Genomic DNA, 112,039 nt, shown 5'->3' with positions numbered 1-112,039 from the left:
AGGGGGGGAATCAGTTATTCACACTATTATATAGCCCATTAATTACTCATACTAGGATGGATTTGGTCTCACATTAAGCTGAACAGGAAAATCCTAAAGAATTCATAACCCACTTGAATCTAATGTATGAAATATGATATGTCAAGAGCTTTGTAATGTTTTGAACAACCAATAAAAAAAAAAGAAAATCCTAAAGAATGCTAAAATTATAGGCTAAAAAAAGTCCTAAAGGCAATAGAGAGAAGATTCTTCAGCAGGAAAATCTCACAATGAAGATATTTTAAAAATAATAAAATGGCAACGGTACATATGATGCCGACCATAAGGAGGATAGATTGGGTAGAAAGGAGACTACTTGTGGTTAATATAAAATACTAAATCTAAAGAAATAAAATTCTAGATTATGGTGGAGGCCAACAAAACAAAGGAATACTTTTAGTGAATTATGAGGAGGGAAAGCTGGGTGTGGTGATTCACACCTATAAATCGACTCAAGAGGCTGAGACAGGAGGATCACAAATTTGAGGCCAGCCTCAAGATGTGGCTCAATAGCAGAGTTCTAGCCTAGCATGGGTAATACCCTGGGTTCAATCCCTAGCACCACCAAAAAGAAAAATGAGAAAGAAAAAAAAAATTAGAAGAGCTAGATTTGAAAACTGATTGTGAATTTTATTAGCTGTGTGACACTTCCCTGGTCCATATCTTAAATTTCCCTGCATAAATAAAGATATTAGAATACCAGCATCCTTGAATGCACTTTTTTTTTTTTTAAGCAGCCCTCCTTCTTGAAGGAAATCTAATTTTTAAAACAAATAAAAGCAAGACTGTTCTGGTTAAAGCATAGGTAAAGGGCCCAGAGATTTTCACTTCACCCTTCTCAACCACTTCTAGACCATGAATATCCTGAAGGCTAAGGAACAAAGTTTGAGAACTCTCTAAAGACCTTTATACAACTCTAATGTTGAATGACTCAGGGGGTAAACTTGGCAGAAATGCCTAAAAAAAAATAGTAATAACTTGAACAGTTGCCACAGAATCATATAATTTAAAAAAAGATGAATTGATTTTGGCTAAATTTGCCTGTTTCTCCTTACAGGTTAAACCTAATTTAATGACCAAAACCTTATCCAAACTTGTGCAAATGGTAATCTAACCTCTACATAAGGAATGTATGGAGGTCACAAATAATTCACTCCCTAATAATTTATCTCATTCCAATTTGGGGTCCTAAAATTATTCAAAAGTTCATCCTTATCAAGCCAAAATGTGTCCACTATTACTGTCATCTAAATAAAAGTTTTCATTCCACCTTCTGGAGTTAAACCAAGTAAATGTGATCCCTTACCCACGACAGACCTTCAACTGTTTGTAAAGAATTAGCAATTCTGCCTTACTTTAAGGGAACCTTTTCGGTCCCTTAGTTTAATCTGTCTTAAATGTTCCATGGAGGTGGTCAATTTAACATTTTCAAGCACCTAAGTAGCTTTTCATTTATTCATGACTTTAACAGGACTTAACCAAGCCAGATGATTTTCCTTAAACAAATGATTAGCTTTGATAATGAAGTGTAAATTAAATCTAAATTCATTATTTAGCAACTATTCTTTTCTGGCTAAACTTTACCTGTTCCCAGTGTATTAGAAGTGTATTGCTGAGCTTGGTGTGGTAGCACATACATAAAATCCCAGTGGCTTGAGAGACTGAAGAAGTTCAAATTGCAAGTTCAAAAGCAGCCTCGGCAACTTAGCAAGGCCCTAAGCAACTTAAGGCCCTAAGCAACTTAAGGACACTCTATCTTGAAATAAAAAATAAAAATAGCTGAGAATGTGGCTCAGTGGTTAAGTGTCCCTGGGTTCAATTCTTAATAACAAAAATAAAAAAATTTTTTTTTAAAAAGAAGTACATTACTAAGTTGGGGTTGTGGCTCATTGGGAGAGTGCTTGCCTGACATGCATGAGGGCCTAGGTTGGATCCCTAGCACCACAACCAAACCAAACAAAACAAAACAAAAAGAGTACCATTCTAAATCTTCTGGCCCAAAACAAATTATGAACATCTAGCGAGGAGGATGAAAAACATCCAATACTCAAGGTCCAATGAAATAGGTATTAATAATATAAATAAATGGAAACATCCTGACTTCAAAGCTTGTAATCTAACTAGCTCTCGGGGAAATGTAATTCTTATCATAAAAAATTCACCATTTGGTTATCACCAAGGTGACATGGAATATCAATGTTAGAACAAAAGCTTCCCTCACCATTCCTTTTGTGTCTTGTTTGTTTTCTTGGGATCAAACTCTGACTTCATGCCAAGCATGTGCTGAGCCACATCTCTAGCCCCTGCCCATTCCATATTCCATTACCAGGTCTGTGAAGTCAGGGTCTGTGGTATGGACTTGGGTATCTTCCAGTCTGGATACTTTGAGGCTAGGAAGTAAGAAGGCTGACTGAGTCCCTAAGGAGAAAGCAAGCCAGGATAGCCACCATCCGTGATGCCTGTGGGAGCGCCGAGTCTTTATGGTTTCCTGTGCTCCAGTTGTCCTGGTTACCTGAGGCCTCCCTATTTGTGTTGGCATCATGAGTCAAAGAGCGGAAGCAAAGCTGAAGCACTAGGAAGACTTGTAGGAAAAAATGTGGGTAATGCAGCAGTTATGCCACAGGAGGGTCAAACCTAGGGCATAGAATTACCTGATTAAGGGCAGGGGGACTGTTGCGTAAAAATCCCATCTCTGGATTCTACCTCCAGTATTTCTGATTCAGTAGATCTAGGGTAAGCTCAGGAACCCGATTTGAGAGGCAATCTCCTATCAAGTAAGTTCAAAGACCACACTTTTACAGGCCAGGCTAAGCAAAATCAGCATCTGGGGAGAAAAAGTTCAACTAATAAAATTCAGAAGGCAATTATTCTAGTACAATAGTTCTCAACACTGGAATGGGGGAATTATTGCCTACCTGGAACAAGCAACGTCTGGAAACACTTTTGTTTGTCATAAATGAGAGGATACCAATGGCATCTAGTGAATAGCTGCTAAATATCCTACAATGTACAGGAGAGCACCCCTTTCCCAACAAAGGATAATCCAGCCCCAAATGGTAACAGTGCCAAGGTTGGGAAACCCTGCATGAGAGGATATTCTGCTCCCAAAACCCCATCAGTTCCAATCCACAGAGAAATCAATGAGGGGCTGGGGATGTGGCTCAAGCGGTAGCGTGCTTGCCTGGCATGCGTGCGGCCCAGGTTCAATCCTCAGCACCACATACCAACAAAGATGTATCCGCCGAGAACTAATAAATATTAAAAATTCTCTCTCTCCTCTCTCACTCTCTCTTTTTTTTTTTAAAAAAAAAAAAAGAGAAATCAATGCTACGTATACAAAATTAGATCCCAGTACAAAGACTTATGTAAGATCGCTCAAAATATTTTTGAGACCTCAAAAATTATCTATCTTTAATAGTGAATTTTGCCCAGCAAAGTGGCACATGCCTGAAAACCCAGTGACTCAGGAGACTGAGGCAGGAGGATCACATGTTAGAGCCAGCCTCAACAACTTAGCAAGACTTTGTCTCAAAACAGAAAAGTAAAAAGGGTTAGGGATATAGCTCAGTGATAAAGTGTCCCTGGATTCAATCTCTAGTACCCACCCACCCCCAAAATAAAAAAGTGAAATTTTATTCAGAGATGGATTGGAAGAGATGAGAACAACAGACAATAAAGGGAAGTAAGTATGGACAACAATGATGAGTCAAAAAGTTAACCAAAGGAGGATGAGATATTGAGTGACAAGCAGCAGAAAAATAAATGCTGCTCCCTCAGTGGATGTAGCATATTTATGTCTGGACCAGTAAAAATGATAAACCTATTAAAAATAACATAGAAGGAAAAGTTAAGAGCAAAAACGAAAGGAAAATAGACAAAGGAACTATATATAAAAGTAGCTTTAGGATATATTCAACTGTAGATACAGAATGACAAAATGACATTAGCCGGCATTATGGTACACACCTATAATTTCAGCAGCTCAGGAGGCTGAGGCAGGAGGATCACAAGTTCAAAGCCAGCCTCAGCAACTTGGCAAGGCTCTGAGTAATTTAGTAAAGAGAAAGCCCTGTCTCAAAAATTTAAAATGTAATTAAAAAAAATTAGCTAGGGAGGTGGCTCAGTGGTTAAATGCCCCTAGGTTTAATTCCTGATACCCACACACCCCACCACCAAAAAAATAAAAATAAATAAAAAAAGACAATAAAGATTCTTCTGTAAAACAATGCTTAAGAATGTCCAGCAAAGATGAGAGGACTACTGGAAGGAATTCAGGAATTATGTATAAGAGGAAAAAATATATATGTACTTATCGCCTTCTTCCCCTAGTTACCCACCCCCCAAGAAAGTGGGTCCAGAAAATGCCTGTTGGTTTTACAGCAGACAGGATAGAAAAGCAAAAGCACAGCCGAGGGCTGGGGTAGAGCTCTGTGGTAGAGTGTCTGCCTTACATGCATGAGGCTTTGAGTTCAATCCCCAGTAACCACCCCCCAAATTTAAAAAGCACACCTAAAAACTCTCCTCAGAAGGGAAGAGGGCAAATGGTGGGCTTAAAGAAAATGGACAGGCAAAGCTCAATGAGAAGAAGAATTTCTTTTGATAAAAAAGAGAAAGAGAGAAGAGAGAGGTGATTTGGTAGCCAGTATAGGAGCCACTAGGGAATGGGATTCTAGGAAAAGACAGATATTCAATGAAGACATTTTTAAGTTCTTCTTTTGGGGTATGGGATGTGAGCTACATCCTTACTTTCTTGCCCTTCTAAGAAAACTTTGGTAAATTCGACATTATTCATCAGGGCTTTGGGAATTGAGTTTGAGCTATTTCTCAGTTGCATAATGTGAGATGGCCTCAGAAGACAGTGACTTCAAGAGCAAGTTACACATTTTTACCATGCTTTATAAGATTTATGAAGTGGCCAAGAAGAGAACTGTGTGACAAATACTAACTCCCAGAGAGTCAGAGCTGTACTAACACAGAAGCCACTGGCTTCATCGAGCTAGCTAAATTAAAATTAAATAAAATTTTAAAATTCAGTTCCTCAGTCTCACTAGGCACATTACAAATGTTTAAGAGTCACCACATGTGGCTAATGGCTACAGAATAGAAAGTTCAGGGAGAGAGCATTTCCACCTTGGCAGAAAGTTCCATTGGACAATATTGAAGTAAAGAGAAAGTTTAGACAAATAGCTATCAAAAAGAAACCCCAAACTTTTCAAATCTTTAAAAAGCTGCCATAAAAACTGATGTCTCCCATATTGTTCCAAAGAGTAGAATTAAGAAGGAAAAGGAGTAGATAAGCAAGATACGTTTCAGCTTCACTACTCTCTAGTTACTAAACTTGATAATGGTAGAACAGGCAGCTCTACCTCAGGAAGAAGCAATCCATTCAATAGAGACAGCTGGGCAAAGAGCTTATTAAAGATAAGTAGAATCGTAAATTCTGTTTTGGATAAAAAAAAAAACAACACACAAACAAAAAAATTTTAAAAATTAAAAACTAGAATCCTTCAAAGTATCAAGTTTTAAATCTATTATTTTAAGAAATCAGTAATTTACAAATGAGATAAAGGCAAGAGTCACAAGTGGAATTTTAAGCCACTACTACCATAAGTAGATTGTGGAGCAGGCAGGAAAAATCAAAGCATATAAGTAGATAGGTAATTTGGTGAAAATTAATAGTAGTTAACTAGGGGTTAATTGGTGGGGGGGGGGCTATCATGAATATAGGAATTTGTAAGTAGAAAAAATAATAAAGAAAATTTTGGTTAAGAATGACTCCAGGGAGGACTGGGATTGTGGCTCAGTGGTAGAGCACTGGCCTAGCTGTGTGAGGCCCTGGGTTTGATCCTCAGCACCACTTAAAAATAAAGAAAGAAAGATATTGTGTCCATCTACAACTAAAAAATAATAATAATAAATTAAAAAAAAAAAAAAGAATGATTCCAGGGGCTGGGATTGTGGCTCATCGGTAGAGTACTCGCCTAGCACATGTGAGGCCCTGGGTTCAATCCTCAGCACCACATAAATAAATAAAATAAAGATATTGTGTCCAACTACAACTGAAAAAAATAAATGTTTTTTTTTTTTAAAAGAATGACTCCAATGGTATAGAGATAGGCAAATTTCAAAATAGATTATTAGTAGAAAGTTAACTATGGTTGCAATCAGTATCACAGTGAGAAAATCTTTTATATTCTCTGTCAGAATACTGGGCTGTCTGGGTATAGCAACCTTGAGTTCTTGGAACTCTGGCCCTCCACCCATCCTCCTTCCATTCACCACAGCCTTAAAGTCATCCTTCCCAATTGCTGAAACTCAGCTTCTTTTATGAAGATAACTATCTTCACAGGGATAACTCTTTCCTCTCACCCTTCTCTAGTCTGAAAACAAAATATTAAAGGTTGGTTTTTTGTTTCTATCCTAACTGCTTACCTACCCTCATCTTCCACCCCAAAATGTAATTGGCTTGATTGTAATGTAAGTGTATGTGCCTGTGTGTGCATTATTTAGTTGTTGGCTTTTGGTTCTGTTGTGCGAGTGTATGGCAACATTCATGCACATGTGTGACAGCATTTTGTTTGTAAGCATTTAGGGATCTTTTTTTTTTTTTTAATTTATTTACTTTTTCTTAGTTCTCGGCGGACACAACATCTTTTTTTGTATGTGGTGCTGAGGATCGAACCCTGGCCGCAAGCACGCTAGGCGAGCGCGCTACCGCTTAAGCCACATCACCAGCCCATGCATTTAGGAATCTGGCACCAGGATTATGAAATTCACTACACAGTGCTTAGCACAACAACAAACTTAAATCTATTATTTTAAGAAATCTTAAATTTTCACTCAATGAACTTTACAATAATGGACCTGTCACATCTCTGGATACAAAACTTTGGGAGAAGAGACTGAAGGAGATGTGAATTGAGAACTATACAAAAAATATAGTTTTTACTGAATTCAGAGGAATAATTTTAATCATAAAAGAAAAGTGTAAGGCTTTGGGTGAAAATAAGCATAATGGAGTTTCAAAACAGTCCAGAATAAGAAAAAAGGTGATAGAAGAGGAAGGAAGGCAGAAGTGGATCATGCAGAATAAATAACCAAAGCCTAGCCTTTAAAAACACCCCAGTTCTCATCAAAAAAAGGGGGGGGAGGGGGAGGATTTCAACAAGAGTGTTAAAGATGGAAAAGAGCCAGGAAGGGCTGTGGGCTTAAAAAAAAAAAAAAAAAAGTAGGGAAGAAGTTGTGGTGTATATTGGCAAAGACAAGTGTAGAGATGAAGGGAAGGAGCAAATTTATAGTAGAGGAAGTTGGTGTGAAGTTTTCCTCTAAAGATGCCCAGCAGAGCACAGAAGGAATGAAGGTAAAGGCCACTGGGAATAGGGCAGGGCTAGGGCTGAAATAGCATTGGAGGAAAGCAACAGGATCCAAAGTAAGAAAAAAAAAATTTTTTTTTTCACTAGCTGACCCAGATTTTCTTGTTTGGGACCAAAAGCAAATGAAGAATTAAGGATCTTTAAAATGACTTGAGGGAGGGGAGCAGGGGCAAGAGGCACCTCAACTCTAGTCCAGGCAATTTAGCAAGATCCTGACTCAAAAAGCAAAAAAGGTCTGGGGATGTAGCTCAGTGGTATAGCACCGATGCATTCAATCCCCAGTATCAAAAGGAGGAAGCACCTTGAGAAATACTACCAGTGAATGAAACAGCTTTAGCTTTCTCTTTATCAGCCACAGGGTAAACATAGAAACTTTGTAGTTACATAACTGCCCACAGAAGATAGTAAGTAACCTAATGTCCATGACAGAATTGTTACTTGTCTTTGTAGACTGGAGTTCAATGACCCATGCCCCCGCCCTAAGAAATGATTTACTTGGTTCAGGATACATAAGGGCAGATTAAAGAGTTAAGCAGGAAAAAAAGTCAAGTAAACATAGCCGGACAGGGGCTACAGATTTAGCTCAGTTGGTAGAGTGCTTGCCTCATATGGGCAAGCCCCTGGGTTCAAGCCCCAGCACAACCAAATAGGTGGACAAACTGGGCAGGCACAGTGATGCAGGCCTGTAAACCCAAAGATTCAGGAGGCTGCGGGAGGAGGATTGCAAATTCGGGAGGTTCAGCAACTTAGCCACACCCTGTCTCAAAAAAAAAAAAAAAAAAAAAGGGGGGGTAGGGGAGGGCAAGGGATGCAGTTCAATGGTAAAGCACCTCTGGGTTCAATCCTCAGTAAGAAGAAAGAAAGAAAAGATAAAGTTGGCATAGTTTGGGGGTCTGAGGCAGGAAGATCACAAGTTTGAGGCCAGCCTGGGCAATTTATTCAGACCAATAAAAATTTTAAAAGAGCTGGGGATGTAGCTCAGTGGTAGAACTCTTGCTACCAAGTGCAAGGCCCTGGCCCCTCCCCCCAAAAAAGGATAAGATGAAGGAGAGGAAAAGGAGCAGATGTGCTATGCTACAGATGAGGACGAAATGAGGCACTGACTGACAGAATTCAGTCCTCTCACTGAGATAAAATTGTCACAAAAAGCAACAAAGGAAAGGCCCAACACCATATAAATAATTGTAAGAACCTGCCTTTAGGTTTTAAATCAAATATTGAATCATTTTTCAACTTTTCGATTTTATTTAAAATTTTGTAAATTAAAAAAATTTACTTAATCATGATAGATATACTCATGCAATTTCAAATGACTATAAAAATGAGATTAATGCTTAATTTCTTTGGCAAAAACTGAATGGCAGGCAATAATGCTGGACACATAATTTTGCATTTCAGCCACCTCTTTCTGACACAGACCAATGATGGTTTTTTCTATCTGGGAGGCCAAATCGGCTTTCTTCATCCTGGTACTAAAAGCCTTCAATGACCAAATCACAATTGTTGCCTATCCTCCCCTGTCCACACAGGGTCTCTGGAGGGGACTGGCCAGTTCCACCTTTCACCTGATGAGGATCTTTCCTTGCACTGAGTCTCTCAGTTCTCCAAGGCCCAACCTGGAGTTTCTTCTTGGTACTGCAGTCCTAGGGCTCCTCTTCCCTTTCTGAGTACCTCCTCAAGACTCTAGGTTTTCCCCAGGGCCCTTTTCTCTGTGTGAGTTTTCTAGGGCCTCTCCCAGTACAGGAAGTTCTCCTAGAGACTTTCATCCCAAGAAACTCCATTCAGTCACAAGCTACATACTCAGCGTGCTTTGCGGTTTGCCCTTGTACCAACAGGACACTGTCCGCACAGATACCCCTCCCCCATAGTTTCTGGGCTTTTCCATGATCCTTCTGGGGTCCAGGCCCCCAAATCTCCAGGTGCCACCATCCCCAAAGGCCGCTGTTCTCTCCCTCCTGGCCCGGGAGTTGGTGGCTCCTATCCGGCTGCAGGCCAGCGGGGGTCGGCAGTGACTCACTGAAAGGCGGGTGGCCAAGGAGCCGGAATGTGCTCACTTCCTCATCCCGCGCACCTGCCCGCTCCGCTGGAACGCTGCCGGGTTGGGCCTCCGGCGGATGTTTTCCTTGTTCCTGTGCTGGCAGTGCGTGCCAACCGCTGTGCCCCCCACCATTAGTGCCCCAAATGGCCATTTCCCTGGGACTCAGAGGGCTGGACCCCAAGCACTGACACTCCCTACACATGGACACACTAATAGGAATGCATACTTGGATCAACCAACACCTCCACACCCACCCCTCTAACTTCTGGGAGAGGAATCCTGGCTCACCATGCCTCTTTCCCAAAAGCCCCCTATTCCTGCCCCTATATACTGACTGCATGTCCATTGCAGGCGAAACCCTCACTTTTCCTGTATCCATAACCTCACACACCAATCAATAGTAGGCCCCTTCACCTTCCAGCATCACCACCGCCACCTCCATGAGCTCCTGCTCTCCACTCACGCCTGCCCCCTATGGAGTCGGCCCCAGGTTGTAGTCTATGGCTCAGCTTCCTAGACATTGGCTGGACCCCACCAAAGATAGCCGCAGAGATACTGACAATTGACAAGACTCCTGGGCCTTTGTGCCAGATAGGGCTTCTAATTCCGGGGCTCCAATCAAATGAGCAGTCGAAGGCCATGGTATTCCACACACCAGCCTACCTCAGGGCACCCTGCTGCAATTGTGAGTTTTCCTTTCTTTTCTTGGAACTCCTCTGAAAGAATATTTTGGAAGAGGATTGCTAGGGAGTTTGAAGTGCACTGAAAGTCATTTCTGAATGGAGAGGATGTTGATAGACAGGGTGGTCCTCTGAAAAAGTTTGCCAGAAGTAGTTGTACCTACAGGTGACAGAGTAAGTCTTGAAGTAAATGGAAGCAGACATTTAGGAGGAAATATGGTAACAATGACAGTGATCAGCCCCATGAGTAGGAGGGGAAGAGCTGGAGCATGGGCCTTCAAAGTGAGGAAAAGTCAAAGAAATCCAGTTTGACCAGGGCCTTTAGTGACAAAAAGAAAGCTAACATTAGAGTGATCAGAACATAGAACTTGAGCGGCCACATCATTAGGGATGGAAAGAAATGGATCAGAATCCTAATGAAAAAAAAGTAGAAGCTCTAAAGTTAGCCAGAAAGAAATGAGAAAGAACACCTCTTCCCAGGCAAGATATGAGAGCACTGATATTAGGAAAAAGCAGGTTGATCAACAACATTGTTTTTCAAACCAGATACTTGGAATTCAATATTAGGACCCAAATCAAAATATTCCTGGATGCATGTTTGAAGGAGGTGGTAGGGATAACACAGAGCATATACATGAAAGGGAAGAAGTTGGCTGAGAGAGCAGTCCTCAACAGATGACCTCAGCTGTGCACAGAGCTACTCAGTGCCATTCAAAGTAAAGAATGTCACCCATTTTGTCTGTGAGCTTTAGCACCATTACAGTAGCTATGTGCCAGACGGTGCTAAGAATATTCCCTATGCTATTGTATAACAACTCTATGATGTGGCGTTACTATCCCTCACTTATAGATGAGGAAATAGGCTGAGAGAGATGAAGTAACTTGCCCAAAGTCACATGGCTAATAAGTCAGGATCTGAATCCCAGTAACCTATCTCTTTGGCCTATGTTCTCAATTACCCATCTGAGTCCTTCAGAACCTGAAGGAAACTCAAAGGAGAATGCCAAAAGATAAATTCCTGAAGCCTCATTCCACCCTGAATAAAGAAGGGGCCCCTCTGTAAAACAGGTGATTCAAGCAGGTAATTAGGGTGCCTAGAGAAAATGCTCCTCTTTGAAAGGGGAACAGAAGTATCCCCAGACATGAGGCAGTCTTACAGCAGCTGCTTTATGTTTGCGGGTGATAAATTATGGATAGCTCATCTCTGGGATGCCTGAGGAAAACACCCCTCACTCCCAACATCTCTGAAGGGCAGCCCCGTTTCTTGAATGCATCAAAGAAAACCTGCCCCAGGATCTGAAGGAAACACACTCTCCACTCCAGGTGCCTATTCGCTCTCCTGGAGCCTCTGGCTGTTGCACCCTGCTGCAGCTCCTTGGTTTGGCGAGGGCACAGAATTAGCCATCCCCAGGAAATACCTCCCTCCGGTTCAGGCAGGGATCCCAGCACACACACTCCTGGTGGTGGTAGTGGAGGGTGGGGTGGGGGAAGGTGGAATGTTTCCTCTCTCCAGTTCAGGGAGATCTGGGACCACCTGGAGCTCTCACCCCTCCCACCTCCTTGCTTGGGGAACTGCCCAGTCCAGTGCCCCTTCCACCTCCCTCCTTCTAGCCGTGCTGGGGCATGAATCAGCTCTCACAGCTTGTTAAAGCTGGACCTCTTGTTTTCATGCCCTCACCTCAGGAAACAGAGTTACAGCGGTTCCAGCTCTACTCAGCAGGAGGCCAGGGTCCTCACTTTATAAACATCCCAGCCTCTGAGAGCAGAGGGCAAGGAGATGGTGTGAGATAGGAGGCCAGGGAAAAAGAGCAAAACTAAAGACTCAAGGAGCAAAGCAAAGAAGAGCCAAAAAGACAAGATCCGAGTATCTTAAACAGAAGCTAAGAAGGGTCCAAGAGGGCAGTGCTGCAAGAATGGCCCTGAGGATGCTCTGGGCTGGACAGACCAAAGGGATCCTAGGAGGCTGGGGGATCATCTGCTTGGTGATGTCTCTACTCTTGCAGTACCCAGGAGTCCACAGCAAGTGTTACTTCCAAGCTCAAGGTAAAGTGGGTTGAGACTTGAGTAAAGCAAAGAATAAGGAATGGGCTTGGGGGTGATGATGAGGGCTTTACAGATGATGCTAATCAAATTACTCAGATTCCTTTTAGCTGTGAAACAGGACAGCAAGATTAAATATAGGGATAATATGAACACTCTCTCCAACCTCAGACCAGAAGAGACTGTCTGCTGTCACCCCTCCCATGCCTACTAACATTTCTCATTCTTCCCTAGCCCCCTGTCACTATGAGGGGAAATATTTCACTTTGGGTGAGTCTTGGCTCCGCAAGGACTGTTTCCATTGCACCTGTCTGCATCCTGTTGGTGTGGGCTGCTGTGACACGTGAGTAACCAAGAATGGCCAGAGGGAATGCCTCTGATGTGAGTGACTGAGGGAAGGCTAGGGAGTGACTAGATTGCTATGAGGTAAGAATGAATAGAAGGGCAGTATGAGACTGGCCAGACCTGAAGATACATACAAGATTGAGAAAGATAAAGCTTCAAGCCACAAAGTCAGGGAGGTGGAAGCAGATCTAGAAGGAAAATACTCTTGCTACATAACCAAAAAGTTCTTGTATAGTAGGTGAAGAGGATATAGGAAGACAGCAGCAGTGAGAAAGAATGGGGGTACCATAAAGGTTGGCTTTCACTGTGAGCTCTTTCCCCATCCTTGGTTCCCTAGGTCTCAGCACCCCATCGACTTCCCTGCTGAGTGTGAGGTACGTCAAGAGGCAGGAACCTGCCAGTTCTCCCTGGTGCAAAAATCAGACCCTCGGCTGCCCTGCAAAGGGGGAGGACCTGACCTAGAGTGGGGCTCAGCTAACACCCCTGTTCCTGGGGTTCCTGCTCCTCACTCCGGCTAAACTCAACTGATCATCTGTCTGCAGACTGCTCACTGCTGTTGCCACTTCCAGGGAAACCACTAGCAGCTGCCACTTTATTCTGAATAAATAAATTAATGCTATAGCTGAAAGCCTGCCTCTTTCTCTCTCTCTCTTTATATATATTATATATATAATCCCCCCCCTCGTCCGTACTGGGATTGAACCCAGGGCCTTGCACATGCTAGACAAATGCTCTACCACTGAGCTACACTCCCAGCCCAGACTGCCTCTCAATTGTCTGTGCTATTAGGTCCTAGGTGGAAAAAGTGGATTCCAGCTAGAGTCCACATGCTAAGTTCTCAGAATCTTGAAGAAGCTAGTGTCATGGTAGGTAGATGGGCCAGTTTCAGATGGTTATGGTGCTGGTGCTGGGGCCTGGAGCAGCATATGAGGCCAGGGTGGGGCTTGTAGGCAGCACCTTGATGGGAAGATCCCAGCTGAAGGTGTCTACAGGCACTTGCTCAGGACCTGTCCAGGTAGCAGGTTCAGGTTGTTCCACAGGGGGCAAGAGTATCAATCCTGGTTCTCGGGATGTTACAAATTCAAAATGCAGTCGCCACTTCAGGGACACTATGGGAAAAAAGAGAGATAGAGGCATTAGAAGCCAGCAGGAGTAAAAGCCAACAGCAGGATGTGGTTAGTGAATGAGAAACAATACAAAACAAAATTTGTATTCAGGAAAAGGAAAGTCACAAGGAATTCTGATTAAGGGCATTTTTTGAAGAAATCTGTTAAGGAGAGCAGTATCAACTACCTAATAACCCAAGAGTGGGACAGTCAGGACTACATAGATTGAAGTAAATGTTCTGAAGAATTAGAGATCAGTGCATCACAGAGGCCCAGGAGGTTGGAGTGGGGAAGGAATTCTACAAAGCTGCTGAAGAGTTTAGGGTTCTATGCATCCAAAAACAGAGGTAGAGATTAAAGCTCTGAGAAAACATTAAGGGTCACGGATGAACTTAGGTATATGGGGAAATGTGTTAGCAATCAAGACCCATTACACTCTACCTAACACAGAATTTTATTCTCCCTTCTCCAATATTGGTCAGTGTCTTACCAATGGCAGTGCAGAAGCCTGGGGTAGAGCTGAGAGGGATGGGGAGAGAGAAGCTGGTTCTGGTAGTATGTAAGCAGGACTCCTGGTGCCGGGCATGAGTCACATGGGACACAGAGGGAGCACCCCCTGTCCCCCGGCGCCGCTGGTATTCAGGCTGTACCCGTTCCTCTGTCTGTAAGCTTACTGAAAACTAGGAGCAAAAAGAGAGTTACATGCAAGCAGGCATTTATAAAAGCAGACATAAGTGACAGAGTAGCCCAATCTCAAAATGTTTTACCAAAGGCACCCTAGGTGATCCCACTGTCCACTTCTACATACCACCCCTCTCTCTGTAGGGCCTCCTTCTACCACAGCCCTTTAAGCCCAACACCCCAGTCTCCCTTCTTACCTGCAAACAAGCTACAGTTCCTTCCCCTAAGTTTAAGGTTCCCACCACGTCCTCGCCAAGTCTGTACACAGATTTGAAGATGCCAAATGTCCCAACTTTCCCTCGACCATCACTGATATTGTACAGATCTGGGGAGAACAAAACACTATAAGCCTGGAGTCTACACTGGGGGATGTCGAGCACTGTGTTCCAGAGGCCAACAGGTGGGACTTATCTTTATAATCCGGGGTGAGATAATCAGATCATCCACAAAAACATGTGGTGGTTAGGAGACTGTCTTTGATATGGGAATAATTTGCAAGGAGGAATGGGGTGGAACAATTCTGAAAGGATTCTCACGGAGGCTACGGCAGGATGTGGCAGCCATGAGACGCTCCCCAGCCAGCTCAGCAAGCCATGAGTCCTTCTTGCCACCCTCATCCTCCTCTAAAAATGGACTAGATGGGGCTACAGCCTCATCCTGGGGAAACCGGACATCTTGAAGGCCTAGAGAAAGAAAAAGTGAAGAGGTAATGCTAGGAGGGAACAGATGAAAATAGAGATTTGAGTTTAGACTCCAACCTGAGAGAAGTGCAAGTAAGGAAAGCCTTGGATGAGGTCAACATCTTGACATAATCTCCAGAACGCTCCCTCCTTCCCCAATTCCCTAGCACCATCCCTAAGAAAGCTTGCAAGCCCTCTTAGATTATTTCTGCTTTGGCAATGCTCTACTCCAGCCCTTCCCTCCAGGCACCCTTACTTACCAGTCAGTACAAGAACCCTCAAAGGGACCCTAAGTAAAGTGATGGGTGAGTTGACACGCTGGCAGCCAATAGTCAGTTTGTAGACGTACTTGACCGACTGACCCCGAAAGGAGGGTGGTCCCTCAATGGGCAGCACTTCACTGTAGGAGTCTGGTTGGGAAGCAGTAGTCAGGGCAGCTAGAGGCAGCCAGAGGAGTCCTCCCTCCAGGAGACTTAGAAGGCAATCCAGGGCTAGGGACAGTCACTCACATGATTTGGACTCTCCAGGGTCTAGCCTCAGGTCACAAAATAGAATTTTTGGTGGAGTAGAAAGGATACACTGACCTCTCTCACCTATAAAAGTCAGGAAAGACTGCAATTTAATGACTCCACTGTCCAATGTCAGACAAGGCTAGTAGAGCAAGTGGAGGCAGTGAAAGGCTGCCACCTCTTTTCCTGTTGTGATATGGGACAGAATCTTACACCACAAAGCACCAGCTACCTTCCTCTACATCCCCAGTGTGACACGGACTGTAACACACGAGAACAACTTAAAATCACACTGGGTGACAATGACTCCAATGCCCCCCTGAACCCCAGGCAAATGCCCCATCTCTAACCTCGGTGTGGCAGAAACACAGTCTGGCTGTCAGGCTGGACATCTGGCTGACTAGAATCAGGGGGAGGCAGTGCTACTCGACTCTCACTGGCATGGAACTGGCAGTGGATCTGGGCACTGGCCCAAGCCAGAGCCTCACTGTAGAAAGAGGAAAAGGAGACTTCAGAGGGTAATTCCTGACCTCACAATGCTTTCCCAAACTGACTACCACATTGTCTGATGAGACCAACAAGGTTAGAAGGCTATTCTAGTGATCAGGAAATTTGGAACCCCCAAAGAGAAACCATTACATTAAAGTATACTGTGAGTACAAAGGGAAATGGGGAGGGCTAGGGAAGGGAGGAGGAGAGTGGAGGGCTATGTCATCCACCCCTTCTGTTAAATAGCCCTTTCCTACAATGAGAACACAATGAGCAAGAAGTTGGTGGTATAGCTACTGGACAACCTGATCTCTGGCATAGCACCAGAGATACCAAGCTTCCTCCCAGAAGGGCCACCACCTTCAGCAGGAGCATTCTCACCTGGATGCAGAAGTGGCTGTAGGGGGTAAGGGGTTGGTGACGGTTACCACACACTCCAGTGCCTCCCCCGCCAGAAATACAGGACCTCGGCTCAACTCAGCTACCACTTCAATCATGGCAGCTCTGGATTCAGATCTAGAAGGAAACATGGGAGATCAGAGGTCAGTAACATGACAGGGAGGGAGCCTGAACCTAGGGATATGTCTAGAACTGAGTCCCAGAGACCAATATGTGGGGTTTTTCTTACAAGTGTCAGAGGACTGGTGGTCAACACCTCGGTACCACAGGAAAATGCCAGGATTTGGGTAGCTGGCAGGACACGAGGGTCACGGGGCTGCTGACCCTGTACTGCCTAGGGGGAAGGCGTCGTTCTGGTCCCCAGACCCCGGCTCCCTTTAGCTCCGGCTTAGTCCCCCCATCACAGGCTGGCCTCCACACCCCACTTCCCTCAAGACTTCACGTCCCAGCCCAAGACCACCGCCGCCTGTCACCTCGCACGGTCCAAAACCAGGGTCTGAGGACACCAAGGTCCTCACCTGCCCGGGCCCCTCTGGGACCCGGCCAGGTACGCGGCGGCGTCCGCGGCGTAGGTGGCACGGCAGAGGCGGGACTTCCTTTCAGATCCCCCCCGCCCCGCTCAGGGAGCCCCTTCCGGCCGGAAGCACCCGGCTGTCCGGACCGGAAGAAGCTCGGGTCCTCCAGGCGCCCGGGGTCACCATTCCACGGGCTGGCACCTGGGTGCGGGCGTTGTCCCGGACCCCCGCGGGCCGGACCCGGCGGTCAACCCTGGGGGGCCTGGTGCCGTGGCCCCGGGGCGGGGCCGAGGCCGCCGTGAGCTCCCGGGCCGGCTCCGGGGGCGGGACTGTACGGGCTGGTCCCGGGGCGGTGCCTTGTGGGCCGGTCCCACGGCTCCGCCCCTCTCCGCGGGCCGTGTCGGCCTTTGGCCAGACGAGCTAATCACCACGGCCCAATGAAGGCGAGGCCCGACCCTTCCCGCCCAGGACCTAGAGACACTATCGAAAGGGATTCCGAGGCAGCATTATTGCTGTCGTCGCCACCGCTGCAACAAGAACTCCCCGCTTCTACGAAGCCTCCAGCTCACCCCAGTTTTCCCCAGCGTCCAGCCCTCCCGGACGGCACCTAACTACTACCGGCGCCCGCGTCTGCACTTGGCTTGGCGATATACTTTGTGTCAGAGGTCTCGGGACCCGGGGCCATACATTGTGTCAGAGGTTGTGGGCACCCAGGATCCAGGGAACATGGAAACCGGCGTCCCAGCCTTGGAGCAGATTAGCAGCGCCAAAGGGGATTCCCAGCTCTATCGCCCAGAAGCTGTTGAGAGCTCGGAGTCTGTGCAGGTTACAGGTTTCGAGAACCCTGAGGAAAGTCGACGTCAAAATGAACCAGGCTACTGCAGTCCGGAGGACTCTGGGCAGCTGATGGCGTCCTATGAGGGAAAAGCTAGGGGGTACCAGGTGCCTCCTTTTGGCTGGCGCATCTGCCTGGCACACGAGTTTGCAGAGAAGAGGAAACCCTTTCAAGCTAACAACATCTCCCTAAGCAACCTGGTAAAGCATTTGGGCATGGGCTTGAGGTGAGTAGATCCTATTGTCTAGAATGCCTTACTTTGTTCCATTTCAAGACTTCCATCAGAAGTGGGAAAGGGTGGAAAAGCAAATGAGCTCCTGATCCCATTCAAGTGGCCCTTGTTCCAGAATATCTTAGGCTTGTGATTTTGGAGGGTGAGACCAAGTCATATCTCTTTGCAACCATCTTCCTCCCTTGTCCTTTTAGCAGGAAAAGGTAGGAACTTTTGGTCCTGTTCCCTGTCATTTACTCCCTCTTTCCCAAAGACTTCCCTTTGGGATTAGCTAGACTTTGTGTCAAGGTAGGAGAGAATGGTAGGACTGCTGTTGCACTGACACATTGTTTTATTTGGAAGGGGGAAGTTTTCAACCCCAGATTACTCTGAGCAGCTGGAGCATTCTCTGTATCATCTTTAAGCAGACAGTATTACACTTCCAACACTTGTCTGGGTCTGGTTTCTTTTCCTCAAAGTTTAGCTCCAGTGAGTAGGTGAGAGCCTGCCTGTTGTCATCCCCAAGGAGAGGGTAATGAGAACTTCACTCTATTCTCTATTATATCAGACAGCTTATATAAAAAGCAAAGACAGGGAGCTGGGCACACTGGTATGCACTTGTAATCCCAGCTATTTGGGAGGTGGAAGTAGGAGGACTGCTTGAGCCCAGGAGTTCAGAGCCAGCCTGGGCAACATACTGAAACCTGTGTCAAAAGTGGGGGTGGGGGGAGTAGTAGGCTGGGGATACAACTCAGTGGTAGATTGCATGCAAGTGCTCTGCCACTGAACTTCACCCCTAGCTCCGCAAAGATGCCTTCTGATCAGAGAGGTGCTGCTATGGATGTCCCCAGAGGTCTTAGTAATAGTCTTCCAGAGGGTGCCCTGGCTTCTCCCCTACCTCAAGATTATAGACACCCACAGAGCTTATTTGGGCTGTAGAAACCCTCTGGGTTCCCACTGAGTTCAAAGACTATGATGAGAAACCATACTTGTTAACAGGAACAGGTGGATGTGAGGTCAGAAAGCATCACCCTGAGGTCATCCTGAGTCAGTCCCACACAGTAAACACAGAGCTGGGGAGGGAGGTATATATGTTGAGAAACTGAGTCCTGATAACTTCTAAAGCAGGAGATCCTTCACTTCCCCAGTGTTAAGGGTTGTGGTGGGGAGGTCACTTACCTAAGCCCAGTCCTGGACTATGGGAAGGACCTGGTGCTGCCTAGACATCTGACTCCTCTGTTAGTGCCTGCAGTGTCCTGTACCACAGAAGAATCATCCCTCCAGGCTGCTTCTGAAACTGATCCAGTCCAAATTTGACCTTAAAAACCTTTGGGTCAAAATGGGATCTAGGGTACTGAGACAAGAACAGTGGGTTGCATGTGTTGGGGACCATGAGGTAAAAAACATCTGAGCATTCTAGCCCCCCTCTTATCCCTAAATATGAGCTGAATCAGAGACCTGAAGTTTTGCTCAGTCCTCTGGACCCTGGCTGTCCATCCCAGGATAGGATAGGAGCCATTAACACAGAACTTCTAGAATGAGAGAATAGTCTTCATTGAAAAGAAAGCAGGAGTGAGACAAAGAAAAATTTGGAATGATAATTTTTGAGTTAGGGCAGAAATTATGGAGAAGGCCAGCCGCTAAATTAGGGGAATGCGAAAGCTAAGAGGGAGCCCAACTGGAGGAACTCTCATTAGGAGCTACAGCAAGATGGAGTTCTCTGGGCCTGGGCTTGGTGGGAGCTCAATTTTGATGACTCCCTTCAACCAGAATCCATTCATGCAGTAAATATTTATCAAGTGATTATTCTATGCCAAATAGTCCTTTGTTCTTCTTATCTTCATATCTTTCATTTCTTTTCCATGGCTGTCCTAATCACAGCTGCACCAACCTTCCTTCCACCAATCCCTTCTGGCCTCTAGTGCCAAACTCTAGTTTCCTCTAAGCTAGCAAAGAAGACCTCTGCCTCCCCACATCTCATCCTTCATCCTCAGAGCTGTTCTCCCTGCCTCCATAATGTACTGCCCCCTGTTCCTTAATCACATTTCTCCTCCCCTAGCTCAAATCTATTGTGTCCCATTGTTTGTACATTCATTTGTAAGCAACCATTTATGGATTGCAGACCATGTGCCCTGCCCTGTACTTAGAGCTGAGAGTAACACTGAATTAGTCTTTGTCACTAACCCTTTCCCCAAGAAACTTAAAAATTTGTCAGGCTCACATGGAGAACATTTAAATAACAATAAGCATACCTGTCACAGGTATTCCACTTTATGGCTTTCTTATCTGTCATGTCATTTGATATTTCATTTACTCTCTGAGATAGCTAGGGCAGGAGGTATGCCCATTTTATAGATGGAGGGAACAGGCTTTAGGGTATACTTACCTAATTACTTGGTTAGAAGTGGTGTCACTGGACATCAGGTATAAAATCATTGGGCCAGAGAAGAGAGTAGAAGTGGAAAAGAGTCAGGCAGGGCAGGGAATGCTTAGTGCAGATCCATCCTGAATAAGAATTTGTAGGAAATAAGATTAAAGGCAGGCTGGGGCTTTCTTCGCCTTGAAATGGAATGATTTACCTATTGGAGATAGCCTTAGTCATTTGTCTATTGGCTATAAAGTGGGAACAAGACCAGGAAATTGTTGGGATTTTTAGAAAACTTTACTGGAATATTATAAAAGAGCAAAATCTGAAAGCTTATAGTTTAAATGCTGAACTTAAAAAGGAAGACTTACAAGGAAATGGCTGGATACAAAAATATTGGTTCTCTTTGGGTGAGATATTTTTCTCTTTCTAGTGTATTTCCAGATTTTCATTTTTCATAATCAAAAAGAAAAATAATCATTTTTAAAAGAAGAAAGTTATCTTGGCAGCCTGTACCTGTTTGGGAGATAGGGAGTGGGTGGTAGAGTGGGTGGACAGGGAAGTATAACTGACCCTTTCAACATCTCACACAAAAGCTCCTAAGGTTTGAACTAAAGCAATAGTAGTAGAATTGGAGAGGAAAGGAAAGATCGGAAAGCCCCTTTTGCAGAGAATAAAGAGGAGAAACAAAGGCTATCCTACACTAATGGCTGGGGCAACTGGGAAAATGAAGGGGCCTTGAACTGTAGAATAATCAAGACAAGGTGATGATGCCTTGGTACATTTAATGGGAGGTCACTGCTGGATGTTGAAAGGCAAGTGATTGTAGCCTGTGAAGAACTGCCTATCCACCCCTGTACTCACTACCTCTTGCTCCTCAGGTACTTAAAGTGGTGGTACCGGAAGACCCAGGTAGAGAAGAAGACACCTTTTATCGACATGTTCAATTGTGTACCCCTGAGGCAGATCTATGGTGAGCCTCACCCCACTTCTGCCCTGCTTAGAAAGGTTGTAGCATTCAGGTCCACTATAGAGTTAGGCAAAGAGGCTTCCAGTTTATGCAAATTGCACTGCCCCATTCCCTAGGTTTTTAGAGGAAGTGGTTTTTAAAGTCCACAAAGTGAGAAAGGCACTGTTTTCTTCTCCCCTTACCCCACTAACCATCATGTTTCTCTCTCTAGGTTGTCCCTTGGGTGGCATCGGGGGAGGCACTATCACCCGTGGCTGGAGAGGCCAGTTCTGTCGTTGGCAGCTTAACCCTGGAATGTACCAGCACCAGACAGTCATTGCTGACCAAGTAAGAGCCAAGAGGCAGAGGAAAGTCTCAAAGAAGGGCCTCTTGACTAGGGTGGGATAGTTAAATGTAGATAGGATTCAATCCAAGAAAGACTTTTAAGATGCTTTTCGTGTGCCCTAGGATATGCAATGGGAATAAGACACGCATGGCACACATTTCTTGAACAAGAAAACAGCCCTGGCATTTCTGTATTAAATGCCTCCTATCTACCTTGTGGCCCCAATTCTACTAGCTGAGCCAGAACCCACTACAAGGAGTACAGAGAGTTCCCAGCTCACTGAACCTGGCTGAAAGAACATTTGGTAGGATTAGAAAGGAAAATTAAGGGGCTAGGAATATAGCTCAGTTGGGTGAGTGCTTGCGTAGCATGCACAGAGCCCTGGGTTCAATCCCCAGCACCACCACCAAAAAAAAAAAAAGGAAAATGAAAACCAAGTCTCCAAAGTCAAGGAGAAAAAAAGATCATAGTTCAACCTTCAGCTGGAGGTCAACTTCTTTGTGTGAATCACAGGTCTCTGTGGCTAGGGCCCCCACAACTTTCTCTAGCCTTTTTTCCTTTTCTGAAACTTCTTGTCCCCTTCTGCTTCTACATTGCCTTTGGGTCTTAAGTTGCCAGAGATATATGGCCTGCCTTTCATCATATCTTTCTAATGGCCTACCTTTTTATTATTTATCTACCAAGTTCCTCTGTTCCTCTTCCCTGTTTGAGGAATGCCTCCTGCTTTCAGCTCATCTTCGAAGGAGAAATGACTGACAGATCTTAGTCCCATTGATGACAGTGCCCTTCTTAATTCAAGTTTATTAGCCCCACCCAATGCCCCAAGATCCCCCCTCTGCCTCATCCTTTAGGTATCCCAAGTGAATGCCTTCTGGAATCATGACTCTACAGTTAAAGTAATTATTGCATGCTTAATATGTTTAGTCCCTGTGCTAGACTTCTTATATATTTAATATTAAAAACAATCCTATGCTTATTTTATAGATGGGGATACTAAGAGCCAGAGAGGGCTGTATTACATCCAAGGTCACATGAGTGGTAAAAGGAAAGATTGGGATTTAGAACCAGTTTTTTCTATGATAAAATACCTGTGGTTTTAACCATTATGTACTGTTCCAAGAACATGAAAAATTATTTTCTGTACAGTAAAAATACCAGGTATAGTTTGAACCAAGAGAAGAGCTATTAATCTCTCATAACTCCTACTCTCCAGGAGGTGTGTGTGTGTGTGTGTGTGTGTGTGTGTGTGTGTGTGAGAGAGAGAGAGAGAGAGAGAGAGAGAGAGAGAGAGAGAGAGAGAAGAATGTATATGTTTATGTGTGTGGTGGGCCTTACACATAGGCAAGCACTATACCACTGAGCTATATCCCCAGCCCTAGCAGCTTGAATTTTTGTTGGGGAAATAGAACTTAGAGAAAACGGGAGACTGTGAGGTGAGGATAGATAGTATACTAAGAAAAGGGACTTTGTATGGTACAGACTTGCTCATTCGCTTTACACACATGCCAGCTCTGCAGAGGGCCACATTAGTGAACTAGAAGAGTCTCAAAAGAACCAATAGAGCAATCAGGGAAATAGAATGGCAATTAAATACATTTTGACATAATACACAAATGCTACAACAGAGGGACACATGGAATGACTCACTACTGGAGGAAGAAGAGATAGCATCTGACCTGGCCCTTGAAGGTTCAGGAGGAGTTACTAGATGGAGAATGAACATGAACAGATCCATGGAGGAGGAAATGTAGTGTGCTCAAGGAACAGGAAGTATTTTATGTAACCAGAATATAAGTGTTTAAAGAGGTAGAGACCAGATTAAGAAGGGCTTTGGAAGCCAGGTAAGAGAATTTAGACTTCAGCCAGGTGCAGTGGTACACAGCTGTAATCCCAGCTACATGGGAGGCTGAGGCAGGAAGATCACAAGTTCTAGGCCAGCCTGGGCAATTTAGGGAGGCACTATCATAAAATTAAAAAATAAAAGTCCCAGAGCATCCCTAGATCAATTCCAGTACTAACAAAGGGCAAAAAGAATCTAAACTTTAGCATTACACCATAGGAGTCAATGAAACATTAAAAGCAGAGACTAACATTATTGATTTGTTTGTAAGAAAGATCACTCTGCTACCCAGATAAGAAGTGGCATAGACTGTAGACTTAGATCAGGGTGTGGAGACCATAGTAGTAGAAAGGAAAGAGGAAACCTGGGAGCTAGATAATGGGGGAGGCAGCAGGACTTGGTGGCTTACTGAGCTTAGGGGAAGGCCTGGGGGATGAACTGAGGCTGGTGGTACAGCTGTGAGGATCCAGGCTCTGGGAGGGGAGGAACTGCTCCAAGGGGAGGAAGACTAGTGTGTGGTACCTGTGGGTTGCCCTGTTCCAGCCTATCTGCCCTCTTGATCAAGTTCACAGTGTGCTTGCGTCGGGAGGGGCAGACTGTATACCAGCAAGTTCTGTCCCTGGAGCGTCCAAGTGTCCTGCGCAGCTGGAACTGGGGATTGTGTGGGTACTTTGCTTTCTACCACGCCCTCTATCCCCGAGCCTGGACTGTCTATCAGCTTCCTGGCCAGAATGTCACCCTCACCTGCCGTCAGATCACACCCATCTTGCCCCATGACTACCAGGTGAGGCTCTCTTTCTGTTTCCTCCATTGCCCTCCCTCCCCCAGGTCCACCTCTGCTGAAAATTCCATGACCTGTGAAAGGGAGGGGTTGGAGCCATGAACATCACACACCTTGTCTTCTATGTACTCTGGAAGGCAGCCTGCCTGGAAATATGGGGAGATGCAAGTGGAAGACAAGAGTACATTGGGGATATATGAGACAGGTCCTTCTTGCCCAGGAATAATCCTGGGGACTGAGACCAGAAAGGGCTACAATGAGACCGTGTGAGTCCAATTTTTTTGTCCCCAGGACAGCAGCCTACCTGTAGGAGTCTTTGTATGGGATGTGGAAAATGAAGGGGATGAAGCTATGGATGTGTCCATCATGTTCTCCATGCGGAATGGACTAGGGGGTGAAGACGATGCCCCAGGGGGTTTGTGGAATGAGCCCTTCTGTCTGGAGCAAGATGGGAAGACTGTACAGGGACTACTGCTGCATCACCCAACCCTTCCAAATCCTTACACCATGGCTGTGGCTGCACGACTCACGGTAATGGAAGAGCCTGCCCTTTACCTTAGCCCCTACCCTTAACCTAACTCTAGACCCACCCCGAGTACATCATGCTCTCTTCATTTCTTCAACCCCTAAGTCCCACCTTCATCAGAGTCCTTCAGCCTCTGGAACTTGGAGGCGATAGTATGTAAGAGGAGCTGGACAGCGAGTCAGAATCCAGCATACTTGTGGAGCTTGTCCTCACAGAGTTTTTGGCTCCTTAACAGGCAGATACCACAGTAACCCATATCACAGCCTTCGACCCTGACAGTACTGGGCAGCAGGTGTGGCAGGACCTACTTCAGGATGGACAACTGGACTCCCCTGCTGGTGATGGGGGGTCTGACTGGGAGGGTTGGGAAGAAAGACTGTACCTGTCTTAAGGACCAGGGGTGGGAGACCTGATAATAAACAGGCCTTGTTCTCATGTTAGGGACCCCAGCCCTGGTGTTGGAGGGGGTGCCTTTGCTTATTTGTCTTGTGATTCTCAGGCCAAAGCACCCCCTCACAGAAAGGAGAAGGCGTTGCTGGGGCAGTATGTGTTTCGGGCAAGCTGCCACCTCGAGGCCAGTGCCGCCTGGAGTTTTCACTGGCTTGGGACATGCCCAGGATCATGTTTGGAGCTAAAGGCCAAGTCCACTACAGGTGTGGGGACCAAGAACCTTTAATGATCCAAGACTCTAGAACTCTGACCTGGAACAGGTGTTCTCATCCCTTCCGTTTCTTTCTATCACAGGCGGTATACAAGATTCTTTGGCCTAGATGGTGATGCAGCACCTGCTCTTAGCCACTATGCACTATGCCGATATGCAGACTGGGAAGACAGGATCTCAGCTTGGCAGAGCCCGGTATTAGATGACAGGTGCCAGAGGAGCCTTCTCTTTCCTCTTTTCTGGGCATGCCCTTCCAAATGGGACTCTGATTCATTGGCTACCCACCAAATTTCCACTATGTTGAACACCAGAATCCTTTCTATCCTTGGTGGTCCACACTCATGAAACCATTGCCTCCTTCTGACTTCCCAGATCCTTGCCTGCCTGGTACAAATCTGCACTGTTCAATGAACTATACTTCCTTGCTGATGGAGGCACAGTATGGCTGGAAGTTCCTGAGGACTCCCTACCAGAAGAGCTGGGAGGAAGCATGTGTTGGCTCCGCCCCGTTCTGCGGGACTATGGTCGATTTGGCTATCTAGAGGGTATGGACTACTTGTGGGATTTGGCAGGTCATACCCCTCAGGTCAGTTAGCGACTTATCACAAAGCCAGATGATGGTTTTTACCGTCCAGGGTATTGATGGGATGAGGGGGTCAGTGGTGACCATGAACTGATCACAGGCAATGCTCTGCCTCCAACTTTGGAAGATGTGGGGAGGGAGCTATGAAGGGATAGCAGGAATTCTGGCAACAATGTATCTTTCCTCATTCCTCTAGGCCAGGAGTATCGCATGTACAACACATATGATGTACATTTTTATGCCTCCTTTGCCCTCGTTATGCTCTGGCCCAAACTCGAGCTAAGCCTACAGTATGACATGGGTGAGGGTAACTTTTGTGTTGTTTTATATCTTTCCCCTTAGCTTCCTATATTCCTGAACGTTTATGGTCCCTCAGATTATCTCTTCTTCCACTGTTCTCCAAACATATCTGTATCCTATTCATTTCCCCTCTGGGGTGTCATACATAGCTCTGTGCCCCATCCCAAGCCTGCCCATTCCATGCTTTTCCCCTCCCACTTGTATGTCTGCTTCTCCAGCTCTGGCAACTCTCAGGGAGGACCTGACACGGCGACGATATCTGATGAGTGGAGTAATAGCACCTGTGAAAAGGAAGAATGTCATCCCCCATGATATTGGGGACCCAGGTAAAGATCCCTCCACCCCAAGTTCAAATGCTCTTCTTCAACTTTTTATACCCTTCACTTTGTCCACCAATGCAAATGAATCAGGTCCTCTTTCTTCTCGCAGATGATGAGCCATGGCTCCGAGTCAATGCATATTTGATCCATGATACTGCTGACTGGAAGGACCTGAACCTGAAGTTTGTGCTGCAGGTTTATCGAGACTATTACCTGACGGGTGACCAAGGCTTCTTAAAGGACATGTGGCCTGTGTGTTTGGTAAGGGATGCATGTGCAGTAGCCAGTGTGTCAGGCATGACTAGCTCTGGGGAGAGCCCAGCTATTATCTTTTCTTAGCACCTAGGTCTTCCGTTTCTTCGTCTTTCTCTAGGCTGTGATGGAGTCTGAAATGAAGTTTGACAAGGACCATGATGGACTCATTGAAAATGGAGGCTATGCAGACCAGACTTACGATGGATGGGTCACCACAGGCCCCAGGTTAGAGGCAGGGAGCGGGCAGGAGTTTCCAGGAGGCTAGAGATGGGGAATTGGGCACCAAGAGATGGGGAAGGCTTAAGAAAGAACGACTGTTAGATTACATGAGAGTAGCTTGAGTTGCCAGTCTGAACCCCCAAACTCCTGTCCCTGATCAGTGCTTACTGTGGAGGGCTATGGCTGGCAGCTGTGGCTGTGATGGTCCAGATGGCTCTTCTATGTGGGGCACAAGAGGTCCAGGATAAGTTTTCCTCCATCCTCAGCCGGGGCCAAGAAGCCTATGAGAGACTGCTATGGAATGGTGAGTTGGGACAACCTGAGGAGTCTTAAGGTAGCTGCAGGGGCCCAGGATGCTTATTTTACCTTTCCTCTACTCCAGGCCGCTATTACAACTATGATAGCAGCTCTCAGCCTCAGTCTCGTAGTATCATGTCTGATCAATGTGCTGGACAGTGGTTCCTGAGGGCCTGTGGCCTAGGAGAAGGCGACACTGAGGTGAGAGACACTAAAAGGAAGAACCAGAGAAAAAGGTGGATTGTCCCCAATATACGGGAAGCAAGTGTAACAAACCATGTCCATGCCTTTGCCCTTGACCCTCCAGGTATTTCCTACCCCCCATGTGGTTCGTGCTCTCCAAACCATCTTTGAGCTCAACGTCCAGGCTTTTGCAGGAGGGGCCATGGGGGCTGTGAATGGGATGCAGCCCCATGGTGTCCCCGATAGATCCAGTGTGCAGTCTGATGAAGTCTGGGTGGGTGTAGTCTATGGGCTGGCAGCCACCATGATCCAAGAGGTAATGTAATGCACTCCTTCTCTTCTCTACCATCTGTACTGTGGCCCAGAAAACTTGATAATCCACCAGACATCAAGGCATAACCCAGTGCCACATCATGGGTCCATAAAGCCTCCCCCTTTTCTTTGGCATGTGTTCCACCCACTGCCTTTACATTTTTGCCTGTGGGTTAAGTTTTATCTCCCTGATAGCTGGGTGTTCCCTGAGGGCAGAGACCTTACTTCTCTGTCCCCGAAAGTGGTAACACTGGGAGTGCTAAGTTATATATGTAACTTTCATCTCTCCCCACAGGGCCTGACTTGGGAGGGCTTCCAGACAGCTGAAGGCTGCTACCGTACTGTGTGGGAACGCCTGGGCCTGGCTTTCCAGACCCCGGAAGCATATTGCCAGCAGCGGGTATTCCGTTCACTGGCCTACATGCGGCCACTAAGCATCTGGGCCATGCAGCTGGCCCTACAACAGCAGCAGCATAAAAAGGCTTCCAGGCCAGTAGTTGAACAGGGCACAGGACCAAGAACAGGGCCTAAATGTGGACCAAAGGAAGCCTTGGCAAATCTAAACCCAGAGTGAGCCCTCTGAACTGTGGGAGCCAGCCTCCAGCCTGGTTGATGCTCCTTACCCCAAACCTCCTGCATCCCTGAGCCACCAGGACAATCATGCCTTCCCCTTTTCCCCACCCTGCTGTGCCAGTAAAGAGGGGCTGAGGGTGAACCATGCATCAGAATCACTTATTTATTTCCTTACCCTTTCCCTCACTGCATGAAATATTTGAGGTGGTCAGTTGATTTCCCCAGATCCATTCATGGGATAATAGACACACATGGGTACAAATAAAAGACCCACAAAGCCAGTAAGTGTTGTGTGTTTGAGCCTGTAGGCATCCTAGCAGGGCACAAGAGTGAAAGCCAACCCTCTCCTATTTTTTTATTTGGACAGACAGCAGGGTGGGTGGGCTTTTGCTGAAACATCTATATTCTCACATTTAACCTGAGTATCTGTCCTGCAAGATGACAGGTGATGGGCTGTGGGTAGGGAGGCATCCCCCCTTTCCTGTGAGATTTGCCTGCAGGGGAAGAGTGGGACCCGGGCAGAGGGGCTCTGAGAAGAGATTGGGGAGTGGCCACTGCAGAGAAGACTCTTCCTGAGAAGCCTGAGGCATGTGATACTGCAGGCAGGAAAAGTTGCCAGGGGCCTGGAGTGTATGTTCTGAGCTGTCCAGTATCTGGTTCGTGTTGTCCTTTTGTACGTCTGACTGCTGCGCAGGTAGCTCCAGCTGGTGCAGGTCCCTACTGGGGAGGGCACGAAGCTGGCGGAACACTGAGAAGACAAGAACTATTAGGAAACAACACAGAAGGAGTCTAAGCCTCTCGTCAGTGCCTGAAAGATCCTTAATCCTCTTACCAACATGTTCAGCCGGCAGGCTCCCCCTTGTGTCTGAGGAGTACATAGCAGGCACAAGGAGAAGGCAGAAGGAGAATAGTAGGACCTGGAGCATAGAAAAAAGGGGATAAAGGGATCTGAATTATACTCCTGTCTCCACCCCTGAGGAATCCCCCCTCCCAACACCATCCTCACCAGGACACGGGTGCTGCTGCTGGTGGTTTTGTTTGATATCTCGATCACCATGGCCTGGAGTTTCCTCAACTGATCTAGAAGGGACCTAGAAGAGGGTACTGTATTGAATACTCCTTGCTGGCATCCTAAGCCACAGTGAAAACCTCTGTTATGCCCACCTCCTCCCTCTGCCCTGAATCCTCTTATTATTTTGTCCTATTTTTGCAGATGACTTCTCTGAACAAAATACTGAGTCCCTCATTAAAACAAACAAAACACTTCCCTGACTGAAATTAATACCTTCAATAGTTCGTCAGTGCCTGGTCAGCAGTGCACATAATTCTCACCAGGTACTCTGTGTTCTCTACCTTGTAACCCAATGTGCCTTCTAGCCAAACCTGACTGTTGTGTTCTCTCTGCCTAGAATGCTTTCTCTATCCATCCCTCCTCACAGTCCTCTCTGCATTCAGCTACTACTGCCCTATGAGGTCTTTAACTTACTTCCACTTTCCAGGTACTTAACTTATCCTTAGATACTTGTAAATTTATTCCCATCATTGGGAACTTCTTGTAATCATAGACAGAGTAAAGGCCAATGACCAGACCCTGCATTTGAGGAGCTGCCCCTACAAATCAAGTGTAGGATAATAGGGAAGAGACAACATTAAGTGGCGGGTTTGGGAGAAATTATCTGGGAGGTTGCTCACAAATTCTGTTCCTCCAGAAGTTGTACTTTGTTCTGTAGCTCCAGATTCTGGGCTGTGTATTTCAAGACCCTGGAGGATAAAAGGAATATGGGAATATGGCCGTATCCTCCCTTTAAAACCTTAACACAACTATTCTATTCCTTCTCCCTTTCATACCTGTTCTCTAAACCCCCCACATACACCTTCTTCTTCCTACGGCTCTCTTGAGCAGACCTCTTGTTTCGAATCTTCCTCCTCACTCGTTTCAGAACTTGTTCTTCCATCTGAGAGAAGATGGGAGAGAGTATCAAAGGAGTATTGGATCAAAGAAGGCAACCAAGTTCAATATTCCCAGTGTAGGAATCCCTTCTACAGCTACCCTCACCAATAGTCATTCTACTTCTGTCTGGATGCTAAGGACCAGTGTTAACCCTCTGACAAGCCAGGACATTTTAAACAAGCTTATTTTTTAAAAACTTTGTTCTGAACAAACATCAGTCTTCTTACAATTTTTCTTTTTCTTTTTTTTTTTTTTTTGGTGGGGGGCATGGTGGGCAGTATTGGGGATAGAACCCAGGAGCACTTTACCACTGAGCTACATACATCCCCAGTTTTTGAGATAGGATCTTACTGAATTGCCAAGGCTGGCCTCAAAATTGTGAACTTCCTGCCTCGGCCTCTCAAGTCACTTGGATTAGAGGAGTGCACCACCGTGCCCAGCTTCTTATAATTTCTGTCCATCAGACTTACCTAGTCTCTGGGGCCAAATAGAACAAATCCTAATTAACTATTTTAGGACACTTTTAACATTGCCTAAATTTTAAAAGGAAAAAACCTCAACAAATTTTTAAATCATTGATGAACTCTAAAATGTGCTTCAACTAGTATAAAAGAGAGCAAATTAGTCAATGCCCTTGTAGCACCTCTATCAATAGCTTCCAAATCCCATGTACTTTTTGCTAGCTACACCATACTGCTGACCTTAACCTTTCTGCCAATGAACATTGATTTCCTCATAGTATCATAATACTATGCCTATGAAGTAGCCATTCACTGCTTGCAACCTAAAACAGGATTTTTATCCTTGTTCTTATTATATTGCTTGGTCCCATCTGTTGAACTCAAGACACTTTACAACTGAGTAAGAAGTGGATTACCATGAAGTCAATAGAATGCCCTTCACTTGGACAGATCTTTCCAAGGCTGTATACTAATGTTGCACTGATAATTTTGAATTTATATTTTCTTAAAAAGAACACCAAAGTCAGGAACTGCCCCAGTTTCCTACTAGCAAGAGATTTGCTAACTTTGTCACAGAATTTGCCTACTTGAGAATTTGCATCCAGCCTTTGCTTCACCAATGGAAGCCTTACCTTAGTGAGAGGAAGTGTCCTGGGCAGAGTAAGCCCCTCCTTCTCCAATAGCCTTTTCTCCTCTTCTGTCAGTATCAGCCTAGCAATCTCCTAGGGTTATGGGAAATGGGCAGCAGAGTTGCAGGCCGATGTCAGAAAGGAATGGGGAACTCCGCCCCACCCATGCAATGTGGGAATAATCCTCATGAAAACCAAGTCAAGTACCTGCTCAGTGGGCTCCTCCATATGCAGTGGAGTCATCTGGACCTCCTTTCCACAGCTCCCACTATCTACAAAAAGGGATAGTAGGAATAATCAGACCCATGAACCCTCTCCTCCCCCAAAACTGCTTATTTCAGACTCACCTAAATCGACGGTGACATACTCCTGTGGTAGGGAGTAGGTGTGATCGTGGTGGACAAGGCTAGAGTCGGAGGATCCAAGAACATCCAAGGACTGTGGGGGACTCAGCAGAAAGCTCAGTAAATCCTCTGCCTCCCAGTCGCTCAGTAATTGCACGGAGTCCTAACAAATTAACAGGCTTTGATTGATCTCCACACCCCACTCCCGAGCTGACAGATATCCCGAGCTTCCCCCCTCAGAACCTCTATCCACCTCGGAGGGCGGCAGCTTCCCGTCCAGCTGAGCCTCCACGACTTCGTCCCGCACAGCCCCCAAATCTTCGCTCTCCTCTAGCAGAAAGCCCAGCAGGTCCTGGTCACCAGGGTCCAAGGCCAGCTCCATGTGGGACATCTACGGGAAAGATAAGCAGAAACTAAAGGTACACCCCTCCACGCGGCTCCACCCCGGATTCTAGGCCGGACCCCAGGCCATCTCCCCCACCTCGCTGGTCGTCCGCTGGGTTGCCCCGCTGGGGGCTAGCCGTCGCTATCAAGCCTGAGCCGACTCCCAACTCCAGGGCTCCTCAGCCTCCAACACAACATAAATGACGCATCCAACCCCATGGCATATTGGGACTTGGAGTTCTCTCCAACTCGGAAGTGGCCTCCGGGTGGCGCCACGTCCCGGGGGCTATGCAAATGATGGGGACGTCCCCGCGGCTACCTCACACCCTGGGGCGGGGATTCGGGGATCCGGCCACGCCTTCACCCCAAGCTAGTAAAAGGAAGAGTTAAGAGTCTAAAAGGGAACTCGGGCGTAGTTCGGGTGTTTTCTCCGGTAGCGCCGCACCCTTGCTTCCTGCCGGGGAGGGGCTGCCGGTCTTCGGCGGGCTCCCGAGCATCGAGAGCTGGGGCCAGAGCAGCTTCCTGCAGTCCCCGCAACCATAGAGCGCGGGCCCAGGGCGCCGCCCGCGGGTGGGGGACGTTCCCGGGACGGAAGTGGCGGAGAGTGTCGAAGGGAGGGTGAGGCCGAAGCCCGACAGCGACCCGGACTACGAGCGGCTAGCGGGCCGGCGGGTGGGGCACAGAGCCCGGCAGCACAGGTAGGCCGGACCGGGCGAACTGGAACCTCGGGGTGGGGCCGCGGGGCCCGGCCCGGAAGGCGGGAGGACGGGCGGGGCCCCCGACTGTCCTGCGTGTGGTGTTTCGGGTTCAGTGGGAGAGGTCAACGTCCAGTGTGTCTCAGCTAGGTATCGGAGTTAAGTAGGCCGGCTTGCGGGAGGCAGGCCCTTCCTGGGAACCGTCCCCCGCCTGGTCTAGGTTTTGGGGAGGGTGAGGAATGGGTGGCAGTGAGGCGCAGGGCGGCGATGTGCTTTGGTGTTAGCTGATAGTGGGTATGTGGTAGGAAAGCTTTGGGTGAGTTTGGGACTAGTTGGGGTTGGCTTAGAAGTTATAAAACGGGGCTAAAATTTCAGTTATTCCTATGAGTCAGGTATGTTTTGGGTAGGTGAGGTTTAGATTAAGGTCATTATTTTGTTTTATGAAATGGCCACTGTAAGAGTGCAAGGTCGGGTTAAGGGTCAACAACAGGAATTAGATTAGTAGTCCGTTTTAGGGATTAAAGACCGTGTCATGGTCAGTATTAAGGACAAACTGAAAATGAGATTTAGCAATCAAATTACAAATGAGTTTTAGGTTTAGGGCTCAACCTTTAAGGTTATAGCCAGGAGAGCTGGTGCTAAAGGTAAAAATTAGACCAGTATGGGTGTCTGCTAGGAAAGAGAAGAATGTCAAAGCTAGTACTGGGAATCAGGAAACAAATTAGGGTCAGGGTTAATGTTAGCATTTAGAGGCAACTTTGGGATTGTGGCTGAGGTCAGGGTCCTTGACCTTGAGCAGGTAAAATTTAAGAAGTTTGTAGTAAGTAGATGCCTTTGTTTTGTGCAGAGGCCCCTTATTCCTGTGTAGTCACAGAAGCTTCTTTCACCCAGAGAGATGATAAACTAATTTCAGACCAGGATTCTGGGATTCAGCTAAAACCAGAGGTATCCGGGATTCCAGCTTTTTTATTCCACTCTCTATGCCCAAGGCTCTTACTGTGGTTACCACAGTTGGAGGACAGGGATTCCTGACTATCTGTTTATAAGAAGGGATGTAGAAAATAAACAGGGACCCAGGAGATGTTACAAGGCCTAGTGGTAAGTGAGGGGCTGCTTAGGGAAGAGGAGACAGGTGACTAAGGGGGATGCAGACCAAGGAAACACTATTGCCAGGGGAGAAGGGGATGACTAAATCCCCTGATAGTTTAGCTACACTGCCTTCCCTTTAACTCTTTCCCTAGATATTAAGTGTCCCTCTCCAACTCTCATCCCTGTCTCTGATTACATACCCTTTTGTCATACCTCCTTATAGAATACTTTCTTTGCCTTTGACTTTCCTATGTTGTTCCAGCCATTCCCAACCTCTCTGCTGCCTCAACCCCACATCTTAATCCACATATGCTACTTTAATTTACCCTCACCCAAACCTGAGCTTTCCTGCATACCACCTGGTCATCTGCTGAATACCTGTCCACCCATCAGCCCCTGCCATGTACATCCACTAGTTCTGAGTCTTTTTTAATTTCTTGATCCAGTTATAGATCCCCTTCCCCCACTCCCCAACAGAAAAGAGGAAATGAGACCCAAAGAGGAAACTGGGTCTTGCTGATCTCACGCCTAGCCAGGCCACTGACCACACCCCCATTTCACTCCCAGCTTGACCCTGCCACTGACTACAGTACTATACCCTACCCATCCTGATTCAGCTACTGTCTATACCCTAGACTGCCCTGCCCCCCACCACAGCTCCAGTTTTAGACACTGCCAATATCTCTTTACTTCCCCACCCTACTCAGCCTAATTTAGCTACTTACTGTATCCCCCATCTGTTCTCAAACCTCTATAGCCTGACTTGGCCTCTGACCTCACTCCATCTTCCTCTGACTTAGCCATCATCCATGTAGTCACTCCTCCCTTTCCCCCAGCCTGATCCAGTGACTGATAGTATATGTATTTTTCCTACCTGATTATTAATCACATCCCATCTTCTTTTCCCTCATCCTTGCCCCAGTTGGGAAAGTCTCAATTCCTTACCTAAATTCAGCTGCTCTATCCACTGATGATCGGAAGCTAAGGGATCCCAGCCTGACTTTGGGCTGTGGTCCAAGAGATTGACAGAACAGACTGTCATCAGGTATTGTCAATTCTACCTCTTAAAAATCTCTCCTGAGCCAGGTGCGGTGGTGCACACCTGTAAGCCCAGTGGCTCAGGAGACTCAGGCAGGAGGATCACAAGTTCAAAGCCAAACTCAGCAAAAGTGAGGTGCTAAGCAACTCAGTGAGAACCTGTCTCTAAATAAAATATGAAATAAGGCTGGGGATGTAGCTCAGTGGTCGTGTGCCCCTGAGTTCAAATCCTCGGTACCCTCCGCCAAAAAGTCTCTCCTGAGTGGCGGTTTCCTCTTTACCATTCTAACTCTGGTTTCCTTACTTCTTACTTGTACTAAACAGTGTCTTTGTAAACAATCTCTGAGTTATTTTCCTAACTTGCAGTTCTGGTTATGTTCCTTCTCTGCTTCAAAGCTTCCTTTTGTCTCCTATCCCCCACCAGTAGGTAAAATTCTCATACTCTTCTGTAGGCCACCCCTGCCTTTCCATCCTAACCCTGACTTCCTCACCACTGCTCCCTTGCAGGTACCCTGTGCTTCAGCCAGTCTGCCTACTCACTTCCCTGACTGCTCCTCCACGATTTCCTGCTTCTTCACCTTTGCTTAAGCTATTCTCCCTGCCTGGAATGCTACTTTTGACTCATCTCCGGCTGGCGTAATGGAGAGAGCTTGGGCTTTGGAGTCAGAGAGACATGGGTTCGGATCCTGACTTCACCAACTTAGTATTTGGACAAGTACTTTGAACAAGTATTTAACTTTCTTGAGCCTCAGTTTCCAAATCTGTAAAAATGGAAATAATGACACCTACCTTGCAGGGTTGTTGTAAGGATAACTGAAATTATGTATACAGTGCAATGGATATATAGTCAATAAATGTTAGATCACTATTACTTCTTATTATATTTATTTATTTTTTTAAATCTTAACTTCAAATGATACCTTTCATGGACAATTTTTTATCCCACTCCCTAATCTTCCTACTTCCCCCGCCCCTTGGAAGTAGATCTGTCTTCTGAGCACACACTTTTTGGCTTTTATCACATCACATTATTGTAATTCTTTATTTCACTTACCCACCTACCTGGAAGATTGGGAGCCCATTGAAGGCAAAGGCTAGGTCTTACTCATCTTGGTTCCTAGCCACTGAAAGTTTGGCCCATTCCTCAAGGAATTCTGGCTGGGAGAATAAAGGAGAATGTGTAATAGGAGGAGAGATGCTGGGGACCAGAGCACTGGAGCATGGCATGCTTGTGATTTGTGGGGAAGCTATGTGTGTGGGATGGGGACCCTATAAGAAGATCAGTGTAGAGGCTGTGTGGTTGAGATAAGATGTATATAGAGACAATGTAGGTGGCTTTGTGGGAAAGAGGTCTGTGCACATGCTGGGGTGCGTTAGGGGAGAATGAGTGTGCATGTGTAAATGTGGAGGGGCTGTGTTGGAGGAAGTTAGGTCCAAAGCCCAGCTCAGCTGCCCAGTCCAGCCCTAAATGAGCCTCCAGCAGCCCGAGGCCGGATATGTCAGTCTCACCCACAAACCCTCCCCCCCTCCCCGCGGTTGAGGACTCAGAGGCCAAATTTGGTAACAGACTGAGTGTTACTCCCCCAACCCTCTTACATTCTGACTCCATCTTCAGCTTTCTTGCTCTCTTTGTCCCTCTCTATAACTCCTTATCTTTCCGTAGTTCTGTTTGTGGGTATCTGCTCTATGTTCTCCACGTACCCTAAAATTCCTTAGCCCCAATACACTTACATTCCATTCCTTGCTGGGATTTGACCTCCTGTCCTCTGTCCCACCTCCCCCCTCCAATTGCCCAACTCCTCTGGAATGCATCTCAGGAATGTATTGAGGGAGGAGGAGTTCCCTGGGAGGGGGACACGGAGGGGGTGTTGCTATTCTATAAAACATGATGGAAAAGGGAGCAAAGTTCTTAGGCCAGGGCAGGAATCAGTTAGCTTCTATTTAAACTTCCAGGGGCCTTGTTCTTTGCCACCACTACCCCCAGTGCACTAATTCCCTCCCCATCCTTCACCCTCCTCATCCTTCACCCAATTTTGTAGATGTCCACTCAGGACCAGACTGGGAGTTAGGATAGGCATGACTCAACTGCCTTATCGGGGTCTCACCAGAGGCCTCTGAGGAAGATGTGGGTGTCCATATGTCCGGAGGAAATGGGGGGAGACATGCAATTTCAGTTTAGGGTGAAGGGTCCTTTCAGTCCTGCTTTAGCTCCTCAGACTCCTGGCTTCTCTGACCCTCCAGCCCTCACTTTTGTGGTAAGCAGTCCATGGCCAGGTCTGTCCCATTTTGGGAGAAGTGCCCCAAGAGAACAGGTGGAGAGAGGGGAGATTGGGAGGGTTCTTTCTTTTTTTGGAGAAAAGAGAGTGAGTGAGCCATCGTTTTTCTCTTTTGAGATTCTTGACTATTTATAAGGTCAGAAATGGTCTAGTAGTCACTGATCCAGACCTTTCCCACATCTGCCTCCTGTTTCTACCTAGACTTTGAACTCTCTCCACTCATCTCTCCTGACCTCTTTACCGTCCACCCCTTCCCAACTTCCCTGGTTCTCAAATGCCTTCTGTATTCGGACACCCCACCTCTGCTTTCCAGTCCTGCTTTCCCCACTTGGAGCTAGCAGTTTGCCAGGAAGGGAATGGGGACCTCATTCTCTTAATTAAGAAGCACCCAATCCCTGTACCACACTGGGTCACATCATCAGCTGCTGGGCAGACTTGTCCTCTTGCAGCCTGTGCGCCACCTGCTGCCTATAGTGGCTCCTTTAGCCCTCTGAGATATGGTGCCCGGAGGGCAGAAGAGCCGGGTAAGACCCCTGTATGCTGAGCTGCACTGATACTGTAAGAGGAGGTAACTGAGGTGGAGAGCAGAGAAGGACTTGCTGAAGCAGAGAGTACATAGGAGTTGCAGCAAGACCTGAGTATCAACTTGGTGACTTGGAAGGAGCAAGGACTGAGTTAGAAGGACTGGGCTCTTTCTCTCACATGCCTTGAAACTTTGTCCTCTCTTCCCAGGGTCTGCTTCCCCTTTGCAAAATTCAAGAGTTAGCTAGATAATTTCTGAGATCCCTTTGGACTAGAGAATCATAATTTTAGATTGACTGGCAGGGAAACCAGGTATGTGGCTCTGCTCCTTGAGGAGCCACCCACCCCCCAACCTCTCAGGTTGAAGAAAGGCTGGGGCAGGAGTGGGCCTGGATGGCCAGAAGAGCCTGCACTCGATCTCCCTGCCAAGCTAGCTAGAGTCTGTTTGCAGGCTTTAGAACCCTTGGGAATTATCTCATGTAACGTCTTCATTTTGCAGAAAAGGCTAAAGCTAAGAGAAGAGGTCACATGATGTGTTAGGGCAGAGCTCTGAAAAGCACAGACAGGGAAAAGCCAGAGGACACAGTGGAAGACAGAGAGAAAAATACAGGCCAGGTAGGACTTGAAAAGGAAGTGAGCGGGGACAAGTGGCAAGAGAGACACTTAGAAGAAAGAAGGGAGACAAAATTTCAGTGGTGGGTCAGGGCAGTGCCCACGGTAACATAGTATTTCAGATTCACTATTGTACCCTGCAGACTAGCCTCTCCCCTGGATGTCTTAAATGATCAGAACTGGCCCTTTTAATGTAACGAATCTTTAATTTTTTTAAATTACTAAATTTAAAAAAAAAACTGTTTTAGTCTGTTTTGGTGAGTCCCTTTCAAAAAAAATCTTCTCTCTAGAACTTCACTGACTGGTAAGCCTCTTTTCCAATTGAGAGTGTATTCTAATGCCCCAATGTCGCAGGACAGGTATAGCCAGGCTGGAGAGCCGAAGCTGCCATCATGGTTGCACTTTCGCTGAAGATCAGCATTGGGAATGTGGTGAAGACGATGCAGTTTGAGCCATCTACCATGGTGTACGATGCCTGCCGCATTATTCGTGAGCGTATCCCGGAGGCCCTAGCTGGCCCTCGTAAGTCTAACTACCCAGGTGGCTGGGGCAGGGGTCCTCTGTCTCTTTTCCTTTCCATGCTCTTGAACTTAAGGGATGACTTCATTGTTCCCTAAGACTACTCACTCCTCATGGTTATGCTCCATTGTTCCCTTCTTCCTCTTTAGGTCCAAGGTCATGGGAGAAATGGTAAGGGGCAGTGATGTAGCCAGCCACAGTGGGGTCTTTATAAGTCTAAGGTGATCCATCTTCTCTTTTAGCCAGCGACTTTGGGCTGTTTCTGTCAGATGATGACCCCAAAAAAGGTATATGGCTGGAGGCTGGGAAAGCTTTGGATTACTATATGCTCCGAAATGGGGTGAGTATCATTCCATCAAGGATCACTAACATCCTCTTCTATCAGCAATCACTGTCCCACCTCCTATTTACATCTATTGTCTCTGATCCCTCCCCCTCTTGCTTTATTTGTTATTTTTTTTTTTAATGGTTCTGAGGATTAAAGTCAGGGCTTTATGTAAATGCTCAACCCATGTTGCTTTCTCTTATGAAATAAATAATACCCAGCCCCACTCCCATTTTGCTTTCTGTTACAGTCAGTCATAATACCCTACTTTTGAATGAATCATGATAGTTTTCCTTTTGGTAAATTAGTTTCCTCCCCTCAAGCCATGTGAAATAGAAGTAATGCCTTTAGCGTAAAGTAGGCCTGACCTCCTTCTCCTACCGCGATAGGACACTATGGAGTACAGGAAGAAACAGAGACCTCTGAAGATCCGGATGCTAGATGGAACTGTGAAGACAATCATGGTGGATGACTCCAAGACTGTTACTGACATGCTCATGACCATCTGTGCTCGCATTGGTAAGGGGTCTTGGTGGAGCTGAGGGCCCAGACCTGGAAGCTCTAACTCTGCCATAAGATCTAGATGTGGTGCCTGGAAAGTTATCAAACTGTCCCCCTTCCCCAGGTATTACCAACCATGACGAATATTCACTGGTTCGAGAGCTGATGGAAGAGAAAAAGGATGAGGGAACAGGCACTTTGCGAAAGGACAAGACACTGCTACGAGATGAAAAGAAGATGGAGAAACTAAAGCAAAAATTGCACACAGATGATGAGTGTAAGCAACTGGAAAAAAGAGGACTTTTGTGGGGGCTGGGGTTGTGGCTCAGTGGTAATATGCCGCCTAGCATGCATGAGGCACTGGGTTTGACCTTAGCACCACGTAAAAATAAAATATGTCCACCTAAAGCTAAAAAACAAACAAACAAACAAAGAGGGCTTTGGGAGAGGGCCAGGAAGGGCAGTCAGTTATTCCTTATTTATTCTGCATCAGCTTGTAAAAGGCACCGTTTTACACTCTGGGGATGCATCTATAATAAAAAAAAAAACAAGTCCTACACTCACGGAACTTACATTTTAGTGAGGGAAAGTAAGAAATGAAGAAATAAACAAAAACCCAGACAGCAGATAGCTCATGAGCAATGGGGGTTTGACATTGAGGGAACTCTCTATGTCCCAGTGAACTGGTTGGACCATGGCCGGACACTGAGGGAACAGGGAGTAGAGGAGCATGAGACACTGCTGCTGCGGAGGAAATTCTTCTACTCAGACCAGAATGTGGATTCCCGAGACCCTGTACAGCTGAACCTCCTTTACGTGCAGGTATGAAAAGGACATGTCTGGTGCAGGACAGGTAGAGGGAGCGGAGCACATTGTGGGGTATCACTATACCCACACAACATTTGCTCCTCCTGTGCTCTCCAGGCACGAGATGATATCCTGAATGGCTCCCACCCTGTCTCCTTTGACAAAGCCTGTGAATTTGCTGGCTTTCAATGCCAGATCCAGTTTGGACCCCACAACGAACAGAAGCACAAGGCTGGCTTCCTTGAGTGAGTAACCCACATCCCATACTCTGTCATGGCCCAGGACTCCCTACCATTGTCACCCCAAAAAGCCTGTCTCCATCCCAGACCTTGTCCCCCTGTCTTCTCTTCCAAGGAACCAGGATTTGACCCACACAGTCATCATTCTTTTTTTCCTTATTGGTCCCATTGGAGTGTGACTGTAGTGCTGTATCTCTGCCCCTGTTCCCTTTCCCAGAAGTATGTAACTCTTTTCTATTTATTTAAGATTCCCTGAAGAATTTTGTTGCAGTAGCCAGAGGAAAATAGGATAACATTTTCCTTGAAGGGGAATTAGATTAAAAAGTTTCTAAAGTAGCCAGGTATGATGGCACTCACCTATAATCCCAGTGACTCAGGAGGCTGAGGCAGAAGGATTGCAAGTTTGAGGCCAGCCTCAGCAGCTTAGTGAGACCTTGTCAAAAAAAAAAGAAGTAGTAGTAGTACTGGGAGTAGAGGAATGTAGCTTGATGGTAAAGCACCCCTTGGTTCAATCCCTAGCATACAGCTCCCCCCCCCAAAAAAAAATCTCCCAAGTTTCATCTACTAGTATTTCTAGGAATGCATAATTCATTGTGACTTTCTAGCTTCCTAAGTGCATGGTCATCCTTCTAGGGAGTTCTTCCACTTCTTGGTTCCCTGAAATGGTGCTCTAGACCCTTTCTCTTTCAGAGACTGAACTTCCGATTTAATGAGCCCCTTTCCCCACAGAGGGAGACACAGGTTGCATTCAAGAATTCATGTTAAATTATCTCCATTTCTGAAGATAATCCAGACTCAGTTCCCTTAGAGTCCTCCTTCTCCTTAGAGGTAGCACTGTCCTAGAAATTTCCTCATACCCCTAGGCCCTAAATTGATGGCTCACATGTCCCCCAATGCTGTCCACTACGTGCTGACCCTCCCTTTTCTGGTGTAGCCTGAAGGACTTCCTGCCCAAGGAGTATGTGAAGCAGAAGGGAGAGCGTAAGATCTTCCAGGTGAATGGGGTAGGGGAAAGTGTCTGGGATGATCTGGGAGCTTTGCTGCTTGATCCTACTGACTAAGTGGACCCCTGCTCACTGCCCATCTCTGCTTACCCTGCTTCTACCCTCCACTATTCTTCTACATCTCTTGTGTCAAATAAGCAGAAGACTTGGGCTTTGATCTCAGCCCATCACCAGTTTTGCCATGGAATTCAGTTCAATATTTTCTTTGGGATAAAAGTGCCTACACCCCATGTATGATTGATGGGAGCATCAAATGGGCTACTATGCCTCAAATTATTGTGAAAGTATAATCCTTGTCCAAGGGTGAGGTGTTATCTCCGTTATTTGAATACTCATCCCACAAGGCCTTCTCTTTGAACTTTTAATTCCTAACTATATATTTTACTATAGAATATCTGTAAGTTTTTTATCCATATCTCATGAGTCATCGCTTCTGCATATCCCTAGCCAGACCCCATTCCATCATTTCATATCTCTTGCGCTCCTGAACCTTTCTGTGTCCCCATAATATTCTCTTGATACAGTTAACATATCACCTTGACTTCTTAGCTGTAGCTTTATTCCCATATTTTTGCTGAATCTTTCTCCATTTCATATTTGAAGGCACACAAGAATTGTGGGCAGATGAGTGAGATTGAGGCCAAGGTACGCTATGTGAAGCTAGCCCGTTCCCTCAAGACTTATGGTGTCTCCTTCTTCCTGGTCAAGGTGGGTTCTGGTCCCTCTCATTATCCTCCTATTTCTCACTCTTGTTCTTTCCTATCTCTCTGAAAGTCTCTGACTCTTCCCTCAATCACATTTCCCAATATTTCCCCAAAAGTCCCATTCTCTGCTTTTCTGATCTTGTGAAACTTGCCTGGAACACCTGCCTGTTGTCAGTCCTCCACCGCTACTTCCCTCTCTACCTAGCGTTTTCCCTTGTCCCAGGCCCATTCATGGACACCCTTGTGTAGCCCTCCTAACAACCTTAGCATCCCTTGTGATCTAAAGCTAATCTGACAGTTTGCCTCTCATTCAACCTCTGACCTGAAATACCAACACCAATCTGCTTTATAGGAAAAGATGAAAGGGAAGAACAAGCTAGTGCCCAGGCTTCTGGGCATCACTAAAGAGTGTGTGATGCGTGTGGATGAGAAGACCAAGGAAGTGATCCAGGAGTGGAGCCTCACCAACATCAAACGCTGGGCTGCCTCTCCCAAAAGCTTCACCCTGGTGGGTCTGGGGACTCCAATAAGGAAGGGCTTTGGGATTTTCTGAGAAGGGACAGCTATAGAGGTCTTTCCCCCTTCCTTGGGATAGGTGCACTGAGTGTGACTCCAGAAAAGCTGTTACTTCAACTTTCCATTCTAGTTAGACTTTAACTTTTCTTCTGAGTCCCACCTTGTTACCCTAGGACTTTGGGGATTATCAGGATGGCTACTATTCAGTACAGACAACTGAGGGGGAGCAGATTGCACAACTTATTGCCGGCTACATCGACATCATCCTTAAGAAGGTGAGCACTGTCGACTCACCTTCACCTCCTCTCCCCAACACCTTCCCCAAGCCAGTCCTTTAGAAATGGGGTCCCAGGTTCTGTGAAACAGCTGACTATGGAAAGAAGAGACTCCCTTTCCCAGCTTCCTCTTCTTTAACTACCCCCAATTCTTCCTTTTTTCTTCCTACAGAAAAAAAGCAAGGACCACTTTGGGCTGGAGGGAGATGAGGAGTCTACTATGCTGGAGGACTCAGTGTCTCCCAAAAAGTAGGAAGAGATTTGGGCTGATCCCATCCCTTGGGTAGGGAAAGCAAGCCTTGACTTCAATGACTGTTGGGGGACAGGGATCCCTAGGATGGTTCTTTCACTAGGCATAGGCTGTAATGATCCTTCATAAACCCCCAGATCTCAGGACCTGCTGTGGCGGTGTTACTGGAGGGTGGCAGGGAGATGAGGAGTCCTCTGTCCTCCACCTTGTCTCCAGGTCAACAGTACTTCAGCAGCAGTATAATCGGGTGGGGAAAGTGGAGCATGGTTCTGTGGCCCTTCCTGCCATCATGCGCTCTGGAGCCTCTGGGCCTGAGAACTTCCAGGTGGGCAGCATGCCACCTGCCCAGCAGCAGATTACCAGTGGTCAGATGCACCGAGGACACATGCCTCCATTGGTAAGTGTGCCCCATCTTCCACCCCAGTGCCTGGGCCCTTCTCCTACCCTCTGCCAGGCCTACCCAGGAGTCAGCAGTGCCCAGGCTTTTGTGTTCCTATTTGAATTCCCTTTAACTTCTCTTTCTTCTAAACTTTCCATTCCAGCCTCTGTTATTCCTCCTTCTCTTGTTTTTTAGACTTCAGCACAGCAAGCCCTCACCGGAACCATTAACTCCAGCATGCAGGCTGTGCAGGCTGCCCAGGCCACTCTGGATGATTTTGACACTCTTCCCCCTCTTGGCCAGGATGCTGTGAGTATGGAATGGAGGAGAGACCAGTGGTCCTAAAGCTGGAGCTCCCAAGGGATAGAGAGGGACTAACCAAACCAGAAACAGATCCTGAGGGGGATTTTTTTTTTTTTTTTTTTTTTTTGCTTCCTTCTTTCAGGCCTCCAAGGCCTGGCGTAAGAACAAGATGGATGAATCAAAGCATGAGATCCACTCCCAGGTAGATGCCATCACAGCTGGTACTGCCTCTGTGGTGAACCTGACAGCAGGTAGGCTGGATACCAACATGTGTGCGTGTGCCAGGGAGGGGAGGACAAGTGTGTACAAGCATGCGTGTGACTGACTCCATGTGTGACTGTACCTTGACTCATTATGGAATGTTCTATGTGTGTACATCTCTTTTAGGATTTGTATGTGACTAACTGGGTGTGACAGTGCTCCTTCCCTAGCATGTTGTCTAGCCTGCCCTGTCTCATGCTTTTCCTCTGCCCTCAGGAGACCCTGCAGAGACAGACTATACTGCAGTAGGCTGTGCAGTCACTACAATCTCCTCCAACCTGACGGAGATGTCCCGTGGGGTGAAACTGCTGGCTGCCCTGCTGGAGGATGAAGGCGGCAGTGGCCGGCCCCTGCTACAGGCAGCAAAGGGTCTTGCAGGAGCAGTGTCAGAACTGCTGCGCAGTGCCCAACCAGCCAGTGCTGAGGTCAGGGGCCAGGGGGCTGCAGTGGGGGTGGACACGGTTCCAGTCCAAGGAGAAAGGGCAGTCCAAGTTGTAAGATGGAAGTGTGGCCCAGGGGACTAGGAGACCCTTTGGTACGTGGGCAGATATTGGGCAGCTTCTGACAGGTGTTCACTCTCCACAGCCCCGTCAGAACCTGCTGCAAGCAGCTGGGAACGTGGGCCAGGCCAGTGGGGAGCTGTTGCAGCAAATTGGGGAAAGTGACACTGACCCCCATTTCCAGGTTGGTGACTTACCTGGTCCCTAGAACCCCTGCTTCTAGGAGGTAACCTCTGATCCTGAATCCAGATCCCAGTCCCTGCTTCTATGCACTGACCCCTCCAAATCAACCTGGGTCTGTTTCCAGGAATGATACTGGGAACTTACAGGGTTTTTGGGTTTTTGGTGTTTTTTTTTTTTTTTTTTTTTTTGGAGTGGGGGTGGGCAGTAAGAATTGAGAATCCCTGAATCCAAACAACCTACTAATTTACTCTTGGCCCTCAACAATGATATTCTTAGCCCTGTCATCCCTATATAGCCCTTGCCCAAGCTTGAGGCTGTCTTGAATCTCTAATCACATTACCCTGAGAACATTGGTCCTCTGGCTATTCCCCTTCCCCACCTCATGCCAATTGCCACAGCTGACTTTTTCTCCTGGATTTCCCATGCAGATATGTGCACCCAGAGGGGCCGGGGCTCCATCTCCCCCCAATTCCCCTACGGTAACGGCCTCTGGCCTGGGCCTTCCCAGCTTGGTCCTCTCTGAGCCGCATACACTCGCTTCTGTACCTCTCCCCTAGCCTCCTAGGGGAGCAGAACACAATGGGAGATGAGGAGGCTTGGCCCAGGCAAGGCTGGGGAACTGGGATCAGGTAGAGTAGTTCAGGGACTTGTTCCCAAGATGCCAGAACGACTGCTTACTTGCAAACCAAGATTGAGAAGAAAGGAAAAAGAGAAGCTGGAGGTAGGAAGGACCCCAAAGGTCCCTCCTCTCCCCATCCTACTGTACTAATGCCATCCCTCCCTCACCATTGGAGTGTATCCGTCTCATACATTTTTCTCTTTGGTGTAGGCTCTATTTCTTTTGGTGTAGGTTTGTTCCTTGGTGGGGTTTCTGTCCTGCTGGGTTGCTCAAGGCAGGGACTAGGAATAGGTTCTGGTTGCTTCTGCATACACTGTCCTCTGATTGGAGTCATTGGGAATAATGAAGCAGCTTATGCTTTGGAGAAATGTCTATGGATCCCAAGCTCAATCTCAGGTCATACTAACTGCTATTTTCTCATAGGATGTACTAATGCAACTAGCTAAGGCAGTGGCAAGTGCTGCAGCTGCCCTGGTCCTCAAGGCCAAGAGTGTGGCCCAGCGAACAGAGGACTCAGGCCTTCAGACCCAAGTTATTGCTGCAGCCACACAGTGTGCCTTGTCTACCTCCCAATTGGTGGCCTGTACCAAGGTAAGCCCAAATAGTACTATCGCCTGCATCTAGGACTGATATTGGCAGACATTCATTTTATTTCTTTGGTTTTTGAGGCCTCATTACCTATCCCATTGACTATGTGAAAATCACAAACACCTCATGACTTCTTTCCCTTGCCTACATCTTTGCCCATAGGTGGTGGCACCTACAATCAGCTCACCTGTGTGTCAAGAGCAGCTGGTGGAGGCTGGAAGATTGGTGGCCAAAGCTGTGGAAGGCTGTGTTTCTGCCTCCCAGGCAGCCACAGAAGATGGGCAGCTATTGCGAGGGGTAGGAGCAGCAGCCACAGCTGTCACTCAGGCCCTGAATGAACTGCTGCAGCATGTAAAGGCCCATGCCACAGGGGCCGGGCCTGCTGGCCGTTATGACCAGGCCACTGACACCATCCTTACTGTCACTGAAAACATCTTCAGCTCCATGGGTGATGCTGGTAAGGACACCCACCCCAGGAAGACAAAAGCCTGGATGATATTCCCCAGGCCTTTGGACATTCCTTTGCCAACCCAACCACTCTACCCCTAAAGACTCAGCACCATGTGGCCATTTCAGCCATGCAACCACAGGCTCAATGTTTAATCTCTAAAACCTCCACTTTCCCATCTATAAAGCAAAAACATGAGCCCAGCTCTGCTTTCCTTGGAGTATTTTAAAGAATATACCAAAGGTGGGGGAATAGCCAGGTGTAGTGACATATGCCTGTAATACCAGCAGTTCAGGGGACTGAGGCAGGAGGATCACAAGTTTAAAGCCAGCCTCAGCAACTTGGCAAGGCCCTAAGCAACTTAATGAAACTTTATCTCAAAATAAAAAGGGCTGGTGATATGACTCAATGGTTAAGCATGCCTGGGTTCAATCCCCAGTGCCAAAACAAAACAAAAAAAAAAGAAACAATAAGAATATAACAAAGTACACACCCAAATATGCCAAATATAAGAGCTAGCCCTACCAGGTACTGTGGCACACACCTGTAAACTCAGCATTTGTAGAGACTGAGACAGGAGGATCACAAGATCAAGGCCAGCACCTGAAACTTAGCAAGACCCTGTGTCCAAAACAAAACAAAAAAAAAACATTGGGGATGTAGCTCAGAGGTAAAACAATCCCGGCTGGGTTCAATCCCCAGTACCAAACAAAAGCCAAAAAAAAGAGAGAGAGAGAGAGCCTTCCCCACACTACCTGCTTAATTCCAAAAGCCTTCACAAAAAGTCTTGTCTTCTCAAGACTGTTTCCTGAAAATAACCCATGGGAAATTGTCCTGTCTCCCATATGAACACACCAGGAAATCTTCCCCAAAATCCTAAGCCCAGAGAAAAAGAACTTGCTAGAAATCACTCAAAAACTTTTTCCAGTTTCTTTCCTATCCCTAAAATCCCCCACCTACCTTGTCTTCACTGTTTTCCTTCTCCATTGTCTCCACCCACTACCCTCTCAGTGTCTCTAGCTTCCTAACCTGATTATACCCTGTGCTCTCAGGAGAGATGGTGCGGCAGGCCCGTATCCTGGCTCAGGCCACCTCAGACCTGGTCAATGCCATCAAGGCTGATGCTGAAGGAGAGAGTGATCTAGAAAACTCTCGCAAGCTCCTGAGTGCTGCCAAGATCCTGGCTGATGCCACAGCCAAGATGGTGGAGGCTGCCAAGGTAAAAAGCCTTCTTGGCAGACCCCAGACTGGGCCCTGAAGGAAGCAGAAAGGTCTAGATGTTCAGCTTCATCTGATGGAGAGACCCAGGAAAAATAGAACAAAGAATACTTAAGAAGCAAGTGTGTCCCCATTGCTGCAGGTGGCTGCAACCTAGACTCCCAGCCATTGTGACTACCAGGCATCCATACCCTTTCCTCCTGTCCAGTCCAAGGTCTGCTGTTCCTACTTTTCCCTACATTGCTGCCACCACCTGCCAGAGGGAATGCATATGCCCCTGAGGCTTCCTGTTGACTTTCCCAAGGCAGTTCCTATCTATAGTGATTATCTTTCAGTGTGGACAAACAGAAGTGACCTCAGGAAAACAAATGTATTTCAAATCAAGTCTAGAGGGGTCATAGCAGAGCATATTGAGGGTCCACAGGGATGCAGAGTGATGACTGTCCACTTTTCTCAGGGGGCAGCTGCCCACCCTGACAGTGAGGAGCAGCAGCAACGGCTGCGAGAGGCGGCTGAGGGGCTCCGCATGGCCACCAATGCAGCTGCACAGAATGCCATCAAAAAAAAGCTGGTACAACGCCTGGAGGTGAGGCTGAGAAGTCAACAAGAACAAGAGAGTGTGGGTGCTGTGAGAGGCTTGAACCAGAGGGATGTGCAGGAGAGTCAGTGTGTCCTTGTGGGCATAGCAGGGGCCAGGTGACCTGGGACTGGACTTGGAAATACCTGGGTTGTCCTGACTGCTCTGTCCTCACAGCACGCAGCCAAACAGGCTGCAGCCTCAGCCACACAGACCATTGCTGCAGCTCAACATGCAGCCTCCACCCCCAAGGCCTCTGCGGGTCCTCAGCCCCTGCTGGTGCAGAGCTGCAAGGTAAGTCTCCAAGAGGCACATGAGATGAGAAGAAGGGGACTTTCCCTAGTCTGTGGGGAGGTGGTACTAATGACATTTCTACCTACAGGCTGTGGCAGAACAGATTCCACTGCTGGTACAGGGTGTCCGAGGGAGCCAAGCACAACCTGACAGCCCCAGCGCTCAGCTAGCCCTCATTGCTGCCAGCCAGAGCTTCCTGCAGGCAAGGCGCCCTCTCCTTCCTTTTAGACCAGGCCCTCCCCACCTTGCCAGCACCAGCCTCTCCCACAATTTAAATGTTTGCTAGTTGTGTCTTTCCCAATACTGAGCTCCAGTGCTCACCATGTCCTGACCATTATTAGTCCTTACAGCCAAGCCCAAAGGGAGGATGGCACACCCTATCTGCCTATCTGTTCCCTAACAGCCAGGTGGGAAGATGGTGGCAGCTGCGAAGGCCTCAGTGCCAACAATTCAGGACCAGGCTTCAGCCATGCAGCTAAGTCAGTGTGCTAAGAACCTGGGCACCGCACTGGCTGAACTCCGAACAGCTGCCCAGAAGGTATGAAAGCACTTTTGGCTGTTGGGAAATGAGGGTAGAGTCCTGATATAACAGGTAATCTGTATAGTATAACCTTTAATAGGGACAGTGTGTAATCTGAGGTGTCAGTGAGACATACCCATACCTCCTACACCCCAAACCTCTTCTTATCATTGCAGGCTCAGGAAGCATGTGGGCCTTTGGAGATGGATTCTGCACTGAGTGTGGTACAGAATCTAGAGAGAGATCTGCAGGAAGTGAAGGCAGCAGCTCGAGATGGCAAGCTTAAACCCTTACCTGGGGAGACGGTAAGGTTTTTTTGTTTTGTTTTGTTTTGTTTGTGTGTGTGTGGTGGGGATGGAACCCAGGCCTTTGTAGCCATGCTAAGCAAGCTCTCTACCACTGAGCTACCCCCATAGCCCTGGTAATGAGTATTCTTAACATCTTCTTACTCAAATCCCAAATGTCTTCCTTGCTAGCTGTGCTACAGAGCTGCCCAAAACTGTCATTTAAACTGTACCCATGTACCTTCTCAAGTGCATTCTCCTCATTCCTCCTTCCCCTGAGCCTATTTCTCCCATCATGTGTAGATGGAGAAATGTGCCCAGGACCTTGGCAACAGCACCAAAGCAGTGAGCTCTGCCATAGCCCAGCTGCTGGGGGAGGTCGCACAGGGCAATGAGAATTATGCAGGTATGCAGGCAGAGGGCCAGGAACGGGCATATGGTAGGGAGGTGGGGAAATGGGAGCTAGATGAGGGATGGGGCCAACAGAAGAAACCACTGGGATCAGAGCCCGCCATTGAAGGCAGTTTTTCCCTTCCCTCCTCTCGTTTCCCCAGGTATTGCTGCTCGGGATGTGGCAGGTGGGCTGCGGTCACTGGCCCAGGCTGCTAGGGGTGTAGCTGCTCTGACATCAGATCCCACAGTGCAAGCCATTGTGCTTGACACAGCCAGTGATGTACTGGACAAGGCTAGCAGCCTCATCGAGGAAGCAAAAAAGGCAGCTGGCCACCCAGGGGATCCTGAGAGCCAGCAGCGTCTTGCCCAGGTCAGGTATTAGGAAGGGCCACTCGCTGTCTACCCCCCTGAGCCCCTTAATAAGGTCAACCCCATCAGAACTTCATGCACACTGATGGAGGGATATCTTGGACCTGTTCATGAGAGCTTTTTCCTGGATTCTATCCTTCTTTCTTCCAATCTTGGAAAAAGTATCTCAGTAGGCTACAGCATGGGCCTAGCTAAATACCAAGTTTAAGGAAGTTTGATCACTATCACTTGATACTCTGACCCCAGCCTATTCAGCTAGCGCACCCCCTTTCCTTTTCCACTTTCGGAATCAGGAGCACTTGTTATCTCCTGTGTCTCAGGAATGGGGAAGAAGAAAACTCCTAGATTTTTCCCACTTTGGCAACCTTATTTCCTTTCCACTTCAGGTAGCTAAAGCAGTGACCCAGGCACTAAACCGCTGTGTCAGCTGCCTGCCCGGCCAACGAGATGTGGATAATGCCCTGAGAACAGTTGGAGATGCCAGCAAGCGACTCCTGAGTGACTCGGTAAGGGGACCAAGGTGAAGGAGAACAGAAGAGTCAAGAATATTCCAAGCCTTCCCTTGTTACTGATAAACTTTTTTGATTATGACTGCCCAGATCTCTCCCCCTTTTTTCCCCTCAGGTTTTGTGCCTACCCTGCCAACCCTCCTTTCCCACACCATTCCATTCTTCTCTAACCCTGCAGCTTCCTCCCAGCACTGGGACATTTCAAGAAGCTCAGAGCCGGTTGAATGAAGCTGCTGCTGGGCTGAATCAGGCAGCCACAGAACTGGTGCAAGCCTCCCGGGGAACCCCTCAGGACCTGGCTCGAGCTTCAGGTCGATTTGGACAGGACTTCAGTACCTTCCTAGAAGCTGGCGTGGAAATGGCAGGACAGGCCCCGGTATGAAAGCAGAGGGTCTAGTCACGTGGTCTCCTTTGGGGGCCAGATAGGAGAACTTGGGTGACCACAGAGTCTAGATATGCTCCTGGCTCCCTCCTTACCCCACTCTCTAGCAGTGCCTGAATGTCTAGAAAAGATTTTTTTTAGAGACAAATAAGATGGGACAGGAGAACATATGACCTTCCCACCTTTAACAGAGCCAGGAGGACCGGGCCCAAGTTGTATCCAACTTGAAGGGCATCTCCATGTCTTCAAGTAAACTTCTTCTGGCTGCTAAGGCCCTGTCCACAGACCCTGCTGCCCCCAACCTCAAGAGTCAGCTGGCTACAGCTGCCAGGTAAGTCAGCGCTGGGAAGCCCAACCCTAGGGCATGTGAGAGAAACTGGGGAGGAGGCATTTAATGTGAGGTCCCCAGCTTAGGAACAATAAGGCAAAAGGGAGAAATAGAGACTTCCCATGTGTACAAAGGACCCAGGAATGATCACCTATTCACCTATTCACCTATTTACTCAATTTTCTATCCCCCAAGGGCAGTGACTGATAGCATCAACCAGCTCATCACCATGTGCACTCAGCAGGCACCAGGCCAGAAGGAGTGTGATAACGCCCTGAGGGAATTGGAGGTGAGCACTTGGGTTAGAGGCTCAAGGAGGGTGTTCTGGGTTTGGGGGGCTGAGGGAGGTGTCTTGGATTTCCTATCTCCTTCCACTCACACAGACAGTCCGCGAACTCCTGGAGAATCCAGTCCAGCCCATCAATGATATGTCCTACTTTGGCTGCCTGGACAGTGTCATGGAGAACTCAAAGGTAAATGCAGCTAGGAGCCCAGGAGGAACGAGGCTAGGAAGATGGTACCAACTAGATGCTGCCCTAGTGCTCAGATGACACCATCTAACTCTCCTGATATTCTCTGTCCCTCAGGTGCTGGGTGAGGCCATGACTGGCATCTCCCAAAATGCCAAGAATGGAAACCTGCCAGAATTTGGGGAGGCCATTGCCACAGCTTCCAAGGCCCTCTGTGGCTTCACCGAAGCAGCTGCACAGGTTATTTCCCTGAAACAGGTTCTGGGAATAATTCCTACTTTCCTTGCCCCATCTCCCCTCACATGTACATAAATTAAGAAGTTTGTGTCTACAAAGCCAACTCTTTAAAATCTGAGTTTCCCTCTGGGTTCATCTCTCAACACCACATATAATTAAATAAGATAAAGGTCTATCAACTAAAATATATTCTTAAAATACTAAAAAAGAAAGAAAGAAAAGAAAGAAGAAATCTGGGCTTCCCCCTCCTAAAGGGGAGATACTCGACAGCAATTGTTGAATGGCAACAATTCTGATTGCTGTAAACCTTGAGCTGTAGTTATGATCACACTGTCCATCTGTGAGGTTGCTTTGTTGTTTTGTTTTGCTTATTATTAGTGGGGGTGAGGGGCCTAAGATTACAGCCAGGGCCTCGTGAATGCTAGTAAGTGCTATACCATTGAACCACACTCTCTGCCCAAGTGAAGTCTTTTTTTATTAAAATAGTATCAGAAACAACATCTCTCATCACTTGAGTTACCACTTAACTATCATTTTCTACATTATCAAGTATAAAACTCCCTAGTAGCTTGGAGAGTGTTTTACTTTAATGCATTGACCCTTAAACTAGCTGGAGAGTCCTTCTTAGACTTGTGTCTCCCTGCAAGCCCACCATCTACTCCCCCAAACTCCACCTCCCATTGTCCTATTATTTTGGATACCCAGCTCTGTGTATCTTAGCTTTTGAAAATCTTTTTGTTTTTGTTTCTTCATTTCTTTCTGATAAACATAAACAGGAAAAAGCAAAGCTTTCATGTACTGATGGAGGTGTGAATCAAAAAAACTTTTTTATATCCAGTATATCCCCATCCCTTCCTGTTTTTCAAATATCTGAAGCTTAGAGATGCCATCAGTGTTAATTAACTTAACAACCTTCATAGTTTTATCTTTAAAGAGACCTTGCCTATATGTGTGGGGTCGGGGGATGAGAGAGAGAGACTTTTTCACCATTACTCACAGTAAGCTATACTTTTCACTGTAGGACCCAACACACACACCTCTAAATAGATATTCATTAAAATCCTTTGTATGTGTTTTTTGTTGTTGGCTTTTTTTTTTTTTTTTTTTTTTGGCATTGGGGACTAAACTCAGGGGCCCTCCACCACTGAGCCACATCCCCAGCCCTATTTTGTATTTTATTTAGAGACAGGGTCTCGCTGAGTTGTAAGCACCTCACTTTTGCTGAGGCTGGCTTTGAACCTGTGGTCCTCCTGCCTCAGCCTCCAGAGCCACTGGGATTACAGGCATGCACCACAGTACCTGGCTATTGATAGCTTTTTTTTTTTTTTAATTACTTTTTTAATCTTCTGAAATTTTTAAAAATTGTTTAACAAAACAGGAGTTTGGTGTTGTTTTTTTTTTTACAGTGTAACCACTGTTCGTTATTATATTTCCACTTATGTAGAACTCAGAAAAATAAACCCTATTCTCTAAACTTACTCCTCTTTCTTTCTGTCCCTACTTTCACTATTCATTTCTGACCTGCAATTTTTATTCCTCACCCCCACCCCCTTTTTCTCTTTAGGCAGCATATCTGGTTGGCGTCTCTGACCCTAACAGCCAAGCCGGACAGCAAGGACTGGTGGAACCCACACAGTTTGCCAGGGCAAACCAAGCAATTCAGATGGCCTGTCAGAGTTTGGGGGAGCCTGGCTGTACCCAGGCCCAGGTAACACAAGGGAGCGGGTACCATGGGCAAGTCTGGGAAAGAGCAGACTGGACTTCAAAGGGAGAGAGGGAAGGGACCCATCTCTAACCTTCCGCACAGAGCTTCTCCTTAGGTAATGTCTTCTGTCATATTTCTCATCATTCTTCTAACTAAATTCACAACTTCCTTACAGATGATTGAGATTATTCTCCCAATTGCCCTATTTTGGTTTTTCTCCGTTAATGTATCTGTCTTTCATCTCCTCCCTACCGCCTCAATTCATCTTTAGGTATCTCTGTTTCCAATCTTGACTTATCTGGTGACTGTCTTTCCCATTTAGACATCCAAGAACATTGTTCTCCATCCTCCAACCTTAAAATGGCTTCTCCTTGGGTATGTGCTCTTCTCTCCTGCCCTTGTCATGAGTTTTCCATATCTCTGTCTTCTCAGGTGCTCTCTGCAGCCACCATTGTGGCCAAACACACCTCTGCACTGTGTAACAGCTGCCGCCTGGCTTCTGCCCGAACAGCCAATCCTACCGCCAAACGCCAGTTTGTACAATCAGCCAAGGAGGTGGCCAATAGCACAGCCAATCTTGTCAAGACCATCAAGGTTTCCAGTGATTGAATTTCATCATCTTCCTGATCTGCCCTAGTTTCTCCCCCTCAGTCTCCCACTCATTCTCTGAGGCCTTCTGCCAGATCCTCTAACCAAGCCTAAGCCCTTTCCTATTCCAGTGGCTACTGCCAGTCTCCTAATATTTTAAGCTCTGGAGGGAGGTATGAGCTTCACTTTCTATGTCTACAAGCTGAATCCTCAGGACCTTCCTGTCATTTCCAGGCACTAGATGGGGCCTTTACAGAAGAGAACCGTGCCCAGTGTAGGGCAGCAACAGCCCCTCTGCTGGAGGCTGTGGACAATCTGAGTGCCTTTGCATCAAACCCTGAGTTCTCCAGCATCCCTGCCCAGATCAGCCCTGAGGTGAGACAAAGTGAAGAGAGAACTGACAGACTAATATGTCACCTCATCTTCTGGGGTACTGTGAGACTAACCTCTCTGTTCCCCTCTCCCTAGGGCCGGGCTGCCATGGAGCCCATTGTGATCTCTGCCAAGACAATGTTGGAGAGTGCTGGGGGACTCATCCAAACAGCCCGGGCCCTTGCAGTCAATCCTCGGGACCCCCCACGCTGGTCAGTGCTGGCCGGCCACTCCCGAACTGTCTCAGACTCCATCAAGAAGCTTATTACAAGCATGAGGTACTGTGAGGTGCAGAACTGGTGCAGCTCGGGGACAAACATGGCAGAATGGAGGGGGTGGGCACTTAGATACAGTTAGATGGAGTAGGGTTGAATGACACCTTTTACTCCAAATTTGGGGAATTCATGGAGGAGATAGACTAGCCCTGTTTAAAGGAGATGTTCTTGGTATGGAACCTGTGATGCATCTGCAGGGACAAGGCCCCAGGGCAGCTGGAATGTGAGACGGCCATTGCAGCTCTGAACAGCTGTCTACGGGACTTAGACCAGGCTTCCCTTGCTGCAGTCAGCCAGCAGCTTGCTCCCCGTGAAGGAATCTCTCAAGAGGTAAGGGGAAAGTTTTACCTCTCTCAAGAGGTAAGGGGAAGACATCAGACTCCAGGAAGACGGAATCGGAGAGTGGGCTTCACAAAGACATCAAAGAGCTGAAACATGTCCAGCAGGATTAGGAAGTTCTGTATGGGAAGAAGAGTGGGGCCGGGGCGTAGCTCAGGGGTCGAATGTGTGCTTATTGTGCATAATGCCCTGGGTTCAGCCTCCAGCACCACAAAAAAATGTTGGAAGCCAAGCATGGTGGTTCACACCTATAACCCCAGCAACTCAGGAGGCTGAGACAGGAGGATCACCAAGTTCAAGGCCAGCCTCAGTGGCTTATCTAAGCCCTAAGCAACTTAGCAAGATCCTATCTCAAAATAAAAATTTTTAAAAAGGGTTGGGGTTGTAGTTCTGTGGTTAAGTACCCTTGGGTTCAATCCCTGGTACAAAAAAAAAAAGTTGGATGAGTAGGGTTCTGTGCACCACAGGATCCTACTACAGGTCACAATCAGAGCTGATATACACTTGCTTCCCCAGGCCTTGCACACCCAGATGCTCACTGCAGTGCAGGAGATATCCCATCTCATCGAGCCACTGGCCAGTGCGGCCAGAGCTGAAGCCTCCCAGCTGGGACACAAGGTACCTAGGAAGATCTGTGAGGAGTCCTGGTGGGGAAGGTGAGAGAGAGTACTTGACCCCATTCTAACCCCTTGCCTCAGGTGTCTCAGATGGCCCAATACTTTGAGCCACTCACCCTGGCTGCAGTGGGTGCTGCCTCCAAGACTCTGAGCCACCCGCAGCAGATGGCGCTTCTGGACCAGACTAAAACCTTGGCAGAGTCTGCCCTGCAGTTGCTGTACACTGCCAAGGAGGCTGGTGGTAACCCCAAGGTAGTGAGAGGGAGAGTGGGAGGAGCAGGAATAACAGGGTTCCCTTCCACTAACTCACTGTGCCCCACAGCAAGCAGCTCACACCCAGGAAGCCCTGGAGGAAGCTGTGCAGATGATGACAGAGGCTGTAGAGGACCTAACAACCACCCTGAATGAGGCAGCCAGCGCTGCAGGGGTTGTTGGCGGCATGGTGGACTCCATCACTCAGGCCATCAACCAGGTTAGACTCCCGGGTCCCTGTGGGTATGGAGGTTATCCTGGCCTGGGGCCTTAAGCAGTGCCAGAGACCCTGATGGTCTTCCCTCTTGCCCCATTCCCCCCACTCAGCTAGATGAAGGACCAATGGGTGAACCAGAAGGTTCCTTCGTGGATTACCAAACAACTATGGTGCGGACAGCCAAGGCCATTGCGGTCTCTGTTCAGGAGATGGTGAGTTTAGGAGATTGTAAGTGGACTGCCCTTGGAGAGTTAAGTTTGGATAGAACATGACTTTTTCTGTTATCATTAGGTAACCAAGTCAAACACCAGTCCTGAGGAGCTAGGCCCTCTCGCCAACCAGCTGACCAGTGACTATGGCCGCCTGGCCTTGCAGGCCAAGCCTGCAGCTGTGGCTGCTGAAAATGAAGAGGTAAACATGGAGGCAGCTCTGACCTTCCCTGACCCCCTCACAGGAAATCTCTGGGGCATGCCCTTTGTTCCCATCTGTCAGCCTCTAGGGTTGTCCCACTGATTTTATCTAATCTGGCAGAGAAGGGAACATGCCCTCAGGGGCCCCTCTACTAAAGAGTGATCAGGACTCTACATAGGGACAGAGGAGATCAAAGCCTTCAGTTACCAAGGATAAGGGAGATAGCTCAAGTTCTAAGGACTTCTCAGCCCTGCCTCTCTTGCCTCTGCCAACCCTCTGCTTCTCTTCTACAAGTCTATACTGGCACTATCCCTTCTTAGTTCTTCTGTTGTAAACTCATGGCGCTCATCCTTCCCTAAGCTCCTGGCTTTCCAAGAAAGCAAGTAATTGGATCTTAGCCGGACACACCTAATCCCCAGCCCCAAACCTACCGCAGTCCCATACAGGCCAAATTGTAATCCACAGCCCTCTGGTCCAACCCCTCAAGTACAAAGTGCTTCTCTCCTCCTCCTCACTGTGCTTAACACAACCTCACCAGTTTTGCTATTGTTTTCCATGTATATGAGGTGACCTCCACTTAAAGGACATGAAACCAGAAGAGTGTGCTGGCAGCTTTTCTCCACAATTCCATTTGTCAGTGATCCTAATATCCTTGGTTACTCTTCTAAATACTGTGGAAGTGCCCTGAGTGTCCCTTGTAAAATCTATCTTTCCCCCTGCTCACAGATAGGTGCCCATATCAAGCACCGAGTACAAGAGCTGGGCCATGGCTGTGCTGCTCTGGTCACCAAGGCAGGTGCCCTGCAGTGCAGCCCCAGTGATGCCTACACCAAGAAAGAACTCATCGAGTGTGCCCGGAGAGTGTCTGAGAAGGTGACCATGGGCTCCAGGGCTGGCTACCCAACCTGAGGTCTTTTCCATACTCCTCTGGCCTTCCTAGTCCTTTCCTTTTGTTTCTTCTTCCAAGTGTGGATGACCTTTCCCTTATACATGGCACCATGTAACTTTCCCTATCCCAGGTCTCCCACGTCCTGGCTGCACTCCAGGCTGGGAATCGTGGCACCCAGGCCTGCATCACAGCAGCCAGTGCTGTATCTGGTATTATCGCCGACCTCGACACCACCATCATGTTTGCTACTGCTGGCACGCTCAACCGTGAGGGTGCTGAAACTTTTGCTGACCATCGGTGAGGAGGGAACTGGCCTGAGGGAAGCACCCAGGTTGGGACATAGGGCCAGAAAAAGGCAGGATATCATTAGCTTGTTTGGGGAAAAACCTAGTCTGGGAACTCTGGGTCAGCTCAAGTGGGCAGTCAGATCTGAGAAAGAGCTGACTAGGCTGGATCCTTCCTCAGGGAGGGCATTCTGAAGACTGCAAAGGTGCTGGTGGAAGATACCAAGGTCCTGGTGCAGAATGCAGCCGGGAGCCAGGAAAAATTGGCACAGGCTGCCCAGTCTTCTGTTGCCACCATCACTCGCCTTGCTGATGTGGTCAAGCTTGGTGCAGCCAGCTTGGGAGCCGAGGACCCTGAGACCCAGGTATCTATACACCTGATATCCCTAATTTTGGCTAGAACTACTTCCTGCTCCTCTTCCTTCTCCCATAGACCAGAGCCACCTCTCTTTTACACAGGTGGTGCTGATCAATGCAGTGAAGGATGTAGCCAAGGCCCTGGGAGACCTCATCAGTGCAACAAAGGCTGCAGCTGGCAAAGTTGGGGATGACCCTGCAGTGTGGCAGCTGAAGAATTCTGCCAAGGTTGAAGGGAATGAGGAGCACTATCAGGATGGGGGTGATTAATGCAATTCTTCCTGTTATTTTAAAGTGATCCCCTCCCCCCACTCTTTGATGCTCTTAGGTGATGGTGACCAATGTGACATCACTGCTCAAGACAGTGAAAGCTGTGGAAGATGAAGCCACCAAAGGCACCCGGGCCTTGGAGGCAACCACAGAACACATACGGCAGGAACTGGCGGTGAGCACAAGAAGTCTGGGCATCACAAACTAGGATCAGAGAGAGGCAACGTGATAGATTGTAAACACGTACCTCACATTCACAAATACAGTCAAACACATTCTTATTGCCAAACTTCTTGTGTGTCTTTCCCTTCTTTCCTTATTGATTCCTTAGCATTTGATAGCTATTTGCTTTCACCACCATCTTCCCATTTTCTCCATTCTCCACAGGCCTCTTAGTTGCTACATTCAGTGATCTCTTTTTGATCTTTATTCTCTTCAAACATTTCCATAGCATTTGACTCTGTTAATAAACATCTCTTTGAAATTCTCTCTGCTTTTGGCTTTCTTGATACTGGCTTTTCTCTTGCTGCTTAAATGTCATTTTAGTAGCCATCATTGGATCACCTTCAACCTAGTAGTAAATGCAGAGGCCTTTCCAAAATTGTAAAAATAGCCTTTTTTCTCTATTCCAATCTTGGGTGAGTTTAATCACTTTCATTTTCATTCTTTAAGCTGACTTCCTGTTCTTTGTTCATCTCAACTACCTGTTTGATATCACCACCTAGATGCGGTGCCTCCATACAGTTCTTTTTTTTTTTTTTTTTTTTTTAATATTTTTTTTTTTAGTTTTCGGCAGACACAACATCTTTATTTTTTTATGTGGTGCTGAGAGTCAAACTCGGGCCGCACGCATGCCAGGCGAGCGCGCTACCGCTTGAGCCACATCCCCAGCCCACCTCCATGCAGTTCTGCCTCAAGGCCACCTCTATAAACAGTGGTCATAACCTGAAATCATGAAGAGTTCTCAAACATCCTTGATTTCCAACTTATTCACCACATCCAGGCCATTGCAAAACCCTTCCACTCCCCTTCTCTAGTCCCTTTCCTTTCTAGCTTTCTCTACCACCATCCCCCTGCAGTACTGGGATAGAATTCAGGGGTACTTTATCACTGAGCTAAATCCCTAGCTATATAAACAAATTGTAGTTGGACACAATACCTTTATTTTATTTATTTATTTATTTATTTATTTTTTATTGGTTGTTCAAAACCTTACAAAGCTCTTGACATATCATATTTCAAACTTGTGGTGCTGAGGATCAAACCCAGGGCCTTGCACATGCTAGGTGAGCACTGAGCCACAACCTCGGCCCAATCCCTAGTCTTTTTAATTTTTATTTTGAAACAAGGTCTTGATATTATCAAGTTGTTGAGGCTGGCCTTGAACTTGATCCTCCTGCCAGTGCCTCTCTAGTCACTGGGATTGTAGGTATGCACCAGCACTGCTTTCATGCCCTTTTCCTTTCATTCCTCCCCTCTAGCCCCATTGTCTGCCCTCTTGTTCAGACTTTCATTTTCTCTCCTTCACTTTGCCTGTTGTACCAGTCTTCTTCCTGCTTTCAGCCTCTACCACTTTCCTCTCTCCTCATCTTTCTGATGCTCTGTTTTCACCAGATATCCAAATTGAAACTCTCAACTTTCTGCCTTCCAAACCTAGTCCTTTCCTAGTCTTCTCCATCCCAGTAAATGGAAATTTTGAATAACCATTTTCTAAAGCTAGAAACCCAGCTTTAACATCTAAAAATCTTTCATTCTCCTTATCTAAGTTCATTAGCAATTCTTGTTAGTTCTCCCTCCAAATAGATCTCACTTTGTCTCTTCCCCATTTCTTCCACCACCACTGCCTTGTCCAGATCATCAACAGTCCTTAGCCGAATTCATGCAATAGTATCTATCTGATCTCCACATTTCAGCACCCCTCCAACCTATTCTTTCTATAGTAGCCCAAATTATCTTTTAAATTTTTAAATTAGGGCTGGTGATAGAGCTTAATGGTAGAGTGCTTGCCTAGCATGCTTGAGATCCTGGGTTCAATCCTGAGCATAAATAAGATTATGTTACTTCACTGCTTAAAACCCACTACTGTTGGGCCTCTGCCAACATCCCACTCTTCTGCTTTCTGTGCCCCTATGCCTCTGGACTCTTATCAGTTCTAAGAGCATGCCAGGCTCTTGCCAGCTATAGGCTTTTCTACTTGCTTTGCTCTGACTTTTTTTTTTTTCTTTGTTTCTTTGTTTTTTCAATGCTAGGAGTTGTACCCAGAGCCTTGTAGATGCTAAGCACGTGCTTTTCCACTGAGCTACATCCCCAGCCAGAAGCCTCTATTTTCATTTCAAACAAACTCTCCCCCAGTCACTTCAGTAGAAACATCAATCAGCTGCCTTCAATTCCATTAGCTATGTACAAATGTCCACAAGGACTTAACCTCCAATAAATACTCAAGGAATGTTTGCTGAACAAACACAGATGATTGAGCAAATCACATGAGCATAGAGTATGACATTGTCTTACAGTCTGAGTCACTGTAAAATCTTTCTTCTTATTCTGCTCCAACAGGTTTTCTGTTCCCCAGAGCCACCTGCCAAGACCTCTACCCCAGAAGATTTCATCAGAATGACCAAGGGTATTACCATGGCAACAGCCAAAGCTGTTGCTGCTGGCAATTCTTGTCGCCAGGAAGATGTCATTGCCACAGCCAATCTGAGCCGTCGTGCTATTGCAGATATGCTTCGGGCTTGCAAGGTAGGAATGCTAATAGTGAGGTAGCCTTGGAGAAGAATATGAGGGCTATGAAACTGCAGGGACTTGGGAGGCCTGGAGGTCTTTGGAATCCTAAAGCTAATATATTACTCTGGGGACAGGAAGCAGCTTATCACCCAGAAGTAGCCCCTGATGTACGGCTTCGGGCCCTGCACTATGGCCGAGAATGTGCCAATGGCTACCTGGAATTGCTGGACCATGTGCTGCTGGTAAGGAGGGCATTGTTTGCTCATCATCCCAGCCTCCCTGAATACATAGTCTTCTTCCCACAAGGCTCAAACCCAACTCTTATTTTTTCTTTAAATTCCCTCCATACCTTGCCATCTATTTCCAAATCCATTCTTGTTTCCAAAACTCCCTTTCTCTGGGGCCTTATCATTCTTATTGTCTTTGTTTCTCCCTCTTACTTCCTCTTCTTCCTCTTTTCTTGTCTCTTCCCACCTTCATCATCTGTCTTTTTATTTCATCATTCTCCTTGCTGCTCCTTGTCAGCCGGTGAGTGACAAAGCCCTATTCCTTACCATGTGTGCAGCATGATACACGGAGTATACTTGGATAGGCAGCATGATGTTTGAGGGCTGTGCTGTGGAGTGCTTAGGGATGGGGTGGTGGCATGGTCTGCCCTGCTTCATAGATCAGAGTGGAATCTACTTTTTGTTTCCTTCTCCCTCAGACCTTGCAGAAGCCAAACCCAGAACTGAAGCAGCAATTGACAGGACACTCAAAACGGGTGGCTGGTTCAGTCACTGAGCTCATACAGGCTGCTGAGGCCATGAAGGGTGAGAAGTGACCAGGGACTGGGAGGGAAGGGAAAGCCTTACAATGGTATGATCTCTGCTTCCTGGTTAGATATCTCTGAGCTAACATAGTCCCCACAGGTGCCAGGACCTAGTGGTACTAACCAAGTTTTCCAGTGCTTCTGACCCCCCTGCTCTACCTTAGCCTCCTCCTTTCCTTCATCCCATTAGGAACAGAATGGGTGGACCCTGAGGACCCCACAGTCATTGCTGAAAATGAGCTCCTGGGAGCGGCAGCTGCCATTGAGGCTGCAGCCAAAAAGCTAGAGCAGCTGAAGCCCCGGGCCAAACCCAAGGTCAGTGTACCCCGCACCCCTCCAATGGCAGAAGGTCCCCACCTTTGGTCTCCTGAATTTTTATCTCTCCCTGCAACCTGTATGTCTTTGTTGCAGGAGGCAGATGAGTCCTTGAACTTTGAGGAACAGATATTAGAAGCTGCCAAGTCCATCGCAGCAGCCACCAGTGCACTGGTAAAGGCCGCATCAGCTGCCCAGAGAGAACTGGTCGCCCAAGGAAAGGTAAATACGTAAAATATTAGTACCCAGAATCCAGGTGCAGTGGTGCATACCTAGAATCCAGGCTGTTTGGGAGACTGAGGTGGGAGGATTGTAATTTCAAGGCCTGAGCAACTTAGGGAGACCCTGTCTGAAAATAAAAAATAAAAAGTCCAGCAGATCTGGAGGGTGAAGCAGGAGGATAGCAAAATCAAAGCCAGCCTCAGCAACAGCAAGGTGCTAAACTTCTTGGTGAGACCCTATCTCTAAACAAAATTCAAAATGGGCCTGGGGAATATGGCTCAGTGGTTGAGTACCCCTGAGTTCAATCCCTGGTACCAAAAAAAAAATCCCCCCAAAAAACAAAATAGGGCTGGGAGGGACTAGGGCTGTAGCTCAGTGATAGAGTGCTTGTCTAGCACATGTGAGGGCACTGGGTTCAATCCTCAGCACCACCACATAAAAATAAATAATAAAGGTATTGTGTCCCTCTATAGCTAAATAAAAATAGGCCTGGGGATGTGGCTCAGTTGAGTGCCCCTGCATTTGATTCCTAGTATCCAATAAATAAATAAATAGCTGGCTCAGTAGTAGAAGGCCTCTTCGTTAAATCCTTGGTACCCTTGGTACCACAAATAATAATAATGAGAGCAGGGAGACAGCTTTGTTATTCACACCATATTCTTACCTGAGAGGCTTGACATAAGGAGAGCACAGGTCTAACGGGCTCTCCTTCTTCCTCCACAGGTGGGCGCCATTCCAGCCAATGCACTGGACGATGGGCAGTGGTCCCAGGGTCTTATTTCTGCTGTGAGTATACTACACATTCTGGGTCTCAAGTTGGGGAGGCATAAAAGGCTGGAGGAGAGATGGACCAGGGCAAGAGGCATATTTTCATCTAACTCTCCCTGCTATAGGCCCGGATGGTGGCAGCAGCCACCAACAATCTGTGCGAGGCAGCCAATGCAGCTGTCCAAGGCCATGCCAGCCAGGAGAAGCTCATCTCCTCTGCCAAACAGGTAGCAGCCTCCACAGCCCAACTCCTCGTGGCCTGCAAGGTCAAGGCTGACCAGGACTCTGAGGCAATGAAGCGGCTTCAGGTGAGGAATTCTGACCATCCCATTGTCCCTTGAGTTATACTTCATTCAACTGTCATGCAAGGCAAGCACCCTACCAACTGAGCTATATCCCCAGCCCTTAACTGATTTTAATAACATGATATAAAGCCCCTAAGCTTAATATACCAGTTATGCAAAATACATTTTCAAGTATATAAAATAAATAAGCACGACATGTGAAAATAGGCAAGTTTCCATTAAATAAATGAAAAGTTTAAAAAGAGAAAGTTTTCCTTTTTTTCATTTTAAAAAATATTCAAGTTTAATTAAACAAATAAAAAAAGTATTATAAAATGTTAACTTTCATCAGCTTCAAGATTTATGTTGCTGCCAAATTTTGCATATAACTGAATTTTCAAATCTGCTAACACCCACTGAATTGATTCCACTCTGGATTCTAATTTGTCAAGTTTTTCTTGCAAATTTTTCGTTACTTCCTTTAACATTTCCTGTGTTTCCTCTTGATGATGGCTAATGAAAACATCCCCAGTTTGATAAGGTAACATTAAGCAGTCATCATCTGCATACATCTTGGCCCTGTGTCCCTCAGATGTCATCACAGGCATCTTCTAAATTTTGGAGTTGTTTCTTTTTTACTTCTATTTCTTCCTTTAGCTTTGTGATTCTATTTGTATTCTGGGCAAATTTGTTTATCTTTTGCTGATCTTCAAAAGTAACATTGATATATCTTCTGCAGCTGCCTTCTTCATGGTGGCTGCCATCTTGGGGCTGCTGAGATGTACATTTCTATGAGGAAATTAGGGACTCTCAGCTGGGCTCCTGAGTTCTAACTCATGCTGCTTTCTCCATGCTCAGGCTGCAGGCAATGCAGTGAAGCGAGCCTCAGATAATCTGGTGAAGGCAGCCCAAAAGGCTGCAGCCTTTGAAGACCAGGAGAATGAGACGGTGGTGGTGAAGGAGAAGATGGTTGGGGGCATTGCCCAGGTGAGCCACTCTCAGGCAGGAGGGTAGTTCTGTTGCTCACTCTGCCCCTAATGAAAATACTGACCAAACCGATCTTGGCCTTGTGTCCCTCAGATCATTGCAGCGCAAGAAGAGATGCTCCGGAAGGAAAGAGAGCTGGAGGAGGCTCGGAAGAAGCTGGCCCAGATCCGGCAGCAGCAGTACAAGTTCCTACCTTCAGAGCTTCGAGATGAGCACTAGGGATGCCACTTCTATTTATGCAGACCCAGCCCAGAGACTGTGCCTGCCACTACCAAAGCCTTCTGGGCTGTCAGGGCCCAACCTGCCCAACCCCAGCACTCCCCAAAGTGCCTGCCAAACCCCGGGCCTGGCCCTGCCCAGTCCCACTGCACATCCCCTGCCCCTACCCTGATTCCAAGTGCCTTCATGCCCTGGGGCCCCTAAGTGCCTACCCCTTCATAGAGTATTAACGCTCCAAGAGTATTATTAACGCTGCTGTACCTCAGTCTGAACCTGCCAGGGCTCCAGCCCGTTCCACCCTGCCAGCAGCTTCCAGCCAGTCCCCACGGCCTCATCAGCTCGGCTCATCTTTTTTGATACTATCTATCCCCAACTCCAGCCACCTATGGGGCTGCAGGGTTGTTAGCCCCCAACAGGTCATGCTCCAATAAAGATATTCTACCTACAAATCCTGCTTGGCTTCTTGAAGAGATACAACATTTATTCCTGGACAGCAGGGAAGAGCAAGGGACAGTTCTGTCACCCAGCTTGATCTGGATCAAAGGAGTTGGGAGAGACAGGAGCATCTGCCCCCTCAGACCTCTTCCTCCTTTTTGCACTCAAATCCCTAAAGTCATCCTAGTTAGGAAGCTGTGCCTGAGAAGTCACATTCCTGTTGTCTCCATTTCAGCCTGAGCTTCACTAAGTGTTGTCTTCTGTCACTGGGATAACAGCTGCCATTGCTCTTTGTGGCTACCAGGATACTTTGTTCTTCATAACTATTTAAAGAGTACATGACAGGTCTAATCCCTCACCAAATTTGAATTTTCAAAGCATCTTTGCTAAAAATAAGCAGCCTATAAAATAAGTGTCTTAGCCTAAAAGAACTGTGGTTTCAGAATTGGTTAAAACCTGAGGCTGTCTGGGGTGCTACTACTATTAAGTGGGATGGGGAGACTCCAGTATAGAATCATGCTAAAAAGAAAGAGGGTGGAACTTGGCCCAGGTGTGAGACTTTTCTAGTTGGAGGGGAACAACACCCCTAGTGGCCAGTTAATTATGGTCGCCCTGCTCCAGCTGCTTGCCTCATCTGAAGGTTCCCTGAGGAGACATGTCAAGGAGGTAAGTGATGTGTGCTTCCATGATTCCACTTCCTAGTACATTCACACCCCTGGGCCCACACTGCATGGGCCCTCTGGCAATCCTCTTGGTTAGCCACTATTTTCATGCATGATTTTTAGCCAATCCCACTGCCAGGCATATTATTTCCACAATACTTCTCCCTCGAAATAGAACACAAACATAGCCTAATACCATCTACTCCCCTGCGTTATAGTATGTTTAAAGTGGATGCAAATACTTTGCCCTCCCCAGGGCAGTCCAACTTCCTACTGACACCCATGTCACCTGTGATTCATTCATTCAATATTTACTAAGCCATGCCCATGCTAAGCACTGGAAAACTGAGATGCATTATCACTTCTCTGACGCACAGACTGGCAATTCCAGTACATACTGCTGTGGTCCCTGAACCCCAGATTCAGTGTCATAGCATCGTCAGTTAAGGACCTTGGAGGTCAGGGAGGTTGTAGAAGGGATTTGATACTTCCCAGTCATGTCCTCAGGAACTATGTCCACTCACATTCCTATCACTGGTGATAGCCTAGGAGACTTCTGGGGAGAGACTCTAATATCCATTAGACCAGCAGGTCTTCAAATATGGCCCTCAGACCACTGGGGATTCCTAAGACCCTTTTGGGTCCAGAAGTCAGAATAATAATATATTAATTTTCTTTGTCACATTGTCAACATTTGCACTGACAAGGTAAAAAATATCTTAGCACAAATCAAGGCAGTGCCCAAAACTGTACTAATAGTTGTATTTTTCAGCACCATGCATTAGCAATTTAAGAAATAGGCCAGGCACGGTGATCCCTGTAATTCCAGCGTCCTGAGAGGCTGAGGCAGGAGGATCTCAAGTTCAGACCCTGAGCAACTCAGCAAGACCCTGTCTCAAAATATAAAAAGAGCTGGGGATGTGGCTAAGTGGTTAAGCACCCCTGGGTGGCTCAGTGTTTAAGTACCCCTTGGTTTGATCCCTGGTACCAAAACAAGGAAAGAAGGAAGGAGGGAAGGAGAGAGGGAAGAAGGGAAGAAGGGAGGGAGGGAGGGAGGGAAGGAAGGAAGGAAGAAAGGAAGGGAGGGAGGGAGGGAGGGAGAAAAGCCAGCTTCACTTAAGAATATTGTTGATTTCTCAATGAAGCCAGGAGAGGCCAGGCTTGACAATTTAGACCCTGTCTCAAAATAAAAATAAAGGACTGGAGATATATATAGTTCAGTGGTAAAGTGGTCCTGGATTTAATATCAATATAAAAATAATACAATATATATGTACATACACACATATATACCAGATGAAATAGTAGAAAATTACTGATTTTAGCCTGGTACAGTGGTGATGCTCACCTATGATTCCAGCTACCCAGGAAGCTGAGGCAGGAGATCTCACTTTTGTCAAAGAGGGTTCCATCCTCAATTAAGTTAAAATCCCAAGTTTGAAGCTAGCCTTGGCAACTTAATGAAAACTTATCTCGAAATAAAATAAAAAATAAAAACAAAAAGGGCCGGGGATATAGCTCAAAGTTCGTGTGTTCCTAGGTTCAACCCCCAGTACTACAAAAATAAATAAATAATACAATTTTTTGAAGGGCTGGGGATGGAGATATTTGGTACAGTAATACCACGTGCAAGACTCTGGGTTCAACCTCTAGTTCTGAAAACGGGGCAGGCATTGATATGGCTTCAGGGTCTACACTGCAACTAACCCTTAAAAAATTACCATTTGTCCAAGCTTCGGTGTTGTATCATCAAAGAATACCCATAGTTATCTGGAAAAGCTCTAAAAGCATGTATTTTTTTCTAACCGCATATTTGTGTGAGGCTGGGTTTGTTCCTATCCAGTACTTCAAACAAACCAGCATATCACAACAGATTGCATGCTGAAGCAGATTTTTGAGACTCCAGTTATCCTCTACTAAACAGATACTAAAGAGATTTGCAAAAATTGTATAATTGCCGCACTCTAATTTGGATAGTATAATTATTTTCCATTTAAAACATTTATGTGAACATGGTTAATGTGTAATGGATTCATTTTTATTATATGTATTCATTAATTTTCGGTATTGAGGGATTGAACCCAGGGGCACTTTTACCACTGAGCTATACTCCCAGGCCCTTTCTTTATTTTTCTTTTCTTTTTTTTCAGACAGGGTCTTTTAAATTGCTTAGGACCTCACTAAGTTACCAAGGCTGGCCTTGAATTTGAAATTCTTCTGGCTTCAGCCTCCTGATTCATTGGGATTACAGGTGTGCCCCATCATGTCTGGCCATTTTTACTATTTTTAATGAATCAATAAATATTTGTAAATGTTCTCAGTTTCCATTTTAATATGCAAAGTATTGATAGATGGAACCCACTTTGACAAAAGTTACTTGGGGTTTTTGATCATTTTTAAGAGTGTAAGGGAGGGGCTGAGGCTGTGGCTCAGTGGTAGAGCACTCACCTAGCATGAGCGAGGCGCTAGGATCGATCCTCAGCACCACATAAAAATAAATAAAGGTATAAAAAAATCACATCAATCTTAAAAAAAAAAAAAAGACTGTAAGGGGGTACAGTGGCTGTGCTGGCCTAGAACTTACGAGTTGCTGAGTTTGATCCTCAGCACCACATTAAAAAAAAAAAATAAAGATACTGTGTCCAACTACAACTTAACAAATAAATAAATAAATAAAGAGTGTAAGGAATACTAAGACCAAAAGTTTGAGGGAACTGTGGCACTAGACTGTGAGTTCCTCTACACCCACACCATATTAGTATACACAGACACATACCATATTAGTGTATCTAGAACCTGGTATGTAAAAACTTCTGCCTGGTATGTAAAAACTCAGCCTGGTGCTATGCTAGGCCCTCAGGATTCAGAATTGAAAAATAACAGTCCACGTCTGGAGGACACACAAATGAAGGGGACAAGCATATACAAGAAGTTATAACATGGGACTAGGATGAGAATCACAGGAGTGGAGTCTGCACCAAGAACAAGCACCTATTAGGTGGAGAGGGTGAGAAGGGAAGGCTTCCCAGAAAAGCTGACACTTGATCTGAGTCTTAGAGGACACCAGGAATCAACAGAGGGGAAGGGCATTTTAGAGAGAGGAAAACAGAATGCACAAAATGTGGAAGCTTTAAGAAAGTTCCTATTTCCAGCTCTTGTACACTGCTCAATCCGAATGCAACCTGGAGTAAAAGTCTGAGTATTGGTGGCAAGGTTGAGAATGAAAGGAGATGAGGCTAGGGAGATAGGCAGGGGCCTAAACAAAGGACCTTCTATACCATATTAAGAAATGTAGATTTTTTAAATCTTGCAGGCAGGCGGGAGTTAGAGAGGAGTTTTGGAGAATTTGGGATCCTATTTGCATTAACTTTTTAAAGGTCTTTGATAGCTCTGGGCCCTGGTAGCTCAAGCCTGTAAAGCCAGCAACTTCAGAGGGTGAGGCAGGAGGATACCAAATTCCAGGTCAGCTTCACCAATTAAGCGAGGCCCTAAGCAACTTTGTGAGATCCTGTCTCAAAATAAAAAAAGGGCTGGGGATGTAGGTCAGGGATAAAGCGTCCCTGGATTCAATACCCAATAGCCTCAAATAAATAAACAAATAAACAGATCTTTGGAGCAATGTCAAGGGGTCAAATGAGTTGGGGAACCAGGAGCAAGACCAAAACAGATTCACTCAAGCCGCAGGTTACATGAATTGTGCAAAACAAGTCCCAAGGCGACTTCAAGGAGGAACAAATTCCTAGAATCCCAGGATTAAGTGGATGTGTGAAGTGAAGAATGGGAGAGCACCCCTGGTAACACCCAGGGTCCAGCAGAAACTACTAGATGGATGTCTTTCGCAGAATTTGGAAAACACATGGAGTGAACATTTGAGTAGTCAGGTCAGGTCTGTTCTTGTCTACTAAGCAAGCGGCCAAGCAGATCTGAATGCTTTTCCGCGCCCCAACCCCAAGGTCCGGCCCTCAGCCCAGGGTTCCCCACCGCCCCCAACTTGCCACCAAAACCTAAGCCTTCAGAGCTCCATAAGCCCTGGGGAGTGCGGCAGCCCGCTCCCTCCCGGCTCTCTCCAGGCTTCCTCCGCCAGGTCTCTCCTCCGCATCCCCCTCCTCCGGGGTGCATTTCCACTTCCCCTCCCACCCACCCCACCCCACCCCACCCCACCCCGAGGAAAACCTAAAACAAACGCCTTTCGCCACGCGCCCCAGACTTCCCGACCCGAAACCCGGCTCCGGGAGCGGTTTCTTGAGGCCTGGATTAGACACCCACCCTGGTTCCCGAAGCCTGGCAGCTCCGCAGTTCTTCCCCTCGCCCCCAGCCTTCCCAGCCTCGGCCCGGCCCCGCCTCCCCATAGGGAAGCATCCCAAAAAAGGGCAGAAAAGAAATTTTGGCATAAAGTTGGCCACTGGGGAAGAGCAGAGTCCGCGGGGGGAAGGGGAGAAGGGAGGGCTCGAGGGACAGAGGGAGAGGCAAAAGCAGGGGTGGGGACAGACGGATCCTGAGGGGGCGGAGAGGGACTTTTAGTGGATGGGAGTCCGGGAGGGGAACGCGCCCACTCCAGCCCAGCCGCAGCCGCGTGGAAAATATGCGGGGCACGTGGGGGGCGGGGCGGGCAGGCGAGGAGCTGGGTCCCCCGCCGCCCGACGCTTTCAGGAGAAGGGCCCTGGCTCCTGAGCTGGGTTGGAAGGGGACTCTAGGGAAAGAGAGGTCAGGCCCGCCCTGGGGGACAGCAAGCCGGGCGGCGTTCCACAGTCTGACGGGGGCTCCTCCGGCCAGTTTCACCCAGCCCATGGGGAGACTGAGCTACCACCCCCGACGCCCTTAACGCAAACTTGCGGTCTGGAACTCGGGGTAAACTGAGGCACTGGAGGCTCGGAGGAGCTCCGCCTCCCAAGAGACATTTAATCTGGGGGGATTTACAGGAAACTTCTAAATTAAGGGCAGCGGCTGCTGCAGCTGAGGGGGGGGGACACGCAGGTCCTTGTGCCCGGGCAGCTGCCGTGAGCTCACGCCCCGAAATAGCCCCAGGGGCCCCAGCCGCAGCTGCCACTGGGTCCGGCTGTCACTCAGAGGAAACGCGGAGCCCCCAGCCCAAGGTCCCCTCCCTCCTTCGCAGCGCCAGGAGTTTTACAGCCCACCGCGGGCTACTTTCTCACCGACGGCTGGCTGGGGGTGGAGGGGATGGGAGGCAGAGGCGGGACCCCAAGGGGCGGGCCCAACAGAGTGTGCGCAGGGGGCGGCTGCGCCCCCGGGCCCGGCTGAGCTTCTGCCCCTACAAGGTTTGGGCCGTGGTGGGGGAGGGTCTTGGTCCCCGGCTCCGCCTGGTCCCTCCCCGCCTTTTAGGCGGCCGCGCAGTTGGGACATCCCAGTCCTGCTCAGTCCTTCTTACCCGGCCGTTGTCCGCCGAGCCCTAGCAGCCAGCCCAGTCCACCAGGTTCTCACCACCCGCCCGCCGGCCCACCCCGTACCGCAGCCATGGACGCCATCAAGAAGAAGATGCAGATGCTGAAGCTGGACAAGGAGAATGCCATCGACCGCGCCGAACAGGCGGAAGCCGACAAAAAGCAAGCTGAAGACCGCTGCAAGCAGGTGGGGGACCCTGCGTTCAGTGAGACCTCTTCTCCCTTCCCTTCCACTAAGGGTCAGATGGGCCCTTGCCAAACTTGAGCCTGCTCCCAAGGCTTTTTCCCACCCAGTAGCCTCCGGGGCCCTCACAGGACCCTCAGGGGCCCAGCAGAAACCACACTCCATTTCACCCATGGCTGCCCAGGGAGCCCGTCCCTCAGTTTCCACTCCTGCCCTTGAATAACAGCGATGGGTCCTACCCCTTGGGACTTGAGATTTATTCTCTATCCTCACCAGCTTCCCCCAACATTCTCAACTGGACTGTCTCTCCTCTGTTATCCCTCTTCCTCCCCAACAGCCTCCAAATATCTTTTAGTAGCCCCCCACATACACCCCTCCTCCTTCCTAGGCCCTCACCAGGGCCTAGCTGACTTCCTCTCTCCCCTAGCTGGAAGAGGAGCAGCAGGCCCTCCAGAAGAAGCTGAAAGGGACAGAGGATGAGGTGGAAAAGTATTCTGAATCAGTGAAGGATGCCCAGGAGAAACTGGAGCAGGCTGAGAAGAAGGCCACCGACGTGAGTGTGGACTTGGGGGATTATGGGGGGCATTAATGAACTGGGGAGGGGTCCCAGGCATGGAGATAAGTAGTGAAGCAGACCTGGATCTTCCCAGCATTAGCAGAGAAATAGTTTCCTCTCTGTAACCCAATCTAGGGCAGGCTTACACAAATAATACAAGACAGTGGGTAAATCAAAACCACCTACCACTTCCCTCCAGGACTTAAGTCTTGTAATTCCATTTGGTTCCAGCTTTTGGAAAGTACAGTGATCCATCCAGTAGTGAGTCATCATGGGGGTGGGGGTGTGAGAATTTACTGTCTACCTCAATTAATGTTGCTGCTGAAAATGGTAAGGAGACTGCAGCTATATTTGGGGGGTGGAGTGTAAGTGTGAGGTACTAGTGGGTAGGAAGAGGTAGAGGGATCCAAAGATGGGGCCCTAGCTTGGGTTACATCCCTATGGGACCATTAGAAATTCCCTGGCCTTGACCTCTGGCTCTAGCAACTCTGCTGTACCCTGGGGCTCCAGCTCAGGTTCTAACGGGCTCCTCATTTACCCTCATTAAGCTGTCAGCCTTCAGACCATGCCAGGCTAATGGGCAGAAGGACAGGGCCACAATGCCAAAGCAGCCACCTTGGCAGGTCCTGCTTACCCTGAGATTTCTCTGCCTGCACCTCCAGCCCCAACCAGACTTGTCTACTTCTTAGGATTCCCAACCCCACCAAATGGTAGAAGAATGGCTTATGACTTTAGATGCAGTTCTCACGAATCCCTGTCTCAATAGCCTCATCTGCCTTCCCCCAGGAATTGGTTTAAATTGAAGATGGGCCTGTGGTTAGGGTGTGCCAGTAGTTAGCATAAAGTATGGTCTGAACATCAGGGATGACATTCCTGTTTCTGTTGACCATACTTCATGCTTCCCAACCCCCAGGGTTGGGCTTCTTTGACCTCCAGCCTCCAGTTCTGGTTCTTCACCAGCCCTGGCACATGGGAGGGAACTGACCTGCAGCTGCTAGCAAAGATGACCCTGGGCATTTGATACTCTATAAATAACCAAGGCCCAGTGCAGCTAGAGGCCAGACTGGAAACCCAAGGAGCTAGGTGGGGGCTAGAGGGGGGATGGTGGATGGAGTGGAAAGCCCTGGGAATAGGGACAGGGCAGCAGTGCCAGAAGTAGGGAGGAAACACTGATCAAATTTATAGTGTGACCTTGAACACAGTAGTTACATAGTGCCTCAGTCTCTCCCTCCTTTCTTCCCATTTGTTCAATGGGGAGAGTAGTGCCTGTTCTTTGATTAAAGAACAGCCATAGCTTTGAGGAACTTGAGCAGCAGGCAATGGCAAATGACAGACCTGTGATGAGGGCCCTAGTACTTCCCAAACTTGGCCGTCATTTGTCATCCCACCACCATGAAGAGAGTTTTCCTTATACGGAGTCTCATCTCTCTAGAGTAGCCCCCAATATCCTCCAGAGTCATTCTTCCCAACACCAGTGATGTCTCCAGAATCTTTCCACACTGAGTCATCAGGCCCTGAGCCTATGATGGGCTCTTGTCACTCTAGGTGGCCAAGCTCCAGGTGCCTTCAGCACCTGGAGGACAAGCTATAATCCACTTTCTATATATGGTACTGTGTTTCTCTTGCTCTGCAGTGCCACCAGGGCCTGCCTTCTATACCCTCTGCTCCCAGTGCTGCCACTCAGCTCCTCCCCTCCACTTACTCTTTCCCTTACACTGGCTCTTTATCCTTTCCAGTCCTAAAATTCTGTGGGGTCGCTGGGCGCAATGGCACAGGCTTGTAATCCCAGCAGCTCTGGAGGCTGAGGCAGGAAGATGGTGAGTTCAAAGCCAGCCTCAGTCAAAAGCAAGGCGCTAAGCAACCCAGTGAGACCCTCTCTCTAAATAAAATACAAAATAAAGCTAAGGATGTGGCTCAGTGGTCAATTGCCCCATAGTTCAATCCCTGGTATCCCCCCCACACACACACTCACAAAAAAAAAAAAAAAAAAAACTCTATGGGGTCTCTATGGCTTTGAGAGAGAGAAACTTTTGGAGCGTGCTCATGCAGGCAATGTGCTCAAGTTTTTTCTGCACATTGTATCATAATTTCCCAAACTTGGCTTATCATCAGAACCACTTGGAAGCTTAAAGAAAAAAAAAAATGATTCCCAGTCTTTACTCTGGAGGTCTCAGTTCAGTGGATCTAGCATGGAGCTAGTTTTTTAAGTCTCCCAGATGGTCCTATTGATGAAGCGCTAGAAGCACTACATTATCTCAGAACAGTCTCCAAAAGGAGGAACTGATCATTAACACCAATTTATGAAAGAGGAAACTGAGGCTTAGAGAGACTAAATAAGGTGCTCAAGGTCACACAAGTATTGAGTGGCCTCCATGGCTCCAAGACAGCAGTCTGACTCAGAGCTGTGCTCGTAATACCAAACCGCACTGCTGCTCTTTTTCCTTTATGGGGGCCCGTCTTGCTCTGCCCTCTTTTTCTCAGGATGTCCCCAGTTTTTGTTTTTTATGGGCCTTCTCCAAAATCTCAAAGGTTTTGTTTCCATATTGTAACACCAGGGACCTTGGTAGGAAGCCCCTCGCTGTAACTATGGACGTTGACCTAGTGTGCCCTCTTGGATCTCTTGTTGGTAGTCTGCCTGGCAGCTGGTGACATCATGAGTTCAATTCTGTGATTGGCCGTTTTTAGCAATGGTGAAGTCTGTTTGGCCTAATTCTTCCCCCTTACCTGTCCTGCACCCACCCACCTACCCTGTGCTCTGCTGAGGAGGAATCAGGGCTACCTCAGACCAGTCTCAGCACTTCAAATGCTCTCAAAAAGAACAGAATGACCAGCCATCAAGAGACTCACCACGCACTGTGCCAGAAGAGGCCCCATGGCCGGGGAGTGAAGCTTGTCAAGTAATGTTTTTGGCTAGAGCAGGGTTTTAACAGAAGATAGTTAGTAGAAAAACAAGTTAAAATCTAGAAGTCAGGAAGCCTAGGTTCTTTCTGAGAGGAGTCTTACCATCCTCTGGAGCCCCTCTGACTCACCCAAGGCAGACAAAGCTTTTTGACCTCTGACCTCTGGCCCACAGGCTGAGGCAGATGTGGCCTCCCTGAACCGCCGCATCCAGCTGGTAGAAGAGGAGCTGGACCGGGCACAGGAGCGCCTGGCTACAGCCCTGCAAAAGCTGGAGGAGGCTGAGAAGGCCGCTGATGAGAGCGAGAGGTGGAGAGGGGCACACGGGGAGGTTCAGGGACAGGGGAGGGAGCCTGTCTCTGCTGGTGCTGACCTCACACTCACCTCTCTCCCTGACTCTCAGAGGAATGAAGGTCATCGAAAACCGGGCCATGAAGGATGAGGAAAAGATGGAGCTGCAGGAGATGCAGCTGAAGGAGGCCAAGCATATTGCTGAGGACTCTGACCGCAAATATGAGGAGGTGAGAGCCCTACCCCACTTCCTTCCCATTCCCAAGCCTCACACCCCAAATCAGTAACCACTGATCTGCTCTCTCCCAATGCTCTCAGGTGGCCAGGAAGCTGGTGATCCTGGAAGGAGAGCTGGAACGCTCAGAAGAGAGAGCCGAGGTGGCCGAGAGGTAAGGATACCCTGGGGTGACCGATGGAACTGGACCTGAGCCAGTGGCTGTGGGATACCCTGCACAGTGGGTAGTCGATTTCCCATGCCTGGGACGCCCTAGGGACAGGGCCTGTCCTCTGACCCCTGCCTGCTGCCCCCAGCCGAGCCAGGCAGCTGGAGGAGGAACTTCGAACTATGGACCAAGCCCTCAAGTCCCTGATGGCCTCAGAGGAGGAGGTAGTGACCTCTGTGGAACTTTCTGGGCAATGCCACTTTCTTGCAGCTCATCTTCCCTTTCCTCCCTCAGCATCTCAGGCTGCTCTCTCTCACCTGCCACGGGTTGGGAAGGGCCTGGTCTTCCAAACTCTGCCTGCTGTCACTCTCACCACTTGGCTCTTCTTTTCTCTCCTCCACCCTTCCCCCACTGTGCATCCTTGCTGTCTCGCCTCACTGTGCCCTCACACCCCACCCTGCCGCACACCCCTGCAGTAAATGTGGGGACCTAGAGGAAGAGCTGAAAATTGTTACCAACAACTTGAAATCCCTGGAGGCCCAAGCGGACAAGGTAGAGGCGGTAGAGGGGTAGTGAAGATTGGGTCCTGCAGGGGAGGGAGGTGAGGGCCCAGGCAGGGAGGGCTGGGCACTCAATGGAGGCAAAGTTAGAGGAACCTGAGGGCCTCTGTGGAGAAATGAAAGACTTGAGAAGGCGAATTACTAATGGCATGTGTATGTCCCTAAAAGTATTCCACCAAAGAGGACAAGTATGAAGAGGAGATCAAACTGCTGGAGGAAAAGCTAAAGGAGGTAAGAGCTCTCTTCTAGCTCCCAGTCTCCCCTCAAGCCATCCTTGTCCCTGCCAGAGGCTGCCTGTGACAGGGGATCTGGAACTAGGGATGGGAGAGAAGACTGACTTAGGTGCTGAGTCTCTCTGAGATGCTTAATTCTTTACCATGTCACTCATCCCACCCTTATTAACAGGCTGAGACCCGAGCAGAATTTGCTGAAAGGTCTGTGGCAAAGTTGGAGAAAACCATTGATGACCTGGAAGGTAAAGGATACTCCCCCCACACACCTGTCACTGTAGGCCTGTCCCTTATCTCCTCATCGGGTTATATTTACCACTCATAAACTAGGGTTGGACTCCACAAATTCAAAGAAGCTATAACAAGCCAGAGTGCATCAGTTCCTGTACTTCTCAGACTTGAGCATGCAGAAGAATCAAGTTCCTTGTACAGCACATTTAAAAACCCCCATAGAGGACTGGAGATGTAGCTCAGTTGGTAGAGTGCTTGCCTCACATGTACAAGGCCCTGGGTTCAATCCTCAGCACCACACACACACACACACACACACACAAATAAAATAACATAGAGCCAGACATGGTGGCTGTAATCCCAGCATCTTGGGAGGCTGAGGCAGGATTGCAAGTTCAAATCTAGCCTCAGCAACCTAGCAAGGCCCTAAGCAATTTATTGAGACCCTGTCTCAAAATAAAAAGGGCTGGGAATGTGGCTTAGTGGTTAAGCGCCTCATGAATTTAGTAAAAAAAAATACCCATAGATACCTGCACTCTAATCCAAAGTGATTGATTGCTGACCTAGGGCTGGTGAATTTGTATTTCTCACAAGATCTCTGGAAATAACTATGCTGCTGGTCTGCAGAATGTACTTTGCATAATACTGATCTAACAAAGCAAAGCCATCTCCAAGCACAATACAATAGAGACCGATCACAAAGCCTTCTTGATTGAAGAGACAGCTATTTGATGTAGTGTTTGAGTTTGCCTGACAACATTAGTGGAAGACACTACATTTGGTGAAAACAAACATCCAGATATTTGCTAGTCTCTGGTTATTTCTATTATCAACAATGCTGCTGTACTCAAGGTCACCTTTCCTTTTTATCTGATAACTCTTTAACTTTCACAATTCCCAGTGCCTTGCTTCTTCTCAGGCAGGTGCTAATTTTATCTCCAACTTTAGGACTTTAGCCCTCTTTGATTCAAGCACCCTCCCTCTCCTACTTCAGCAAGCATGCCTGCCTGTTCACAGCACTGTGCCCAAAGGTTCCTGGGAGGGCAGATGCTCAGGGGAAGAACCAAGCTGGGGCAAGAGAAGGGCAAAAGAGAGACGGGGTAGAGAAAGCGGAGGAGGGAGCCCCAAAAACCTTCCAGCCTGTTCTCTGGTCGCTCTCTCTTACTCTCTCTGCCTCTCTCTGATTCATTTTCTCCCCATCATCCTTTCTCCTTCCTTTCTTCTTCCCCTCCATTCCCTCTTCCCACACTCCCACCTGGCCCCTCTCCCCTGGTCATCCCAGATGAAGTCTATGCACAGAAGATGAAGTACAAGGCCATCAGCGAGGAGCTGGACAACGCACTCAATGACATCACCTCCCTCTGAGCCCACATCAGTGTGACCATCTCAGCCCCCTTCTCTCCCCTCTTTTCATTTTCTCTATGGGGAGGGGCAGATAGGAGGAGCAAAAATTGGCATCGTTGCACAGCCAGATTGGGAACAGCCTAGGGAGAGTCGCCATCACCCCCACTGCCCACTCTGGCACTGGCTTCATCCTTCAATCTCTGCACAATGCCCTCCACCTGCTGCCCTCCAGCCCTCTCTGCTGCCTAATAAACTCTAAACTTGGTCTCCATGCTGTTTTCCTGCCCTCCAGAGAGCACTTCTTCACTGCCACAGACCACTCCTTCACTCCTGAGACCCTGGCTTTTACCGACACACCCAATCTTGTGACCCTCACCTCCTGCCTTGAATCCCCCTACAAAATGCTGTGACCCACACCAAGACCCCTCTGCACTGCAGTCTCTGTCTCTGACTCTCATTATTGCATGTGGGCATGTGTGACCCCATCAAGTACCATGACCCCCTCTGGTGCCTGTCAGACTTTAGAGCACTTAACTGGGATTCCAGGATCTAACAGAATGATTAGAAAGGAAATAGGGTGGGGTGAGCTACAGGGGAGGGCCAAGAAGATCGTGGAATGAAGTTTGAAAAAGTACTGGATATCAGCAACAGGGCTTTCCACTGCAGCTGCAGGTCTGTCTTCCACCTCATTTCTGTCTGTATGTCTGGTCTTCTCTTTCCTGGCTCAGCCTTTGTCTTTCCTTTGGTTTTCAATTTTTGCTATACCTTCTAAAGAAGGAGGGTAAACTAGTTTATGACTCAAACCTCCCCATTCCCACCTGCATGACCACATAGGCCTTAAGTGAGGCATCCGTCTGTCCTGCTTAATTCATCCAATTGCTCCTGCCAGGGAGCCCATAGGTCCCTAAAGTTTATGTCTTCCTGTGTCTCCTAACCCACCCCATGTCTGTCACCTTCCCCTGTCCATGGCATCCCCCTGTCTCCCCATGCTCCCCGTCTCCCTTCCCTCTCCTCACCAGCTTCCTCCCCTCACAGAGACCTTGGCCAGTGCCAAGGAGGAGAACGTGGAGATTCACCAGACCCTGGACCAGACCCTGCTGGAACTCAACAACCTGTGAGGGCTGGCCCTGCTCCCAGCCAGGGTATAGTTGCCACCCCAACCCAATAAAACTGATTTACCAGCATCCCAGGGCCCTTTAAGCCTTTCTTTTGGTTGCCAATGGAGTCAGAATGATTATGCCCTGAGTCCTTGCTCTATGATGGGAACTCCTTTTCATTCAGAGCCCTGGGGAAGGGGTCCTGGGCTCACTGAGGAGAGGTTTGAACAGGCTATGTGAAAGCAGAAGATCCTAAGGGGTGGGGGAATATCCTGACCTTTACTCTGCAGGGCAAAGGAGCTGTCATCTGCAGCACTGCCCTATTCTAATGGGCAGCTGGGTCAAATGATATGTTCTAAAGACAAAACTGCAAGAAAAGACAGATTTTCCTCCAACAGGGTAAAAGCCTAAAAGCCTCAATGTAATTTTAAGCCTAGTAACTTGTAGCCTACCCCTCCTCCCAACACCCATGCTGACACACACACCCATCTCAGAAATATCAGTCACCTGCCTTCTGGATAACATCTGTGGTGGACAGAATAATCCCCCTTCCCCAAAGATGTCCACATTCTTATCCTATGAAATGTTAACTTACATAGGAAAAGGGACTCTGAGCAAAAGGTCTGAGATGAAGAGATTCTTCTATGTTACCTGGGCAAGCCCAGTGTAATCACAGGGTCCTTCCAAGATGGAGAAAGATCAAAGGCAGTAGGACACGTGACAATGAAAGCAGAGGTTGGAGTGATGCGAGGAAGGGGCCATAAGCCAAGGAATGCAGGGAACTTCCAGAATCTGAAAAAGGCCAGGAAACCTTCTACCCTCAGAATGTTCAGAAGGAACTAGCCCCTTGGGCTGGGGATGTGGCTCAAGCAGTAGCGCACTCGCCTGGCATGCATGCCCCGGGTTCGAGCCTCAGTACCACATACAAAGATTTTTGTGTCTGCCGAAAACTAAAAAATAAATATTTAAAAAAAAATTCTCTCTCTCAAAAACAAACAAACAAAGGAACCAGCCCCACTGACCCCTGGACTTGGACACCTAAAATTCATTTTGGACTAACTATAAGAATAAATCTGTATTACCACCAAGATTGTGAAAATTTGTTAAAGCAGCAATGGGAAACTAATATACCAACCTTCTGGTTTGAGGGAAAAAGGTGACTTACACATTTTGTTAGGAATATTTATTTTTTTAAAAAATCTGGAAGTTGAGTGCAATCTTGCTTTGCTACTATAAGATCCCATTTCAGTGGCTTTAGGGGGGAAAAGACGAAGAAGAAACATTCTTTGGAAATTAAAAAGGAATCATCTAGTGGGCAAAATAGGAAAAAGTTTCCAGCTCCCCCCAGAATCCTCTAGCTGGCTTATCTGCATATTTTCCAAGTTCCGGGCTTCTAGGCTCCAGTTTCCGCCATCTCTGGTGGGCTGTAGCTAACACCCTCTTTGGTCCTACTTCTGTGTCTATACAACAAGGAACTTGAATCAGAAAACTGGCCCTGGATAAGTTAATTTGCATGCACTCCACAAAGGGTGGGTGGGAGAGGGTCAGTGAATACCTGTGCTGCCTCCCCATCTGCACAAGGAAGGCGATACTGGTGACAGCAAACAGGAAGCCAAACACCAGGGCCAGGATGTCACCTGAGAGGAAGAGGAGAAGGACCACCTTAAGAGGGGTGCCTGGGGTCCACTGGGTCCCTTTAGGCCTGCTTCAATGGTTGCCACACCATCAGCCCCAGACTTCTGTCTCTGGAAGAGGACAGCCCAGAAAACCATGGATGCACTGGAAGGTTTTCTTCCTAACAGCTAGGTAAAAATTGTTTGGGAGAGAGGATGCTAGAACATTTGGAGAGCTTCATCCTCATCAACTAAGTCATGGGGTCAGTGGGGGAATCCCCCTCACCAGTCTGACTCTGTCATATTAGGGACAGGGGTCTGTTCAAGGAAGAGGAGAGGAAGCATAGGTGGCCCGATTACCCCCTGGGGCTGAATGATGCTAAGAGTAAAAGGGACACAGACTCACCGGCAGCAAGGCAGGAGGAATTCATGTGGACTGAAGAGAAAAAGGAGACATTAGAGCCAGAGACTGTAGCCACCAGTGATAGACTCTGATATAAATGAAGACATGTGAGGAGGAAGGACCTATGGCTGGGGTGATGTAGCAATATGGGACACCAGACAAAGCTGCACCTGGCTCAGGGTGACTGTCCACTTCAACAGGGAAGGAGGCCTCAATCATTCGCCCATTCAAAGGCTGTGTGGCTCGGAAGTTCAGCTGTAGCCGAGAGTCATGAGATTCCCACAGGGAACTGGAGAGGATGTGGAGCTGGGAAGGTCAACGGATAGTAAAGGTAGACTCCAGAAAATAAAAGAGGACTGGGGATGTAGCTCACTAATGGAGAGCTTGCAAAGCATATGCAAGGCCCTGGATTCAATCCCCCAACACCACAAAAAATAAAAATAAAAAAAGGAAACAAAAGGGTCCCCCACCATGCCCAAGTCTTACCTGCTTAGCACTCAGCCTCACTGTCTGATTGAACACAGTCCAGATGACCCCCTGGGCACAGGGGGGTGTGGTCAGAGATCCCTCATATCGGAAATAGCGGCTGAGGTCAGAGGGCAGCAGGGCTGATACATCCAGTCCTGGGACCCAGATCTCTGAGTCTGTGGAGAAGACTTGTTGGTGTCTCACTTAGACTATGTCCCCTTAAAGTTCTGAGGTTGAGAGATACAGTTTCACCTCCCAAAACCAACTTAAATCCCTGAGCATACTTCTTCACTATGTGTGATCCCTTCCCGTAACTCCACATAGGAAAACTCAAAAGGAAGTAAAGGGCTTTGAGCAATCCGATGAGGTCTCACAGAGTGAGAAAAGAAGACTGAGCCTTCACTCTTACTTTGCATACCATCATAACTTGCTGGATCACCAATTTAAGCCCAGAGTGAATTAAACAGAAAAAATGAAGCTAGGGAAATAACTCAGAGATAGAATGCTTGCCTAGCATGGACCTTGCCTTGCAAAGACCTGGTTTTGAACCCTGGTATAACTAAATAAATAAATTTGAATAACTTGTAAATAAACTAATATTCATAATTATCAAAAACAGACACAAAACTTCAAAGGCAGCTGGGTGTGATGGCACACGCCTATAATCCCAATCACTGGGGAGGCTGAGACAGACAGGAGGATCACAAGTTCAAAACCAGCCTCAGCAACTTGCTGAAGCCCTGTCTCAAAATTAAAAAAAAAAAAAAAAAGCTGAGGATGTATCTCAATCATGAAGTACCCCTGGGTTCAATCCCCAATGCCACAAAAACAAAACAAAAAACCCTCCAGAGGCACACTTCTTTCCATTTAACAAAAACCTAAAGGTCCAGTGGAGTAAGTGAAGTTTAAAATGACCCACTGCAACTGAGAAAGATTTCCAACAACTGTTTCTATAAAAACTTCAAATATTTGATGATTATAAATGAGAAACATAGAGTTTTCAGAAAAAGTATATCTTTCCACACTCAACCCAGGAATTTCCAAACACTTTTTTTTTTTTGTCCTTTTTTTCTTTTCTTTTCCTTTTTTTTCTAATTTTGTTTTCAGTTTGGTTTTTGGTTTGGAATCATCAAGCCTATGGGCAACAGCTTGCCTGTGGTCAACTTCACAGTTATTATCCAGATCAAAGCTAGTTCACACCCAACTCCATCCAATCTCCTTTCTCAGATCTGAAGCTCTCAAAACCTTTTTTTTTTTTTTTTTAAATAATGGTACTGGGGATTGAAGCCAGGGGTGCTCTACCACTGAGCTACATCCACAACCCTTTTTATTTTGAGACAGTGTCTTGCTAAGTTGCTGAGGAGGACCTTGAACTTGCCATCCTCCTGCTTCAGGCTCCCAAGTCACTGGCATTACAAATGCAGGTATGCACATTGCACAGCTATGTCTTTTTTTCTTTTTCTTTCTTTTTTTTTATTATTTATTTATTTATTTAGAGATGGGGTGTCACTAAATTGTCCTTGCCTCAATCTTGGAACTCTCTTGCCTCAGCCTTCTAAGTAGCTGGGATTACAAACATGTGCCACCATACCCAGCTCCCCAGGGCAAGTGTTTAAGCATTAGGGTATAGAAAGTAGTGGCCAGACCTACAAACTGACCTTCCTCAGCAATTTCTTCCAAATGTGACAGCAACTGCTCATAGGCATTGTTTTCTTCTGGGCCCTCCTGGGGGTGAAAATGCAAAACAGACTTATACCTATAATCTAGGGCCTAGCCTGGAGGCCTAAACATGGGGTGGGTTTCCCATAATCCTCCCCCATTCCTCACCTCTGAGAGGAAATCTTATTACTCTTATTGAGTAAGTTTATTACTCTTATTTTGCAAACTAATGAGCTTGGTGAATTGGGTTTCAATGGCAAACTGGAGGAGGAAGAGGAGGAGGAGGAGGAGAAGCTGCCACTTCACTAGGATACTAGGCCCTCAAGGACCTTGGCCTTGCTAACTTTTATACATATACATACACTGCATGGTTCTCCCACAGAAAACCTTAATACACCTTGTATTTGTGCTACTTCTGCATTCACTTTAATAACTCATGTTTGGCTTTTGGAACTTGGTCCTGACGTGCTATTTCTGAAGCATTTCTCTGAACATTGTGCTGTGAGTTTGGCATTTGTGAATGAGCCTAGCAGGTCTCTCATCCTTTCCCTTTACTGGCCTCCTCTAATCATGGCATATATATCCTTGATCATTAAGGTCCAAAGAGGTCAATAAATGCTGCATTTTAGGAAGGGAAATGACAAGAGTTAATAGAGAAATTACTTCTTCCAATGCTAATTGTTTCATCTGCCATCCCCCAAACGGGCCACATTGTATTTGCACGTACTGTTCTCTCTGGTTGGAATGTTTCCATTTTTTTCCTGTCAAAAGCTTCAGAATTAACCTCCTCCCTGACCACCGTTTTACTGTGTCCTTCCCATTACCTATCATGTCAGCTCCCACGGGTTGTGAGTTCCTTAGAGGCAAGGACCCACAGCTTCTGAATCTTTTTTTATGGTCCAGTGCCTGGTTCAACATGGGTGTTGAATGAGGATGAAGGCTAGAGGCCAGAGTGACAGTTTGGGGATAGGATCTCTGAGGGCAAGATACATTGGACCCCAGGGAAGAAGGGAACGGGAGTGGGAGGGGTGTGCAGATCTGGTACCTGTAGGAAGGCGGCCAAAACCGCCAGGCCTCCCGGGCGCCCCAAGGCCTCATCAACTCCCGAAAATGCAGTGCTGAGGTGAACTACATGGATCTGGAGAAAACACCGGGGTCAAAGTGGGGTACATCTCGGGCCACGCCCCTTTGCCCCTACTCGGATGCTCACCTCGGCAGGGAAATGGTGGCCATCAACAGAGTGCTCTGAGCCCGGGCGATCCGAAGTACCCCAGTGCAGATGCAACTGCAGGGCTCTGTACTCCCGCCCGGGACCCAGGGCCATCTCCAGCCCGGGAGGCAGAGTCAGCTGCACTGCGGGGGGAGCGCCAGGTGAGCCCGACCCTGTCTCGCCTGCCCGCGGGTGAAACCAGCCTAACCCCAAAGCACCTCCCCAACCGCCCTCATCTTCGTCCCATCCCCAGACAGTCCCTTCGGTTTCCCTGAGGCTCCACCCCAGACCCCCTCACCGGTGTGCCCATTGTTGCGCAGGCGCAGTTCCGGACGTGGCGGTAGCGCAAAACCCTGAAGCTGTGGGGGTCGCAGCGCGCGGCTGAACGCAGTGAGTTCCGGGCGGATATCTATGGGGGACTGAAAGCGGCCTGCGCAGGCTGGGGACACCTGGGGCCAGGGCGGGTTGCCTGGGAATAGAGAGTATGGTGGAGAAGTCTGGTGACTAGGTAAGGAACTTTTAAGCAACCTGGGCGAAAAAGTGAAGCGGGTGGAGTCTGGAGGCCTCGGAGCGGGAAATAGAAATCAGGGATGTGGGCGGGGACCGGAGCCGGCGGGGACCGGAGCCTGCCGTGAATGGGACGCCCAGAAACCAGTCTTGGAATGGTTGTGGGGCAGATCAACAGAGCCGGGTTCCCAGGTTGGATCTCTGCAGGGAGTGGGAGTCTCACCTCCGTAGCGCCAATGAATGTGGCCATCCCCTGCGTAAATGAGAAGGATGTACAAGCCAGCCTTAGAGCCCATCCCTTCCCAGGGGTCGGGAGAAATAGGTCCCCCACCTCGCGGCAGGGCCCCATAAATTAAGATGTCTTACAGGGCATAGCAGGTAACAAATGTCTGAAGCGGACCACGTGCAAAAACGCAGTGGACTGCAACCAAACATAACACTGGAGCCGGGAGGGCAAACAATGGCCCCATTGGCCCCGGAGATACCTGTTTGCAACCACTAGATTAGGATCTGTAGAGTAGGTGAGTACCTCAGTCCCCAAGCCCAACTCAGTAGACCATCTTTTTCCTCTCTCCCTTATTCATCCCTTTCCCATACTCATTCCACTGCTCTTCCTAGTCTCCAACTCTTTTCCCTGAGTTCCTGGCTTGGAAATCAAGATACCAGGTCCCTCTCCTGTTGTTGATTCCTTCTTCCTAGTCCCAGCTTCTTCCTTGCAGACTGAAGCTGAGAAAGTCTACAGGTTCTGCCTTTCCTTTGGTACCCACCCTCTCCCCCTAGTCTTTCCTCTTTTCTTCACATTCTCTCTTCCTCTTCACCTATCCCCCCCTTTCTGGGCAGTCCTGTTCTCCTTCTCCTCTCCAATCTCCCCATTCTTTCCCATCTATTCCAGCAGTTCTCCATATTTTTCCTTTCCCCATCTTTCCTCTTCTAGCGCTGAAAGACAGAGGGGTCTAATGGTGGGGGAGCCCCCTGGAGGGGTTTCTCTTAGAGAACAGGCTCCTTCCCTGAATGATCTCTGCCAGGAGTAGGGAGAGGTGGCATGATTCTGCTGAGCCTAAATTTGGAGGCTGATGACCACTTACCTTTTTTGTTCCCGGGAGCTTTACTTGGGTGACCTTGACTGTCCCCAGGAGCTTCAACAGTTGGTAGATCCTCTAACTTCAGGGAGTTGTCCTCTTCTGGTTTAGAAGTAATTTCAGGTGAATCCTCCTCCCCAGGTGGATCCTCTTCACTGTACAAATCCTCCTGGCCCAGTGGACTGTCTTCCCCAGATGAACCTCCTCCCATAGAGTGATCCCCCTGCATCCAGGACAGTTTCTGGGGATGGGCAGGCACCAGGAGCAGTAGCAACAGCAGCAGTTGCACAGTAGGGGCTGGGATCAACAGAGGGAGCCAGGGGTTGGGGCACAGGGAAGCCATGCGGCTGACTGGGGTGTCCCGGGACACGGTGTGGTGTGTACGGGCTGTACGTGCATAGGAAACAGGAGCTGGGTGGGGGAGGAGCGAGCCTTGAGGGGAGCAGGCTGACTCACAGAGTGCCCTTTTGTAGAGATGGAGCCAAAGTCCCGCGGGTCTGTCTGGCCCTGTGCCCCCTCCCCGATACCAAAGCTTGGATGGGGTGGAGTGAGGGGCAGGTGTGTTCACAAGCACAAGGTTATCGGGGTCATGGGCCTAGCATGGAACCCAAGGCACCGCCTGGCACTGTACAGGCTCTCCCTGGCACCAGCCAGCTGCTTGCCAGCAGCAGCCTCAGCTAACCCTGGCCTGCTTCCCAGCCCTAAGAAAGGAAGGGAAAAGACAGGGAAGCTGGGGCCCCTGTCGCCTGGCTAAGAGGGAAAGCAGCCCACCTCTGGCCCAGCCAGGGAGCAGAATGGGGCAGGGCAAGCTGTAAGGGTAAATAGGTAAATGTGTAGGAGGGTAGGTAGGAGGCAAATTTGAGCATGAATGAAAAACTGAATGTATGAATGAAAAACTGGGGTGTCTGAAAGAAATTCTGGTGGGTTTAAACTAAATTTATCTAGTTTTCATCTTTCCACCTGCTCAAAAACCTTCATTGGTTTCTCACTGCTTACCAAAGTATGCCCATTTTCTCCTTCTCACTTGCATGTCCCTTCAAAACCTTTCCTAAGAGATCTTTCCATCTTATCTCCTCCCACTCTTCCTCAAACTCCAAATTAAACCATTCATTTTCATAAACTCCTTTCCTCCCTTTTTTTGTTTTTTTTTTTTGTGTATGTGTGTGTGTGTGTGTGTGTGTGTATGTGTGTGTGTGTGTGGTGCTGGGGATAGTGTGTGTATATGTGTGTGTGTGTGTGGTGCTGGGGATTGTGTGTGTGTGTGTGTGGTGTTGGGGATAGTGTGTTTGTGTGTGTAGTGCTGGGGATTGTGTGTGTGTGGTACTGGGGATAGTGTGTGTGTATCTGTGTATGTGTGTGTGTGGTGCTGGGGATAGTGTGTGTGTGTGTGTGTGTGTGGTGTTGGGGATAGTGTGTTTGTGTGTGTAATGCTGGGGATTGTGTGTGTGTGTGTGTGGTGCTGGGGATTGCATGTGTGTGTGTCTGTGGTGCTGGGGATAGTGTGTGTGTGTTTGTGTGTGTGGTGCTGGGGATAGTGTGTGTGTGTGTGTGTGTGTGTGTGTGTGTGTGTGTGTGTGTGTGGTGCTAGGGATAGAACCCAAGGCCTCATGGGCAGACAAATGCTCTACCACTGAGCTAAAACTCCTAACCCCCTATTTTTTTTTTTTTTTTGTATGCGGGATTGAAATCAGGAGTGCTTTACCAATGAGAACTACATTCCCAGTACTTTGTATTTTTTATTTTGAGATAGAGTATTGCTAAATTGCCCAGGCTTGGCCTCAAATTTGTGATTCTCCTATCTTTTGACTTGCTGGGACTTTAGACATGCGCCACCACACCTAACTCAAACTATTCATTTTTTCTTCTCCTTTTTTCTTTTTATTGGATCCTGCTATTGAACCCAACAGGTATTTAACACTGAGCCACATCCCCAGCCCTTTTATTTTTTATTTTGAGACAGGGTCTCACTGAGTTGCTTAGGGCCTTGCTTAGTTGCTGAGGCTAGCTTTGAACTTAATCCTCCTGCCTCAGCCTTCTGAGTTGCTGGGATTATAGACATGTGCCACCATGCCTAGTTTATTTATTTATTTTTTTTTGCTCCAAACTGTTTACCACCTTTTTAAATCTAGTTCTCATTGCCTTTAATGCCATTCACTGAAGACTTTTTGTTTGTTTGTTTTGCTGTGCTGGAGATAAAACCCAGAACATCCTCTGTAATAGGCAAGCACTCCTCCACTGAGCTACATCCCCAACCAATGCCATTCACTGTTGCATTTGCTATTTATTCAACACCTACTATACGTCAAGCACTAGGCTTTGGACTGGGTGTCTGGAAATGAATAAGAGAATCCCCTCTTTAAGAAGCTCACTGTCCAGTGAGCAAGGGCAAGTACTCTCATATTTTGGGGGAGAGAGAGTCCTTCTGCCTCAGAAAGTAATAAGTAGGTAAAATTTGATCAGGACTTTGAAGAGGAAGAAGTAGCAGTCCAATTGATTTTTTTTTTTTAAATGGGGATAATGGTAGTCTGAAAAAAAAGGGTAGGCATAAAATATTTTGAGCAAGAGAGTGGCCAATTATGTCATGTTGAGAGTAAGTCCCAACCGTAAATTGGAGGGGGAAATTGGATGTAAGAGGATGAGGTAGAAGAGTGAAAGGACATCAAGAATGGTCTCCTAGGGCTGGGAATATAGCTCAGTTGGTAGAGTGCTTACCTCGTATGCACAAGGCCCTGGGTTCAATCCCCAGCGCCACAAAAAAAAGAAAGAAAGAATGGTCTCCTAATATGCCCATTTAATGAGTATTTACTGAGCCTCCTCCAATCCTCCTGGTATTGCTCACAGCCCTAGGGATGCAGCATGGAACAGAAAACAGCCTTCATTGTTCTGTAGCTCACATTTTAGAAAGGCCCCTAAGGCTCTGACAAGTCATTTCATGTCCATATCTAGGGCCATTCAACAGGCATGAACCAGCATAGTTGTATAGGTATATTGAAATATTTCTAATCATGTTGGCATACAGCTTCAGCCCCTTAATCCAGGGTACCCTACTATCCCATCTCCTCCCTGGGAACACTATTGTCCTCATGATTCCTTATCTAAAGGGGTCATCCCTAGCATAGAGGAGCCTCAGAACCCCATTTGAGTGCTTCAGTTCTGACACATTGGTGCTTGTGCTAAACTATAGAGTTAAACTGTCTCCCTGTGTCCTTTGTCTAAATCTCTTCTCAAGACTCAGTTCACAGGCCAACTCCTCCAGGAAGCCTTCACCAGCCCTCTACCACCAGTCCAGAAGAGATCTCTACTGCCTCTGAGCTACCACAGTTCTTTGCCCGCCTTTGATAATAAACTTGCCCACCATCTAACTCATATTAGGGTGATTTATGACATTTTATCTGCTCTAATAACCTTAAGTACCATTAGGGCAGGGTCCAGTATTTGATTGAGTCAATCTTTTATTCAGTAACTATTAGGTAGATCACCTTGCCAGGTGCTTGAAAAATACCAAAATGACTGAGATGTCTTCCTTCCCCTCAGCTCATCATCAATAACCTTTGTATTTCAAATCACAGCTGTCCCAGGAGGATGACATCACATTTTTTATGGCACCCCAAATTATCTGCCTTGACTGAGTGACTTTCATTGTTCCCAAAATTTGTATGGCTAAATAAAAGCTCTTCTCCAAGTGGTCATCTTATGAGATAGTCAGCCCAAAATTCTAGGTTGTCTTTCTAAAGCCAAATTCCAAGCCATATTCCAATTCTGTAGCATTCTGATCCAGCATGCAATCTGGATGGTGAGCTATGTTGTCAGCACCTTGTTTGGCAACCAAAACCTGGAAGGCAAATGGTAAGATCTGAATTGGATGGGCCTGTGCAAGACAGAATGTGGTAACTAATTTAGTTGAGGTGTGAGAGGTTTTGGGAGCAGAGACAGTAAAAGTACCATGCTAACTGGAGACTGTACAACTAGACATCTTTCTCCTACATGAGTCAGCTTTTGTTCATTTCTCTTTCCAAATATTCTGAACATTTGAGTCTTTTTCTTTTTTAGGCAGGATCTCTCCATACACTTCCCTGAAGCATTAGCTATGACCCCATATCTCTATGTACATCCCTCCCCACTATCTGTGGGGCATTCTCTGAGTATTTCAGATCACATATCTGCCTATAGGTGCTGAACTCTCACTCTGTTACAGCTCACTAACTTTCCAAACACTCTTCCCTATGGTTCCATCTCTCCCTTGCCTTTCTAGAGTTACTGTTCCTCTGGCCTGGGTGGAGATGTGAACTCTGATCCTGGATCACACCTTCACAGCTGGGAGTCTGCCAAACACTAAAACAGGTTTGAGCTCCTGGAATTCTTGTGTCCTGAATCTGCCCAGGTCTAATCAACTGGGGTAGTCCCCACCTGGTGCAGAAGTCACTGCAGTTGTTTAAGACCAAGTTTTCTGTCAACGGGATCTGTGTTGTCAAACACTCAGGAACACGTTACTTAAACGTGTTTCTGATTAGCTCAGGGTTGCAGAGGAGGGAGGTATTTGCTGACAGGGTAGAATGAGAAAAGATCCCTTTTCTCCAACCACGGATTGGGAACAAAGACGGGTCAAAGCCTTTCTGGAGGTTTGAGGCTGACCTGTAGTTCTGGCCCATTGCACCATCTGTATTAATAGTTCCTTAGGGCGGCTGTAATAAGGGCTTCTGTAACAAATTACCACAAACTCGCTGGGTATAGTCTTGCGCACCTTAATCTCAGCTACTTGGAAAGCTGAGGCTGAAGGATCACAAATTCAAGGACAGCCTCAGCAATGTAACAACAACCTGGTTCAAATTAAAACATAAAAACTGGGGTGTAACTCAATGTTAGAGCGACCCTGGGTTCAATCCCCCAAATCTGAGAAAAACGTTATCAAAAACTAGGTATAAACAACAGAAATTTATTCTTTCACAGTTCTGAAGGCCAGAAGTCTAAAATTAAGGTATTAGTGGGGCCAGGCTCCTTAAGAAGCCTCCAGGGAGGAATCTTTCCTTGCCTCTTCTAGATTCTTATGACTCCTGGGCTTGAGGCTGACAATAACACCATATGGGAGTCTGCCAAACACTAAACAGGTTTGAGCTCCTAGAATTCTTTTTTTTTTTTTTTTTTTTTTTTAGTAACTTCTGGAATTCTTGTGTCCTGAATCTTCCCAGGTCAGGACACAGCATACTCCAATATCTGCCTGCTTTATGTGGCAGCTGCCTCTGATGCTGTGTCTTCTACAGGGTGACTTTATTTATTTTTTTGATACTGGGAATTGAACCCAGAGGCACTTTATCACTGAGCTACATCCCCAGCTCTTTTTATTTTGAGACAGAGTCTCACTAAGCTGCTTAGGGCCTCGGTTAGTTGCTGAGGCTGGCCTCTAACTTGGCAATCCTCCTGCCTCAGCCTCCTGAGCTGCTGGGATTACAGGTGTACCCCACAGGGTATCAATACCAACACACTTTTTGGATTTAGGTCCCACTGAGATAATTCAAGATGATCTCATCTCAAGATCTTTAATCTATAAAGACCCTTTTTCCAAAGAATGTCACATTTGCAGGCTAAAGGCATGGACCTGGACAGGTCTTTCTGGGGGCCACTGTTTAGTCTATCATCAGTGTGGTGGAACTAGAGTGGATACACAGAATGTCCTTAGTATGTCTTCTCAGCTTTTCCCTCTCCTTCCTCCACAATTGAATGATTCCCTCACCTGAGCTCACAGTAGGCTCTGTTCTCTCCCTTAAGCACAGTCACAATGGCAGCATCCTCAAACATACCGGTCACCAACTGCCTCCACCAGGCATTCTGATGTTCTATTCTCATCACCTGGGGTCACAGTGATACTGATGACTATGGGATTCTCTGGCTTTTTCCATACTTGAGCTTTTAGTATGAACTGTGCCTCATTCATTTGAGACAGTGTAACCATATGTTGTCACCAGTTTCCACGGGACCTGAGCATAAGATACAGTTTGATCCAAACTCTTAACTTTTCTCCATCCAAGATCTTCAAGTTGTTCCTGCCTGGTCTAAGCCCAGCATTTTCCCATTCTTAGAATTCTTAGAATATCAGAGCTGGAGGGGAGCTTAGAACCCTGACAATCCCCTGGTTCTTGGCTTGGGGCCCAGATTCCTGAGAATCCAAAATGGTAGTTTCTCTCTTAACATTTTGTTTCCTACTATGAAATGTATTTTCTAATTATAAATAAGGCATGCTCAAAGCTGAATACTTGGAAGGAGAAGAGGGACTTTTTAAAATAACTCTATTAGTCCCATTTGTACCTTGAATCTTAGTGATTCACTGTCTGGAACAGGTTAGGTACATAATACATCTTTGTCCAAATTATCTTCACTCTGATCACACAGAGATTAAAAACACAATTAGCTTTTGATTATTTAGTCTTCCTTTTATATGTTACACAGTTTTATAGCCTGCTTTTCCCCCTCAACAATATACTTATAATATAATGAGTGTTTTCTTTTTTATTATTTTTATGTGGTGCTGAGGATCGAACCCAGTGCCTCACATGTGCAAGGCAAGTGCTCTACCACTGAGCTACAACCCCAGCCCCTTAAACATCATTTTTAATGTTTTCATATTATTCCTTCAAATAGCTGGGGGATTTTTTGTTTGTTTTGTTGTTGTTGTTGTTTTGGTAGCACTGGGGATTGAACCCAGGGGCTCCTTACCATTGAGCTACATCCCTACACTTTTATTTTGAGGTTCTCACTAAGTTGTTGAGCCTAGCCTCAAACTTGTAATCTTCCTGCCTCAGCCTCCTAAATAGCTGGGATTATAGGAATAAGCTACTGCACCTGGCTGTACCATAATTTTTCTAACCAGTTCTTTACCATTGGACATTTTAGGTGGTTTCCAGTTTTCTGTTGTTACAAATACTGTGCCAGACATTCTGGCACATATATTTGTCCACATAGTCATTAAGATGCATTTAGGAACCACTAGTCTGATACACTCTGGAGGCTGAGGCAAGAGGATCACAAGTTCAAGGCTCTGGGCAACTTAACGAGGCCCTGTCTCAAAATCAAAAATAAAGAGGTTGGAAATAGCTCAGTGGTAAAGCACCCTATGGTTCAATACCTAGTACCCCCACAAAAAAGAGCTGATACATACATACTAACAAAATGGCATTGCCAATTTACCACATGGCTATTTCCAGTTTTTCAAAAGACTAAATTAGGAAAATTGGGTACATTTATTATTTTTTAAGTTTTTTTTTTTAACTTTGTTGTTTTGTGTTTTACCTTCCTCTATTTTCATAGATTTAAATTGTTCCACTTATTTTTTAGGAATTATTGCTCTTTTAAATTAGGAAACACTCTATTTTCTTTTTTGTTTTTTAGTTGCAGTTGGACACAATACCTTTATTTTATTTATTTTTATGTGGTGCTGAGGGTCAAACCCAGGGCCTCGAATGTGCTAGGCAAGTGCTCTACCACTGAGCCACAACCCCAGCCCCTACATTTATTATTATCATTACTATTTTTTTATTTATTTCCAGCACCAACCATTTTAATCATTTTTCGGCATTTGAGGCCCCAAACATAATTAACATAAACAAGCCATCCTTGTTACACCCTGATAAACACCTGGCCCACAAAACACAAATGTATAATACAATAATTATCTTATAACACTAAATCTTCTATCATTACTCTTTTTGTACTGAATGGAACCCAGGGCCTTGTACTTGGCAGGCAAGTACTCTACAGCTAAGCTACATCCCAGCTGTTTTTTAAATAAGTTTTATTTTGAGACAGTGTCTTAGGAAATTGCCTAGGCTGGCCGGAATTCACAGAGATCCTCCTCCCTCACCCTCAGGCCTCAAGCCCTGCTGGTACACCTTATTATTTTTTAAAAGTATTCTTTTTTTAGTTGAAGGTGGACACACATATCTTTATTTCATTTTTATGTGGTGCTGAGGATCGAACCCAGTGTTTTTTTTTTTTTTTTTATTGGTTGTTCAAAACATTACAGAGCTCAAGACATATCATCTTTCATACATTCGACTCAATTGGAACCCAGTGTTTCACGCGTGCTAGGCAAGCACTCTACCACTGAGCCATAACCCCAGCCCAGTACACCTTATTTTATCTATTTATTTTTTGTGTGTTGAGGATCAAACCCAGGGCCTCATGCATGCTAGCCAAGCACTTTTAACACTGAGCTGCATCCCAGCCCAGGAACATTTTATGTTTATTTTTTATTTTATAGGTACTGGGGCTTGAACCCAGGAGCATTTTATCATTGAGATACATCCCTCGCCCTCTTTTTATTTATTTATTTTTTATTTTGAGACAAGGTCTCTCTTAGTTGCTGACGCTGGCCTTAAATTTGCCACACTCCTGCCTCAGATTCCACAGCTGCTGGAATTATAGGCATGGGCCACCACACCCCGCCAAGTACATTTCATTTTTGGTAAGGCAGCAAAGACCCATCAACTCAAAGCTTTTGCCCTGGGTTAAAATTACAGCAAATCAGAACTACCACTTAATTGACATCCTCATCAGAAGCTAGTGAGCTGTCAGGCTTTGGACCAGTAGGAAATGAATAAAACAATAACTTAAAATCTGTAAACTTGTTTGTTCAGAGGCCAGAAAGGTGTTGAAAACATTGGGAATGACTGAACCCCTTCTGTAGACTGGCATGGGCCCAGGACAGAATACATACCGTAATGATTGTCCCATTCCCAATTCTACAAATAAGACACTGAGGCTAGCCCGGCAGGGTGGCGCCCACCTGTGATCCCAGGGACTCAGGCTGAGACAGGAGGATCGCGAGTTCAAAGCCAGCCTTAGCAAAAGCAAGGTGCTAAGCAACTCAGACTATGTCTCTAAATAAAAAGTAGGGCTGGGGATGTCGCTCAGTGGTCGAATGTCCCTGAGATTAGTCCCAGGTACCCAAAGGGGGTTAAAAAAAAGACATGAGGCCCTGCCAGTGGTTGCACCTATTGAGTGTCCTGACTCCAAACCCAGCTGCTGCCCCAACTTAGTGCGGACACCTCGGCCACAGTCCACGCCCACCTAAGGGGTTGCCCCTGTGTTGGGGTGACCACAGGAAAAGGCGAGCCGATGGCCATCGCGCATGCTCCGTCTTGCGAGCTCCTCCCCTATCCCACCCGGGCCCCGCCCTGGGAGCGTTGGAATTTGAATCTCCGGCGGGCTGCGGCCGGAAGCATCAAACCCTCGGACAGTAATGGAGATCCCAGATCCCAGCTCGCGGTGCCCGGTGCGGGAGCAGCGTGCTCGATGGGAGCGGAAACGCGCCTGCACCGCCCGGGAGCTGCTCGAGACCGAGCGGCGTTACCAGGAACAACTAGGGCTGGTGGCCACGGTGCGGGCCCGGAGCAGCCTCCTCGTGTGGGGTTGGGAGCCCAGGGTGTGGGAAGGTCTCTGCTAGGTGATGACCCCGAGTATGGTGGGTCTTGGATTCTGCATATAGGGGGTCAGGCAAGCGTCTGTCTGGCTGAAGCTTGCATTGGCCTATTCCTCTCGACACCTGTATTCGCTCCTTCCACAGTACTTCTTGGGGATCCTGAAAGCCAAGGGGACTCTACGACCACCTGAGCGCCAGGCCCTATTTGGGTCCTGGGAGTTCATCTACGGCGCCAGCCAGTGAGTGGAAGGGGCGCGAGAAGAGGGAGGGCCATAACTTCTGGCAAGGAGCTCTGTCTTGAGTCAGAGCGAATCAAGTCTGCCAATTTTCTCACCTGTGGCCTTGGCCCAATTCCTTAACCTGCCAGGCTCTCCATCTGTAAAATGGGTTAATAGCACTACCTCGGGGTAGAATTAAGAGAATTAAGTGAGGGAGTCCTTGAGTAGTTCTTGGGCTTCCTTTTTACTGACTTTGCCCACACAGAATGCTGCTTCCCTACCTGGAAGAAGGACAGTGGGGACAGGGGCTGGAAGGCTTCTGCCACCACCTGGAGCTCTACACCCAATTTGCAGCTAATGCGGAGAGGTCCCACACCACCCTACAGGTAACCTGGAGATGACCTCAAATCCATCCCTTTTCCCTAGTGTCTAGTTTGCCCCTCACATTTTCTCTTCATCTAGAAACCAAACTTCATTCACATAATCCCTGCATTTATAGAGCTCTGGGTGCTTAGCCTGTGCTGAGTTTCTCCTAGGGAGACCAAGTTTCTCTCAGGAGCACAGAGCACACAGTTACTGAAGGCTGGAGTTTGTACACAGATGAATGCAATATAAGGAGTGGCTTCTCTTGTTGCCAATTATTTTCCCCTCACTCTAGGAACAACTAAAGAAAAACAAGCGTTTTCGGAGGTTTGTGCACCTTCAGGAAGGTCGCCCTGAGTTTGGGGGACTTAAGCTTCAAGACCTGCTTCCTCTGCCTCTGCAGCGGCTGCAGCAGTGAGTGAACTCCCCTCAATTCCAACCAAGTCTCTTTCAGACTATATAACTGCTGTCCTCAGTTTTGGGGGATGTCATGGGGTCTATCCCAACCTACTGGCTCTCTCCTGAGCCAGATTTTCTTCTATTTTACAAGAGTACATGTGAACACACAAGTACCCATAGTCTGAGACTGTGTAACCCTGTAAAGTGAGTGGGGCTGCAATAGGGTCTGAGACAAGTTATCTGGAGAAGTTTGTTGAAATGAGTGGCCAACCTACACTAGAATCTCTGTCCCTGGGAATGGGTTAAGGGTTCATAGGTTGTCTGCAGCATCCTTCTAGGTTTGATTAACATTCATATCCTGACCTGGCCTTCCAGACTGTGGCCTGCCTTTGACTCTTCAGTGTGGAATTGAAGCGGGCCAAATGGTGTGAGCCCAGGTTCCAAGTCCCAGATGAAAGAAGGGGATACAGTAGCCAGAAGCAGATCTTTCCTGGACCTGCAACTGAAGAATATATGGGGGCTGATTGTGTGTCAAGCAGAGGCAAAGGGAATTTTGCCTGGCTCTACTTCCCCTTGTAGACTTACACTGTTAATTCCAGGTATGAGAATCTGGTTGTTGCTTTGGCTGAAAATACAGGTCCCAATAGTCCTGACCATCAACAGCTCACACGTAAGTTCTTGCTCCTTTTCAGCTCAGGCAGGAGGCTGGCTCTTGTATCCTTTTCTGGTTCTGATTTCCAACAATGTATGTTCCTAGCTTCCACTAATATATCCTTATTGCCCTACCTTTTCTTCAAGAAGTTAGACCCTGACCCAGGTCCCCTCCAGCATAGCCTGTCTTTCACCGGTACCAATCAGTCACCCAAAGTAAAAAGTGTGTGAGCATTGAGGTTGAAGGTGTTATATTCTAGGGGCTGCACGGCTGATAAGTGAGACTGCCCAGAGAGTCCACAGCATTGGTCAGAAACAGAAGAATGAGCAGCACCTCCGGCGAATCCAGGCTCTGCTCAGTGGACGCCAGACAAAGGGACTTACTTCAGGTAGATTGTTTACTTTTTCATCTCAATCCTCAAATCCTTCTTGCCTATCATCTCTTCCTCTATAGAACCCATGCATGCCCCTCAAACTCTACCTCTTTCCTCCTATTCCCATGGATCCTAGAGCTGCACCAAAATAACAGCTCTCCCATCCCCCAGGACGCTGGTTCCTACGCCAGGGGTGGCTGTTGGTGGTGCCTTCCAGTGGGGAACCTCGGCCTCGCATGTTCTTCCTCTTCTCCGATGTGCTCCTTATGGCCAAGCCTCGATCCCCGTTGCACCTGCTGCAAAGTGGCACCTTTGCCTGTAAAGCCCTCTATCCTATGGCCCAGTGTCAACTCTGCAGGGTCTTTGGCCACTCAGGAGGCCCTTGTGGTGGACTGCTCAGCGTAAGTAATAGCAGGAACCCTAGATCCAAAACATATCTCAAACACTATTGGGCCTGTTTATCTCCTTCACCTGGGTCCCTTTTCATAATAATGAGAGGATATAAGAAATACCTGGGGCTTGAGCCTCATAGTTCTCAGTCCTAAATCACCTCAATGGAATAGCAAGGGCTTCAGCCTGGACCTTTCTGAGCCATGCACTAAGAGGTGGTCTCTCCCTAGTTGTCCTTCCCCCGTGAGAAGCTACTGCTTATGTCCACAGACCAGGAGGAGCTGTCACACTGGTACCACAGTCTGACTTTGGCTATCAGGTGAGTTGTGTTGTGTCTTTATCAAGAAGAGTGCTGTGACAAGACCCAGGACTGAAATGAGCAGGATCACAGGTCTAATCCTACCTCATTCCCATATCTCCTGGGACCTTCCCCGACCCTGCAGGTGGCTGTGTCTAAATGGAGTGCTCATGTTAGTACCTGAACTGTTTTTTCTCCACAGCAGCCAGAACAACTAGAGGAATCTTACAAATTCAAAACTCAGAATACTTCGGGGATAGGTCAGAGCCAGAAGTACAAAGGAATCTTCTTCAGCACTAAAAGTACAGAACCCTTCTTGGTTTGACAGGGATCATTTTAAGAATCAGGAACCCAGGCTGGGGACATGGTGGCTGGTGCTTATAATCCTAGCAACTCGAGAGGATCACAAGTTCAAGTCCAGCATGGGCAATTTAGCAAGAGACCCTGTCTCAAAAAATTAAAAGGATTGGGGATGTAGCTCTGTGGTAAACTGCCCCTGGGTCCAGTCCCCAGTACTGCAGACAAAAATCAGGAAATCAGCTAACAACCTCAGCTGAACTAGACCCTCCAACACAGATGAGGGGATTTGGGGCTGGTAAGCTCATACCCTCTATGGGTATGCAGCTTTGTTAAGGGTGGCTATTTTTATGTTGTATATAGTTTTCTATAATTTATTTTCCCACTGGATTTTAATAAATGTTTTGGGAAAGATTATTCTGTCTCACCTATGAAAAAAGGGATTTAGGGGGGGCCCTGAAGGTTGGCATGCTGGTAGCCTCAGGAATACAAGGAAAAGAACTGGAGCTCCCTCTGTCTTCTCTGCTCTCACTCTGGAAGGCAGTGTCTTTTGTCCTAATAAGGGAAGCTTTTCAAGGAGGCCTGAGGCACCTAGTATGGGTGTATGACCAACGGGGAGAGAAAAAAGTGCACAGAAGCAGACTTATTTTACTAAAGGATAGACTTTATTTTACTAAACCTTCAGCTGTTGTCCTTTCTTCCTGGCTGGAGCTGTATCTGGATTCCTTTGTCACAGTCTTACTGTATCTTCTCCTTAGCCCCTGCTCTACTTCCCAGGAAGTCTCTGTGCTCCAATTTATGGGTTCTTCCCAGTCCTGACTGTCACCAGCCTCTTCATCCTCCTCTGTTCTTAAGTCCTCAGGAGAAGGTATGCCGGCCTCTGTGAAAGGAAAGATCAGCATGTTCCAGTTTCAGAGACTATCTCCCCATCACCAGACTCAGCTCTCAACCCTTTACCTGGTTCTGGAACCTCCACACCTTTATCTGGTTTACAGTCTTGTAGAAGCTGGTGGATGGTCTGTAGCTTCATGTTCAGAAGCTCCCGCTGGGCTCCAACCAAAGTAGTCACACTGCAGAAATACTCACTCAGGGGCTGCCCAAACTGTCTCCATTACTCCCACCTGCCATAAATTCTTACCGCTCAAAAAGGGGGTCCAGCTGGGACATTAGATTGTTCAGGTGCTGCTCTGTCTGGGTCAGCTGTTGTGTCAACTGGGCCAGATGCCTCTCTGAGGGTTAGGGAGAAAAGGGGAGCAAAGTTAAGTAACCATTCTGCTGTCCCAGTCTCCTCACCATCACCACCAAGGACAGACTTATGCTTAACCCACCTGACTGCAATGATTCCTCCTTGTCTTTCTCCTCTTGGAAAACTGCAGCATCATCTTTGCCCTGTAGGGGGAGAAGAAAAGGGCAATATAGTAGCAACAAAGTTCTGCTCTAGCACCTAAGTCTCCCATAACTAGTAAGGACAGGAGAATTTGCAGTAGAAAGCTATTGTTTGTTTGTTTTCCTCAGTTGTAAATGAACACAATACTTTATTTTATTGTGGTGCTGAGGATCAAACCCAGTGCCTCACATGTGCTAGGCAAGCACTTTACCACTGAGCCACAAGCCCAGTCCCAGCTATTGGGTTTTTAACCCAATAGAATCTCATTTCTAGTCCAGGTTCTTACCCGAGACATGAAGCAACCTAACAGTATGCCCCCTATATGCTCTATCTGTGGAACTATCTCCAGGAATAAGCAAACCTCTCCAGTTTGATAAAGCTTTGGTTATCAGTTCATACACAAAGTCAGAAATTTTTCCTTTATGTATCCGTAATGCTGACAAAAGCCTTCCAAATAATGTCTGTATTTTCAACATGATAGGAATCTGAAGACAATGGTTGCACTCCTGCCTCCTTCCCATCTTTTCTGGTATAAAATCTTAAATCTTTTGTGTCAGTGCTCCATTCACATGTTTTTCTCCAGTTGCTTTCCTGAGCATGTAGTGCAGATGGAGCACAATAACTTGTTCAGTGTACTGATTTGGGAAGTGGGTTGCCACATCACACAATGGACTTAATAGTCAACTGTAATGCCTCTTTTATAGGTGCTGGTTCTAAGTTGTTTCCTCCTCACTGTACTTGGGCCCAAGAATAAAACTCATTAATCTATCCTTGTTAATTTTTTTTTTAGTTGTAGACAGACACAATACCTTTATTGTTATGTGGTGCTGAGGACCAAACCCAGTACCTCACACATGCAAGGCAAACGCTCCACCCACTGCGCTACAATCCCAGCCCCCAAACTTATTAAATTTTATCATTAAATTCATATCCTCATCCTTGCCTGTCAAGTATACTTGGGATGATTACTAGCTAACTCTTCTAGTTTCATATAATCTCCAAACTGGTTCAGCCCTGTTTCCTTTATTATCATCATCATCATTATTATTTGTTCAAAACATTACGAAGCTCTCAACATATAGCCCTGTTTCCTAATGCAAGTGAGTGATAGGATCAGGACTAAAGATACAGCCCTGGGTGGTACTACTTTCCATTTCAACAGTTTCAATCCACCAAAATGTACTGTCAGCTCATATTTCAGGGCCTCTTTCCCAAGGAGAACCTGAGACTGCTTGATGTCTTGAACTCTGAACACACTGGGGCTGCAGCAATCAACTGCTGCCAAGGCTGGATCCTCACCAAGAACTGCACTTTGGTAGTACACACAGCAGCTGGGTTCAAATCCCAGCTCCACTATTTACTTAGTGATCGCTCTTCATTGGATTGTGGAAGAGGTAAATGTGACGGTCTTCATTTACAATTTACCAGGAGCCCTTCTTATCCATTACCTGTCTGATCCTTCGAACCCTATAACGTGGGAAAGCCAAGAAACTACTGACTTCAATTTATAGACAGAGGGAAGCGGAGTCCTGTTTTTGATACTATAGCGCCCCCACAGGAAATTCAGGCCCTGGAAAGCCCCACCCACTGCCGTCACGCACCTGCAAACACTTGTACAGCACAAAAGCCACGACAGCTGCAGTGTACAGAGCCCCCAAAGGCAGCGCGCCAGCCCGGGCCCGCTCGCGCTGGTCTTTGGGCGGCGACCGCCGACGGGGTTCGGAGGCCCCAAGGCTGACCTGGGCGCCGTGTCCTGCGGAGGGAGAGAAGAGACTCGTCGGCAAAGCGAGGGCTCCTCCCTTGCAGTCCCAGCCTCCCTCCAGCAGCCCTCCCCGGTACCTGGGTGTGTTCCGAAGTCGGAGCTGGGGGGCTCTCCGAGAACCCCAAGCAGCGCAGATATAAGCATCAGCCCCAGGACACCTGAGGACGAAACCGCGCCGGCCATTGCTGGCCCACAGGCGGGCAAGCTGGGTGCCCAGACTTTGCGCGTTGCCCTCCCTCCCTAGTGCGCAGGCGCGCACGCGACCCGAGCGGATCCCGCGCGCCGGATCCCCCAGTGAGGCCACTCCCAATCGTGTGGGGCGTGACCATAGGATATTTGCATAAGACCAATTCCTGGCTTTCTTAAGTTAGTTCATTGTCCACCGATTTAGGTATTCTATTAGTCAAAACGCTCCCAGAAACATAAACTCTTAAAAAAAAAGTTATGCTTGAAAATCCTTTCTTTTATATCCGCATCACCAATTTCCTCACCCTAATCAAAAGATTAAGTTTCTCCTAGAGCTATAAAGAGCCACAGAGCACAACAGGAACCGCAGTGCGTGCTGAAGGCCTGTTTCCTAGGCTACAAACGAGGGACTAGTTCCTTACCTTTCCGCCTAGGGGAAAGTCCCCGGACCTCCGGCAGAGAGTGCCACGTGCGCTCGCACGTAGACCTTCCCGCCAGTCACTGGCTTATCCGCCAAGAAGCGATCCCGCCGCGTGCGACGGGGGAGCTGAGCGGCGTGTGGCGTGGGCGTCGTCCGTCATCTCTCCTAGTAACGCAGGCAGTGCGTGCTTTCGCGCACCAACCGCACGGGGCTCATTCTCAGCGCGGCTGCTTTTTGTGCATTGGTCTTACCCAAAATATGGACTACTAAAAAGTGGAAAAGTTTCCACCAACTACTAAAAGGTTTTGGTAGCACTTCTCTGTGCCACTTTCTGCAGTTCCCTCTTTCTGACAGCCTCCCACTCTGCCCTCTGCCAGATGTACAGGCCTTTCATTAACAGGCACCATTTATTGTGTACCATGCTACAAACGCTATGAAGTCTGCCTGGAGTAGAATCCCGACTCATTAACTCGAGAGCAGGTGACTTGAGCCAAGTTACTTAGTATCTCTTTGTGCCTCAGTTTCCACTCTGAGGAATGGAGATAGTAATATGCATGCGCCTCAAGGGTTTGTATGATGATTAAATGGGAAAATCTAAGTAAAGAGTTTAGGACTGTGCCTAGCTATTAGTGATTTTAAACCTTGGCCGCTACTACTATAAATCAGGCAGTTGAAATGATACTAACTCCCAGGTATTCCATGGTCCTTTCCTTGCCACAAAGTTGACTTCTACACATCCTTCAGTTCTCAGCTCAAGTGTGTTCCTTCCCTTCGTTCAGAACCCTTAACAGTTTCTAATTTATTCCTCTGTGCAACAATTTTACTTTCTTCAGTACCACTAGAATGTTAGTCCCACAAGAGTAGGAACCTCGTCTCTATTTCCCTTTTTTATCCCAATGCCTAGCCCAGCACCTGGCACTAACAGGCATTCAATGAATCATTCAATGAAATCAATGAATGTTCACAACCATGCCTCAAAAATATAATTAGGCTATTTTAAAGAATAAAGAATCTGGGAGCATGGGTGCACGCCTGCAGTCTTCCAGCGGACTCAGGAAACTGTGGCAGGAAGATCACATGTTGGAGGCTTCAGCAATTTGGTGAGACTCTGTCTCAAAATTTAAAAATAAATAAAAATTGAGAAGGGGTGGGGACGTTAAGTCAGTGATAGACACCCCAAGGTTCAATCTCTATTACAGAGGGGTGGGAGATGAAGAAACTATGGATTCAGAAATTTAAGTCAACTATGAATCAGGTAAGAAGAGGCAAAGTAGAGATTCCAACCCTTTCTGCCTATCTCCATACCACTTGCCTCACCACTGCTCACCCTTCTTTTTTTTTTTTTTTTTTTTTTTTTGAGAATTTTTAATATTTATTTTTTAGTTCTCGGCGGATACAACATCTTTGTTGGTATGTGGTGCTGAGGATCGAAACCGGGCCGCAGGCATGCCAAGCGAGCGCACTACCGCTTGAGCCACATCCCCAGCCCAACACTGCTCACCCTTCTGCCTTCCACTTTTTCAGACAGAACAGTGTTCTACTCTGTATTCCACATTGCCTTTTAATTTTCTGGGATACACAAGGCCATCTTCCCAACTAGACCAAAAGTTCTTTGAAGAAAGAGACATGTTCCTTTCACGTTTCTATCTCCAGAGCTTGGCATATGGCAGACAATAGGTATATATGTGTCAAATAAATGAATGAAATATGGGTGTATCCTCTTGTTTTTCCAAAAGGGAGTAAGGACAGGGCAGGGCAGGGAGAGACCTACACCTTGGGAAATAGTCAGAGTCTAATTGATTACCTGGAGGCAGCCTGGGTAGGAGAGTAAGGAAGTCCAAACCTTTAATATAAGTGGGTCGGCTCAGTTGATCTAAATAGCCAGTTGAGGCCAGTTATGATGAGATATAAATGAGTGCCAGATAACTGTGAACTACATCTGTAGCCCTAAAGGAAACATTTTTAAAATGATTCATTTGAACCTTTAGGAACTCAGGTCCACTGTTGCTGGATCTTTTGATTCTTTCAAAAGAATTAACCAATCAGGATTTTAAAATTGGAATTTAAAAAAAATTGAAAATTATCAATTTTGATAAGGAGTCAATGGTATAGTATATTTTACACTCAAATGAATTTGTTTTTTGTACTGGGGACTAAACCAGGGGTGCTTTATGACAGAGCTACAGCCCTAGTGCTTTTTATTTTTTATTTCTGAGACAGAGTCTCATTAAGCTGCCCAGAATGCCTCAGCCTCCCAGGTCCCTAGAATTACAGAAATGTGCCATCATGCCTAGCTTCAAGTGGATCTCTGTTTTTGTTTTTGTTTTGTACTGGGGATTTAACCCAGGGGCACTTAAACACTAAGCCACATCCCCAGCCCTTTTTATTTTTTATTTGAGACAGGGTCTTGCTAAATTCCTTAGGACCTCACTAAATTGCTGAGGCTGGCTTTGAACTTGCAATTCTTCTGCCTCAGCCTCCTGAGCTGCTGGGATTATAGGTGTGTACCTACACCCTGCTCAAATGAATCATTTAAAAAATGTTTCCTCTAGGGCTACAGATGTAGTTCACTGATAGAGCACTTGCCAAGCATGTGCAAGGCCCCGATTTCAATACCCAGTACCAAAAAAAAAAAAAAAAAAAAATATTCTCTGTGACAAAATTACTTTCAATGTGATTCTTCAATCTTTGTAATGTTCTGAACAACCAATAAAAAAGGTATCATATTACAATTTAAAAAAAATTACTTTCAGTAATTTTCATAAAATGAAACAAATAATAAGGGCTAGAAAAGAAATGCAGATAGGGCTGGGGTTGTGGCTCAACGGTAGAGCACTCCCCTAGCACATGGGAGGCCCTGGGTTTGATCCTCAACACCACATATAAATAAAAAGAAAGGTATTGTGTGAAACACAACTAAAAAATAAATAAATATTTTTTTAAAAGTGAACATTTTTTATTATTGAAATCCACACATAATCAGTTCAGTATAAAATAGATATAGTTAACAATTTTAAATCAAATAAATATTACAGGACAAGAAATGAAAATGAGTTCATAATTCTTTTTTTTTTTTTTTGGTGTGTGTGGTACTAGGGATTGAACCATCCAGGGGCACTTAACCTCTGAGCCACATTCCCCAACCCTTTTTTAATTTTTTTATTTTAAGACAGGTTCTCATTAAATTGCTGAGGCTGGCTTGAACTTGCAATCAACCTCCCCAATTGCTGGGATTGCAGGCATGTACCACCACTCCTAGTTTATATCCACATATTGATCTGTTAGAATGCTGAATAGTGTCATGATTTCTTTTTTTGATTCTTAACTTTGGCAAATTTGTCAAAAGTGATCTTATTTGTATTCAATAGAAGTATAACCAGATTTGTTGACTTTCACTTAAGTTGATTAAAATAACTTTAATTAAATATTATTTCCAAAAGTTCTTTTCATGTGAGGCAACAAATATACAAACAGGAAAATCTCAAACATAGGAATAAATTTGGCAAAGACTCACGAAAGTCCCATTTCACAGTGAATTCCAGAAAATTTAAATACCACATAAATAAAACCTCATTCTAGTCACCTAGAATGAGAGAATTACAAGAACTCAAGTTCAGTTTCTTCAATTTTACAATCAGGGTGCTATAGTTGTTTATTTTGTTTATTTATTTATGTATTTGTTCTGAGGATTGAATCCAGGTCTTCAAGCATAAGAAGCACATGCTTTACCACTGAGTTACCTGTCAGCCTCTCATTGTTTATTTTATTTATTTTAAAATCAATATATTTATTTTCAGATGGTGTATTCGCCATGTTTTCCAGGTTGCCTCAAACTCCTAGCTGAAGTGATCTGCCTGTCTAAGCCTTCTGAGTAGCTGGAACTACAGGCATGTGCCACTAAGCTCAGCTCATTGTTTATTTTAAACACAGAAATATGTAGCTATCTTTGGGGCTGGAGACAGACATTGCACTCAAAGCAAATTTGAACAATTCCAAACGGTTAAGAACTTATTCTAGATTTAAACACACATAGACAAGTCAGTTTGTGTCAAGGGCTATTGCATAAGTGAAAATTCTCTGGATTTTTGGGCGAGGTAGCCAATGCCTGTAATCCCAGTGACTCAGGAGCCTGAGGCAGGAGGATTGCAATTTCAAGGCCAGCCTCAGCAAATTAGTGAGGCCCTAGGCAATTTAGTGAGACTGTCTCAAAAAACTAAAAATGTGGGCTGGGATAGTGGCTCAGTGGTAGAGTGCTTGCCTTCATGCATAGGGCACTGGGTTTGATCCTCAGCACCACACAAATAAATAAAATAAAGGTATTGTGTCCTACAACTAAAAAAAAAAAATGCTGGGGACTTAGCTCAGTGGTTAACTGACATGGGGTTCGATGGCGGGGATGGGGAATGGGGGTGGGATGGGGGGCGGGGGGTGCATGGGAGTGTAAACTCCCATGTATATTACAATGTTTTTTAAAAATGTGCCTATTTGGAGCAAAACAATATGCTTATTTGAAGCTTATATAGCATTAAAACTTATCAGTGACTACAACAACTTAGAATAAGATTTACAAAATATTTTTTTGTGAAGAGTATTTTGTCATTGACATTTTTTAAAATTGTTGAAATATGGTGATAACAAATAAAAAGACAGCTGAATTTTATTTTATTTTATTTTATTGTTTAAGGCCTATACAGGCAATACACTCCCTGTCTGCAACAAAAGGACAGGACAGACTTCTCTATTTATTCCTAGCCTTGGCAGGCCACTGTAGTTTAAATCTAAATTTAAATTTATATTCAGGGTTGGCACTCCCTCAAAATGAACAAGTGCACTCAGCGGCTGTGGAGCACGCCTGTAATCCCAGCAGCTCCAGAGGCTGAGACAGGAGGAATACGAGTTCAAAGCCAGCCTCAGCAAAAAGTGAGGCACTAAGCAACTCAGTGAGACCCTGTCTCTAAATAAAATACAAACTAGGGCTGGGGATGTGGCTCAGTGGATGAGTGTCCCTGAGTTCAATTCCTGGTACCAAAAAGAAAAAAGAACAAGTGCAAAGACTGAGATCAGTTTGCTAGAACAGTCCTGGTTCAGAAATTCCTTTAATACAATTAAATGAAATGAGAGTTCTTAGGAACAGTTTGGATGAAATGGGTCAAATGGATCCAGAGTGGATCACACCTATAATCCCAGCAATTTGGGAAGTTGAGGCAAGAGGATCACCAAGGTTGAGAACAGCCTGAGCATCTTGTCTCAAAATAAAAATAAATAAGTCTGGGGATACAGCTCAGTGGTAAAGTACCCTAGGTTTAATCACTAATATCAAAAAAAAAAAAAGTTTGGGATGGGAACCTAACTTCCTTATTCTCCCCCCACTATAATAGTAATAATAACAATGACAATAATTATATATTTTTTTCAGGTTGCTAGGAATGGAACCCAGGGCCTCATGCAAATATTTTCTCTCAGTCAACCTTAGACTGTGATGAGACTGCAGGCACCCCAAGGCCACTGCGATTGACAGCATGCTCATTAAGGAATACATTCTCATCCATTCATGACTCAGAGTTAGATAGAACAAGTGGACATAATGTGGCAGGTGGGGTGGGGGCTCCTGTCCTTTTTGGTCATGTCTCATGCCACTTCTGCCCCTTGGTCCTTATGGGCTCACCTACACATGGCACAGAACACTTGGGCCTGCAGGTGTTCTTGGGTGAAGGGGACTCAGCCTGAGTGTGGAGGGAGCTCAGGAACTGCAGAGTGGTGCAGGTGCAGGCACAGGGCGGGGTCTTTGTTCTTTCGAGATCATCCTTCCCCTCCCCCTTCCTTCCCGGAAACCAGCAACTTTGCCACCCTCAGTACTGGGGATGTTGAGCTGTGGGGGCCAGACCCAGGGAGGAATGGGAGTAAGGGGGGCTGTGGCAGCTGTCCAGCCATGAGCTGGGCTGGCCAGCTCAGGGCAGTGTGTTTATGGACCCAACTCTCACATCAGCAGTCATGAGCAGAAGTGACAACTGCACGGATCTACTAGCATTGGGTGAGCTGGGCGGGGCAGGGGTTTCTGGGGGAGGGGTCATGTGGCTCCATGTCCCACTTGCTGGCAAAGGTAGAGATAGGTGGCTGGGCGGTAACAACCCCCACAACCCCAACCCTGTCATATCCACAGGAATCCCTTCCATAACCCAGGCCTGGGGACTGTGGACCCTCTTAGGAGCGGTGACACTGATGCTTCTCATCTCACTGGCTGCACTGTTGTCCCAGTGGACCAGTGGCCGGAGCAAGAGCCAGCCTGGGCAGGGACGGTGAGTAGGGGGCAAAAGGGATGGGTTAACTTAGAGTTCCTCCTTACCAAGGAGTCCCGCTTATCCCCCAATTCTGTGTTGCAGTTCTGGAGGGTCTGTGGAAGAGGTCCCCCTGTATGGGAACCTGCACTATCTACAGACAGGTAGGGTGCTTCGGAGGAGGGACAGGTACAGGGGCCAGGTCCCGGTGGGTGGATCGGGGGTATGTAGAAGGAGGAACAAGAAGCTGACCAGAGTTCTGTTCCCTGCCTAAGGACGGCTGTCTCAAGAGCCAGACCAGCAGGATCCATCCCCGGGAGGTCCTGCCAGGGTGAGTCACATGGTGCTGAAGAAGAAGGGAGGGAAGGACATGGGGGTCTTTTCCAAGGGTTCAGTGAACTCTGACAGCCTTCATTTCCAGGCTGCAGAGGAGGTGATGTGCTACACCAGCCTGCAGCTGCGGCCTCCTCAGGGCCGGATCACCAGTCCTGTGACCCCCATCAAGTACTCAGAGGTGGTGCTGGACTCCGAGTCAAAGCCCCAGGCTGCCAGCCCTGAGCCAGAGCTCTATGCCTCAGTGTGTGCCCAGACACGCAGAGCCCGGGCTTCCTTCCCAGATCAGGCCTATGCCAACAGCCAGCCTGCACCCAGCTAAGGAAGAGGGCCTGGAGCAGCGGCCATGCACTGCCACCTCCTTGTCGCAAGGACCCTTGCTGCCCTGCCAGGGGCATGCCTGTTTTCCAACCACACCCAAGGACTGTCAGCTATTACCCAGTCACAGGTGGTGACCTACCCAGAATTTCCTATCTGAGCGGTGAGAGAGACATCTCAGGGTATGGTAGGCCCAAGGCTTCCTGAGAATAGAGGAAGCAAAGACAGTGGCCCCCTCCCCACTTCTTTTTTCTATTTGTTCTTCTCAGCCCTCACACTCCCAGGTTGTCACCTCTTTCTCCTTCCGGAGTTCAACCAGATTCCCCTCAATCCTCTCCCTCACAGCCTATTCCTGCACCTCAGTGTCTCCTCAGGCACAGGAAGTGGGTACCTTGGCAGGTCTAAGCACCTGAGAGGATGTGGGTAAGAATCATTTTGGGGAGTTCATAGGCTGGAAGGGTCCTAGGACCTATGACCTGAGGGATCCAAACCTGGCTTCTAACCTGAGAATCCTGACAGGACAATATTGTCTCTATGCTGCTGTCTCTGTCGTATTTTGAAATAAAACTTTTCAAAAAGTGTTTCGATTTTTACCTAGAAGGCTACAAACAACAGGCCCCACAGGGTGGGGGTGTGTGCTGCCATCCACAAAGATCATTTCTGGGGATTCCTAGCTGCAGAAGAAGGACCAAGAGGGACTCCAGAAGTAGGTGCTAGGGATAGAGGGCTGGAGCTCAGCTCCTCAGCTGCTCTTGCTGCTGCTAGAACATTCCCAGGATTTACACTCAGGGCCAGCCCATTGTCTCTGGGTCAGCAAGCTCACCAGCCCCATGACCTCTGTAACTGCTACCGCCTGCTTACAATCTGCTGGCCTAGCTCCTCTATCAGTTCCCCTATCAATTCCCTCATGCCTCATGAGTTACCTATACCCCTATTGTACACTTCTTCTGGTCTTTTCTTCATCACTATGGCAACAGTTCACTCCATCCTATTCTACTTCAATTTCTCAGTTGTCACTTATGGTCCTGGCAACAGCTTTGCCTGTTACCACTTTCATTTTAATCCCTATCTAATATGCCCTACCTCTCCACCCATCATCTGCTTTATTCTTAACTCTAACTTCCTGTACTATATAGCATGCCACAATAGGCAGGTTAGCATTGACATTAGAACCGTGGCCTATGGAGCCTGACCATCTGAGGTCAACGTCTAATTCTACCCCTGCCACCACCAACTGTGTGTTCTTGAGCAACTGAGCCTCAGTCTCATTCATTCCCACCTCCCCCGCACTCTTTCCCTTTGCGGTACTGAGGATCAAACCTAGGGCTTCATGCATGGTAGGCCCGAGCCCTTTTTATTTTTTTATTTTGAGGCACAGTCTTTCTGATTCTCTTATATGCCTTACCAAGTTGCTGAGGTTGGCCTAGAACTTTTGATCCTCCTGGCTCAGCCTCCTGAGTGGTTGATATTACAAGTGTGTGTCACCATGCCTTACCCAGCCCCTTTCTTTTTGAAAATTTTATATTGAGACAGGGTCTTGCTAAATTGCTCACGTTAGCCTTGAACTTGTGATCCTCCTGCCTCAACCTCCTGAGTAGCAGGAACTACAGGTGTGTACAACTGTGCCCAGACTGAGTTCAGGTTTTCAAGATGAAGAGGATATTGATGTCTATTTTTATTTGGGGGGGGCGTGTACTAGGGATTGAACTCAGGGGCACTCAACCACTGAGCCACATCCCCAGCCCTATTTTGTTTTTTATTTAGAGACAAGGTCTCACTGAGTTGCTTAGCACCTCGCAGTTGCTGAGGCTGGCTTTGAACCAGTGATCCTCCTGTTTCAGCCTCAGGAGCTGCTGGGATTACAGGCGGGTGCTACCACGCCCAAGCTTAATGTTATTTTTAAAAGGATGTTGTGTGACTTAAATGAATTACCAAATGTAAAACACGGAGAAGAGAGTGCTCAATAATTATTAAAATAAGAGAAAAATAGAATACTCTGGAGGAGCTTATAGTTGAAACTATAAGCAGGAACATAATGCGTAGTATGAATCACAACAGAAGAGCAGAGGGAACCATATGGCAAAGGGCTTCTTTGGAGGAGCTGATGGAAATTCATCCACCAGGGCTGGAAGGATATGAAAGGGGAAATATAAGGCTGGTGGGAGACAGAAGCCAGATCACATGGGGCCTATAAGCCACACCAAGAAGTTTGGACTTTATCCTGGAGATGAGGTAGAGGAGAGTCACTGAGGGTTTAAAGCAAGGGATGAACACAAATATGGTAGAGAGGCACTAACTCCCCTGGCTTCTGTGTAGATCTGGAGGTCTGCAGCACTGAAGCCAGGAGGCTTTTAGGAAGACGTTACAAACCTTGAGAGAAATTG

The 112,039-nt window shown here is 47.1% G+C and overlaps 10 protein-coding genes and 1 pseudogene across 22 annotated transcripts; 6 read left to right on the top strand and 5 right to left on the bottom strand.

Moving 5' to 3' along the window:
- Window positions 1–10,177: 10,177 nt before the first annotated feature.
- Rgp1 (RGP1 partner of RAB6A GEF complex) lies at window positions 10,178–17,254 on the bottom strand. Of its 4 annotated transcripts, none has more exons than XM_040286027.2 (9): window positions 17,096–17,254; window positions 16,362–16,496; window positions 15,842–15,978; window positions 15,492–15,575; window positions 15,243–15,392; window positions 14,839–14,985; window positions 14,500–14,627; window positions 14,112–14,301; window positions 10,178–13,624 (listed from the first exon to the last, which is right to left on the bottom strand). In XM_040286027.2, the coding sequence occupies exons 2-9, from the start codon at window positions 16,475–16,477 to the stop codon at window positions 13,401–13,403; spliced, it is 1,176 nt and encodes a 391-aa protein (XP_040141961.2). In that variant the 5' UTR covers window positions 16,478–16,496; window positions 17,096–17,254; the 3' UTR covers window positions 10,178–13,400. The 4 variants fall into 4 exon arrangements, with proteins under 4 accessions (XP_040141961.2, XP_005326314.2, XP_021582650.2 ...); XM_005326257.5 differs by having other exon boundaries at window positions 16,853–17,246; XM_021726975.3 differs by lacking the exon at window positions 17,096–17,254 and adding an exon at window positions 16,609–16,817.
- Msmp (microseminoprotein, prostate associated) lies at window positions 12,044–13,143 on the top strand. Its single transcript, XM_005326258.5, has 3 exons — window positions 12,044–12,173; window positions 12,405–12,513; window positions 12,853–13,143. The coding sequence occupies exons 1-3, from the start codon at window positions 12,044–12,046 to the stop codon at window positions 13,031–13,033; spliced, it is 420 nt and encodes a 139-aa protein (XP_005326315.1). The 3' UTR covers window positions 13,034–13,143.
- An 83-nt stretch (window positions 17,255–17,337) lies between the features above and the next one.
- Gba2 (glucosylceramidase beta 2) lies at window positions 17,338–28,731 on the top strand. 3 transcript variants are annotated; one of them, XM_005326255.4, is made up of 17 exons: window positions 17,338–17,955; window positions 21,187–21,278; window positions 21,487–21,602; window positions 24,006–24,224; window positions 24,513–24,752; window positions 24,983–25,085; window positions 25,247–25,400; window positions 25,492–25,617; window positions 25,781–25,953; window positions 26,188–26,292; window positions 26,510–26,617; window positions 26,721–26,872; window positions 26,985–27,091; window positions 27,247–27,389; window positions 27,468–27,583; window positions 27,690–27,881; window positions 28,173–28,731. In XM_005326255.4, the coding sequence occupies exons 1-17, from the start codon at window positions 17,621–17,623 to the stop codon at window positions 28,449–28,451; spliced, it is 2,760 nt and encodes a 919-aa protein (XP_005326312.1). In that variant the 5' UTR covers window positions 17,338–17,620; the 3' UTR covers window positions 28,452–28,731. The 3 variants fall into 3 exon arrangements, with proteins under 3 accessions (XP_005326312.1, XP_077903935.1, XP_021582646.1); XM_078047809.1 differs by having other exon boundaries at window positions 17,907–17,955; window positions 24,518–24,752; XM_021726971.3 differs by having other exon boundaries at window positions 17,907–17,955; window positions 23,984–24,224.
- Creb3 (cAMP responsive element binding protein 3) lies at window positions 28,600–32,473 on the bottom strand. The gene is made up of 10 exons (XM_005326256.5): window positions 32,317–32,473; window positions 32,089–32,226; window positions 31,839–31,998; window positions 31,699–31,763; window positions 31,495–31,584; window positions 30,299–30,405; window positions 30,143–30,211; window positions 29,457–29,541; window positions 29,283–29,367; window positions 28,600–29,198 (listed from the first exon to the last, which is right to left on the bottom strand). Exons 2-10 carry the CDS (start codon window positions 32,224–32,226, stop codon window positions 28,864–28,866), a joined length of 1,134 nt encoding a protein of 377 aa, XP_005326313.1. The 5' UTR covers window positions 32,317–32,473; the 3' UTR covers window positions 28,600–28,863.
- A 201-nt stretch (window positions 32,474–32,674) lies between these two features.
- Tln1 (talin 1) lies at window positions 32,675–65,811 on the top strand. Of its 3 annotated transcripts, none has more exons than XM_078047806.1 (58): window positions 32,675–32,917; window positions 38,811–38,973; window positions 39,213–39,310; window positions 39,685–39,814; window positions 39,921–40,073; window positions 40,476–40,618; window positions 40,721–40,848; window positions 41,777–41,837; window positions 42,450–42,554; window positions 42,903–43,058; window positions 43,240–43,341; window positions 43,514–43,590; window positions 43,808–43,988; window positions 44,166–44,279; window positions 44,416–44,524; window positions 44,751–44,959; window positions 45,120–45,218; window positions 45,646–45,696; window positions 46,260–46,427; window positions 46,587–46,881; window positions 47,925–48,091; window positions 48,548–48,676; window positions 48,845–48,961; window positions 49,050–49,163; window positions 49,365–49,499; window positions 49,658–49,786; window positions 50,069–50,171; window positions 50,320–50,528; window positions 50,914–51,033; window positions 51,215–51,412; window positions 51,610–51,749; window positions 51,942–52,035; window positions 52,130–52,219; window positions 52,334–52,456; window positions 54,018–54,161; window positions 54,591–54,752; window positions 54,981–55,121; window positions 55,215–55,396; window positions 55,591–55,723; window positions 56,249–56,350; window positions 56,431–56,601; window positions 56,672–56,821; window positions 56,929–57,030; window positions 57,110–57,229; window positions 57,956–58,102; window positions 58,249–58,415; window positions 58,584–58,767; window positions 58,862–58,987; window positions 59,088–59,204; window positions 61,586–61,771; window positions 61,891–61,998; window positions 62,463–62,568; window positions 62,758–62,882; window positions 62,979–63,104; window positions 63,828–63,890; window positions 63,998–64,180; window positions 65,015–65,143; window positions 65,237–65,811. In XM_078047806.1, the coding sequence occupies exons 2-58, from the start codon at window positions 38,844–38,846 to the stop codon at window positions 65,360–65,362; spliced, it is 7,677 nt and encodes a 2,558-aa protein (XP_077903932.1). In that variant the 5' UTR covers window positions 32,675–32,917; window positions 38,811–38,843; the 3' UTR covers window positions 65,363–65,811. The 3 variants fall into 3 exon arrangements, with proteins under 3 accessions (XP_077903932.1, XP_077903931.1, XP_021582645.1); XM_078047805.1 differs by having other exon boundaries at window positions 38,806–38,973; XM_021726970.3 differs by lacking the exon at window positions 45,646–45,696 and having other exon boundaries at window positions 32,676–32,917; window positions 38,806–38,973.
- Window positions 64,480–65,016, bottom strand: LOC101977741 (prefoldin subunit 4 pseudogene; annotated as a pseudogene).
- A 5,884-nt stretch (window positions 65,812–71,695) lies between the features above and the next one.
- On the top strand, window positions 71,696–79,719 carry Tpm2 (tropomyosin 2). Of its 4 annotated transcripts, none has more exons than XM_005326250.5 (9): window positions 71,696–72,045; window positions 72,470–72,595; window positions 75,672–75,805; window positions 75,900–76,017; window positions 76,106–76,176; window positions 76,647–76,722; window positions 76,899–76,961; window positions 77,136–77,205; window positions 78,474–78,806. In XM_005326250.5, the coding sequence occupies exons 1-9, from the start codon at window positions 71,932–71,934 to the stop codon at window positions 78,554–78,556; spliced, it is 855 nt and encodes a 284-aa protein (XP_005326307.1). In that variant the 5' UTR covers window positions 71,696–71,931; the 3' UTR covers window positions 78,557–78,806. The 4 variants fall into 4 exon arrangements, with proteins under 4 accessions (XP_005326307.1, XP_005326308.1, XP_005326309.1 ...); XM_005326251.4 differs by lacking the exon at window positions 78,474–78,806 and adding an exon at window positions 79,571–79,719 and having other exon boundaries at window positions 71,698–72,045; XM_005326252.5 differs by lacking the exon at window positions 76,647–76,722 and adding an exon at window positions 76,319–76,394 and having other exon boundaries at window positions 71,699–72,045.
- Window positions 79,720–80,800: 1,081 nt separating this feature from the next.
- Ca9 (carbonic anhydrase 9) lies at window positions 80,801–87,191 on the bottom strand. Its single transcript, XM_005326248.4, has 11 exons — window positions 86,578–87,191; window positions 85,716–85,745; window positions 85,284–85,454; window positions 84,986–85,128; window positions 84,821–84,913; window positions 83,775–83,841; window positions 82,135–82,292; window positions 81,819–81,954; window positions 81,652–81,681; window positions 81,188–81,269; window positions 80,801–81,092 (listed from the first exon to the last, which is right to left on the bottom strand). The coding sequence occupies exons 1-11, from the start codon at window positions 86,912–86,914 to the stop codon at window positions 81,026–81,028; spliced, it is 1,314 nt and encodes a 437-aa protein (XP_005326305.2). The 5' UTR covers window positions 86,915–87,191; the 3' UTR covers window positions 80,801–81,025.
- Window positions 87,192–91,708: 4,517 nt separating this feature from the next.
- Arhgef39 (Rho guanine nucleotide exchange factor 39) lies at window positions 91,709–101,128 on the top strand. 2 transcript variants are annotated; one of them, XM_040286016.2, is made up of 9 exons: window positions 91,709–95,941; window positions 96,128–96,222; window positions 96,467–96,587; window positions 96,860–96,978; window positions 97,563–97,633; window positions 97,875–98,003; window positions 98,160–98,389; window positions 98,609–98,697; window positions 98,882–101,128. In XM_040286016.2, exons 1-9 carry the CDS (start codon window positions 95,804–95,806, stop codon window positions 98,892–98,894), a joined length of 1,005 nt encoding a protein of 334 aa, XP_040141950.2. In that variant the 5' UTR covers window positions 91,709–95,803; the 3' UTR covers window positions 98,895–101,128. The 2 variants fall into 2 exon arrangements, with proteins under 2 accessions (XP_040141950.2, XP_005326304.2); XM_005326247.4 differs by having other exon boundaries at window positions 91,711–95,941; window positions 98,879–101,128.
- Window positions 99,617–102,391, bottom strand: Ccdc107 (coiled-coil domain containing 107). 2 transcript variants are annotated; one of them, XM_013359044.4, is made up of 6 exons: window positions 102,200–102,391; window positions 101,962–102,113; window positions 100,302–100,362; window positions 100,112–100,202; window positions 99,952–100,043; window positions 99,617–99,853 (listed from the first exon to the last, which is right to left on the bottom strand). In XM_013359044.4, exons 1-6 carry the CDS (start codon window positions 102,303–102,305, stop codon window positions 99,639–99,641), a joined length of 717 nt encoding a protein of 238 aa, XP_013214498.2. In that variant the 5' UTR covers window positions 102,306–102,391; the 3' UTR covers window positions 99,617–99,638. The 2 variants fall into 2 exon arrangements, with proteins under 2 accessions (XP_013214498.2, XP_013214497.2); XM_013359043.4 differs by having other exon boundaries at window positions 99,931–100,043; window positions 102,200–102,387.
- Window positions 102,392–108,312: 5,921 nt separating this feature from the next.
- Window positions 108,313–110,235, top strand: Sit1 (signaling threshold regulating transmembrane adaptor 1). Its single transcript, XM_005326245.5, has 5 exons — window positions 108,313–108,760; window positions 108,890–109,025; window positions 109,110–109,168; window positions 109,280–109,335; window positions 109,426–110,235. The coding sequence occupies exons 1-5, from the start codon at window positions 108,694–108,696 to the stop codon at window positions 109,657–109,659; spliced, it is 552 nt and encodes a 183-aa protein (XP_005326302.4). The 5' UTR covers window positions 108,313–108,693; the 3' UTR covers window positions 109,660–110,235.
- Window positions 110,236–112,039: the final 1,804 nt, after the last annotated feature.

Source organism: Ictidomys tridecemlineatus, chromosome 4, assembly GCF_052094955.1.
Source record: "Ictidomys tridecemlineatus isolate mIctTri1 chromosome 4, mIctTri1.hap1, whole genome shotgun sequence".
Taxonomy (NCBI): Eukaryota; Metazoa; Chordata; class Mammalia; order Rodentia; family Sciuridae; genus Ictidomys; species Ictidomys tridecemlineatus.
This window is presented reverse-complemented; position numbering and strand designations above follow the sequence as displayed.

Coding starts and splice junctions, on each gene's coding strand:
- Tpm2 (XM_005326251.4), top strand. CDS start 71,932: ATGGACGCCATCAAGAAGAAGATGCAGATGCTGAAGCTGGACAAGGAG. Junction 76,723..76,898: donor TGGAGGCCCAAGCGGACAAG/GTAGAGGCGGTA, acceptor TGTCCCTAAAAG/TATTCCACCAAAGAGGACAA. Junction 77,206..79,570: donor AACCATTGATGACCTGGAAG/GTAAAGGATACT, acceptor CTCCCCTCACAG/AGACCTTGGCCAGTGCCAAG.
- Rgp1 (XM_040286027.2), bottom strand. CDS start 16,477: ATGATTGAAGTGGTAGCTGAGTTGAGCCGAGGTCCTGTATTTCTGGCG. Junction 15,979..16,361: donor ACAGCCACTTCTGCATCCAG/GTGAGAATGCTC, acceptor CTCTTTCTACAG/TGAGGCTCTGGCTTGGGCCA. Junction 15,576..15,841: donor TGTGTTTCTGCCACACCGAG/GTTAGAGATGGG, acceptor TGACTTTTATAG/GTGAGAGAGGTCAGTGTATC.
- Gba2 (XM_005326255.4), top strand. CDS start 17,621: ATGGAAACCGGCGTCCCAGCCTTGGAGCAGATTAGCAGCGCCAAAGGG. Junction 17,956..21,186: donor CATTTGGGCATGGGCTTGAG/GTGAGTAGATCC, acceptor CTTGCTCCTCAG/GTACTTAAAGTGGTGGTACC. Junction 26,293..26,509: donor AAGCCTACAGTATGACATGG/GTGAGGGTAACT, acceptor CTGCTTCTCCAG/CTCTGGCAACTCTCAGGGAG.
- Tln1 (XM_078047806.1), top strand. CDS start 38,844: ATGGTTGCACTTTCGCTGAAGATCAGCATTGGGAATGTGGTGAAGACG. Junction 43,059..43,239: donor CTCCCAAAAGCTTCACCCTG/GTGGGTCTGGGG, acceptor TTGTTACCCTAG/GACTTTGGGGATTATCAGGA. Junction 65,144..65,236: donor TGGTTGGGGGCATTGCCCAG/GTGAGCCACTCT, acceptor TGTGTCCCTCAG/ATCATTGCAGCGCAAGAAGA.
- Ca9 (XM_005326248.4), bottom strand. CDS start 86,914: ATGGCTTCCCTGTGCCCCAACCCCTGGCTCCCTCTGTTGATCCCAGCC. Junction 83,842..84,820: donor TTTTGGCCGCCTTCCTACAG/GTACCAGATCTG, acceptor TTTCACCCCCAG/GAGGGCCCAGAAGAAAACAA. Junction 81,682..81,818: donor GGACAGTCACCCTGAGCCAG/GTGCAGCTTTGT, acceptor TTTTCTCTTCAG/TCCACATGAATTCCTCCTGC.
- Msmp (XM_005326258.5), top strand. CDS start 12,044: ATGGCCCTGAGGATGCTCTGGGCTGGACAGACCAAAGGGATCCTAGGA. Junction 12,174..12,404: donor GTGTTACTTCCAAGCTCAAG/GTAAAGTGGGTT, acceptor ATTCTTCCCTAG/CCCCCTGTCACTATGAGGGG. Junction 12,514..12,852: donor GGTGTGGGCTGCTGTGACAC/GTGAGTAACCAA, acceptor TTGGTTCCCTAG/GTCTCAGCACCCCATCGACT.
- Arhgef39 (XM_005326247.4), top strand. CDS start 95,804: ATGGAGATCCCAGATCCCAGCTCGCGGTGCCCGGTGCGGGAGCAGCGT. Junction 95,942..96,127: donor AACTAGGGCTGGTGGCCACG/GTGCGGGCCCGG, acceptor CTCCTTCCACAG/TACTTCTTGGGGATCCTGAA. Junction 96,223..96,466: donor TTCATCTACGGCGCCAGCCA/GTGAGTGGAAGG, acceptor TTGCCCACACAG/AATGCTGCTTCCCTACCTGG.
- Sit1 (XM_005326245.5), top strand. CDS start 108,694: ATGGACCCAACTCTCACATCAGCAGTCATGAGCAGAAGTGACAACTGC. Junction 108,761..108,889: donor CACGGATCTACTAGCATTGG/GTGAGCTGGGCG, acceptor TCATATCCACAG/GAATCCCTTCCATAACCCAG. Junction 109,026..109,109: donor AGCCAGCCTGGGCAGGGACG/GTGAGTAGGGGG, acceptor TCTGTGTTGCAG/TTCTGGAGGGTCTGTGGAAG.
- Ccdc107 (XM_013359043.4), bottom strand. CDS start 102,305: ATGGCCGGCGCGGTTTCGTCCTCAGGTGTCCTGGGGCTGATGCTTATA. Junction 100,363..101,961: donor TGCTGTACAAGTGTTTGCAG/GTGCGTGACGGC, acceptor CTCCCCCTACAG/GGCAAAGATGATGCTGCAGT. Junction 100,203..100,301: donor GGAGGAATCATTGCAGTCAG/GTGGGTTAAGCA, acceptor CCTAACCCTCAG/AGAGGCATCTGGCCCAGTTG.
- Creb3 (XM_005326256.5), bottom strand. CDS start 32,226: ATGTCCCACATGGAGCTGGCCTTGGACCCTGGTGACCAGGACCTGCTG. Junction 30,406..31,494: donor GGACACTTCCTCTCACTAAG/GTAAGGCTTCCA, acceptor ATCTTCTCTCAG/ATGGAAGAACAAGTTCTGAA. Junction 29,368..29,456: donor GCAGCAGCACCCGTGTCCTG/GTGAGGATGGTG, acceptor TCTATGCTCCAG/GTCCTACTATTCTCCTTCTG.